Here is a 118006-nt window from a genome sequence, read left to right as displayed (position 1 = left end):
GCAGATGGTAGAAGTGCAAAGCCTGCAGTTTGAAGATTTGAAAGAAAAAAGAAGAAAGAAGAAAGAAAAAAAATAAAAGAAGAAGACAGAAGACAAAACTGCTCCCAGGTCCATCCCTCTGGTAGAGTAGGGGGTTGGTGACCCTGATTTGCCTCAACCCAGAAATTGTAGGGAGACTGAAAGCCAGTGGTACAGCTCCCATTCCATATCTCTGACTGCAGCCAGGAGGAAATGAACTCAGGAAAGTTGTTTTCCCCCTTTTTTTTCCCCTCCTTTCTGATTTTTCTCGGGGCTGTCTTTAAAAAGAAAAAAAAACTCGCATGGAAAGGACAGGCCTGTTAGGCTCGAGAGGATCATCAGGGAGAAAAGGGAATGAGTAGCTATTGAAGCGGGTGAGGCCGGGGATCAGCTGAATTCACTGTGGGGCTGTTGATACGTGCAGAGGTGAGTCCCGACCCCATTTGAGAGCGCATGCAATTTGCTTCAGTATTGGCAGCCTACACGGCACACAAAAACATTACCAAGCTTGTGAGGGCAAACAATTGTGATTGGGCATGTCGGGCCTCTGCAGCTGTGTGTACGCCGTGCAGATCCCTGACATGTCCTTCTGCGCTCATCAACCCGGAGCTGCCTTCACCGCCATAGTGAAGGCAGTTCCAGGTCAGTCCACGTGGCTCCAGAGGGCAGGAGGACAACTCGATCAGCAGAAACAGGCAGGACTGCTCCTTCCAGCAGCAGGGAACGGCAGCCATCTTGGTCTCTGTTCCCATAGTGCAGGAGAGATTGGGGACGGGAGGTGGGTTCTCCCCTCCATTATCTTCTGTTATGCTGGACCGCAGGAGTGCTCAGGAGGAATCGGAAGAGGCTGAGGAGTCCTCAGAGAGTGATTATGATGCTGCAGAGGCTTTTTCATCAGAATTTGTCTTCTTAATGCACAAAGAATTCCTGGCAAAGAAAGGTGCATCAAAGAAGCATTCCCACTTGCAGAGCCGCCCGTCACACAGCAGGTCCAGGAAAGTTGCCCCCCAGGGAGGGCTCTAAGGGCCCACTGTGCACTCCTGCATGGAAGCAGGCACACCAGACCAGAGGGCTCTGAAGATGAGGGAGAGCCCTCAGAGGAGCCTCCAGGGGACAATGCTAAGTGCACTGATCTTCTGGGTCCAGGGGAAGTTCTTGTGATGGAAGCTTTGCACCCAGAGAGCTCAGGCTCTTCCAGAAGGAGACACTGTTTCCCTGATTCTCCAAGTTTTGAAAGAGATGGGAATTAAGGAGCTGCAGGAAGAATCTGATCATGGAGGGGTAGACCCTGTTATGGAAAGACTTAGAGGTCTAACAAAGGCCTTTTCTGTCCATCGGACTGAGAAGAAACTGGTTGTCAGGGAATGAGATACTTCTTTTTTTATCCACTCCAAAAAATTTTTGTGAACAATACTGAACAGAAAACGCTTGTGACATCCAATATTTACATAATAGGTCACATTTTTCAATTAAACATATAAATCTCATGCCCCAGAGTCCAACCCCCACTTTCCCATCAGGAAGAATGCATCAGAATACAGACCAAAAATAAAGATAAGTAAGTAGAAAAGAAAAAGAAAAGTGTCCCAAATACTCCACGACAGCTAGTAATATTTATTTATTTATTTAGAAACTTTTATATACCGGTATTAGTGGGGACATCATACCGGTTTACAATTGAACAAGGAAGGCTTGAAATTACATATTAACAGGGAGAGTGAACTGGGAGGGGGATAACAAGGCGCAGAGTGGAAAGATAGAGTAACGTAACATTAACAAGCATCAATTAACAGTATAGCTAGTTCCTTAATGTAAGGAAAATGTGGTCACCAGGGGTGGTGCAGGGATCGGGTAGGAGGGAATCTATTCAGGATAGGCCTTTTTGAATAGTAGAATTTTCAGTTTCTTTTTAAATTTGAATAAACATGGTTCGAGGCGCAAGTGTACAGGGAGGGAGTTGCAGAGAGCGGGGCCTGCTATGGAGACAGCACGCTCGCGAGTGGAGGCGAGGCGGGCTGTTTTTAGAGAGGGAACATGTAAAATTCCCGTGTTGGTGGATCTGGTGGGGCGGGTGGACTGCGGGGTATTGAAGGGGATGTCGGGCCAATTGGAGTTGTGAGCGTGGATGGATTTGTGTATAATTGTCAGGGTTTTGTAATGAATAGCATTTGTAGGGGTTTTATTGTGGAAAACGGTAGCCCTAGGAGGAGTGTGTCATCTGAAATGCACAAGTCATGAATTGCTCCCGTACAAATCTCATGGAAAAAATAACCAAAGTCATGAGAGGACCCTTCCCATCCATAATCTCACGTGAAAATCAACCCCCAGCTTGTTGCTTCTCCCACCATTTTTCGTGAAGTGCCCAAGTTAAATTTGGGAGAGTACCATAACATATGGCCGAAATGTTTTCTAATCGATAAAACCTGTGGAGTCTGAGAAGGACTGCCTTCATAGTAGGAGCTTCCTCACATTGCCACTTTGCTGCTTTCTCACATCTTGTTGCAATAAATAATGGCTGACAAAACTTCAGAAGTGAGCCGCAATTCCCAAACCTGGGGATGTTCAGCAACACAAATTTAGGGTGAAAAACATCTTCTACTCCTACCATAGTTGAGGCCCACATAGCCATCTGTTTCCATACATCTCAGATCACCCCACAAGACCAGCATACATGGAAAAAGGATCCCAGCTCTCCACAATCCCTCCAACACTTATCTACCGTAGAAAACATGGTATGCAGTCTCTCAGGTGTTAAGTACCATCTCAATAAAATCTTATAGCTATTTTCCAGTAGTATAGATTAAATAGAACATTTACTTGTATGAAGAAAAGCTAAATCCCTCTCCAGTTCACCCATAGCTTCTCCCAAGCCTCTGTCCCAAGCATGGATATGCTTGGAAGGTTCCCCAAGCAACAATTTATATAATTTTGAAGTAACTCCTTTCATCGTATCAGCCTTATCACAGTAAATTTCCAATAAAGTTTTACAACTAGCTATCAAATCTTGTAGTGGATATAAAGTGCTTCATCTGGGCCACCAGGCCATATTTTATTTTTTTATTTTATTTTTTTATTTCTAATTTTTTATATAAGACATTCTTGTATAATATACAAATCATACCGGTTCACATTAAAACAGAAGATGCAGGAAAAAAAGTTACCTTTGTCAAATACATTTAACATTAATAACAATGAAAATTGTTAACAAGGGATAACAGCTATGAAAAAAGAGAAAGGTAAACAAAAGTGGAAGAAAGATAGAAGTTAAAAAGAAAAAAAACGAGAAAAGGTAGCACCAAGGGTTGCACGAAGGGGTGCACGAAGGGGAGTGCGCGACGCCAGGTGGAATGGCTCGACGCTCGGCTGGATAACATCACATTTATTTAAAGGCTTTTATATGCCGATGTTGGGAACATCTCATCGGTTCACAGTGAACACAAAATGCAGCTATGGATACCCATAATATTTGGGGCCATTCTTATCTTTGTGTAAAACGGTTGCAGAAACAAAGCAATTAAAGGGAAAGAGGACATCCCTTGTCCTGTCTGCTGTGGATGAATTGGGTATTTGTTTGGTTATACCTTATTTATATGTATTATGTCTCTCTTCTTTGGTTGCAAACTTTTCTTTTGTCCATAACGTCAACCCTTTTGCTCATAACCAATGGTTTAATTAGTTTGTTTATAACATTTGGTGGCATTTGTACTTTACAATTTTGACGTGCTTTTTACATTATTTAAACTTCATCCTGGAAGTTCCGCTTTGATGTGCCATTCAAGCTTAGTGTGAAACTGGTCTTCTCCAGGTGAGTGCTATATGTTTTCATACTGTGCAGGTTTTGTTTTTGATGCTTGTGGTCCACTATATTTTAGAAATACTTGTTCATTTCTTTATAAATCTAGTTCAAGTTCCCTCCTGACACAGTCATTCGAAGCATGGTTCCATGTCGAGGGACCAGGTAAGATGGATTATAATTGTACTGCTTAAACTGCTACTCATGACCATTAAACCATGTGAAGATTTAAAAAAATATCCTTGTGGACTGGAATTATTTTGACCATCCTCCATGTTTTATTTGGATTTTCTGCCTTTGATTTGGTCTCTCACCATTTTGATTTGCTCCTTTTGGACCAACCATATAATGTCTGCAATTTTACGAATTTTGTCAGTAGCCATTCTGTTGGGGATGAAGTCTACCTGATATGGGTGCACAAGTAAGAGAATAACACTATTCAGTCTCTCAGCCAATATTCTTGCCATTATTTTTAAATCTAATTAATAAGAGAAATGGGTCTGTACGATCCACATAACGTCAGTTCACGACCAGGATTAGCTATAACAGTGATACCAGCTAGGTTGGAACCTACTGAAAATGACTCCCCATCCCTTATTCGATTAAACATTGCTGCCAAAGGAGCAGCCAGTATGTGGGAGAAATGTTTATAATAGCATCTGGTAAATCCATCTAGACCTGGAGATTTACCCACTTTCAATAATTTAATAACCTGGAGAATCTCAACAGTACTGATAGCACCATCCAGGTTCTTCTGTTGGTCACCTGTGAGGGCTGGCAGCGATACCAGTTCAAGATAGGCATCAATAGCCTCCTCAGAGATTTTAGCATCTTTACTGTATAGCTGAGCATGACATTGAGAAAAATAGAATCTGATGTCAGATGAAGTAGTAACCAAGCTATCATCCAATGTTTTGATTTTAGCAATGAGGTTTTGAGTAACAATGGACTTCAGTCAATAAGCAAGATATCTGCCCACCTTATTTCTCCCTTCAAAAACAGCTTGCTTGTTTATGGCTAAATGATGAGCAATGGTCTCAGAGTCCAGTAAACTAAATTAATCTCTAGCCAAGTTTAATCGTTTAAATACCTTTGGGGATAATGTACGTTGGTGGGACAAAGCTAAATCTATAATTCTATCTAAAAAACCCTTCCTAATTTTCTATTTTTCTTTCTTTTTGTAGGTAGCGTGGGATATCATTAGCCCCCGTATTACAGCTTTAGAACAGTCCCAGACCATCACAGGAGACATATTTCCTTGATTATTTATCTGAAAATGTTTCTGTAATCGGTCCGCTACGCTGTTACAAAAATTGTCATTCCCCAACAAACTATCATTCAATTGCCAGTATCTTTATCCTACGTCACAATTAAGAAATTGTAGATCCAACCAAACAGGTGCATGATGTGACCATGTATATTGCCAATCCCTACTCCCACTGTAGTTTCAGCCATGGCAGTCCTAGAACCACATGATGTATAGCCTTGTCCAAAATCAGAAAGGAAACGGTCTCTGTATGCAGAGATCCGGTGCAAAGTCGAATGGGGGTTGTGGAGAAGGCAACTTCGCCTGGTTATGGTTTGCCATGAATAGAGGAGAGTAATAATGGCGTCGACATACGGATGGTGGGAATCTGAAGGTGTTCCTCCTGCACTCCGAAGATTCCTGGGTTTTACTAACTACTACAGGTTGTTCATCAACCACTATTCGACACTCAACGCTCTACTCACAGCTATGACACGAAAGGGAGCCAATCCATCCCACTGGTCACTCGAAGCCGTGTCCACCTTCTGGGAGCTTGAGAAGGCATTCTTACAAGAGCCATGATTGCGCCATCCTGATCCCCGACAACATTTTTTTGACTGGGTAATCAAGGAATTGGATCAAGGAAGAGCACTCGATGTCATCTACTTGGACTTCAGCAAAGCTTTTGATACGGTTCCGCACAGGAGACTGGTGAATAAAATAAGAAACTTAGGAGTGAGTGCCAAGGTGGTGGCCTGGATTGCAAACTGGTTGACGGACAGAAGACAATGTGTGATGGTAAATGGAACTTACTCTGAAGAGAGATCGGTGTTGAGCGGAGTGCCACAAGGGTCGGTGTTAAGGAAACTTGAAGAGTGGTCAAAGATATGGCAGCTGAGGTTCAATGCCAAGAAGTGCAGTCATGCATATGGGGTGTGGAAATCCGGAAGAACTGTATTCGATGGGGGGAGAAGGGCTGATGTGCACGGGGCAGGAGAGAGACCTTGGGGTGATAGTGTCTAATGATCTGAAGTTGGCAAAACAATGTGACAAGGCGATAGCTAAAGCCAGAAGAATGCTGGGCTGCATAGAGAGAGGAATAGTGAGTAAGAAAAGGGAAGTGATTATTCCCTTGTACAGGTCCTTGGTGAGGCCTCACCTGGAGTACTGTGTTCAGTTCTGGAGACCATATCTCCGAAGGGACAGAGACAGGATGGAGGCGGTTCAGAGAAGGGCGACCAAAAAGGTGGAGGGTCTTCATCAAATGACTTAAGAGGAGAGATTGAAGAATCTAAATATGTACACCCTGGAGGAAAGGAGGAGTAGGGGTGATATGATACAGACTTTCAGATACTTGAAAGGTTTTAATGATCCAAAGTCAATGACAAACCTTTTCCATTGCAAAAAAATCAGCAGAACCAGGGGTCATGATTTAAAACTCCAGGGAGGAAGACTCAGAACCAATGTCAGGAAGTATTTCTTCATGGAGAGGGTCGTGGATACCTGGAACACCCTTCTGGAGGAAGTGGTGAAGACCAAAACTGTGAAGGATTTCAAAGGGGTGTGGGATAAATACTGTGGATCCATAAAGTCTAGAGGATGTGAATGAAGAGAAGAGGCATGGGGATGGCTTGCGGGAATGATGGCTACTACCTGGAGATGAATATCCTTATTCAATAATACGACTCCAACATTGCTCTATGCTTCAACGGCAAGAGGAAATGTGGAAAAAAGGATTTGCATCCACATAAAAGCAGGGGAGTAGCTTGCTTGTTATGGCGGTTACTACCCCAAACCAAAAATACCTGATACTTCACTTTCAATGCAAATCCAGCATAACTCTCTGCTTAAACGGCAGGGGAGGAAGTTTGACATTTCACTCATATCCAGCATAGCTCTCTGCTTCAATGGCAGGGGAGGAAGTTTGACACTTCACACATATCCTGCATAGATCTCTGCTTCAACGGCAGGGGAGGAAATTTTGACACTTCACGCATATCCAGCATTGCCCTCTGCTTCAACGGCAGGGGAGCAAGTCTGATATTTCACTTTCAATGCTAAGCCAGCATAACCCTCTGCTTCAATGGCAGGGGAGCAAGACTGATACTTCACTTTCAATGCATAGCCAGCATGGTTCTCTGCTTCAACAGCAAGGGGAATGAAGAAGGGCGGATCTATATTCAGGCAACAATCAACAAGGACTGAATTATATAGTCTGAATAAACAGATACACATGGGTGTGGCTGCTTATTGAGGTGGTTAATACCCCTAACTAATTAAGCTATTTCACTTAGATGCAGTTCCAACACTGTTCTCTACATTAATGGCAGGGGTAGAAGGGAAATAGAATTTAAAAAAAGGTTACTAAGAGCCACGAGAAACAGATAAGTATGTGAGAAAAAAAAAAAGTGCGAAAGCTTGCTGGGCAGACTGGATTGGCCGTTTGGTCTTCTTCTGCCGTCATTTTTATGTTTCTATGTTTCTATAACCTTTCATCATCGAAGTAGACGCTTCAGATGTCGGGGTTGGTGCAGTCCTTAGCCAGCATTCTAATAACCACACCTTGCACCCGTGCTCATTCTTCTCCCGACGCCTCTCTCTGGCTGAGCGTAATTATGGAATTGGGGACAAGGAATTGCTGGTGATTAAACTGGCCTTTGAAGAATGGCGTCCCTGGCTCGAGGGAGCACAACACCAAATAATAGTATATACTTACCACAAGAATCTTGAGTACCTACACTATACCATGCTCAACGCCTTAACCACAGGCAGGCCCGCTGGTCTCTTTTTTTTTTACTCGGTTCAATTTCCAGCTAATAAGAACGTCTGAGCCGATGCCCTCTCTCGGTCGTTCACCATTGACGATGTTCCAGATGTCCCTCGGCACACATTGATCTGACTAAAGTACTCTTCTCCGCCACACTCACAGTGCCATCTGGGAAGACGATGGTTCCCTGACCTTTCCGAAGGAAGATCCTCCGCTGGGCACATGATTTGCTACTCACTGGACATCCCAGATAAGCTAGAACTCTCTCTTCACTCCAGAGGTTCTATTGGACATCCCAGACAAGCTAGAACTCTCTCTATACTCCAGAGGTTCTATTGGTGGCCAACTATGAAGGAGGACGCTTAAGCATATGTAGAATCATGTCTCACCTGTGCTCATCAAAAGCCTCCTGCAGGCTGCCCTTGGGGTCTCCTACAACCTCTTCCTGCACCTAGTGAGCCGTGGACACACATATCCACAGATTTCATTGTGGATCTACCTCTTTCCAGTGGCAATAACACCATTTGGGTTACCGTGGACCGATTTTAGAAGATGGCCCTCTTCGTGGCATTACCTGGTCTTCTTTCAGCCCCGGAACTAGCTAAACTATTCATTCGTCACATCTTCTGCCTTCATGGATTCCTGAGACACATACTCTCGGATCAGGGTGTTCAATTCATGGCCAAGTTTTGGAGATCATTTGTAAAATGACATTGCCCTGGACCTCACATCGGCCTATCACCCACAGGCCAACGGACAGACAGAAAGGACAAAGCGTACCCTGAAGTAGTTTTTTCGGGCGTACGTGAACTCTCAGCAGAATGACTGGTTTATTGCTGTGGGCCGAGTTCGCCCTGAACTCTCATCAGTCTGCATCTACTGGGTCATCCCCCTTCCAAATAGTGTACGGACGTCAGCCTCTGCCTCCTCTTCCAATACCTCTGTCTGTAACTTCTCCAGCAGCACAAACCTCGGCACAAGAACTACACCAACTCTGGGAGCACACCAAACAACTTCTGCAACAAGCTGCCCTGAAATCAAAGAAGTTCTTTGATGCCCATCATCGGGCAGCTCCTCAGTTGAACCCCAGAGACAAGATGTGGCTCAGCACCCACTTTATTCGCTTAAAGCTGCCTTCAGCCCGCTTCGCTCCCAGATATATTGAGCTTTTTCCCATATTCCACCGGCTGGGCCCGGTCACTTACAGCCTTCGTCTACCGACTTTGCTCAAAATTCATAATGCCTTCCACATCTCACTATTAAAATTGCTCATCCTATCTGAGTTTTCCAAGAAACCTCCTGAACCCCAACCTCTCGCTTCAGAAGAAGATATAACGTATCAGGATGAGGACATCTTGGACATAAGGAAACGCAGGAAGCGTTGGGAATATCTGATCTCGTGGGAAGGATTTGGCCCTGAAGAGAACAGCTGGGAGCCTGTAGTCAACATTCTTGACAAGGAACTGATCAAACAGTTCCATATTTCTCATCTGAGAAAGCCAAAACCCCCAGGGAGAGGCCTTAAGAAGGGGGGGTACTGTTACGCCCGTCGGTCGCAAATGACTGCAATCACTCTTGCTCACCTCTTTCTGTACTGCCTCAATTCCATGGGGAAGACAGGCGGCCTCCGCCAGCTATCAAGGGACTGCCTACCGCTCTCAGGTCTCCCTGGGTGGCATGGATGTCGGACCACCATGTTGCCATTGGGATCCCGTAGGCGTGCGCGCACATGGGCTAGTCTTAAACACGTCATGGCGGGAACCTCGGGGGCGTCCCCTCAGGATTACATCATTCCTCCTAGACATTTAAGCCGGCTGGCCCTGGCTACCGACAACTTGGCAACGAGATCCCTAATTGTTGAATCCACCTCGCTCACAGAGGACCCTTCGTTCCAGCTCCTACTGCCTTAACATGAGACGCCCCGGGTACCCGCTCCTCGTCTCTGGCTATCCGCTACTCAGAGGGCCTGACGCTCTGGACTTTTGCCTACCCCGTTCCCCGGGGTTTCCTGGAACCATCTCGACTCTCTCCGCAAGTACCCACTCTGCAGATCACTTCCTACTCTACTGGGGTACCAGTGAACCTGACTTCAGTGCTAGGAAAAATAGTGGAAACAATTCTAAAGATCAAAATCGTAGAGCATATAGAAAGTCATGGTTTAATGGAACACAGTTAACATGGATGGAAGTCTTGCCTAACAAATCTGCTTCATTTTTTTGAAGGGGTTAATAAACATGTGGATAAAGGTGAACCAGTAGATGTAGTGTATTTGGATTTTCAGAAGGCATTGTCCCTCAGGAGAGGCTTCTAAGAAAATTAAAAAGTCATGGGATAGGAGGCGATGTCCTTTTGTGGATTACAAACTGGTTAAAAGACAGGAAACAGAGAGTAGGATTAAATGGTTGTTGCGTCCGTCGGTCGCAGACTGCTGCGACCTCTCTGCCTCACCTCTCCTTTGCCTGTCTCTGCCTTCATAGGGAAGTTGGTTGCCTCCAGTGCTGAGTGCCGAGACCCACAGCGTCTCCAGCACAGCATGGGCGTCCCCGTCCTCCATGCTTCTTCCTGTGGCCTCCCTAGGTGTGCGCTCGCATGTCACCTTCGCTTATCAACACGTCATGGCGGGAACCTCGGCAGCGTCCCCACCACATGACGTCAATACCTCCGGGTATTTAAGCCTCCACTCCGCTTCCATTCAAATGAGTTAGCAAGGATTTCACTTTGCTTCTTTGCCTGTTTGGATTGCTCTCTACCCTCTGGGATACCTCGCTCCTGTAAGAAGCTTTGGGCACCCACTCTTCGGGGGCTCTCGCTTCATCTACCCTTTGGGGCACCACTCTTTAACTTAGACAACCGCTCCTCAGGTGTCTATCTTCTCTCTCAACAGGATTCCTCATCACTACCAGGGACTCGCTCCTCGAGGGCCTTGCCAGCTCAGACTGTCCTGCACCATGGACCTAGAGTCCCTTCCTCCATCCTGCTACCAAGGAAGACCTCTGTACTACTTTCTCTGTAAGTACCTCTACGCTCCAGTTTTCCACTATCACCCTGCATGTTCGGCTTATCCCGCTCAGCGGAACACTACCAACCTAGCTACATCAGGGTGAGATCTTCTACATCTGAGACTGTCTGAGTGTATTGGATATCGCAGGACTGCAGTGCTGCATTATTCCTAAGCAAGTACCATCTACCTGCAGCAGTATAATAAAGGCTTTTCCACCTTCAGTGTCTGCTTTCTGAGTCTAGCCTATCGCTGTGGTTCCCCATGGGGCCCCTCCCCATGGGAGGAGTCATCACCACTCCGACCAGGAGTCCACATTATGCCACAAACACAACAATGGTCAATTTTCTCAGTAGAAAAGGGTAAACAGTTGAGTGCCTCAGGGATCTGTACTTGGACCAGTGCTTTTCAATATATTTATAAATGATCTGGAAAGGAATACGACGAGTGAGGTTATCAAATTTGCGGTTGATACAAAATTATTCAGAGTAATTAAATCACAAGCAGACTGTGATACATTACAGGAGGACCTTGTGAGACTGGAATATTGGGCATCCAAATGGCAGATGAAATTTAATGGGGACAAGTGCAAGGTACTGCATATAGGGAAAAATAATCTTTGCTGTAGTTACACAATGTTAGGTTCCATATTAGGAGCTACCACCCAGGAAAAAGATCTAGGCATCATAATGGATAATACTTTAAAATCGTCAGCTCAATGTGCTGCAGCAGTCAAAAAAGCAAATAGAATGTTAGGAATTATTAGGAAGGGAATGGTTAATAAAACGGAAAATGTCATAATGCCTCTGTATTGCTCCATGATGAGACCGCACCTTGAATACTGTGTACAATTCTGGTCGTCGCATCTCAAAAAAGATATAGTTGCAATGGAGAAAGTAAAGAGAAGGGCAACCAAAATAATAAAGGGAATGGAACAGCTCCCCTATGAGGAAAGGCTGAAGAAGTTGGGGCTATTCAGCTTGGAGAAGAGACGGCTGAGGGGGGATATGATAGAGGTCTTTAAGATCATGATAGGTCTGAATTAGTAGATGTGAATTGGTTATTTACACTTTCAGATAATAGAAGGTCCATGGTGCATTCCATGAATACTGTGTACAATTCTGGTAGCCGCATCTCAAAAAAGATATAATTGCGATGGAGAAGGTACAGAGAAGAGCCACCAAAATGATAAGGGGAATGGACCAGCTCCCCCTATGAGGAAAGACTAAAGAGGTTAGGACTTTTCAGCTTGGAGAAGAGACGACTGAGGGAGGATATGATAGAGATGTTTAAAATCATGAGAGGTCTAGAATGGGTAGATGTGAATCAGTTATTTACTCTTTCAGATAATAGAAAGACTAGGGGGCACTCCATGAAGTTAGCATGGGGCACATTTAAAACTAATCGGAGAAAGTTCTTTTTTACTCAACGCACAATTAAACTCTGGAATTTGTTACCAGGGGATGTGGTCAGTGCAGTTAGTATAGCTGTGTTTAAGAAAGGATTGGATAAGTTCTTGGAGGAGAAGTCCATTACCTGCTATTAAGTTCACTTAGAGAATAGCCACTGCCATTAGCAATGGTTACATGGAATAGACTTAGTTTTTGGGTACTTGCCAGGTTCTTATGACCTGGATTGGCCACTGTTGGAAACAGGATGCTGGGCTTGATGGACCCTTGGTCTGACCCAGTATGGCATTTTCTTATGTTCTTATGATGTGTTTAGTGCAGTTAGTGTAGCTTGGTTCAAAAAAGGTTTGGTTAAGTTGTTGCAGGAGAAGTCCATTAACTGCTATTAATCAAGTGTACTTAGCTAATAGGCACTGCTATTAATTGCATCAGTAGCATGGGATCTTCTTGGTGTTTGGGTACTTGCCAGGTTCTTGTGACCTGGTTTGGCCTCTGTTGGAAACAGGATGCTGGGCTTGATGGACCCTTGGTCTGACCCAGCATGGCAATTTCTTATGTTCTTATGTACCCTGCTCCATGGACCATTAACACCTCTATGGAGAACCTCTTCGCTGTACCCCGCTACCATCTCTACTGAGGACCCTCTCTACGGAGGACCTCATCAGTGTACCCCGCCCCGTGGGCCACTACCATCTCTACTGAGGGCCCTCTTCGGTGTTCCCTGCTCCGCGGACCATTATCATCTCTACCGAGGACCTCATCAGTGTACCCCGCCCCATGGGCCACTACATCTCTACTGAGGACCCTCTTCGGTGTACTCCGCTCTGCGGACCTCTACCATTTCTACTGAAGACATCACCGGCGTACTCCGCGCTGCGGGCCATTACCAACTATCCTGAGGTATCCTCCCTGTGTATCCCCCAGTCCAGAGACCCCATGTCCTTCCTGGGTCTGTGCAACTTTACTCTTGCACCCCCCTCTACCTCTTTAATAAAGACTCTAGACTTTCACTGTGTCTGACGTCAGCTGAAACCTCACCTCCCGATGGTGAGCCTCACAGGGCTGCTCCCTGTGGGCGGTATCGTCTCTCACCTCGGCCCAGAACCCACACACTCACTAATCCTAACTTGTTACACCTGTCCATTCTACATTGCACAGTTGTGAGGTGGAATTATTTATGTAAATCCTCCCATAGGTGAGGATTTACATTGCTAACAGTTTGTTGCGGAAGAATAAAACACACTAAACTCAATACATAAGATTTTGATATTTTATTTGTTGCTCTGATGATGTTTAGAAGTTGTAAAGTCTGATGAATGCAGCTCTAGAGCATGTGTCAAAGGATGAGACAGAGAGATGGCATGGATACCCTGCCATGGCTGGAGAATAGCAAGTAGAATTCGATATTCTGTCCACATATCCCGGCGTGCTGAGCTCCTGCTTCCATTATTCGTAACGGTGGAAAGTGCAGACTGGGAGCAAATCTACAGAGACAGAGAGAGAAAAAAAGGAGAGAGATGCAAAATCAGATTTTGCAGCCTGTGTCAAATGGCTGTTCCTTTACTTACTCCCCGGCACTAGCAAAAACTACAGTCCTGAAAAACAGAGATGCTAGTAGTTACTTCATTCTCAGGAAATGCAGTAAAGAATGGTGTTGGAGCTCCCAGATACTCAGTTCCCCAGCAGCAGTGAGTTTAGTGAATGCGGTGTGAATTCTGACTGTGCTGAAGTTCAGAGCTCTACCAGTCCCAGCCACTCCCAGCAGGAAGCAGGATATTGAATGGTGTGATTGATAACTATAGGGGAGCTTTCAGCTCTTCAGTACATGCTTCTCTGGGCAGGAATCCCTAAGGGGAATAGTTCAGAATACTGATTGTAGGGTTAGTCACAATTACTATAATTTTTACAGGAAAACTGTGGATATTTTTGCACTTTTTTCTTTTATAAGATGAACTCTCTTCACACCTCTAATTATTGCTTGCTCTCCAGATTCAATGTAGGTTCTGGCACTGTCTTGCTAATTCTCGTTACTACATATCATAGTAGGGTCTAACAGGAAAGGCAACAATGAGACAAATATTCATAAGGGCATATGAAGTGCCATGCTGGGTCAGACCAAGGTCCATCGAGCCCAGCACTCTGTCTCTGACAGTGGCCAGTCTGGGTCACAAGTACCTAACAAATCCCCAATAGTTGATCTATTTATTTCTTGTATCTCACTCCCAGGGATAAGTGCTGGCTTTCCCAAGTGTACCTGGCTAATAACTGGTTATGGATTTTTTTTCCTTCAGGAACTTGTCCAATCCTCTTTTGAACCCCCACTAGGTTGGTTGCCTTGACCACATCCTCTGGCAACAGATTCCATAGCTTGATTGGGGGCTGAGTGAAAAAATACTACCTAGGATTTGTTTTAAATCTTCCTGTTGCTAGTTTCATGGGGTGTCCCTTAGTCTTAGTGTTTGAAATAGTAAATAACCATTCCCTAGTGACCTGTTCCACTCCACTCATGGTTTTATAAATTTCAATCATATCCCCTTTTAGTCATCTCTTTTCTGAGCTAAAGAGCTCTAATCTATTTAGTCTTGCTCCCTAAGGGAGTTTTTCCATCCCCTTTATGATTTTTGTAGCTCTTCTCTGTACCTTTTCTATGTCTGCTATGTCTTTTTGGAGATGGGGACAACCAGAACGGCACACATTCTAGGTGTGCTCACACCATGGATCTATATAAAGACATTATGATATTCTCAGTTTTATTTTCTGTTCTTTGCCAAATAATTCCAGAATCCAGCATGGGAGCCCTACTTATGTCAGAATAATTTGAAATGTTGGTAATAGCAATTTCTCTGGCTCAGATGCAGAAATAGGTTTACATAGAAAATGTAATGGTGTATTAGAACTCTGTCGCAGACCAGCCTGGTGACTCAATGGAAGTGCTATACATTTCCAAGGGAGGACCTGGGGTTTGAGTCCTGGGCCAGACTTCTGCTCCTTGGGGTCCCTTGCGCATCACAACATCTAGGAGGAAGGAAGACCCAACCTTCAGTCAATGGCAACAGTTTTGAGCCTGACTCAAGCTCCACGTGCTGTGGTCTGTGCCCCCCTGGCTGAGAATTGTTACTGCAATGACTGAGCTAATAGAAACTAGAAAGGATCTAAAACAGGGGGGAAAACACTGGCGAGATACTCCCTTGCAGTTCACATGAATCTAGTTATGTTTGTAAAAGAGTTTCAGATGATCTCAAGCTTGCTGGGTCTGGTTGATACATATTGATTATGAAGTCACAAATTGCACTGCATGTTGCATAAACCAATCAAATCCTGTTTCTTCAGGCCGATATAGAACGGAGTGCTCGTCCGAGAGCACTGTTTAGACCCCGTTTGGCTGCGCATTTATGATGCGCTGTTATTACCCCTTATACTATAAGGGGTAATAACAGCGCATCATATGAGCCTATTAATTAGTCACCCTAAATACAGAAAATAAAATGTGTGGCCAAGCCGCACATTTTACTCTCAGAAATTAACGCCTGCCCAAGGCAGGCGTTAATTTCAGATGGCAATGGGCAAGTGTACAGAAAAGCAGAAAAAACCCTCCGACTTAATATCATTGCGATATTAAGTCTGAGGCCCCCAAAATTAAAAAAAGCAAAAATTAAAAAAAAAATCTGCCAGCGGACTGCGGGTTGGTAAACGGATGCTCAATTTTGCTGGCGTCCGTTTTCCAAACCCATGGCTTTCAGTGGGTTTGACAACAGACGCCGGTAAAGTTAAGCTTCTGTTGTCAGACCCGCTGATAGCCGCCGTTTCCGCTAATAAGGAGGCGCTAGGGATGCGCTAGTGTCCCTAGTGCCTCCTTATTAGCGCCGGCACTAATTTAAATATTGTATCGCGTGCCCAGAAGAGGTGCCTGGGTGTGTGTCGGGAGAGTGGGCGCTCACCTCGGAGCACCGGCTCTCCCGCTGTTTTTTGTTTTTTTTAATCGACCTGCTTGAGAGGTAACTTGAAATAGGCTCAGGGGAGTTGTAGGAGACTTGCTTAAAAAATGAAAAACCCAATGATTTGTTCTAATGTGAGTATTGCAGTTTTTTGACTATGCAGTTCACAGTATCATTGCTTTCTTTTCATGGTGGTATAAGGTGAGCCTCTGTATGCTGAGGGCATAATTTTCAAACAGTCTGTATAAGAGATCGGCAAAAACATGCGTAATTTGCAACCATTTTCAAAGCAGACTGATGGGCACAAGTTCGCTTAGAAAATGATCCCACCAAACCTGCTCACACGGACTAATCCTGCTAAAACATCCACCAAAGTTTCCATGCATAAGTCCAAACCGCTGCTCATTTTTGCCCCCAGGAATGTTTCTGCTCAGTGTAGGTAAATGTAAGCACAGATGTGACATATATGCACAAGTTTACTCCCAGGGGCGGTAACTTTCAAACCCATGCATGGGCATCCATGTGTGTGCGGTTCCAGGCACATGCATATGGACCCGCCGATTTTATAACATGCATGCGTGGACACCCGCATGATACAAAATCCGCCACCCACACGCGTAAGTGGGGGGAATTTAGTAGGTGTGCGCGGTGACGGACTGGGCCTTTTCCCCGGTTCCCTCTTGAGCGCACTGGGAGGGAACTTCCTAAACCCCCTACCTAACCTGCCTCCCTTTTCCCCTACTAACCCCAACCCCTAAAACCCCGCTAGCTACCCTACTTTTTTTTGTTTTTCTACTTACCTGCGCTCCGGAGCAGCAGCATCTTGCGCGGGCCGGTCAGCTCCCGGCGGGACGGTGCCTAATGGCGCTGTCCTGGCCTGTCCAAGCCCCGCCCAGACCCTGCCTCTGGCCCGCCCCTTTTTGACAAACCCTTTCTTCAGTGCATACTGGCAGGTACACGCGTGGCTGCGGGCGTTTTAAAATCCCCGTGGCAGCGCGGGCGTGCGTCCCATCCACGCGCATATCTGCCCGTTTTGGCGGGCACCAGTTTTAAAAAATTTGGTCTATATTGGGTGGGCAATTTGTAAAAGACCAGTTCTGTGCATAAAACACAGTTTAACTATACAAGTTTCTTTGAAAATTAAACCTCCTTATGTATCTGGTTTCCGGTGGATGTTTTCTATTTATTCATTACCTGGGCTTCGGGGTAGGGTTGCCTGTTGGCTCCAGATTTCCAGGACAGGTTGATCTGGTCCTGGTTTTATCCTATTGCACACAGGGACTTGTAGTTTTGGTTTTCAGAATGTATAGGTAAATCACAACTTCAGGTTCAGGATTGGATTCCATATATCCTGGGGCTTACCTGAGGTTTTTGAGCACTTTGCCATTCCAGAAACTGAATCATAGTAGCTTTGTCCAATGAAGGTTTTCATGGGAGTTCCTTTAGGGATCTCAATCAGGCACTGGGTGGAGTCCTTGAATAAAAGATCTTTGGAAGGAGAAGAACTGTACATTGCAAACAAATCCTTTTGAAATCCATCCCGTCCATACAGCTCCTGGAAGAGAGCAGAAGACAGCTAAGTATGGCGCTTTGAGACCATGGTTTTAAAAAGTTTGGCTCAGAGATGGCAAACTCCAGACCTTGAGGACAACAAACCAGGCCTGTTTTTCAGGATGTTCACAATGAAGGCTCATTTAAATATATTTGCATGTAGTGAGTATAATATAAATTCAATATAGTTCCGGTTGATTAGTAACTGCAGCTCCATTATAGGCTGAAATCTTTTACACACTGAGGAAGAATATGAGCCAGGAAGAGAAAACCAGTGCTACTAATGCTATGCTTTTAACTGGATTATGCTCCCATCCACCCCCATGGAGCCAGCAGTCAATCCTCAGCAACCAAAAATACCTGCACTCTGGTGTGGGGAATCTATGTTTGGATCAGGCCTGAGCATCCATCCTTCATACCCCAGGTTTGGGGTATGGATGCCAGCACTGGGGCAGCCCCTGACAGCCCACATGCTCTGCTAATGGTATGCCTTGGAGGATGTGGGTCAGCAAGGGATGCTCCAAATACTCGAGAATGCCATCTCGGAAACAGGTTTGGAGAGTGAAAAAAGGGCAAACATCAATTGAGTCATTTTAAGCTAGCAGGCTCTTTAAAAATGCAAGGTTTTTATAGCATGATCTCTAACGCAAAAATACAGTCCTGTTTGAAATCTAATAATGAATCTGTGTTCTTATAAAAATAATGGTAGCTTTCACTGTGGCAGGAGTACTCAGCTTTGTTTTGCAATTTTCTCACCCTTAAAATATCCTTAAAACAGACTGTTTACCACTATTCTAACTAGAAGTGTACTCACCAGGGATCTATTAATATACAGTATATTGTAATTAATGTGCCTGGATGCTGATAAGCAAAACCTGCAGTGTGATTAGCTGAAGAGACTACTTTAATGGATGCCACACCCATGCTGTACTGGCCTAATAAAAGCATGTGTGCGTGACAACCAAAAAATACAGTTAATACATTTGTAAAGCCTGATCTCTATCATAACCCCATTAGACAATTCAGGAATGTGTTACTGAACTTTACAACCTTTGTAAAGCCTTGTGTCAACTCACTTACAGCCCGATACTGTAAAACCGCGGGAGAGCGGACGAACGCCCGCTCTCCCGGCGCACGCACCGGCCCTTCGCCGGTGCGAGCTATCCAGTATGCTCCATTATGCAAATTAGGCGACGCGGTGCAAACGAGGGAAAGGAGGCGCTAGGGACACTAGCGCGTCCCTAGCGCCTCCTTTTGGCCTGGAGCGGCGGCTGTCAGCGGGTTTGACAGCCGACGCTCAATTTTGCCGGCGTAGGTTCTCGAGCCCGCTGACAGCCACGGGCTCAGAAACCGGACGCCGGCAAAATTGAGCGTCCGGTTTTCGGCCCGACAGCCGCGGGCTGAATTCAAATTTTTATTTTTATTTTTTTTACTTTTTTTTACTTTTGGGGACCTCCGACTTAATATCGCTATGATATTAAGTCGGAGGGTGCACAGAAAAGCAGTTTTTACTGCTTCTCTGTGCACTTTCCTGGCGCCGGAAGAAATTAGCGCCGACTTTTGGGTCGGCGCTAATTTCTGAAAGTAAAATGTGCGGCTTGGCTGCACATTTTACTTACTGGATCGCTCGGGCATACCTAATAGGGCCATCAACATGCATTTGCATGTTGAGGGCGCTATTAGGTGCCGCGGGTGGGCCGCGTGTTTTCCTCCCCTTACTGAATAAGGGGTAAGGGAAAACACGCGTCCAGAGCAGGCTGACAGTGCGCTCCGACGGAGCACACTGTACTGTATCGACCTGTTAATCTTGGGCCTCACTGTGGATCGGAGACATATTCTAGTAACTATGCAAAGCACCCCTGGACAATCCTATGTTTTAGTACATTAGAAATCAAAACATTTTGGGCCTGATTTTAAAAACCATTTTACACGCTTAAAATTGCATTTACAGGTGTAAATGCACATTACTTGAGTAAGTGGGCTTTTGAAAATTGCTACAATATATGCCATTGAATTGTCCATAGGATTTGCTAGATAATATGTTACATTTATGCACCCAACTCCTTTGAAAGTTACCGCCATTATTTGCTAAGATAACTATTTTCAAGCGTGTCAGGTACTCAAGATTTTGGAGAAAAAAAAATGGGTGGTTTGATAATGTAAAAAACACTCTATGGAAGCAATACTGGATACTAATGCATAAAATATGATCCTTGCACCTGGATGAAAATGCCACTGGAAAGTTCGCAGAGGGCTTCTGCCCATATTTTCTGAACTTCCTTTGTGGCTGTTTTGTGGTTTATCCTGGTTGTCTCAGACTGGACTCACTCATTTTAAAGGAAAATGAGAAGTCAACAGCACAGGAAGCTGAAATGATGTAGGAAAAAAGATGACCACCTTATTGGAATAGTTGTGGTGGTGCCAAGGACCATGCCCTCCAAGAACTGTGGGTAATTACTGGATTATTTTTTTTTAATGTTGGAGACAATGTGGAGATTGTGCTGGACACTCAAGTAGGTTAGGTGGACTACTTGTTACAGATGTTAATTTACAAGTTGATGCCATCTTGTGGCTGATTGTTATATTTCACTGATTTCTACTTCTGGTCTCTGATATTATTACTTCTACCTTTTGTGTTGCTTGCTCATCAATACAATACAAGATAGCACCCGTTCACTAGCAGCTTTGAGTTGTCTTTATTTCTACATATGAAATATGGTGTCAGAAGTCTGTGAACCTGTAGTGTTTATCTACATCTGAAGTAGACAGTTTCCAGAGTGTGGTGGACTCTGGCAGAAGGCAAGGCTTGCAGTAATATTGCATGGCTTAGGGTTGCATTTGCCCTCCTGTAGACACTGCAACACAAGAATGTTTTCTGTGTCATGGCAGCTGCTAACAGCATTCAGTCCCCGAAGGCATGAAAGTTAGTGGTGACTTAAGTAGCAACTGAGAAAATTTCAGGGTACAATTTGAAGACTACAAGTTAAATGAAAAGTCAGTCAAAGTGCATGCAGGTAGTTACATTGAGAAGCATAATGGGTACTGAATGCTAGTATGTTGATAAGCATCGTAGAGAATAGAGAAAGATGTAAAAGCCATTCTTGATACATTGGAAGCTTATTTCAGGCCTGCAAAAATTGTAATACATGAAAGATACATATTTGGCTGCTGCAAATAATAGGAGGGTAAATCCATTGACAACTTTATCACATGTTTGAGAGAGAAAGCAGAGACATGCGAATGTCTCACTGAATGACGAACTAATTCAGGATAAATTAGTCTTTGGCTTAGCCAATTAGGTGCATGTTACCATTTTCTGAGAGAATGAGACTTAAATTTGAATACAGCTATTGACATATATCACATTGTGTAGCTTGTTGACTTGCAAATGAGAACTATATGGAACAGGACTGGCAGGCTGACAGCATTTAATGCAACAGATAAGCAACAGTGAAGCATACCGCAATAAGAGACAGGAAGATAACCCACCTAAAACCAAATCTACAGCATCTAGGTATTATGGCAATATACATAAGTGAGATCGAGAACAATATTCAGCATATAGAAAAACACGTAGATCATCCAGTAGCCTGAATTATTTTGTGAAACACAGTGAGTAAGCTGCATACGCTGGAGAAGATATCAACTGATGTGATCTTCTCAAAGGAATGCTCAGGTACTATGCGAACAATAGGACACAAATGTATTGTGAATCTCAGATTAAATAATATACTAAAATCCAGTCATCTTGACTCTGGGTGTCTTATAATGTCATGCATCTGAAAGACAACATGAAGTTGGCACAGAAGTCTACAACTACAACTGAGTGGCATCAAGTTGAAGCTATATTCAGGACAGCTCATGATGTATACTTAGGACTTTTTAAAACATAGTGCAACATACATTGGCATCCTCATGAGCCTGAGTCTGAGAAGTGAAAGCTAATCAGAAACCACTGCTGTCTGGTTTGACATGTGAGCACCTTGGGTTGATCCAGAACATTATTCCGGCTGAACTCCATAGAACATTAGAGCTCTAGACCATTGTCGAGACAACAGCTGATTAATGTACATGACAATATGTTTTATGGAAGAGAATATTCTGTTCCAAGAAAGTTCATTTTGAGCTCAACAGCAGTATTTCAAAGTGCTCCATACAATGCACCATTAGCCATAAAGCCAGAGGTAAAAGCACAGCTGAACAGACATGAAGCAGATGGCTGTTTCACACTGGTGACCAAACATACTGACTGAATAAGCAACATGGTTGTGATAAGAAAGTTGGAGAAGCTGAAAATTTGTATTGATGCAAAGCTTCTAAACCTAGCACTGAGGAGATCTCATTATATCATGCCAGTGCTTGAAGATGTCTTATACGAGCTGCCTAAGGCTCAAGTGCTTATTAGGGTTGTGAATCGTTTTTTGACGATTTAAAATATCGTCCGATATATTTTAAATCATCAAAAATCGTTAGAGGCGATATATATAGGAATTCCCCCGATTTATCGTCAAAAATCGTAAATCGGGGGAAGGGGGAGGGCGGGAAAACCGGCACACTAAAACAACCCTAAAACCCACCCCGACCCTTTAAAATAAATCCCCCACCCTCCCGAACCCCCCCAAAATGTCTTAAATTACCTGGGGTCCAGTGGCGGGGTCCCGGTGTGATCTTCCACTCTCGGGCCACGGGTGCGTTGATAGAAATGGCGCCGGCGCTACCTTTGCCCTGTCATATGACAGGGCAAAGGTAGCGCCGGTGCCATTTTGGTTCCTGTCCCCCGATGTCATGAGCGTAGGAGATCGCTCCCGGACCCCCAGGGACTTTTGGCCAGCTTGGGGGGGCCTCCTGACCCCCACAAGAGTTGCCAAAAGTCCAGCGGGGGTCCGGGAACGACCTCCTGCACTCGAATCGTGTTGCCGTAATGCAAGATGGCGCCGGCCATATGGCCGGCGCCATCTTGCATTACGGCAACACGATTCGAGTGCAGGAGGTCGTTCCCGGGTTGTTTTAGTGTGCCCAAGAGTGGAAGATTACACCGGGACCCCCCCACTGGACCCCAGGTAATTTAAGACATTTTGGGGGGGTTCGGGAGGGTGGGGGATTTATTTTAAAGGGTCGGGTGGGTTTTAGGGTTGTTTTAGTGTGCCGGTTTTCCCGCCCTCCCCCGAAGTTGGCTGTAGAGGCAAAAACTCACAGTAAAAACTTTTTTAAATATATCCGAAGCAGAAAGCCTGTGAGGGAGTCAGTTGGACCGTTAGATGATCGAGGGGTTAAAGGGGCACTTAGAGAAGATAAGGCCATCGCGGAAAGATTAAATGATTTCTTTGCTTCGGTGTTTACTGAAGAGGATGTTGGGGAGGTACCCGTAATGGAGAAGGTTTTCATGGGTAATGATTCAGATGGACTGAATCAAATCACGGTGAACCTAGAAGATGTGGTAGGCCTGATTGACAAACTGAAGAGTAGTAAATCACCTGGACCGGATGGTATACACCCCAGAGTTCTGAAGGAACTAAAAAATGAAATTTCAGACCTATTAGTAAAAATTTGTAACTTATCATTAAAATCATCCATTGTACTTGAAGACTGGAGGATAGCAAATGTAACCCCAATATTTAAAAAGGGCTCCAGGGGCAATCCGGGAAACTACAGACCGGTTAGCCTGACCTCAGTGCCAGGAAAAATAGTGGAAAGTGTTCTAAACATCAAAATCACAGAACATATAGAAAGACATGGTTTAATGGAACAAAGTCAGCATGGCTTTACCCAGGGTAAGTCTTGCCTCACAAATCTGCTTCTTTTTTGAAGGAGTTAATAAATATGTGGATAAAGGTGAACCGGTAGATATAGTATACTTGGATTTTCAGAAGGCGTTTGACAAAGTTCCTCATGAGAGGCTTCTAGGAAAAGTAAAAAGTCATGGGATAGGTGGCGATGTCCTTTCATGGATTGCAAACTGGCTAAAAGACAGGAAACAGAGAGTAGGATTAAATGGGCAATTTTCTCAGTGGAAGGGAGTGGACAGTGGAGTGCCTCAGGGATCTGTATTGGGACCCTTACTGTTCAATATATTTATAAATGATCTGGAAAGAAATACGACGAGTGAGATAATCAAATCTGCAGATGACACAAAATTGTGCAAAGTAGTTAAATCACAAGCAGATTGTGATAAATTGCAGGAAGACCTTGTGAGACTGGAAAATTGGGCATCCAAATGGCAGATGAAATTTAATGTGGATAAGTGCAAGGTGATGCATATAGGGAAAAATAACCCATGCTATAATTACACGATGTTGGGTTCCATATTAGGTGCTACAACCCAAGAAAGAGATCTAGGTGTCATAGTGGATAACACATTGAAATCGTCGGTGCAGTGTGCTGCGGCAGTCAAAAAAGCAAACAGAATGTTGGGAATTATTAGAAAGGGAATGATGAATAAAACGGAAAATGTCATAATGCCTCTGTATCGCTCCATGGTGAGACTGCACCTTGAATACTGTGTACAATTCTGGTCGCCGCATCTCAAAAAAGATATAATTGCGATGGAGAAGGTACAGAGAAGGGCTACCAAAATGATAAGGGGAATGGAACAACTCCCCTATGAGGAAAGACTAAAGAGGTTAGGACTTTTCAGCTTGGAGAAGAGACGACTGAGGGGGGATATGATAGAGGTCTTTAAAATCATGAGAGGTCTAGAACGGGTAGATGTGAATCGGTTATTTACTCTTTCGGATAGTAGAAGGACTAGGGGACACTCCATGAAGTTAGCATGGGGCACATTTAAAACTAATCGGAGAAAGTTCTTTTTTACTCAACGCACAATTAAACTCTGAAATTTGTTGCCAGAGAATGTGGTTCATGCAGTTAGTATAGCTGTGTTTAAAAAAGGATTGGATAAGTTCTTGGAGGAGAAGTCCATTACCTGCTATTAAGTTCACTTAGAGAATAGCCACTGCCATTAGCAATGGTTACATGGAATAGACTTAGTTTTTGGGTACTTGCCAGGTTCTTATGGCCTGGATTGGCCACTGTTGGAAACAGGATGCTGGGCTTGATGGACCCTTGGTCTGACCCAGTATGGCATTTTCTTATGTTCTTATGTTCTTATATTTAAAAAAACAAAACTGCGATGATCCGATTCCCTCCCCCCCAGCCGAAATCGATCGTTAAGACGATCGATCACACGATTCACATCTCTAGTGCTTATGCGTATTGTGCATGATGCATTCCTGCAATGTAAATTAGATGAGAAAAGCAGTTTCATGATAATGTTCTGGATTCCACCCCCCAGAGATGTTTCAGAAGAGGCAGCATGAACAGTTAGCAGGGCTCAGAGATAGTTAATATTTGTTTGATTTATTTGCTTTATATTCCACCTTTCAACCACTTCAAAGCGGATGACATCCTCATGGGCTGCGGTGATTGAGGAAGCAGAGAGCATGATCATGATAAGTTCTTGGCCCTAAAAGATTGATGCTGGCACGTGAAGCTAAGGCTTAGTATGAAGAAATTGCCATTCAAGGTGAAGCAATTCTACTTCCTTATGCATATCCTGTCCTCATAGGGACAGAAAGCAGACCCAGATATGCAGGATATGTCAGAGTATGGATGCAAAATGTATGCTATTGCCCTCAAGGGTATGCAAGCCCTTGAAAAGGCTTTTGGATAAGGATGCCATGTGGCACTGGCTTTCAAGGTATTACCAGGTAGCATAGGATATAAAGCACTTGGTTGTAGATGAACCAGTGTTGAAGTGTTACAACGTCACCATGCCTATTGTGATGGTTGATGCAAAAGGGTCAGCCAGTGGCATTTGCTTCTAGGGCGCTTACCCCAGCTGAGCAGAATTATGCACAAATCAAAAAGGAATGTTTCAGCATTGTGTTTGCCTGCCAACGTTTTCATCATCATCATCTCTACGGCTGTGATATAATTACAACAGAAACTGACCATAAGCTGCTGATTGCAATCTTTAGAGCATGCTGCTTACATTGCAACTTCAATATTGTTTATAAGCTAGGTGCTGACATATTTCAGCGATATACTCAGAGCTATTGCAAAACAGGATCAGCACTAACACTAAACTTTCAAAAGGGAAATTTTGATAAAATGAGGGAAATAACTAGAAAAAAAAACCTGAAAGGTGCAGCTGCTAAGGTTAAAAGAGTAAAACAAGTGTGGACATTGTTTAAAAATGTCATCTTAGAAGCACAGGCCAAATGTATTCCATGCATTAAAGGTGAAAGGAAGGCCAAACGATTACGACCATGGTTAAAAGGTGAGGTGAAAGAGGCATTTTTAGCCAAAATAAAGTCCATCAAAAATTGGATTGTTTCTTCCTAATAATACTTCTGTTAATCCTAATATTACCACTCATGATTTAACTAATTTCTTGGAAAATTCTGATGTTGAAATCATTGAACATAGAACATTTACTTTCTTTTGATTCTTCTCAAGATTTAAGTAAGGTAATGCAGAGGTACTTTAGGAATATAAATTCCCTATTTTATGGTCAGTCGATCAGAATTTTCCCAGACTGAGCCTGGGTAATCCAAGCCCATCAGCCAATTTCTTGTTCTATGCCAAGAAGCTATAGCGATTGGTTGTTCCTTTAAATTGTAAATGTGCTATTAACTTTAAAAATGAGTGTTTCATATTCTTTTTGCCTGAACAAGTTAAAGAGTTCTTGGAATCTAGGAAATCCTTGACATCTTCTCCAGTATCTATTCTATAGCATATAATTAGCTATTGAAAATTATGTTATGCTTCTTTACTTTATTATATTGAATGTCCTAAAATTACTCCCTGTATTTTCTGTCTCCTTATGCTAGAAATTTGAATAGGGAGATTGCATTAGTTTTTTTATTGCTTTTCATATATATTCTTATTATTTCTATTTTCATGTTTGTAATTATCCCTTTGTTACCAGCAGCAGAGTGTTTATGCTTTGTTATATTTTGAAAAATTATAAATAAATAATTTAAAAAAAATTGGAAGGATCTATTTGCAGAAAACAGGAAAAACAGGCATTTCCTGACTAGCAAACCCCCCTGCTATAACCATCAATCCTCTTCTTCTACCATTGTACACTGTGATCTTTATGTTCTATTATTTATTTATTTTTATTTATTTATTAACTTTTATTTACCGACATTCGTGAAACACATCTGTATATAATGTATATAATAACTAGCATTCATGATATTATCCAACATGATATGTTCCAATAGTTACCTATGTTAAGAACTCTACACCACTTGTACTATTTTTCTTTCCTGCTTTCCCGCGTTTCTCTTCGCCCACCTGTTTTATTCCCTTGATTATTGTATTTTCTATTCATTTTGTTGTATTGTAAACCGATGTGATGTTCACACTAACACCGGTATAAAAAAGGTTTTAAATAACTACAAATAAATAAATAAATAACATAAAATGAATAAGCACTGACAACGTGGCTATTCAAGCAAGCCTATTACTAAAACTTAGCAGTAAAATCTCCACCTCCGCCCCTTAAGCGCCCCATTTCCTCCTCTCAACTTCCCTCCCTTCTCGCCCGCCACCTCCCTGCCCCCCCACACTCCATCCCAAGTAGCTTTTCAAATACTCTGTTCCCCATTAAACTAATGCTTAACCCTCTCTTACTTAATTCTGCTATTACACTACTATATACAGAAATTTACATTGTTATCTTCCCCTCTTAACCCTAAATCTAAATGCTCTTAATCAATTTTTCATAGTAAACTCAAACGTCCTTTCCCTAGCCTTCTCTTTTCCAAAGATGACTCTTCAAGTTTTGTTCCAATCACCTCATTTTGTAATTTATGCTCCAAATAGCGTACGTGTTAGTCTATGTACCTTGTTCAGCTAATCATTAACATTATATTCTAGCCCGCTGGTTCCAAACAATGTGGGGCAGATTTTCAAAGGGTTATGTGCGTAAGATACGCGCGTAGCCCCCGAAAAGCTGCCCCTTCCACCCCCTGCGCACGTCGAGCCTATCTTGCATAGGCTGGGCGGTGCACGCAAGTGCTGGGATGCGCATAATTCCCGGGGCTTTCCTGGGGGGGGCATGTCGGGGGCTTGTCGTGGCCGGCGCGTCATCGGGGGGGCATTCTGGGGGCGGGGCCGCGGCCTCCGGACCAGCCCCCGAGCCGGAACATGGTGTGTTGGCAGCTGGCCGGCAGGCGTAACTTGTAAAATAAAGGTAGAGGGGAATTAGTTAGGGCTGGGGGGGTGGGTTAGATAGGGGAAGGGAGGGGGAAGTGGGGGGGCCGGAAGGAAAGTTCCCTCCGAGGCCACTCCGATTTTGGAATGGCCTTGGAGGGAACAGAGGATGGCTGCGCGCCGACCCTGTATTTTATAACATGCGCGCGGCAGCGCGCGCATGTTATAAAATCGGGAGTAGATTTCTTCACGCCGGGTTGCGAGAACAAATCTACTCCTGCGCGCACCTTTTAAAATCTACCCCTATATGCCCTAATCCTCATTACAATTACCATATATTTTAATCCAAGTAACAAATATTATATGAACTAAAGCAAATTCCCTGTAAAGTAATGTTAATTCTAATCGATGTTCCAATGTTAATCCAATCTTAATTAGAACAAAATTACAATGTTAATCTTTCCTGATAATTCCAATGTTATTTTTAATCAATGTTTCAAATACCACATGTACTTACATGTTCCCTGTAAAGCAATGTTATGCTGCATTATTGTTATATGTAAACCGGTATGATGTTCCCAACGAATATCGGTCTATAAAAATGCTAAATATATTAAATAAATAAAGTTAAGTGTAAAATACTGATAAGACAGGCTAAGAGAGAATTTAAATGAAGTTGGCCATACAGACAAAAATTCATAATAAAATCTTTTAAAAATATATCTGAAGCAGGAAACCTGCAAGAGAGTCAGTAGGTCCATTAGATGATCGAGGAGTTAAAGGGGCTCTTAGGGAAGATAAGGCCATCATGGAAAGACTAAATGAATTCTTTACTTCTGTGTTTACTAATGAGGATGTTGGGGAGATACTGGTTCTAAAGATGGTTTTCAAAGGTGATGATTCAGATGAACTGAAGCAAATCATGGTGAAGCTGGAAGATGTAGCAAGCCAGATTGATAAACTAAAGAGTAGCAAATCACCTGGATCAGATGGTATGTACCTCAGCATTCTGAAAGAACTAAAAAAATGAAATTTCAGATCTATTAATAAAAATGTATAACCTATCATTAAAATCAAACATTGTACCTGAACACTGGAGGGTAGCCAACGTAACCCCAATATTTAAAAAGGGCTCCAGGGATGATCCAGGAAACTATAGACGAGTGAGTCTAATTTCAGTGCCAGGAAAAATAGTGAAAAGTATTATAAAGAAAAAATCACAGAACATATAGAAAGACATGGTTTAATGGAACACAACCAGCATGTATTTACCTAAGGGAAGTCTTGCCTCATAAATCTGCTTCATTTTTTTGAAGGGGTTAATAGACATGTGAATAAAGGTGAACCAATAGATGTTGTGTATTTGAATTTTCAAAAGGCGTTTGAAAAGTCCCTCATGAGACACTTCTAAGAAAACTAAAAAGTCATGGGATAGAAGATAATGTCCTTTCATGGACTGCAAACTGGTTAAAAGACAGGAAACAGAGTAGGATTAAATATGGTCAATTTTCTCAATGGAAAAGGGTAAACAGTGGAGTGCCTCAGGAATCTGTACTTGGACCAGTGCTTTCAATATATTTAAAATGATCTGGAAAGGGATACGACAAGTGAGGTGATCAAATTTGCAGATGACAATTATTCAGTAGTTAAATCAAATACGGATTCTGATAAATTGCAGGAGGAGCTTGCAAGAGTGGAAGATTGGGCATCAAAATGAAAGATGAAGTTTAATGTAGACATGTGCAAGGTGACGCTTACAGGGAAAAATAGCCCATGCTGTAGTTACACAATGTTAGGTTTCATATTAGAAGTTACCACCCAGGTAAAAGATCTAGGTGTCTTCGTGGATAATACATTGAAATTTTCAACTCAGTGTGCTGCAGCGGTCAAGAAAGCAAACAATGTTAGGAATTATCAGGAAGGGAATGATGAATAAAACAGAGAATGTCATAATGACTCTGTATCGCTCCATGGTGAGACCACACCTTAAGTACTGTGTGCAATTCTGGTCACTGCATCTCAAAAAAGATAATTACACTAGAGAAGGTACAGAGAAGGGAGACCAAAATGATAAAGGGGATGAAACAGCTCCCCTATGAGGAAAGTCTGAACCGGTTAGGGCTGTTCAGCTTTGAGAAGAGACGGCTGAGGGGGGATATGATAGAGGTCTATAAAATCATGAGGACTAGAATGGGTAAATGTGAATCAGTTATTTACTCTTTCAGATAATAGAAGGACTAGGGACACTCCATGAAGTTAGCAAGTAGCACATGTAAAACAAATTGGAGAAAATTCTCTCTCACTCAATGTACAATTAAGCTCTGGAATTCATTGCCAAAGGATTTGGTAAGGGAAGTTAGTGTAGCAGGTTTTAAAAAGGTTTGGGTAAGTTCCTGGAGGAGAAGTCCATAAAATACTATTAATCAAGTTGACTTAGGGAATTGCCACTGCTATTACTGGCATTAGTAGCATGGATTCTAGGTAATGTCTGGGTACTTGCCAGATCATTATAACCTGGATTGTCCACTGTTGGAAACAGGATGCTGGGCAAGATGGACCTTCGGTTTGACCCAATATGGCAACTTCTTATATTCTTAGCAGTTCAGTGCAGGGTCTGAACATTTCAGGATTTTCTGGGTACAACAGAAACAAATGGACATTGCACCAGCCTTGGGTGTGTCCCTTGACTGCAAGCTGAACACCCTTGCTTTTGAAGCCTTGCCTGTGGAAATACTGTCCAGACTTCTGATCCATGCCTAGGTCCAGAGCCTTGACCTGCCTACGCCCTCATGTATTCCGCAAACTATCAAGTCTCAGCTGTGGTCTGTACCATGTGGGGAATGTCCCTGGCGTTAGGTGAAGTCATGCCTGGGCTTTGTGTGGTGGGATTACTTTGAGCCACTGCTTACCAAGACTCCTTGACCTCCTTTTGGCGGGAAGCCCCACATCACCTGACACTGCAGTCTTGAATAGTTGGCCAGAAAAGGAGAAAGTACTAGTTATCATAAGGGACTACTGATTATTCAGGGATTAAATCAGCATACAAAACGGCATTCTGTACAACTGACAAAGGGTTATTATGCCCAAACCACTGTGATTAGAGATTCTAACATGTATATATCCCAGCCACATTGGTCAGGAAGCATGTTACAGATAGGCATGTGATATCCTATACTGACCTAATATGCATTGCAAGGTGAGATCAAAGACTTTGTCAGTGATTGTTCTACCTGCAACGAATATGCACACAAGCTGAAGGAAACCATGATATTGCATGACATACCAATGCAGACTTGGCAGATTGTCAGCATGGAAGAATTCAGCTATACTAGGAAAGAACTCTGGTTGATAGTTAATCACTATTCAGACTTCTGAGAAATTGAATTGCTTCAAGACATGTCTGCAGAGGCCATGATCAAGTGTTGTAAGATACAATTTGCATGTTATGGTCGATCAGATTGAGTGATTTGGATAATGGGCTTCAATTTGCATGCATGCCTTTTAAAACGGTTTGCTACTGTTTGGGAGTTTGAGCATGTTACTGTATCACTACAGCACCCACAAGCTAATGGCAAAACTGAATCAGCTGTAATGATAGTGAAAAACGTGTGCAAGAAGGCAAATGAGATTAGCAAAGACCTGCGGAAAAGTGTACTCTGTTGGAGAAACACCAACAGTCTAACACAGCCTGATGTTAAAGAGACTGAAGACATTGCAAGTAGCCATTAAATTACTTCAGCCCTGTGATACAAGATGTATCAGAAAGTCTGTGACACAAAAGGAAAGTCTAAGTCAAGCTATAACATATCTGCTAGGGATTTGCCCAAATTGAATATTGGTGAGCCAATCTGCATAAAACCATTACTGGGAGATCATACGAGCCCATTGGAGACCGGGTACCTGTACCTGTATGCAAATTGTTGCACTCTGCTCATATCTGGTAGACATTGATGGATCTCTCTTCTGCCATAATATGGATCTGTGAGTTGCTGAACAGTCAGCTTCACAAGGCTGCTGTGGACAGCACACACATGGCTCAACTGAAGGGACAAGCAATCCCTCCTGTGCAAGCACATGCCCAAGCACGAAGACGACAGGATCCGTGGGAAGCAGCACTGATAAGAACCCAGAGCAAGCAGACACATTTGTTAGAAATTTGGTGCAAGCGTGACAGCCAAAAGAGATGACAGCTCATTGATGCCAGAGATCAGCAGCTATAGACACAATAAAGTCCCATCTACACTCAGTGGTAGACCTCAGAGGCATAATCTGTAGAACATTCTACAATATAAAGTTGTGCAAATACTTAACAACTGTAACATCTCCCTTCGTTTTGTTAACAAAGAGGGAGATTTATTTATTTAGTCATTTTATATACCATCATTCCAAAAGAAGATCATAACGGTTTACAAACTCAGCATTCATATTCTTGGTCAACATTCACGTACCATGTCAACATTCATATTCTAGGTCAACCCAGCATCTCAACATTCAAGAAAAGACTCAAGACGTGGCTGTTCACGCAGGCCTTTGCTAACTCCAACATTACTTAACTCCCTTCAATCAACATACTTCGCTAGTAATAGCATTAATAGCCACCCCTTATAATGTTATTATATATATTTATAATTATCTGATCTTCATTTTCCTTCTTACTCCAAGTTATTGATTCCCTGTTACATGTAACTGCTTTTCTGCACTATTGTTCAAATTGTAAAGTTTATTTTAATTGCACCCCTGTTTCTTGTGAACCAGCATGATGGGACTATCGTCTTGAATGTTGGTATATAAAAAAACTTAAATAAATAAATAAATAAATAAATAATAACATCATAGTATATACATATTCTGATTCATATTTTAGGTCAACACAACAGCTTATAATCTAGTTCATTTTCACAAATTTTCTAGGAAGTTCATGGTCATGTTGATACATTTCCTAGGTCAACACACCTTCAAATATATCTACTAACAATACGCTTTACATCATTGTATATAACTCGCTCCACTAACATTATTTCTGGTACTGACATTGAAGTTATCAGCATATTGGTATTTTATGTTGTCATATGCATTTCTAAAGAGTTCATGCTTGAAACTCTTTTTTTCTGTTATCTGACGTAATGACTCTGGAAGAGAGTTTCACAACTTGGGGCTCACCCAAGAGAACATTCGGTCTCTTTTTTGCATTAGGTGTGTGTTCTGAGTATAAGTCGCCATTAGAAGTCCTTTGTTTTGTGATCTTAGGGCTCTCTGTGGTGTGTAATGTTGAAGTGTCACTCCTAATAAGCATGGATTAATATTATTAATGATACTGAAAATTAGAGTTAATACTTTATAGTGAATTCTGGATTGTACAGGAAGCCAGTGCAGTGATATCAGCGAAGGGGAGATGTGGTCAAATTTCCTTGTCCCTAGTAAGAGTCTAGCAGAGGCGTTTTGAAGTAACTGTAGTGGTTTTAGTAGGCCTGAGGCGGGGTAGGCCTAGTAATAGGGAGTCGCAGTAAAATAAATTTGAAAATATCAGTGTTTGTAATACAGTGCGGAAATCCTATATTGTTAGTAAAGATTTCAGCCTATGTAATATTCTCAGCTTGGAGTATCCTGTTTTGATTAATTTGCTTAATGTTACAGATGTTAACAAAAAGAAGGGAGATGTTAGATGATTGATGCTACCTTGTGGCTAATTGCTATATTTCATTGGTTTTTACTTCTTGTCTGTTACTCTAACACTCTGCGTTGCTTATCCAGTAGTGAATGGCACCCATTCACTAACAGCTTTCTGTTGTCTTTATTTCTACATATGTAACAATGCATGTGACAAAAAGTGCTGGAAACTCCAGTGTGTGTAGGTAGGGTTAAACATACAGGGGACAATGTTCAAAGAGTTAAGGCTCCTAAATTAGCCCTTTTGAAAATGTACTAGGGCTGAATACCTAAAAAGTGGGCGGCTACAAGATCAGAGTTAAGGCAGGGAAACAAAGTTAGGAGCTTAGCACCAATTTTCAGAACTAGGCACCTAATTTAGAAGCCTAAATCTAGGCAAATAAATATCAGGCCTGAATTTAGAAGCCTAACTTTTAGGATCCTAAATTTATGTCAATTTTCAGCTGAAAACTTAGGGACCTAATTTAGAGGCCTAAATTTAGGTGCTCAGGTTTTTTTTGGGTTTTTTTTTTTTAATATCTGCTCCAAAATGATTGCACAAGCAGATAAGTAAATCAGCAGCTATTCTGTGCTCTGATTCCACAGAAGTAATAGAGAACTGGATTGGCTTCTTTGCCTCTTACAAACCTGCTGATTCTTCACAATCCGAGCAACGAGGTCTCTCTTCTCAGGAGGGCAGATCACAATGTGAGAGGGGACCTGAGCCAGGTGGCAATGTGCATACTCAGTGGCAGCAGCACGACTCCCATCACGGCACAGCAACATAAAGTCAGTGGATTTCAGACCTTGAGCCCAGGAGGCAGGATTGTTTCCTGGAAAGACAGTTCTAGGCCTTACATAATCATCAGAAATATTCATTTCATTTGCTTTCCAAAGTATTTAAGCCATGGTGCCCAGCGACTTTAATAAGAGTTTAACCCACATCTACATTCAGTACTCTACAGTCTACACTATGGTAGAGTATTAAAGCAGAAAGCATACAAAAACTATTTGTATTCACTTGCACTTTTAAATTTTACTAAAACAAGACAGTTGCTCCTGTCACGGTGACAGGGACACTTACTGTTCTCTGGCCGTGTTTAGGCTTTGAGGTTTGTGAATCTGCCCTTTAAGTGCCAGTTTGCTAATGAAACAACATTAACGAGCATCCCTAAAGAGCAAGTGTGGGGTGGCTGCATGGTAAATAACGAGGTAGGCTGTTGAAAAGGACGCCCAAGTAATCATTTAAAGCAGATTTTAGGAAACTTATTATATGGCAACGGTTTGCCTAATTCTGAAAATGAAGACCACCCCATTAATACCCTAATCTAGGTGCTCCTGCAAGGAGACTAGGCCTTTGGCTTCCCATCCATCCCCTCCCGACATGCATTTTGGCGCTGGTAGTGCTGTTTTCAAATAGAAGCAGAACTACAAATCTCACAGTACACTGGGATGCAAATTAAAAAAAAGCCAGAACAGTCATTCGTCTCCCTCCAGAAACTAGGAACGGTTTTTTTGTGCCTGAAGTCCCTGCTTGGGGCTATTGTTCTGCTTGCAGAGAAGGAAGAGCATCATCACATACCGTCTGTGTTTTCGAAGATGGTAGTATGCTTTGCAAAGGCTACGTCCGCCTTCTCATTCAAACACCTGGGGAGGGGGCATCAAAGAAATGAGGTGAGCAGCCAGGAGTGTTCGCATAGGAATCCCCAGCCAAATAATTCACAGGGTTAATTTTTCTCAAGGGCCTGCAGCATTCGAGAAAATGGAAGCAGTGTGCGGACAGAGGATGAAAGCAGAAGGGGAGGACCCTGCTAGTCAGCCATAAACGCATTCAGTTACAAGAAAAATCAAACAGAGCCGATGGATAGGGATTATCCCTTTAAGGCTAAAAGATATGGATTTAATGCAGACTTTTGGAACTGCTTACACAGTATATGATGGCTAAAGAGCTCTAGACAGGTGCTGGAAAGGGGGTGGCACCCGGGACGAGGCCGATTCTCTTTCAAGGTGACAGGCAGAGAGATACACAAGGCAAGGCTTTCGTTTGTGCTTGAGAAGCCACAGGTTTGCAAACCAAGAAATGTGGGCTGGGACAAAAAACCAAAAACAACACCTCCCAGATTGATGCAAAACTTCTTTAGTGCAGTGAACCTCATTTGCAAATAGGGATTGCCAGGCTATGAGCCAAAGACAGCCGTCCTTATAGACCATGGCCAAAAGGGATAGAAGTGCCGGGTCTATTTTAGTCTTTGCACTGTAGGGGCAATACCTTCAGGTCCACGGCATAACATCAAATATGAATTTTACCATGAATAAAAATCAAGTACAGACGCATGGTACAAAAGTTTAAGTGAAAAGCCACTTTAGTTTTGGAGTTAAATGTATATTTTCTTCAGAAAGCCCTTGTCATCTGACTGAGCAGCACCTGGATTCGGCCTCGGCAGAGTTTGTTACACTGTTGATTGAAATGTAATGCCATTTCACAATTGTGCACATGCTTGCTTTTATTTAGTTAAGAGCAGTAACATTTTGGGCCTTATTCAATAAAGATTTTTTTTTTTCCACAACCACAGAATGGGAAAAGTCCTTTACTCAATAAGGCTCTTTGTACATAACAGAGCAGAATGCTACAAGTGGAAAATATTATGGGACCTGAAAGTGTGCTCCTGATAGAGATGTGTCCATGCATCCAAGTTACCTGAGGGTCCCCGAATATCCAAAATATGGTTCATTAGTGTTAGCCTGACAATCTGCTTGCTGCATCTTGTTCCCAATACAGAGTGCACAAAGGGACGAATTACGTTCAGCTCCAGGAGCACAGCTTTCACTGAAGAACTCTCCTGTTAGGAAGATGCAAAGGCAGAGAAGTATCAGGAAGGAGGATCTATCCAAATTCAGGAAAATCAACCACAGTTAATTTTGCTCACCTGTAAAATCTGGATAATACTTTAAAGGGCCTAGTTGAGTATGAGGGCTCTGGTGTCTGAATGTAGAGTGTGGTGAGGGGGTGGGAAGAAAAAGGTTTAGAGTTTGGGGAGGAACCATAAGATTTGATTTATTACTCAGCCATGGTAGATACTTATTGCTAGCATGGGGGTGACTGCATTACGGACTCTATGCTGGAGTTAAAATGCAATATAACGCTGTCTGTGTATTTACCAAGCTGTGGCTTATTATTTGAAAAAGAAAAGAAGACTCATGCTGTCACGTGGGATCTTCCAGGCTGAGACACAGAAGCACCAACCTGATTACTAGAGACAGGTAAAATGTTGCCTCTTCATTTTGTAAATATTCCCCAAAAATTTGCATTAGGATTGTTAACTGCCCCGTTTTGGACCGGACTGCAAGGTTTTCAGACAATACTGTGCCATGTCCAGTTAGAAGTACTGATCAGGCGCTGAAAGTCCAGTTTTTGCATGTGGCTCCTCCTCTCTCCTATAGCTTCCTAGTTACAGGGGGAGAGAAACACAGGGCCGGCGCCTCTCAGCAGAGAGCTGTACTGTGTCACTGCCCCCTGCCTCCTTTCCCCAGTTGTGACTGGACAGCATGGGGGCGAGGAGGCAGGGTGCGGCGTGGCCTTCAGTTTCCAGTGGCTCCACAGATCTTTGCAGCAACAGCCATCTTGGCCTCACGGCCACCCCCTCCTTCACTGCATGCCGGGTTCAAGATTCGAGAGGGGCTGCAGTGAGACAGCCAAGAGATCTAGGCTCAGAGGAGAGGAAGGGGGAGAAACAGAGGTACACGGGGTGAGAAGGGGAGAGACAAGAGAGGGGAGAAAGAGAAGGGCATAGAGAGGGAGGGTGTTAGAGATAGGAGGGCAGCATAAGAGAGGAGGACACAGGAGAGAGAGAGAGAGGTCACATTGAGAGACAGGAGGCACAAGAGACGGAGATGAAGGACTGGGAAGGGTGGAGGAATAGGGAAAGATGGCTGGTTGAGAGGGACTAGAGAAGGAGAGCTGGGATGAGGAGACGGAAGGAAGAACAAGATAGGAAATACAGGGGGGTGAAAGGTTAAAAAAATAGATGAGATACAATAGAGTGAGAAGAGTGAAGCAATGGATGGAAGAGAAGAGAGATGGGAGGAGGTGAAATTGAGGGAATACAATGTTGGCTGTAGGGAGGAGAGCAAGAGAAAAGAGGAAAGTCATAGAAGGGACTAGTAAAATCAGGAAAGAAAATCAGGGAAAGAAGTCAAGATACGCCAGAAGATAAAAACAGAGGAGAATGAACAGTCTGATATGAATTAAAAAGGTAAAGGTGATAGGGATGGGTCTCCCTGGATGGAGAATAGGTGCGCGTGTAGGCAGCCGCTCACATACGCGCCTGCTATCAGTTCTGCAAGAGACGCGCGCATCGCCGAAGTGAAGGAAACAAAATTGACCAACGAATGCAAATCGCTCAAAAGTGACTTGTTTTCAAATGATCTGATTACAAGAGTGGAAAGTTTAGAATGATTTAATATGTTTGGTTTTTTTTTTTAATTCAAGCTTTAATGTCCATCTCCTGACATTGGCAGTGCTTATTCTTTTTAGCTTTATGTCCTGTTTTTTGGGAGAGGAGCACTGCACACATTCGTTTTTGCTTCTTCTCCCCCCCTTATCCCTCAACCCTGTCTTCCCAGAAAGCTATAATCTAACCTTGGGCTGCCCATGGAGGGGAGATTTGGAAGGGAGAGGGAGAGGAAGCTGTGCATTTGGGTGTGTGCGTGTGTCTGTGTGAGAGAGGAGGTGGCCATGTGTCTGGATTAGGAGGCTTTAGTTGTGGTAGAAAGCAAAACTGTGCGTGAGAGAGGCCTTGATTCATGTTTATGAGGATGGATGAAATATTTTATAAAACAAAAGTATATGGAAGGGGTGCTTGAAAGCCAAGAGATGAGATGAGATCAACAACTGACAGGAGTCTGCGCCTGCCCCCGTCCTAAAGCCTCAAATTTACTGGCGTGTCCGGTTAGGGTCACCCTAATTGGCATAGGCACAAAAGGAGAAAGTGGAAAATCACAGACTCTGCCAGTTCTGCTGATTTTCATTGTTTAAAGTTTAACAAAAGGAAAAAGGGGTTTACAAAAGTAGCAAGAAAGGCAAATGTAAGTTTTTTTTTCACCTGTCAGCAAAACAGTCCCATTACATTGTTCCTATCTAAAGCACATGGGGAGAGACTTACAGATCTGACCATGACCCCCCTAGTGGAAAGGCAAGTCAGGGGAGATATGACAGAGACATTTAAATGCCTGAAAGGTCTCCATGCACAGGAGGCGAGCCTCTTTCAGCTCTAGAACAAGGGGTCATGGGATGAGGGTGGAAGGGGCTAAACGCAGGAGTAATCTTAGGAAATATTTCTTTTACAGAGAGAGTAGTGAATGAATGGAGCAGCCTCCCAGTGGAGGGGGTAGAAAGAAAGACAGCACCTGAATTCAAGAGAGCATGGGATAAAGACAGGAGATCTCTGAGGGAGTGATGGGAATTAACACAGTAATGAGGACAGAAAAGGACCAGACGATCCATCCTGTCTGCCCAGCAAGCTTCCTAGGGTAGTATCTGCCGCTCCATGCAGTTACCCCCAAGCCTTATGATACAATCAAAAGCAAACAACTGTGAAACCCATAAATTACTGCTAGCAACGAATTGTAAATTGAAATTAATTGGGTGGCTGGGCAGATTAGAGAGGCCATGCGCTCTTTTTCTGCCATCATGTTTCTATATTCTTTCACAAATTTTTTCCAGAAAGACACAAAGCCAAGTGATGATTTTCACTGTTGCGGTCCTGGCCGCGAGCACCGCGGCCAGGCCCTTACCTCCTTGTTCCTGGACCTGCTCCCGCCTCCGGAGCCCTGGCTTGCGGCCTGTTTGGCGGCGTCCTCGCTGGGGCTGCGCCGCCGGGAAGGTGCCTGTGGATGCCCTGCTCCTAAGCGTGCGCGCACCACTTGGGCGCCTTTCTAGCTCGTTTCCCGCCAGGGGTGACTCCGCCCAGTTCCTAACGTCAGACGCCGCGGCCTTGATAAGCCGGCCGTGGCCATCCAGTCTTCGCCTTGCAATGGGTTAGCCTCCCGGTTTCCTGTTGCACTGTGCCCCGGAGTGACTTGCTCGGCTTTGTCGCTCCGTTCCTGCTACAGTACCTGCTTGGTTCCTGCCTGCCTGCCACAGTTCCTGCCTGGTTCCAGTACCCGAGTCCTGCCACAGTTCCTGCCTGGTTCCAGTACCCGAGTCCTGCCACAGTTCCTGCCTGGTTCCAGTACCCGAGTCCTGCCACAGTTCCTGCCTGGTTCCAGTACCCGAGTCCTGCCACAGTTCCTGCCTGGTTCCAGTACCCGAGTCCTGCTACAGTTCCTGCCTGGTTCCAGTACCCGAGTCCTGCTACAGTTCCTGCCTGGTTCCAGTACCCGAGTCCTGCCACAGTTCCTGCCTGGTTCCAGTACCCGAGTCCTGCTACAGTTCCTGCCTGGTTCCAGTACCCGAGTCCTGCTACAGTTCCTGCCTGGTTCCAGTACCCGAGTCCTGCCACAGTTCCTGCCTGGTTCCAGTACCCGAGTCCTGCCACAGTTCCTGCCTGGTTCCAGTACCCGAGTCCTGCCACAGTTCCTGCCTGGTTCCAGAACCTGAACCCAGTTACAGTATTGCTACTGTCCTAGTCTGGTCCCAGTTTCCTGTCCTGATCCACAACCTGGGGAACAAAATCCCAGATCTGCAGGCCCTAATGATGGAGAGGGACTTGGATATTGTTGCCATTAGGAAGACATGGTCTCATGACTGGGATATGGCCATTGCAGGTTATAACTTGTTAAGGAAGGACAGAGAGGACAGAAAAGGGGCAGGAGCAGTACTTTGTCAAAATCAATATCATTGCAGCTGAAATGCAAGGGATGTGGGGTAAGGAGGAAGCATTAAGAGCTATCCTAAAACAAGACCATGGTTCTTCCATTTACAATGGCATGGTCTACAGGCCTCTAACCCAAACTGAAGGCTTGGATTGAGATCTGGTAAAAGACATCCAAAAGGTGGGAAAGAAGGGAGACATGTTGATCGCTGGAGATTTTAATCTGCTGGATGTGGATTGGAGTATCCCTTCTGCAAAATCTGCAAGAAATAGAGAGATCATGGATGCCTTTCAAGGGGCTCTGCTCAAACAAATGGTAATGGAACCCATGAGGGAGGGTGTGACACTCGACCTGGTGCTCACTAATGGGGATAATGTCTCTAATGTCTGGACAGGGGCCCACCTGAGCACCAGTGATTATCATAAGGTATGGTTTGATATTGCAAACAACATACAGAGAAGTCACACGATGACCCAAGTTTTGAATTTCAAAAATATGGACTTTGACAAAATGGGGGATGTACCTGGAGGAAGAACTAGAAGACTGGGAGAAGATGGGCAAGGTGAAACAGTGGGCCAAATTAAAAGGAGTTATTATAAAGGCAACAAATCTGTTATAAAAGTAAACACAATGTACAAAGAAAAAGAAACCAATTTGGTTCTCAAAGGAGGTGGCTGAAAAAATAAAGGCAAAAAGAACAGCATTTAGGAAGTATAAAGGGATTCCAAAAAGAGGAACACAGGGAAGAATACCTGGTGAAACTGAGGGAGATGAAAAAAGAAATCAGAAAAGTAAAAGGTCAAGTGGAAGAAAGGATTGCCAAAAAGAGGTAAAGAGAAGTGACAAAACATTTTAAAGATATATCAGAGAAAGAAGGAAGGCCCAAAGTGGTATAGTGAAATTGAAAGGTGACAAGGATCAAGGTATAGAGACAGACGAAGAAATGGCAGAAATATTAAATACTTCAGTTCTGTGTTCACTAAAGAAGATCCTGGAGAAAGACTATTGCTGGTTGACAAGACCATAGTTGGAAATGGGGTAGACAACTCATTTTACATTATCTGTACTAACTGAACAGCAATGTTACAGTCTAGAAATGGAGATCTCAGCTGGAAGGTATGCAAGCTATCAAAAACCTTAAGCCTGGCAAATCACCTGGTTTGGATGGATATTCAGCATGTTTTTATCTCACATTTGCTGAGCAGGTTGTGCCTCCATTGACTATGATGTTTAATAGTTTAAGAGAAGATTGGGTTCTCTCCCCCAATTCTAATGTTTCTGGTATTACGATCTTAGTCAAGCCAGGCAGAGACCCGACTTTATGTGGGTCTTATCGCCCAATATCGCTATTAAATTTAGATCTAAAACTTTTTCCTAAGGTTCTGGTGAATAGACTTAATGCTATTATACCCACCATTATTCATCCTGATCAATCTGGTTTTGTTCAGGGCCATATGGCTTCTGACAATGTACGAAAGATAATGGACATAATTTGGTGGGAATGTAAACAGCAGGATCCATTTTTATTGCTTGCCATAGATGCTGAAAAAGCTTTTGATTTGGTTCACTGGCTATTCCTGTTTAAAACTTTAGAAAAAAAGTGGTTTGTCTCTTTTTTCATTAAGTGGCTATATAAGTTATATGATCACCCTAGAGCATGCAACAAAGTCAATGGGGGTTATTCAGAAATGTTTACAGTGGGGTGAGGAACGAGGCAGAGTTGCCCCTTACCTTTCTTGCTTTTCGCTATATTTCTAAAGCCTTTTACGATAAGTGTTCAAGCAAACCCTAACATTCATGGAGTCACTGTCGGGGATTTTTTATCCAAAATTTCTCTATTTGTGGATGATGACCTGTTTATGTTATCCAAGCCAGTGGAGTCAGTTAGAGCTACTGTAGAGGAAATGGCTATTTTTAGCGGTGTGTCAGGGTTCACTATTAACTGGGAGAAATCTGAAATTTTAAATTTGACAGCATCAGCATCCCAGGTAAAATGACTAAAATCACAATTTTCTTTTAAATAAAATACCTGGGTGTATATATTGGACAAACGCAGGATCATTTTCAGCTAAACTACCCACCATTGTTGGCTCATATCTATAAAAACCTAGAGGAGAGGAATAGATACCGTATTTCCTGGTTAGGCAGAATAGCGGTTATTAAGATGGATAAACTATCTGTTTCATACGCTCCTGGTTGTAGTTCCTATTTCTTTCTTAAAATGCTGGCAGAGGCAAATTTTAAAATGTATATGGCAGGGGAGATCCCTAGGGTTGCCAGGTGTTATCTATTTCTAGCAAAGGGCTTGGGAGTACCTAATCTAGTTTGGTACCACGTGGCATCTCACCTTATGGTTATGGTAGACGAGCATAACAATCAGTTTCCTAAGCTTATTGGTGGATGCCTTTATAGGCGATGATTTGGCAACCTACAAAACCTGGAGACTTTTGCACTTGGTTTTTCCATCTGTGCCTCAGACTTTGAAGATCTGACATACTTGGAAAGTTCCCTTGACAGGACACGAGGATTATTATTTCAGTGCATTTTTATTTCACAATGTTGGTTTTCCTCTGGGTCTTGCCACACAGTCCTTTAGTTTATGGAAACAGAAGGGGATATATCGTGTTGAGCATATTTGGGAGACTCGTGGTCTTTTGAACTTTCTTGAAATGCAAGTGACCTTTGATCTCTCTGCAGCATATTTACAGATTAGACATTTTTTGACAAGCTCAAACATTAGGGCACATATGACTCAGGGAGTCTCCATGTTCGAAACATTTTGCAGGAATGCAGATAGATAAAGTTGAGAAAGTGTTATCCAAATGTTGTATTCTTTTAAATAAAGACCTCCCATCTAATTCGGGGTAGGTTAGGGCATGGGAACATGATTTGGGGACAACAATGTTGGAAGAGGAATGGAAAACTATCTTTCTGAATATTGGCAAGGGTTTTATTTCTGCTAATTTAACAGAAAATGGGTATAAGCTGCTTCTAAGATAATATTCTACGCCTGTCAAGCTGCATCGTTTGTCTTTACAAGACTCTGGTTCCTTTTTCCACTTATGGTGGGATTGTCCTTTCATCCAAAATTATTGGCAGGAGGTCTCTGATTGGCTACAGGATCTTATGAATATTGAATTGCATTTCCTTCCCGTTAATACCTTATTGAATGTCCTGATATTGGCTGGGGATTCTTGTCAATCTGGTGCAACATATTGTGATGGGGGCATAAAACGCTATTGCCCTCTTGAGCCTTCGCTTCAGGATTTACTTTCTCAAGTGAACTTCTTGTATCGTATGCACAGGATTACTGCTCATCAGCAACATACCCTAGCCAAATTTAACAAAATTTGGTCTCCGTATGTTAGATGGCTTTAACCTACTTCTCAGTGTAATGATGGGGACCATGTCATGATACGTTCTTGTTACGATGCGTTTTTATAGCACCTGCAGGTTCTTTGCTGATGTCCCTTAATATTGATAGTATGGCATCTGAATGGAATAATTTAATTTCATATGATCTTATTTGTTTTACTTTAATCTCGTTTGTTCTGCTTTACTACTCTCTAACAGTTTTAGGGATATACTGATGGAGCACTTTGGCCTAGACCTGGTGACATATTGCATTTTATTTGCCAGTAGGTGGCTGGGGGAATATATAAGAGGGGAAGGAGGGAAATGTACTAAAGGCGATGCTAGATTCTTTTGATTAGTTATATCATTATTACATTATTTTGTGGCTTTGTATATAATTACAAATGTAACATGTATTTGATTGTATTGGTCTTTAATAAAACATGTTATTTCAAATGGATGCATGTGTGTATGTGTATGAAAGCCTGCCTGGGATGGGTGTGTGTAGGTGTGTGTGTGTGTATGCATGCATATGTATGCATGCCTTCCTGGGATGGGCGGGGTATGTGTGAGAATGGGAGACTGCCCGAGATGGGTGAGTGTGTGTGACTGGTATCCTGCCTAGAATTTGAATGGGTGAGGATGTGTGAATAGGAGCCTGCTTGGGGTTGTGTGTGTGAATGGCTGCTTGCCTGGGATGTGTATGTGTTTGTGTGTGCATGCGTATGTGTGACAGAGAGAGAATGGGGATGCAAGTGGATCCCAACCTGCCAGCCAATGAAATGAAGAGGAGGGCCCCGGGCTGCAGGCAGATCCCAATCAAGGAAGAGCTGGAGACACCTGGGTGTGTGTGAGAGAAAGAAACGTGTGTGAGCTTGTGTGTGTATATACTGTATTTAAGAAAGAGGAGAAAGTTTGGGCACCCCTCTCCCACTAACCCACGACAATCTCACGATGATTAGGAATCAAAAGTTCTGCGGTATAGAGAGCGTGAATTTTAAAAATCCTTTTTAGTTTTATTTTTCGAGTGTTTGATGTGTCTGCTGTTTTGAAATATTTTATTGGTGTTTGAGACATTACAAAAATTGTATATGAGTTTTTAACTGATCTTTTGTCATCTGTTTTTGAAATATTATTAGTAGTAGTTTTTACTATTATGATTATGTATTTATTATATTTCTTGATTTTGTTTGATGTTTGAGGAATGGTGATGGTTCTGGGTTTTAATTGTTGCACTTCATAGAGCGTTTGGCTTCTTATGGTTTCCAGTTCAGTTTTTGTCTGCACGTTTGTATTTCTGCTTTATGGTTGCTCTATTCTGTATTTGATGAGGGTCTAGTCATGTTCAGCATGTGTGATTGAAGTGAGGCATTCTCCCAATAGGAAGTGTATTAGTGTTTTAGGGCTTTTGGAGAGTCAAGCCCACACACAATACAGAACAGGCCTCATACCATATGGGTTCCAAGAGGTTTTTTTGCAGGGATTTCTGGTTGGCATCACAGCAGTGAATGTAAATATAATGTAAGTGATATTTTTTTATCTTAAAATATTATATTTTGAGATTTTGCATGTAAACTGTTAGAAATGCATAACTCTTAACTGTGTGTGTGGAGTTGGCCAGGGGTGGTTGGGGGAAAGGGATGCGTTATGCAAGGCTATATAGTTTGCCTAGGGCATCTAATGCCCTTGCACCGGCCACGTCTATTCCTCAAACCAATCTTACAACCCTTAGGGTAAGCTTGTGAAATAGAAGTTGCTTGAGAGTTATTTATCCAGGTTTCTGTAATAAATAGATCCATCTTCTTGAATCAAATAAAAATACAACCAATATTTTTGTAACGAGCATGTATTAACTAATAATACAAATCCCCATATTCTTTATTACCCAAGTGCCCCTCAAACCCTCCTTACTCTCTTAGGGAGAAGTAGACATCTCACCTCTCTCTTTTCCAACCTATTTAACCTTCCCTTGTAACTACTGGAGTACTTCCCTTTTCTCACACTTGATAAAATTAACAGGCTTGATAAATCCCAATTATCTGGGACCATTGTTAACCTCTGAAATCACCATGAGATCTCCCTAAGAAGTTATCCTCTTTGACAAGCTGCTAGCAGCAGTTCATTCAGATAATTATCTAGCCCCAGGGGATTGACATCTCAAGGTAGGTGGGCTCCCAGGTCTCAGTGTCCGTTCAGACGGGCGGGATTACCAAGTATATAATGGCAGTGCTGGGTGTACTATAACACAACAGTATTGAAAACTAGTGCAGGGATGGGAGTGTAATGTTTACTTACCAAAGTTGCAGCTCTGGATTCGTTTTTCATCATTCAACTGGCCAAAGGGTATAATCCAGCCAGCTTGTCTGTTGATGGCGGTGTGGCAGGATTTTTTCTTCTCCAGATTGGTCCAGGTAATATCTTTGTTTTCACTCTTCACGATGGCCACAGCAAAGTATGTGGTAGTAGTGTCTGTCAAAAGCAGAGTGTGTTTTTAATCACTTACTTGTAAGAGGGGATCTGAAAATTAAGGCTGGGTTCATTTGCAACAACCAGCTTGATGGCTTGTACCAGCATGCTTTGCACTAAGTTTTTCATAGCTAAATCTCAGGGCACAGACCCAATTCATTCAAGAATCATTTCTCCAATCTGCACTTATTAAAAAAAATAAACTTTTGTAACTTAGGCTCATGATATCTTCACTAAATAAAGCATTGTGTTCTGCTTTATACTCTACTGTAAATATAAGCCTTCCTGTCAATTTATATCCCTAATGTCATTAATACTGCACTTAAGTAATGTTTTTGTTCACTGTACACCGACGTGATATCCTCGATGAAAAACTGTTAAATAAATAAATAAATAAATGAAATTTCCAATAAGATAAACTTGCATAATTTTTATTGTCCATAAAAAAAATAAAACATTGATTAGTACATAGTTTGTGAGGCTCATGAACTTTGGGACTGCTGAATAAAATCCAGAACGTATACTAATGTTAAAGTGAGATTCATTTTTATAATGGTCCTTTCAATACTATATTTTATTTAAACTTCTTTCCACCATTCTAAAAGGATTACAATAAAACAATCATAAAATCAACAACAAAACAAACAAATATCATGATATTATAACAGTGTTGCTTATGTCAAATCTGTGGATCAATGTCTGATCTCATAAAGTGACCATCTGAAAGTCAAGGCTCAATTCTAGCTGGAGGTCAGCTGGTTTGGAATAAACAGCTGCATAAACAGACTTTAACGGTTTTCTAAACTTAATAAATGATGTCTCAAATCTGAGATCATCCAGCAGAAAATTCTACAAACTTGGGCCAACTAAACAAAATAAACAATCTCAAGACTTGGCAAATTTAACTTGTCTTACTGATGGAACATCTAACAAATTTCTAGAAAAGGGTTATATAATTTTAATGCAGCATTACAACATCTAGAGGCAGATATTCAGCGCCACTTAACTAGGTAGGTTCCAACTTATCCAGCTAAGTGGCATGTTTTTAAATATTTGGCCGCATTCTGCAGCAACCACTTATACATCAAGTTAGCTGAATAACTTATTCATAAGAACATTAATTGCCATACTGGGTAGACTGAAGGTCCATCAAGCCCAGCATCCTGTTTTCAACAGTGGCCAATCCAGGTTACAAGTACCTGGCAAGTACCCAAAAACTAAGCAGATTTCATGCTACTTATGCCAGTAATAGCAATGGCTATTCTCTGTCAACTTGATTAATAGCAGTTTATGGTCTTCTCTTCCAGGAACTTATCCAAACCTTTTTTAAACCCAGCTACAATAACTGCCCTAACCATATCCTCTGACAATGAAATCCAGAGTTAATTGTGTGTTGAGTGAAAAAATTTTCTCTGATTTGTTTTAAATGTGCTACTTGCTAACTTCATGGCATGCCCCCTAGTCCTATTATCTGAAAGAGTAAAAAACAGATTCACATTTACCCAATCTAGTCCTCTTATGATTTTATAGACCTTTATTATATCTCTCCTCAGCTGTCTCTTCTCAAAGATGTACAATCCTAATCTCTTTAGCCTTTTCTCATAGGGGATCCTTTATCATTTTGGTTACCCTTTTCTGTACCTTCTCCAGTGCAACTATATCTTTTTTGAGATTGCTTGCTTTTTTGACCACTGCAGTACACTGAAACAATTTATTTATTTAACGAGTTTTATGGACCATCATTCGGAATCGTCAAAATAACGCCATCATAACGGTTTACAAAATACAAGATTACAGGGATAAGGCAGGTTAAACAGGGTTTCCAAAGGTACAAACTGTTATTAAGCATAGGGGGTATCATATGCAAGGTTACTGTTCAGTTTTATGTTTCACTTCTTATTTATAAAACACAGTTGTGATGAATTTCATTTATTCTTAAGGATGGATTGGAGGGCAATGATGTTGTTGTGTTGTTCATTGGGTGAGTTGGTATGCTTTGTTGAAAAACCACGTTTTTAACTCCTTTTTGAAGGTTTTTAGGTTTTCTTGAGTTCTGAGCTCAGTTGGGAGGGAGTTCCAGAGTTTTGGGCTACCAAGGGAGATTGCTCTTTTTTGAGTTGAGGTGAGTTGATTTGAGTGCATTGGTGGTGTTTTTAGGAGCCCCTTATTTGCTGATCTAAGGTTTCTGCTTGGGGTATGCAGTTGTATAGAGGGGCTTAGCCAATTTTCTTGTTTTTCATATATAATTTTATGTAGGATGGATAGGACTTTGTATTAGGGATGTGAATCGTTTTTTGACGATTTAAAATATCGTCCGATATATATTTTAAATCGTCAAAAATCGTTAGGGCCACGATACAATAACAATTCCCCCGATTTATCGTTAAAAAATCGTAAATCGGGGGAAGGGGGAGGGCAGAAAAACCGGCACTCTAAAACACCCTAAAACCCACCCCGACCCTTTAAATTAAATCCCCCACCCTCCCGAACCCCCCCAAAATGCCTTAAATTACCTGGGGGTCCAGCGGGGGTCCGGAACGGCCTCCTGAAATCGAATCGTGTTGTCTTCAGCCGGCGCCATTTTGCGCCACCATTTTGCAAAATGGCGGCGCAAAATGGCGCCGGCCATAGACCAACACGATTCGATTTCAGGAGGCCGTTCCGGACCCCCGCTGGACCCCCAGGTAATTTAAGGCATTTTGGGGGGGTTCGGGAGGGTGGGGGATTTAATTTAAAGGGTCGGGGTGGGTTTTAGGGTGTTTTAGTGTGCCGGCTCACGATTTTAACGATTTTCACGATAGTTTAAACACCCAAACGGCAACGATACGATTCCCTCCCCCTTCCAGCCGAAATCGATCGTTAAGACGATCGAGGACACGATTCACATCTCTACTTTGTATTCAATCCTGTATCTTATTGGTTGCCAATGAAGTGAAATAAGTGTTGGAATGATGTGATCGTGCTTTTTCGATCCGGTGAGGATTCTTGCAGCTGCGTTCTACAGGATCTGGAGTGGGCGAATGTTGTTTAGAGGTAAGTTGAAAAGAAGAGAGTTGCAGTAATCTATGTTGGAGAAAATTAATAATTGAAGGACTGATCTGAAGTCATTGTTGGAAAGAAAAGATTTTAGATGAAGGAGTGTAAGTAGCTTATGATATCCGATTTGATTTTTGTTGAGATATGGTTTTTGAAAGAAAGTTCTGTCAATTATTACTCCGAGGTTGCGGGCATGGTTGATTGGAGATATGATGGTATTTTGGTTCATGAGATTGAGTGGTGGTATTTGAGGAGAGTTGTTCTTTCTGTCTAATAATATTAATTCTGTCTTGTCGAAGTTGAGGATGAGTTTTAGGTTGGCTAGTATTTCCTTTATACAATGATTTCAATGCATTATCCACCATGATGCCTAGATCTTTTTCCTGGGTGGTAGCTCCTAATATGGAACCTAACATCGTGTAACTACTGCATGGGTTATTTTTCCCTATATGCATCATCTTGTACTTATCCACTTGTCTTCCCGCAATTTATCACAATCCACTTGTGATTTAACTATGCTGAATAATTTTGTGTCATGTGCAAATTTGATCACCTCACTCATTGTATCCCTTTCCAGATCATTTGTAAATATACTGAAAAGTGTTACGATTCTGCTTTCTCTGGGCAGTATCTCACCTTTTTTCTCCTCTCTCTCTTCTTCTTCCGCAGCTGGAGGGCCGCCAACGCCTTCTCTTTGTGGCTGGAGCCGCTGCCTGTCCATCATGCAGCCTGGATCTGCCGCCTTCACTGCTGCTACCCGTGGCATGGAGCCGCCGCCGTTTCCTCTTCACTGTGGTTTGGGACCGCAGACGCCATCTCCATGAGGCTGTCCTGGGGTGTCCCTCTTTGCAGCAGGAACCGCTGCTGTCCTCTTCATCTCTGTGGCTCGGAGGCTGCAGACGGTCTTTCCTGGTGGCTGGAGATGCCTTTGGTTCATCTTCTGTGGCAGGGAGCCACCTCCAACATCAGGGCCTGGTTTGTGGCCCAGCTCCTGCTTCTGCTCCTTCTTCAGCGGCAGGGACGCCACTCTCCAAGGTCCTGCCCACTCTTGCTTTCTTTGGGGGGGCCACGCTTCTCTTCACTATTTAAAGGGCCAGTGAAGGCATGGTCCACCTCTGATGTCATCAAGGGAGTCTCTCTTCTGCCCTATAAAAAAAGCCTGGTTTCACTTCTTCCTTGCCTTCGCAAGGAGCCAGTCCTCCTTTGGACTTCTCTTCAATACAGCTTCTCATTGGCACTCTGTTCCATTTTCTTTGTTGGAATTCCATGTCTACGTCTTCATCTCGTCAGTTCCAGTTGTCCTGATGTCTTCATTCTTCCCAGATCTGCTGATGTTTCGTTCTTCGGATGTTCTTCGTCTTGGCAGCACAATACTCCAGATGATCCCAACTTTTATCTTCCCAGCATCAGCATTCATACTCCGAGTTTGCTCAAGCTCCGCACCGAGTCCTACTCTGAGCCCCTGGATCCTGAGGGCGTCCTTTGCTGGAACCCCGGTTTTAACCTTTTCTTCCTGTATCCTGTCCGGATCTTCGGAGCTTCTTGCACCTTTCTCCGCTGGATATGAACTCTGCTTATCCTGTCCGTCCTAGCGTGTCCGCACCTTGCCTTAATTGGCCGGGAGGGAGCGTCTCGAGTCAGGCCTCGCTGGAGTCTTCATCCTGGATCTTCAACCTGGCTTGGGAGACCTCAAAGCATGGTCCACGACCTGCCTTGCTTGGTAGTGTAGGGCGTGTGAGAATGTGGTCCGCGACCTGCTTTGCTTGGTAGTGTAGGGTGCGTGATGTGGTAGTACCACTTCAGAATTCCATCAGATAACTTCAAACCTTGTGACTCCGTCTGAGTCCTCTGTATACCAATGCTCATTTTAGCCTACAAGACTTCGTACCTTCATTGGATACCCTGAGTCTCATCTCAGCCCTTCAAGTTTTGTCTTCGTTTCGACTCTTCATGTAACTAAGTCTCCGTGAAGTCTTCATGTATCCTGAATCTTTGTCTTCATTTGATATCTTCATCTGATTTCTTCGCCCTTCAACCACTGTCTGTCCTGTCGCATTTGCTGCTCCCGTGCAGCAGGTCCAAAAGGGCTATTGAGTGGTCGGAAGACTACTTCAGAGACCAACATTACTTGTTGGGTCTCTCTCTATGCGATCAGGTTTGGTAGTGGCCAGGGTTCAGCGTTCCTGAATCTTCAGCCCGTGCTTGACACTCCTTGTCTGCCACGGCATTTGCCGGAGCTCCTCTGCGATGGTGTCGTGGCCCAATGGTACAAGGAAATCCCAGAGATGGGACTGCCTCCAGCGTCCCCACAACGAAAAGCATCGGTGCAAGAGCAGATCTCCGAGGCACTCTATCGTTTACCTTTTTCCACTATGAAAACAGACCATTTAATTGTATTCTCTGTTCCTGTCTTTTAACTCTGGTCAGCCTGTAGATCTGTCCTAAAGTTAGCCAGATAAACTTATCCAGTTAACTTAAGATAGCTGTGCCGCTGAATACATAAACTTAAGTTAGCAGGATAAGTGGCTGAATATGGACCTTCTAGGGGCCAGATTGTATATGGTCTTATATAACAGAGTACTAATTCTAAACTTTTCTCACCAGATTACTGGAAACAAATGCAATTTCAAAAGCATAGATATAATTCAATACAAGTTTCTCATGCATGCCTAATATCTCTCATGAACGAGCCGCCACAATGAAAATTTCCAACACAGGACAATGTCTTAAGTGCAAAGCTCCTAATGGTACCTTGGGACATTTATTCTGGACATTTCCCTCTATTCAAAAGTTATGGGGCCAGGTCCATCAATTGATTCAGAATGTCACTGAAGTTCAGATCCCTTTTGTGGTACAGCACATGCTCTCTGAGGATTTGAGAAGTATCCAGTTTCCCCAATACTCACCTCTGGCTATGGGTCCGCAAAACTTTGCTCTCAAACAAATAATCCTCTGAATGAGAAACTTGATTTACATTCAAGGAGTGGTATTGGCATGGCAATTTGTACATGTGCTGCCAAAGTACTGAATAAAAGTGATAAAAAGGAAAGAAATTCACCTCTAAGCCTTCACAGCTTTACCTACCTGAAGATGACCAGACTTTGTTGCATGGGCTTATATCCTCTGTAAGAAGGAAGTAAAGGGGGGGAATTAGATAGGCTCTACATTTACTTGCTTAAACTGATGCATTTCAAGACAATCTTTTTCTACTAGTCGATCCACTCAGCTACAGATGTACATTGTAGCCGAGCATGGTACTGCATTATTAACCCTTTTTTGCTTGTGAAAAACAAATCAGAAAGCAATCTGCTCAATAAGGGGACACTTTTTATATTAAACATAGGCCTGAAAGCCGATTTTCATAGGGGACCTCTTTGTGGAGTTTCCCTTTGAAAATTTGGACAGTGAGCAACAAGTCTATTTAGCCTGTACACTAATTGATACCAAATGTACATGCATTTAAGTACATGTGGGAATTCTGACCTGCAATCCCTGCATGTGTTTTGCCTCCGTTCCTTCTTTGCAAAGGCTAAAAATACCCATGGTATGAACGGTGTGCGCATGGGTACTTTGACCTGCATTGAGAAGGGGCAGGTTTCAGCAGCCCTTTTTTTACATTAGGTAAACAACTGTTTATCCATGGAAAAAGGTTCTGAAGATTTCCCTCTAAAGTAGTACAGTTTCTCCTATGTACTTTAACCCTCTGATACCTATAGTGAGTTTTTTAGATTTAGAAAATGCATTAGACCTTACCATTCAAATTTGGAACTCATGGATTCCAAAGAGCTAATGAGAAAATCACAGTGATGTGACGAGGCATTGATCTTTCATTAAACTTTTACTAAGAGCAACATGGAGATGCACGTGACCTTTACTCACCTTTCTTGTAGTATTCTGCCAAAACTGGCACCAAGCCACACTCTCCTGCGGTATATAGGAAGCCCCCATCTACGGTCATTGCATCTGCTTCCCCTTTCTGCAATAACAAACGTTACTTGTGAAGGACAGTGCTATTGGCTATGCTCACATCTCAGTCTGCTCACCCATGTACCACCTCATCCCCAGGATAATATCCAGCCTTCCAGTGTAACCCCGACTTAAGGGACAAATGGTCACATGATTGGGTGATGTTTTCCAATGGCGCCGTCAAGCACTGCTCTCTCCTAGCTCAGGATTACTAGAATTTTCCTGAGTGTGCACAACTGCCTTTGTGCCAACTCCACTGCATAAGCCACCTCAGTCTAATACTAGGCTTAACTCAACTTTCCGGGGAGGGATGGGGTTCGTGTGCCTGTTTGTCCTGTTGGTCTTGGGAAACACCTGTTACAGGTAAGCAACTTTGCTTTTTCCCCATGGACAAGCCAGACAATAGAACCACACAACTGGGACTCTTTAGTTAAGGCTGTAGATTAACTATTTAAAAAACAGTTTTCGTACTATAACATATCCTCTCTTTTCTTTCTTTGCAGAAAGTTGTTTAGTAATGTTTACATTCTATTTTTTGATTCTTTATTTACTTTGAAATATTCTCTAACACTGAATGACCGAAATTAAAACCTGAGCTGGTTTCCTTATTGAAGGGAAAGTGTTCACTAAAAGTATATTAGGAAGACCACATTGCTGCTTTGCAGATGTCCATTATAGATGCAGCGTTAATAAATTCTGCTGATGTTGCTACTGATTTAATCTGATGGGCTGTGATATGCAAAGTTTGAGCTTGAGTAATGAGTCTGTAACAATATGGTATATATTGAGGTAGCCATCTTGACAGCGTTTTCACGGGTTTTTTTTTTTAATTTTAAACTACCCTTCTCTTCCTTTAAACCTAGTGGAAATGAATTTCATTTTGCTGGAATTGCTGTTGCAAATAAGCGATTTTGCAATCGCTTCCTATGAAAAGCTTTAATTCAAGAGAATAGCCTTTTTTTAAATCAGAAATTCCTGTTAGCCTCATACCATTTTAATTTCCCTTTCAGATGTGGAGCACAAGGGCCATTCAAAGCTTTAAAGGCAAGCAATAGAAATTTAAATTGTACTGGATAGGAAAGACTCCAATGAGAGATCACTATTGATAATTATGTTGTATGGATAAAAGAAGAAACTCAAATCTTGGGAGTGATTAATTGGGATGTACTGGGGAAAATAATTGTTTTATAATTTTATTATTGGGGTGTGCTTTTTTCACAAATTGTTTTGTTTAGTGTTTATTTTTTTTAAGTTTACAAAAATAAAACAAACAAAAAAAAAAAGATTTAAAATAAGAATTGGGGCCACCCAAGGCCTGCCTACCCACCCATCCCTCCCACCTGGAAAAATGCTAGGGCCAGGATTTTCCCCGGCTCCCACTTACCCAGTCTGGAGGGATCCGAAGGCCTAGGCCTAGGCTGTGGGAGGTCACTGTGACCTCTGCCTAGGTCCCACACAAAGGCCTGGCTTGAAGGACTGGCCCCGTTGCTGGGGCTTAGACTGGACGACTGACCTAGGGCCTGGGCTGATTTCTTTTTTTTTAAATTCAGCTGCATAATTTTATTTGCATAGGATTAGGCATGCATGAGCTGCTTTGCATGGATTTTCAAAATTCATGTATGCAAATGCCATGCAAAGCAGTTCATTGTTATAGGGGCGGGTTTCAAGCCCAAACATCGCCCATTAAACACTGCTTTACAGGTGTTTTAGCAATATGGCAGCTTAGTAAATCTAGTCCTAAATTTGGCCATCCATAAAATGGGCAGCCCCAGAGGCTTCCTGGGGGTGAACTCTTGACTTAACTTAAGGCTCGTTTTCAGCACCAACAGGCTAGGTTTGACTCGTTAATTCACGCTATACAAATTGCAAGCCTGTATTTAACTGGCCAGATTTTGGCTGCTTAAGTTGGGCACGTGGGTACTCTTGAAAAGTGAACTCTGTTTCTATGTTTCTCAGCTTTCTAGGATAGATTCAGGACTACAGTCGAATGAAAAACAGAGAAGCCAAGTTGAAAGCGCAGTATAATTAATCCATCTGCAAACAGGATTTGACACCTAAACAGAACTCTTACCAAGATTTTGGCCATGCCCTCCTCAGAGTAGTCAGCAGTGATGCAGTCAATGACTCCTCCACTCAATGCACTCCAGGTGTCACATTTCTGCCTTTCCTCTCTCCCAATAGCGCACCAGCGCACTTTGTCTGTAGGAGGAGGGGTTTCCTCTGGGAAATGAAGAAAATTGGAGTTGTTCTGAAACTCGACTGAACTGAGTGATCCCTGTAGTGGGGCTGTGTGCACATTCAGCCTGTGTCACCGTAAGATACTTTGCTTATGGTCTACCTTACCTGGTCTCATTCATTTCAATGCTGGGACCAGTTGGGTAGCTCAGTGGTAACAATGCACACACAGAGTTGTGAGCCCTGTCCTACTTTCTGGTCTAAATAGGCTGAGAGGGCTGTTATTTCGTTACTGCACTACACCCTTCTCCAGCTCAAGGCAGCCCCCTGATTGGAAGTCACTCTGCTGTTGTAGAACTGGGCTCCACATCTGACTAATCTGCAATCCCCTGGAAACAAAATTTGTGGGACCTCAAACAGCATCACGATCACAGGCTAATATACAGGCTACTCATTGTGGCTCTGTATCTGGAAGAATGGCTCTAGAAATCACTAAATTAATTTCAGTTAACTTTATGCTTTTATTGAATCTTGAGACAAGAAGCGATATCAGAGCTAGGAAAGGTAATGCAAAAAAACATAATAGTATCCCTCCATGACGGCACTGCTTGCCACAATTTTAGCAATAGCCACTGCCTCAAAATAGGCTCACAAATGGAGCTCTCAAGAATTTTGCTACTGCCCATCATTATTTTAAGAAGGGCTCTTCACTGGTTTACTGACTCAGAGGGCCAAACTTGAGCAAAGTTTTTTTTCAATGATAAAAGAAGCAAGAGTACAGAATGCACAAGGTAGGGAGTGAATAGTATAGCACTGGCACAAAACTTCCTTAGGATCTGAGAACAAATGTCACCAGAAAGCCTGCTTGGTCATCTTCCTTCTGCTGTCTTCCGCAGAAATGCCAGCTTGTTTTCGAAGCCCACACCCAATGCAGCACACGTGCCAGCCACCCCTGTGGGCAACTTTCATAATGCCTGCATAACTGCCAAGTCCACAGGAACCTTTTAGCCATGGACTTTGCATTCAATTTCAAATTCATAGCATGTACATACCTTCACTTTAAAAACCGCTTACAAATAAAGCACCTGCACACACTTGCAGTTCTTTTTTTGCGGATACATTTTTTGCCTAGCATACCACATACGTTCCACACGTTTTTCAATTCCTTGATTGTGGGTGAAAGTACATGTGTAGTGGAATTCTGAGCCTACTTTTACTCGCACACAGGGAGGGCAATGTCCAAAACCCCAATATCTGCAAGTAAAGCATGATTTTACCTGCAAAAATGGCTCTCTCTGTGAGCATATGTGTGTGTAGCATGTGGACCAATTGTATCTGCGCGGCACCCACGCAAGTTATGTAGGAGATTCCCACATTTCATGTTCATAGTTAGTCTGTGGATAGCATTAAAAGCAATTTTTCCATTTCTTCCTGCTACACTAGTCCAGCTGTGCCTCCAGCTGCTGATAGGAGGACATAAGCCACAAGACGAATAGGCTATGTCCCCCTACCAGCAGATGGAGGCAGAGCCCACAGCTTTCTTTTGTGACATCATCTTCACTACTCAGAAGTGGCGCATCACAGAGAAACGCCAGTGTCAGATGCTGCAGCAGGAGGACTCTCTGGGCCTGCCCCCTTTCTGGGTTTTGCACTAGTTTGTAGAGATGTGAATCGTGTGATCGATCGTCTTAACGATTGATTTCGGCTGGGGGGGGGAGGGAATCGGATCGTCGCGGTTTTGTTTTTGTAAATATCGTGTAAATCGGGGGAGGGCGGGAAAACTGGCACACTAAAACATCCCTAAAACCCACCCCGACCCTGTAAAATAAATCCCCCACCCTCCCGAACCCCCCCAAAATGCCTTAAATTACCAGGGGTCCAGAGCGGGGGTCCCGGTGTGATCTTTTACTCTCGGACCTCCGTGCGTTGTAGAAATGGCGCCGGCGCTACCTTTGCCCTGTCACATGACAGGGCAAAGGTAGCGCCGGCGCCATTTTGTTTTTTGTCCCCCGACGTCAGGAGCGTAGGAGATCGCTCCAGGACCCCCGCTGGACCCCCAGGGACTTTTGGTCAGCTTGGGGGGGGGCCTCCTGACCCCCACAAGACTTGCCAAAAGTCCAGCGGGGGTCCGGAAGCGACTTCCTGCACTCGAATCGTGTTGCCGTACGGCCGGCGCCAGGTTACCAGTCCCAGAAGTGATTTGGTAGAACTTGGGGGTCCTTTGCATGGCAGGGTCTAAAAAAGCTGAAATGAGAGAGAGGAAGGGTTCTGCGAGGAGACAATCTTCAGAATCTCTGCTGAACACCTCCCGTCCCCTCACTGCTTACCTCGATGAGTCTGTTCCAAGGCAACAAAAAGTAAGGAGGAACAGAAGTAACCAAGCTAGCAGAAGCAGTTTCTCTCTCACAAGGCTTGTGTGGCGCTATATGGATAGCTAGTTTTTGGGGTATGTTTTTTTTCTTCGGGGGGAGATAGTGTTTCAGTCAACACCAGTCTCTCTCTCTCTCCATCGTTTGAGTTCTGCCGGCTGAGAGGAGCCATTGCTGTGGGGCCTGCAGCTCCAGGTACTTCACAGGCGTACCAGCTTTAATTTGTGTGACCTGTATTAAGATGATATGGTCCCTGGGGAGGCTTCACAAGCCTCAGATCTGTGTAGCTGGGTTCAAAAAAGGTTTGGATAAGTTCTTGGAGGAGAAGTCCATTAATGGCTATTAATCAAGTTTACTTAGGGAATAGCCTCTGCTATTAATTGCATCAGTAGCATGGGATCTTCTTGGTGTTTGGGTAATTGCCAGGTTCTTGTGACCTGGTTTGGCCTCTGTTCGAAACAGGATGCTGGGCTTGATGGACCCTTGGTCTGACCCAGTATGGCAACTTCTTATGTTCTTATATTCTTATGCTTTACCCTCTACGGCTTCAGGGATGGAGTCAGCGACAGCCACGAGGATGCCTCTGAGACCGTGGTTTCGGCAGGGACAACTACCACTTTTCTTTTAAATCAGGTTCTCTTATTCACCGGCAGCTCGAACTGAGATCCCTCAGTTTTTATCCCCTGGCGAAAAGGTGTGTGAGGACTGGCCGAGAAAAATCCTCTAGGCTGGAGCAGTTAGAACACTGACACTGGCCTTTTCTTATACAATTTCTTTCTATTAAATCAAAACAGCAACAAAATGACTGCCTATCTTTTTACATACTTCTCAGAGCGGTTCAATGGCTCTTACTCCTGCAGGGACAGGGCCTCTTTATCCTAAAGGGGCTTCCACTCTATTCCCCTCTCTGAGCTCCTCCTACCCTGCAGGGTCCCACCCATACAGCATTCTCCCTTTAGGGGATTTAAGGTAGAGCAGGTATCTAGCCTGGTCCTGCACAGATTTAGAGGGGAAAAACTAGTGCACTCTCTCACATACCCCTCTCCTCAGCTTGGATCCATCAGGCCAAGAGTCTTCACTCCCCCTGGATTTTAACCAGTGAAGTGTTTCACATTGCCACTCCCTCTCATCTGGCCTCCTGTCCACTAGGCTTGGGCCCAGGGTTCTAGGGTCATGCTCAACCCCTCCCTACTAGGGATACCCTAGACAACATTACCATCACCACCCAATGTGCCGTTTGTGCAGTGTGCACCCCCAGTCTTTTTACTGAGTTCTTTGCTGGCTCCGGGTTCAAATTCCATGACTGAGCTTCTTGGACTAGCTGGAGGACATCAAGTCCTTGTTCCTCTGTTACCAGCTGTGAGTGCTTCCTAGCCTCTGGTGTCTCCTTTGTAGAGCCACTCTTTGCCTTCACTGTACCCAGAGTTGCTGGGGTCTCCACAGCGCCATCCTCTGGGCTCTCCATGGTCTCTTCCTCCGGTTCTCCACAGTGCCTTCCACTGGGCTCTCTGTGGTTTTCTCCTCAGATCTCCACTGCACCTCTCACTGGAGTCTTCACTGCACCTGCCTTTGGGGTCCCTGTAGCATCTTCTGCTGGGGTCTTCGCCACACTTTCCTCTCGGGTCACAGCAGTACTTCCCTTAGGGTCTTTGGCAGCAGTGGATCCATCTGGCTTCCCTGCCGTGTCTGCTCTAGGCCAATCAGCGCTGCACCCCACAAGCTACTCTTTGCCGCCCCCTTCTGGGCACTCTGTGTTGTCGCTTCCTGGTACAGCTACTAAGCTCCACCATGAGCTCTGTTTCTACTAACATAGTTCTTGCAGAGTTTAGCCCTTGGCACTTCTCCTGCTCAGTTTCCTTCTTCCTTGTGGGCTCATGCCCCTCAGGGTCTGCTTTGGCATGAGCCAAGTTGTTGCTTCCCAGGCTCCTTGACAGACTCCCACTGCCAGCTTGAGCTGTAGACAGGTTCGCCCCTAGGATGCTGGACTCCCACAGAGTCCACTGCAGTGGCGCTCTCAGCTCCCAGGCCACAAAAGTTCCACTTTGTAAGGGTGGCAAGAAGAGCATTGTTTGTGTCCAGGATCTTTAAGCTTATCCCAGGACAGCTGGCTCTGTCTGAAGATCTCCTGCTATTTCCTTACTCCCTCCTGCAGCTGTTTCTGCCCTTCTTGGAGGATCTGCCTCAATGCTTGCAGACTCCCTCCAGTCGCGCTTCTGCATTCTGGTGCTGCTCTCACTTTTCTTCCTCTCTCTTCAGAGCCTGAGCTTATTAGGGTCAGGCCCTGTGCACACAGTGATCCCTTTAGTCTGTAGAGGGACCACACCCTGTTTCAGCCCCGTTCATGACTGTGAGCTTTTTTTCCCCCTTTTCTTCTACACTTTTTTTTTCCAAAAAGGAAAAATAAAAAAAAAGTAAAAATAAACCCCAAAACAAAAACAAACAACCCCAAACAAACCAAGCCTCACCAGCTCCACAAAAAACCTAAACCTGCTTCTTTTCAGGCCCCACCACTGCTGTCTTCTTTCTCTGTGCTCTGTAGTCCTAGCAGTGCTAATTGGCTTCACTGTGCTCTGCAAGCCAAACGCTTTTGCCTTCAGCTGCTTCTGGTAGGCACTACACAGCAAGCAAACTTTTCTCTTCTCTGTCTCTGGTGCACAATACAGCAGTGCTTGCCTACAAACTTCTTGCAGGCTATGCACACACAAACTTTTACCTTCCTTCTGGAAGCTTTAGGCTTTTCTCTGTACCGGGTTAAGAGGAAAAAAAAATCCCATGCTGATATCATGTGTGAGGACTGGCCGAGCAAAATATGCTGGAAAAGTTAGTATGCAGAATCCAGCCTTTTCTTATATAATTTCTCTTTATTAAATCAAAACAACAAACTCAACTTCACAATTACTGCCTGCCTTTGCAGTGTTCTTTACACACAACTTCTCAGAGCAGTTCAGGAGCTCCTACTCCAGGAGGGACCAGGGGCCTCGCTATCCCAGCTGGGCTTCCACTCTTATTTCCTGCTAGCTGGTCACACCGTCTGAGCTCCTCCTACCTTGCAGGGTCCCATCCATGAAGCATTCTCCCTTTCGGGGATTTAAGGTGGACCAGGCATCTAGCCTGGGTCCTGCATAGGTTTACAGGGGAAAAATAGGTGGCTAAGAGTGCCCTTCCAAGCTCAGGGCTTTCATTCCAGAAAAGAAAAAAAGAACTACTAAAATAACCCTGATAACTAACTTTGTATCACTGTGTGATAGAACACACTGTCGCTATAAAGTCAAAACTGAAATTAGTTTATATTTATCTCTACAAGATTGGAAAAAAACACAGCACCTCTGTTTTGCTTCTGTTATATTACATATTGCATGGGACAAGGTTTCATGCATAATCCTACAGGCCAACGATGAGACTTAAGAACATAAGAAAATGCCATACTGGGTCAGACCAAGGGTCCATCAAGCCCAGCATCCTGTTTCCAACAGTGGCCAATCCAGGCCATAAGAACCTGGCAAGTACCCAAACACTAAGTCTATTCCATGTAACCATTGCTAATGGCAGTGGCTATTCTCTAAGTGAACTTAATAGCAGGTAATGGACTTCTCCTCCAAGAACTTATCCAATCCTTTTTTAAACACAGCTTCACTAACTGCACTAACCACATCCTCTGGCAACAAATTCCAGAGTTTAAAAAAGAACTTTTTCCGATTAGTTTTAAATGTGCCCCATGCTAACTTCATGGAGTGCCCCCTAGTCTTTCTACTATCCGAAAGAGTAAATAACCGATTCACATCTACCCGTTCTAGACCTCTCATGATTTTAAACAAGTTGGAAGACTACAAAATGCTGTTGCCAGTGAAGAAGCCAAGATCAACATGTATTTGCTGAGACTACTGAGAACTGTCTGCAAGGCCCCTTTCCTGTTTTACCAAAACAATTGCAGACATATTTATTTGCAAAGTTACAATTACTTCTAAGTGAAAAGTTAAAGTTACTCTATCCTGAGTGTATACACTGTGACCCATGAGTGATAGGCACATGCTGACAAAAAGGTGCATGGAACCAGACGAGAGAGTTATCATCATCACTATCATTATGAAACAAATTTTAGGCATAAAATTATCTGACCTCCCTACCCATCTGATCCACAAGAAGCAGTTTTAGCCTAGCTCATATCAAATACCATTGTATCACTCTGAGAAGGTGTATATAGGCTAGAACCCCAGAAAACCTTAAATGACCCAGAGTGGGAAATCTAGGCCACAGGGCATTTCCCAGGGGTGAGGAATAAAAGCCCAGGCTCCATGAACTATGCCAGAACCCTGTATGTCTGAATGCTTGACTTTTGATGTAGCACTGCTGAGGTAAGCAGGCTTTTTGCTGTCCCTCTGTTTACTTAAATAATAGAATTGCCTTTCTATTGAAAAGTGGAGTCCAGATGGTTTTTCTGTTCTCCAGCATGCCTCCCTGAAGCCAAGGACCACTCCACGTTATCACATACTCTTGCAAAGATAATCTGTTTACAAACTCTCTCTTTGAAATCTCAAGTATATGCAAATATCTAACATTCGGTATACATACATGCTGTCATAGGATTGGTTTTATATTTGTAGAAATGTATAACATATTTATTTGGGTGACTTTCTGGTCTCCAAGAATTATTTGGTTTCATTTGTATGTCTTATAGTTTATTTTGTCATTGTTACCACTGTTATGACTAATTCCTCCCCACATAATACCTCATCCCCAGGGACTTTGTGAATTTTGGATATTATAGTGAGGTCTGACTACATATAATGAAAAATATTCATGATGACTTTCTAAATAATGGGATGGAGTTTCAAGGATTTGGTGCATACTAGTGATTCCCAAACTAGTTCTGGAAGCCCGTCCAGCCAATCTCCTTTTCAGGGCACCCACAGTGAATATGTATAAGATATTAGCAGGCACAAGTATCTCATGCATAGTGGATATCCTGAGATTCAGACTGACTGGATCAGTTTGGAAATTACTGGTGTATATCCTATGGATTGATATCTACAGCAGCTTCATAAACAGAAGAGGTTCATAATTAGTGCCCCTAGCTTCCTGCAATTGTACGGCTGTGGGAGAAACTGCATAGCTTATACCTGTATAATTTATAATTTACCACAGAATCAATATTCCTGAAAGCTTTCACACCTCTTAATTCAGTCTTTTGAAGCTGCAGAGTGCCTATCTGCCTTCAGTCTCATTTTCCTCTCTGCTTCTTCTCCAGCCACTTCCTTGAAAACATCCTGCAGGGAACCCTCTCCTTCTGTTGTATCCCACCCCTTCCTTTGTCCTGAACAGGAGGGAGTGGGTGAATTTAGAAAGATGATAAGGACTTCTTTTCATATTTTCTTGAGGGTTGCATTTTCAATTCAAAAGTGCAGTAATATTTCACAGTAAAATGTTTGTAATACGTCAACTTGATAAATTATTGATTTTTGCACTTATTACAAATAAAAAATGTATTTTCTATAAATATTTATTAAAAATGTATGGTTTTCAATAAAAAAATGAAATTTTTGCAGTCAGAATCATCATGCAAAATTAGGCAAATTTGCCACATAATTCCCACATAATTTAGAAGAATCATGACATACTTGTCGTAGGAAACTGTGTGTGTGGGGGGGGGGGGGGGAGTTTTCTGAGGTTCCATTGTGCATACAGTTTTAATATCTGTGGTCTTTCACATTTAATTAGCAGAAGATAAGCTGAGTCTTCTATATTGGCCGCCCCTCGGAGGAAGTGGCATTGTACCATCCTCAAGCTTGGTCTCTACCTACCTTCTCTGAGAGCCCGGACTGCAGAAATGTATTTGGAGCCCAGGTAGAGAGCGGCATCCATCTTGTTGGGAATAATTTCCAGCCTTCCGGTGGAATCTTTAAAAAGCAGGTCTTTTCCAAAACTTGAGCGGAAGAGGCAGAACTCCTCTGGGTCAGATTTTTCATTCCCAAACTGCTCCTGTGAGTAGGAAAGACATTGGTGAAAGGAAATTGTAATTGTAATTAAAAAAAAACAAAAAACAAAAGCAATCTAGGATGGCTAAATGTTGGAAAACAAGTGAAAAACTAAGGAGAGACCTAATTGCCAATTACACTTTCCATGTCTCCAACTCTCAGGAGGAGTCTCCAGGATATTCAGCACTGGAGAGATCAGAAGCAGCTCTCCTGCAAAGCACTTGGAAATCTAAAAGCACCTGCGACATTTTCTTTTTACAAAAGTTAATAGGGAAAGATAATTTTCAAAGGCCTTTCTATGGGTAAAATTGTGCTTTACCGGCAGAAAAGGCTGCCTATGAAACTGCCCATGTGAAATGCAGGTAAACATAGCCATGTACCTCCTGTATGCATATCAAGTTTAAGCAGACTGAGAGGAAGCATTCCCCGGTGTGCAGCTGGGAGAGCATGCACTTACATGCACATTGTTGTATCTTAAAAATATACACATCAAATTTCCTGCTAACTGTCAGGCCTATACGGTAAAGTGCGGCCGCGGTTACCCTGCTTCTAACCCGCTTTCTACTCACAATTTGGCTGCGTTAGTCCAACCTGCGATTCACTATCCCTTTTAACCCATCCTTACCACTTCTTTAAATCAACCGGTAACCCTTTCCGCCCGCGGCATGTATATGAGATGTAAAGATCGGATTAGCTATTCCCTCCCATACAGTAACGAGCGCCCCGATTATCGCCTTTTTAACCTCCTTTAGAGTAGCCAGGATCGGGCAAACTTTCCCCCAGCCCCCACTCACCTGCCCTGGTCGTGTCCATGGTGCCGATCTCCCGTGCGGGCGCGCTGACAGCTCCGGAGCAGGAAGGAAGGAAGGACCTGTTGTTTCCAAGCATAACCTCTAAACCTCCATAACTAAACTCTTGCCTGCCCAAACTAAAATACAACGCACCGGGAAAGCCACGCTTCAGATCGCGACTAATCCCATCCCCCAGCCCCCGCTCACCTGCCCTGGCCGCGTCCATGGATGCCGGTCTCCGGGGCAGCCCCAGTCCTCTCTCCCCTCCTCCCGGGGGCAGCCGGCGGCGAGAGCGAGAGCGGCTTCAGCAGCCCGGGGCGGATCGGGCGCTCCCCATGCGAGGCGCGGCTTCCAGCAGCCCTCGCCGGCGATGGTGAATGAGCGCACGCCGTGACCTGAGCACCCGGCTGGACGTCCGAGGTCATGGTGTGCGCTCATTCACCATCGCCGGCGAGGGCTGCTGAAGCCGCTCTCGCCGCCGGCTGCCCCCGGGAGGAGGGGGAGAGAGGACTGGGGCTGCTCCGGAGACCAGAACCCATGGACGCGGCCAGGGCAGGTGAGCAGGGGCTGGGGAAAGTTTGCCCGATCCTGAAGCGTGGCTTTCCCGGTGCGTTGGATTTTAGGTTGGGCAGGCAAGAGTTTAGGCCGGCTGATACTTCTCTGATCCTTTTCTTTTGCTTTAAGTTGGGATCCACTTCCTGGTACCTGTCATTTCAAATGTCATTTGAAATGACAGGTACCAGCGCACCCAGGATACTGTATAGGCGCTGTATAGCGCTCTATACACTAAAATGGATTGCCCTTCATGGATGCTTCTTGGACGCGGTATGTGATCCGAACTGTGCACGCGGCAAACGAGCGGGCGCCCGGCACTGCCGCACTTTTTCTAACGCGCCCTTACTGTATCGGCCTGTGTGTGGGAGCAAGTTTGGCGAGATCATTTTCAAAGTAGATAAATTTGCTTTGAAAATTGGCAAAAACTTGCGTGTATTTGATGTAAAATGTATAAAGGCTCTTACAAGATTACCCCTTCAATTAGCAATTAAAGGAAACAAAGACCCTTTTTTCATTCTGCTTTATAAGTTGTTCCTGAGTAGATATTAATATTGAGAGTGTTTGAAGGATCCTTCTGCTCAGCCATTCCATTCATTGTGAATGAAATCAAGATATTACTGTGCTGATCCTCATCAGAATCGTATGCTGACATCACAGATGTAAAATAAGAATATAACACAAACAGCCGAAAAGAGGATCCAGGAAATTCCAGTTCCAGAAATCATGTATGGTCATAATAAAAAAAGGTATAAATAGAAAAATATGAGGATAAAACAAAAATGAGAACTAGAAAAAAAATCCTATATAAAAGAAACAATAATGCCAAAGATCTGGCAAGTTGATATCTTCAAATGTCTGGATTGTCTCGCTGCAAAAACCAGTCTCCCAGCAGATCCCCTCTTTTTTTTTTACACAGACTCAGAGGAGAAGGGGAGGACTATGTAGAGGCTGAGGAAGAAAAAGTGGAACTGCTTAACACATTTTTCTGTTTGGCGTTCACAGAGGAATGGCCAGGGGTAGGTCCGCAGACAATGAACACAAATATGATTGGAAGTCAGGTAAACCTCAAACAATTTTCACAAAAGTGTGTTCATGGGGAACTGACTAAGCTTTAAGTAAATAAAGCGATGAAGCTGAATGGGATATATCTCAGGGTTAGTGTGAGGAGACGGAGTATAGTGGTAAATGGAGCTCAGTACACGGGGCATTACTAGTGGTGTGCCATAGAAATTAGGCCTTGGACTGCTTCTGTACAACATTTTCGGAAGTGATATTGCAGAAGGACTATTAGGAAAGGTTTATCTTGCTGCAGACTATATCTGACTGGGTAGATAGCCAGGAAGGTGTGGAAAACATAAGTAGGAATCTAGCAAAGCATTGAAGAATTGTCTAGAGCTGGCATCTAAGATTTAATGCTAAGAAATGCAGTCATGATTTGGGCTGCAAAATCGCAAGGGTGCAGTACAGTACAGAGGATGAAATTCTTCCATGCATGAAATGAGTGTGATCTGGGGGTGATCATATCTGATATCAAGGCAGCCAAACAGGTGGACAAGAGGATGGCAAAGGCCAGAAAGATGCTTGGATGGATAAGAAGAGGAATGGGCAGCAGAAAAAAGGAAGTGATATTGCTCCTGTAAAATCCCTGGTGAGACCTCGTTTGAAATATTGTGACAAGTTCCGGAAATCGCAACTTCAAAAGGATATAAATATGATGAAGTTGGTCCAGAGGGTGGCTACTGAAATGGTCAGTGGTCTTTTTTGTAAAGCATATGGGTGACAGACTTAAAGATCTAAACATGTACACCCTAGAGGAAAGGCAAGATAGGGGAAATATAATATAGACATTTAAATACCTCCAGTATGAATGCACAGGAGGTAGGCCTCTTTCAACATGAGGGATGAGGGAGAAAGGAGATAGACTGAGGAGTAATCGAAGGAAGTATTTCTTTACAGAAAGGGTACGGATACATGGAAGAGCTCCCAGTGGAAGTGGTGGAGGTAAGGACAGTATCTGAACGCAAGAAAGCATGGGACAAGAACAGCGTGTCTCTGAGGGAGTGGAAGGGATTGTAAAGCTGAGCAAATGTGTGGACGGGCAGACTAGATGAGCCATATGGTCTCTTTCTGCTGTCAAGGTTCTATGTGCATCCAGCAAAGAGTAAAGCTTGATACAACATCAGAAAGGGATGTGCATTCACTGTAATCCCCATCATAGTAGTCAGGGCATTCATCTTTCTGATGTTCTGAAAAAGCATCAGTGACCAATCCTCACCCGTCCATTTTATTGACATGCAAGAAGCCAATAATATGGACACTGGAAAGGCAGCCGTAAAAAGGAGTTAGCAGGATCTGTGACATGGCCATAACAGTGCAGCAGGTTGTTCATGCTGAAGTCTCGTATCCAGCAGGGCCAGTGCAGTGCAGAGAGCACCATGGAAGGGGCGCGCTTTGACCCTGCTCCTGAGATGCCTCGCCTGGCACTCAAGCATCGCTGAGGCATTCTGCTCGGAGGCGGCCCTTCTGGTCCTCAGTCAATAAGATAAATACTCAACCAATAATTGTCTTGAGGGGGTTAAGCATAAGGGAAGAACCTCGGGAAATCTATCATTTTTAAATGTCTTAGGGAGGGTGTGTTTCAAACAGCCTGATTAGCAGTAAAGTCCATGCAGACTTTACCAAGGATTTTCAAAGTGAACTTATGCACATAAGTTTGCTTTGAAAATCCTTGGGTAATTGGCCAAGAATGTACACACGTTATCCTGCGTAAAGTTACAGCTGCTCTTTGGGGGGGCATAGGTCGCATGGCATAACCTACATACCAAGCACCAGCTCTGCTCCCCAGAATGCCTCTCCTTGCTGCACGGAAAGGCACAGAATATGCAAAACTCGGTTTATGCGCACCGACCCCAGCTCGATTTTAGAACGGTCCTTTATGTGCATAAAATGGGGGGGGGCGGTTTGTAAAGGGCTTTAAAAATGACTCCCAGAAAGGATACGTGATAAATGTTTACAACAAGGTAAGTAAATGTAATAGTTTTTGCAAGGCTATAAAAATAAACCCAGGTCATACCAGAGCAGAATCCTGGCTGGGGAAACAAAGCCCGGTCCCGCTGCATGGCAGCACAGCCAGCTGGTCCGAGAGCTTCCATTCTAAACCAGGGCTGGCCAACTCCGGCCCTTCAAGAGCCACAAGCAGGCCAGGTTTTCAGGATATGCACAATGAATATGCATGAGATAGATTTGCAGGCACTGCCTCCATTGTACGCAAACCTATCGCATGCATATTCATTGTGCATATCCTGGATCTGTTTGTGGCTCTCAAGGACCAAAGTTGGCCACCCCGGTTCTAAAGAAAGGGCCGTAGTGATAGATCGGTCATTGAGCCAGGGGCACAGCTGCAGGAGCAGTGCAGCGATGTGAGGCAGGAGAGACTGGGCAGGAAGACTCCATTGAGATCTTATCTGAGCTCATCTTTATAAAAGTATAAATCGCTTTATGTTTGAGATTATCACTTAGATTTATCCTCTGTTTTGGTAAACGACTTGCATATGAGATAATATTGTTATTCGAGTACCTACAAAAGGTGATTCTACGTATTTACTACCTATACTTGTGATTTCATAATATTATATATGACACGATCTGTTATTTCCTGTAATGCATATTGAAAATTCATAAATAAAAAATTAAACAAAAAAACCCCAGGCATGGTGAGAGAGTAAAATAAAAAGAAATACCTGAGCCTCCATCAAGAAGGACACAATTTCTTCAGTTTTATCGTTCTTGCCCTTGCTTCTTGCCATGACAGCATGTGCAGAGATTCTGCCTAGGTTACAGTCTTTGTACTCAGACAGTGGCTTTCGGGTGTCGTCGGGACACAGCAGCATATACTTTTCAGCATCTTCAGGTAAAGACAAAGAAGGAAACCCAAGGATATAAAGCTGGCTTGGTTCTGCACGGGCTGGGGCTCTCAGGGGGTGGGGCCAATGGCACAAATCAAAAGAACAGCACCGCAAAATACTACTCACCTTTCGCCGTTGTGTGCTTTACAAAGGCTACTACTCCAGCATCTTCTTCAAGACATCTGGGAAGAAAAATGTTACACGGTCTGGGATTGGTTGATATGTACACGCGTCTCCTCTGGGATTGGGTTGGGGGAACACCTTTCCCTGGTACTACCACTCGGTATTAGGGGCGGAGGTATTCTGATTTGCTTGAAGAGAAATTTGCGAGGAACATGTATAGAAACATAGAAACATAGAAACATAGAAATGACGGCAGAAGAAGACCAAATGGCCCATCTAGTCTGCCCAGCAAGCTTCACACATATTTTCTCTCATACTTATCTGTTTCTCTTAGCTCTTGGTTCTATTTCCCTTCCACCCCCACCTTTAATGTAGAGAGCAGTGATGGAGCTGCATCCAAGTGAAATATCTAGCTTGATTCGTTAGGGGTAGTAGCCGCCGCAATAAGCAAGCTGCACCCATGCTTATTTGTTTTACCCAGACTATGTTATTAGCCCTTATTGGTTGTTTTTCTTCTCCCCTGCCGTTGAAGCAGGGAGCTATGCTGGATATGTGTGATGTATAAGTCTTCTCCCATGCCGTTGAAGCAGAGAGCCATGCTGAATGTGCATCGAAAGTGAAGTATCAGGCACATTTGGTTTGGGGTAGTAACCGCCATAACAAGCCAGCTACTCCCCGCTTTGTGAGTGCGAACCCTCTTTTCTTCTCCCCTGCCGTTGAAGCAGAGAGCTCTGCTGGATGTGTGAAGTATCAGTTTTTCTTCTCCCCTGCCGTTGAAGCAGGGAGCTATGCTGGATGTGTGTGATGTATAAGTCTTCTCCCATGCCGTTGAAGCAGAGAGCCATGCTGGATGTGCATCGAAAGTGAAGTATCAGGCACATTTGGTTTGGGGTAGTAACCGCCGTAACAAGCCAGCTACTCCCCTCTTTGTGAGTGTGAATCCTTTTTTCCACATTTCCTCTTGCTGTTGAAGCTTAGAGCGATGTTGGAGTCACCGTAAGCCTGTGTATGTTTATTTAATAAGGGTATTGACTCCAGGCAGTAGCCATCATTCTGGCGAGTCACCCACTCTTCATTGGCAGCCTCTTGACTTTATGGATCCACAGTGTTTATCCCACGCCCCTTTGAAGTCCTTCACAGTTCTGGTCTTCACCACATCCTCCGGAAGGGCATTCCAGGCATCCACCACCCTCTCCGTGAAGAAATACTTCCTGACATTGGTTCTGAATCTTCCTCCCTGAAGCTTCAAATCGTGACCCCTGGTTCTGCTGATTTTTTTCCTTCGGAAAAGGTTTGTCGTTGTCTTTTGATCATTAACACCTTTCAAGTATCTGAAAGTCTGTATCATATCACCTCTGCTCCTCCTTTCCTCCAGGGTGTACATATTTAGATTCTTCAATCTCTCCTCGTACGTCATCCGATGAAGATCCTCCACCTTCCTGGTCGCCCTTCTCTGTACCGCCTCCATCTTGTCTTTGTCTTTTTGAAGGTATGGTCTCCAGAATTGAACACAGTACTCCAGGTGAGGCCTCACCAAGGACCTGTACAAGGGAATAATCACTTCCCTTTTCTTACTCGATATTCCTCTCTCTATGCAGCCCAGCATTCTTCTGGCTTTAGCTATCGCCTTGTCGCATTGTTTCGCCAACTTCAGATCATTAGACACCATCACCCCAAGGTCCCTCTCCTGCTCCGTGCACATCAGCCTTTCCCCCCCCCCATCGAATACAGTTCATTCGGATTTCCACTCCCCATATGCATGACTTTGCACTTCTTGGCATTGAATCTCAGCTGCCATATCTTCGACCACTCTTCCAGTTTCCTTAGATCCCGTCTCATTCTCTCCACTCCTTCCGGCGTGTCCACTCTGTTGCAGATCTTAGTGTCATCCGCAAAAAGACAAACCTTACCTTCTATCCCGTCCGCAATGTCGCTCACAAAGATATTGAACAGGACCGGTCCCAACACCGATCCTTGCGGTACACCACTTAAAACCGCTCTCTCTTCAGAGAAGGTTCCATTTACCATCACACGTTGTCTTCTGTCCGTCAACCAATTTGCAATCCAGGTCACCACCTCGGCACTCACTCCCAAGCTTCTCGTTTTATTCACCAGTCTCCTGTGCGGAACCGTATCAAAAGCTTTGCTGAAATCCAAGTATATGATATCGAGTGCTCTTCCTCTATCCAATTCCTTGGTTACCCAGTCAAAAAAGTCAATCAGATTTGTCTGACAGGATCTTCCTCTGGTGAATCCATGCTGCCTCTGGTCCATCAATTCTCCGGACTGTAGATAGTTCACTATTCTCTCTTTCAACAGTGACTCCATTACTTTTCCCACCACTGAAGTGAGGCTAACTGGTCTGTAGTTACCAGCCTCCTCTCTGTTCCCACTCTTGTGAAGAGGGACCACCACCGCTCTTCTCCAATCACTCGGCACCACTCCCGTTTCTAGGGATCTATTGAACAGGTCACACAGCGGTCCCGCCAGCACATCTCTGAGCTCCCTCAGTATCCTTGGATGAATCCCATCAGGCCCCATGGCTTTGTCCACTTTCAGATTCTTTAGCTCTTCCCATACATTATCTACTGTAAATGGATTTTCCTCTGTTCCGCTTCCCTCCAGTTTCTTGTTGTGTAGAGATGGTCCTTCTCCAGGGTCTTCTTTAGTGAACACAGAGCTGAAGTATTCGTTTAATATTTCTGCCATTTCTTCGTCTCCCTCCACACATTGATCATTTCCACCTTTCAATTTCACTATACCACTTTGGACTTTTCTCTTTTCGCTGATGTATCTGAAAAATGTTTTGTCACCATATTTTATCTCCTTGGCAATCCTCTCTTCTGCTTGACTTTTTGCCAACTTGATTAATTTCTTAGTCTCCCTCAGTTGAATCAGATATTCTTCTTTGTGCTCCTCCCTTTGGGATCTTTTGTATTTCTTGTATGCAGTTCTTTTAGCTTTAATTTTGTCAGCCACCTCCTTTGTAGAAGCAGAACTGATCAGATCTTAACTTAGGCCAAGCATAAGAACATAAGAACATAAGAAAATGCCATACTGGGTCAGACCAAGGGTCCATCAAGCCCAGCATCCTGTTTCCAACAGTGGCCAATCCAGGTCATAAGAACCTGGCAAGTACCCAAAAACTAAGTCTATTCCATGTAACCATTGCTAATGGCAGTGGCTATTCTCTAAGTGAACTTAATAGCAGGTAATGGACTTCTCCTCCAAGAACTTATCCAATCCTTTTTTAAACACAGCTATACTAACTGCACGAACCACATTGTCTGGCAACAAATTCCAGAGTTTAATTGTGCGTTGAGTAAAAAAGAACTTTCTCCGATTAGTTTTAAATGTGCCCCATGCTAACTTCATGGAGTGCCCCCTAGTCTTTCTACTATCCGAAAGAGTAAATAACCGATTCACATCTAACCGTTCTACACCTCTCATGATTTTAAACACCTCTATCATATCCCCCCTCAGTCGTCTCTTCTCCAAGCTGAAAAGTCCTAACCTCTTTAGTCTTTCCTCATAGGGGAGTTGTTCCATTCCCCTTATCATTTTGGTAGCCCTTCTCTGTACCTTCTCCATCGCAATTATATCTTTTTTGAGTTGCGGCGACCAGAATTGTACACAGTATTCAAGGTGCGGTCTCACCATGGAGCGATACAGAGGCATTATGACATTTTCCGTTTTATTCATCATTCCTTTTCTAATAATTCCCAACATTCTGTTTGCTTTTTTGACTGCCGCAGCACACTGCACCGACGATTTCAATGTGTTATCCACTAAGACACCTAGATCTCTTTCTTGGGTTGTAGCACCTAATGTGGAACCCAACATTGTGTAATTATAGCATGGGTTATTTTTCCCTATATGCATCACCTTGCACTTATCCACATTAAATTTCATCTGCCATTTGGATGCCCAATTTTCCAGTCTCACAAGGTCTTCCTGCAATTTATCACAATCTGCTTGTGATTTAACTACTCTGAACAATTTTGTGTCATCTGCAAATTTGATTATTTCACTCGTCGTATTTCTTTTCAGATCATTTATAAATATATTGAACAGTAAGGGTCCCAATACAGATCCCTGAGGCACTCCACTGTCCACTCCCTTCCATTGAGAAAATTGCCCATTCAATCCTACCCTCTGTTTCCTGTCTTTTAGCCAGTTTGTAATCCACGAAAGGACATCGCCACCTATCCCATGTCTTTTTACTTTTCCTAGAAGCCTCTCATGAGGAACTTTGTCAAACGCCTTCTGAAAATCCAAGTATACTACATCTACCGGTTCACCTTTATTTACATGATTATTAATCCCTTCAAAATAGTGAAGCAGATTTGTGAGGCAAGACTTGTCCTGGGTAAAGCCATGCTGACTTTGTTCCATTAAACCATGTCTTTCTATATGTTCTGTGATTTTGATATTTAGAACACTTTCCACTATTTTTCCTGGCACTGAAGTCAGGCTAACCGGTCTGTAGTTTCCCGGATCACCCCTGGAGCCTGCAAGTACGTGACAGGCTAAGAAAGAAAATCGTTTAACAACGTAAAGGAAAAATTAAGGTCAACGTCTGTTTCCTGCCTCGCAGGTGTTAAAGTAGATGTAGCTAGAGCTATGACAAGATTTCTCTATCCCCTGAAGAGTGCACAGGGTTTCCTACGCAATTTTCCCCAAAGACACAGAACGGGAGAAAAGTCTTAGCAAATCAGGCCCCTAAATTCGTACCTGGGGCAAATGGGGAGTGAAGTGACTTGCCCAAGCTCACAAGAAAGGACAGCAGGATTTGAAACCTGGCTTTCCTGGTTTGCAACCCTCCTGCTGCTCTAACCCCTCCTGCATAGTTTGGAAATATCATGAAGAGTAGCAAAAAGGTCATGAAAAGCGCCTATGAGCTGATCCTTCCTTTGTTTCTGGCATCCGGGCGACTTGATCAGTATGAGCCCTCCACCAGTGATCGCTGTGGGTTTTATCTCCTTATTAAAGGTGTCTCTGACAGATTTGATTCAAAACCCCATGCAAGGACTCGTTTCTTCCACCAAGGTGAATTCCTAATTTCCATCTCCCAGCAGCTCCCTTCAGAAGACAAACTCCTCTGAAACAATTATGGCAAGCTCAGCACTGCAGCCTCTCTACAAGCCTGAGATTGAGAAAGATGTCGTACTTTGCTATGAAATTCCAAGACAGCTTCCCTGATTCCTTCGCCCAGTCCCTGCTGCTCTGTCTTGTTTATGGACTGTGGAGAAAACAAGAACTTAAATCCACCTTGTTGCACTTCTAAACTTCTCTTACTGGCTAGCAAGTGCTCGTGAAAAAGTGAACATTTTGAGGACAATTTGCCTAGGTAAACTCGCTTTTTTGAAAATTGTCCTCATCTGCCCAGATAAAAGTACATGCGGACTTCCACAGCACATTTCTAGGGTGGGGGGAGGCGAGATAGGGAAACGTGCATGGATTTGAATTTCAAATTTGCATGCTCTGTTCTGCAGCAAATAGGAATAAATATATGTGAGCACTTTTGGTTCATGTACACTGTAAACAAAATTCCTTAAATAATTGCCCATAATGTCCGGGGGGCTAGAAGTGCCCTTGTACATTTCCAGCACTGCTAGTTATTCAAAACTGTCCCTTTTAAGTTCAACTTTTTAACCTTCTTCTGCCATGTTCCTAAAGTAGAATTAAACCTGTCAGCAACATGCTGGTAGCACTGCCTATAATATGTTTGGGGTTGGGTTTTTTTTTTCCTACAGCAAGATGAAAAATGAAATATTTTTTTTTGTAAACTGTAGAACTAAGGCTTACAATTAGGAATATTTTTATTTAAGCTTCTACAACTCATATTTCTGTTTCTATATTTCATATATTATTAGTTATTCATGAAACAGGTCAACAAGGATTGCTACATGAAGAATACACACACACAGGCCAATCCAACCCGCGGTTGGATGCATGTTATGGACGCGCGTCCATAACCCCTTATGCAATAAGGGGATCAGCTCGTCCAAAACACGTCCAAACCAGGGCGTAGCTAATAGCACCCATCACGCGTAAATTCCATGTAGGTGAGGTTATTAGCTTTAATCCCTATGTAAAAAATAAATGTGCACCCAATGGACATTTTAACCCTCAAAAATTAACGTGAGCCCCAGAGCTGGTATTAAGTCTTGGAGTCCCAAAAGTTTAACGGAAAAGATTTCTCCGTCTTAATATTGTGGCAATATTAAGTTGGAGGAACCACAGAAAGCAACAAAGTGAAAAAAAAAAAAAGGTCTTGTAGGCTGTCAGGTTAGGAAAATGGAGACTCAATTTATGAGCCTCCATTTTTCTAACCTGTGGCTGTGTACGGGTGAGGAAAATGGAGGCTTGTAAAATTGAGCGTTCGTTTTCCTAACCTGTGGACAGCCACTTCTCCTGGGTGCCCGCTGCCGAGGAGGCACTAAGGACGCACACTTTCCCCTAGCGCCTCCTTTTTACTGCAGCAGCTCGTTTGCCTACTGCATCGTTCGCCCATGAGAGATGGATGGGCGCCCGTTTTTTCCAGCGCGGATATTGCATTGGCCCGACAGTGGTGAAATTTTAGTGAATATTAGGATGATTCTCTAGAGGGGTCTTTCTCTGTTTTATTTTATATTTGCCTTTGATGAGTTTTATCAAGTATTTTTCATTTTGTGTCATGTATCTCTATAGCAGATATATAAAAGGATTGTCAGACACATTGTTGTAGATGTACTTTTCCAAGTCACATCAGTTCTTTAGAAAGTTCTAACATCTGTCTAACTCTTTCCCTTTTTTTTCCTTATTTGATACACAATTATCTGCCCTCAAAGAACCACCTTAGCAGCATTCCAGTACAAAATGGGTCTGATCTCAGATGAACTGAGCTTTCTGTATTACTTCTATTGTGACCTCAAAGAGCTGACAAAGTCCTTGTCGTAATACAATAGTACGGAAATTTTCCACTGAGGAACCCTACCCCCTCTTTCTGAAAAAAAGAATTTGTATGTGACTATTGAATGATCAGAAAATGGGACTTCAACCATATCACAGGAATGGAGCTTGTCAAACCCTGACTCAGCAAGCAGCAAATAATCTATTCTAGAATAAACATTGTGGACATGGAGTAATATAAAAATTCTATTTCTTCCAGATGTAACATACGCCAGGTGTCCACTAATCTTAATTTCTGATTCTTCTTGGGGACTTTTACAAGGGATTATTGACATTATTAAAATCATCCCCCATTAGGATCAAGTATCCCTAAAAAGAGAGCAAAGCGGTGACAATTGAGGTAACAATCTTATATTTTTTCGGTGCATATACATTGACTAACAATATTTTAGTCCCATACAAGATTCCCGCAATTATAATTAAATACCCTTCAGGATCCTTAATCTGACTTTCTAGCATAAATGGAACATTTTTATGAATTAGAATAGCCACCACCTTTGCTTAGCAGAAAATAAGAAGTAACACTGAGCCACTCATTCCCTTTGAAGCTTAGCATGTTCACTATCCACTAAATGTGTTTCTTGCAGAAATGCAATATTGAGTTTACATTTTTTAAATTCCCTAAGAATTTTCTTCCTTTTAACACTAGCCATTACATATCAAATAGCATAAATCTTTAAGCAGGAAAATCTCCTTGTCCGGAAGGATTCTCCAGGCTAAGCCTTCCCCAGTGGTGCACACAAATAAAGCTAGTAGGCTCATATCCTGCCAATTTTAATTGAGAGATTCCCAAAATCGATCAGAGCAACAGACATCCCGTCATAACACACTGAGGTATCCATCCAAACACTTCCCACTCCACACCCACAGTTATACATAATCACACACATATTCATCAGCAATACCCAACAACCTATGCTGACACTCCCCTCCCCCCACCACCCAGATCTCCCCCATATCAATACAGCAATCAGTTCCTTATTGCAGGAATAAACGGGTGACCATCTTCTCAAACGCTAAGATGTACTCTTTCCTCCACGCCAGATACTGCCACACGTTCAGCTCCCAGAATCCCCCGGGGTCAGTGGCAGAATTTAATCTTACTATAACTTCCAAATTCAAACCCAACTAAGCAGTGACGACTTTCACTCCAACATGGATAGTAAATACGCGGAGTACAACACACCCTTTTCAGCCCCACAAAGACCATCGATGGCCCGTTGCTTTTCCCAATAGTCTCTATCAGCTCTAGGCTTCTTTGGCATCACCATCATTAAAAATAAGCGATCGCTTATTTCACGTGATACCCTGTTATAGAGTCCATCAAGCTAGGATAAGAGAACATAGTAGAAATGGCATCTTTGTGAGACTTCTCACTTCAAATGACATCAAATCTTCACCAAGGTGTACTGTGCTGTTCGTATGTCTCATTCTACACGAGAAACTGGCCCCTAAACCCTAAACCACCACCAACACCTCACCTGGACCTATTAGATGGCCCTCCTATAGAGATATAAATACTTCACTACTATGAGGGCCTTGTAGATAGTCTCTCTCTCACACTCTCTCTCTCTCTCTCACATGGGAGTTATGATAGGGTGTCATAAGTTTACCACAATACTACCAATGCAAAGTAGTAGGTTATTGCATGGTGCAGTAATTCTAAAACACATTCCATTTTCTTATCGCAGGCATTATCAATGCTTTACTAATGCATTTTGATGAATCTAGGGGTTAGCTGGATAGATAGTGATATTCAGCCTTATTCATTTAATTGGAGAAGTTAGGGGTGACCCATAGCAGATCTAAAGTTAGCTGAGCAGGCTTATCCGGCTAATCTTAATTCTTATCCAGATTTATTCAGTGGCATTGCTGTGCCCCTGAATATTCCATTTAAGTTAGCCAGATAAGTTCTTATTCGGCTAACTTACATAACTGACTAGATCTAAATATCTACCCCTATATCTGCAACAGAAAATTGCTGGTGGCATGAGCATTTGTGTGTCCCTGTTTTGGATGCCATAACTTCAGAGATAGACAGACAATTCTCAAAAGAATCAATGAAGATTTCTGTGACTCTGTGTGACAAAAATGGCATCCATCTGCTCTTGCAGACATATGCAGATCCACTCAAAAGAAATCCTCATCTTCTGGCTGCAGAAACTGAGAATTGTTAAATATCTATCTCAGTCACATTTGAAAGACTTCAAGAAGTGTCTCTGATGTACCCAAACTATAGCAAACGCAGGGCCTCATGTACTAAACATTTTTCCCCATTTATACAGAATGGGAGAAAAGCCATAGTAAATCGGATCCTCAGTTAGCTCTAACATTCCCAGTTTTGATAGCCATGTCAGAACGAAGCTTTTCGGCAATGAGGCAGTAAGAAACTGATTGCATTCAACCATAGGAGAAAACAGATTTTCAGCCTTGGCTCTTCTGCACATAGAAGTAAATTTAATAGCAAAGCTAATTCCAGAGAACACTGTGAATGTTTATGCCAACAGGAAGGAAAGACTACATTTACATCGAGGAAAATGCAGCATTTCTATATCTAAAGCAGGGGTGAGCAAACGTGAGCCATGGCCCTCCTTCCATTCATACAATTGGTTGGGGTCCTCCCAAGATAGGTCATTGTGTATATATATATATATATATATATATATATATATATATAAAACTAGGGAATAAAACCCTCTCTCTAATCTACTACAATATTAACCTTTATTAAATCATCTGCTATTTCACAAAGCTTCAAATATTTTACCTCCTAAAATCTCTGAATGCAACAAATACACTGCAAACACTTGCATTCAAACCATTATTCACACACAGTATAAAAACAATTCATATGTATTAACTCAGGACATTCTCCAATCAAAATAAACTCTTTACACTGTGGCACAACTATTGCAATGGATCTCTATCTAAACAGTCTGTTCACAGTAAGTTACTACTTTATCTGAGAACTCCAATATATATGGACAGTAAATTCACAGTAAATCCGTAGTTTCTAGGAAAACTCCAATAAGGCTGAACCACAATTTCCTAAACTGTAAATAATCCACAATCAGCAGACTGTGGTTACATATAATTATTTACAGTTTAGGGCTGAGAACCAGGGAAACCACTTGTCCAAGTGACATGCCTAGTAACCTTGAGCAAGTTGCTTTATCTACTATTGCTTCAGTTACCCACTTAAAAGGTTATTTACTAAAGATTTTCTCCCATTTTGTGTCTATCAGAAAGAAACTTAGTAAATAGGGCTCTTAGATTGTAAACTGTTCAGGGCATGGATTTATTGTACCTAAATTCTAAAAATTCTGTAAATTACCTTGAGCATTATTTGGAAAGGTAGGTTAAAAATCAAAATTTATTATTAACTATAAATCTCCTGTAGGAAAATAGAACAAGCTGGAGAACACAGAAACTACACATTAGCAGAGTACCTCATGTTGGTCACAAACAGAACACATAATACTCCCTCACCAAATACAAAGTAAAGGATCACAATGTATAAATAGAAAACTGATCTCTTGATCACGCCAACCTCACTCCCCTCCAGTTCTCTGCAAGAGGATTAGGGAGCAGAGAGACGCTTGGTTTTGCTCCGCATCCTTCCCTCCTATTTACAGAACAAAACGTAGGAGGGAAACAGGAGAGTAGGGGGCTGGATTAGGGTGTGATCGGTTTGCTCCATGCTCTCCCCCTTCCCTCCTGTCCCTCCATCCGCCTCTCTGCCGGCTGAGATTTGGGCACTAACCTTGGAGAGCCAGAGAAGCCCCAGACGCTGCCTTCCCAATTGCTGTCCTCTAAGTGATCACCTGCTGTACCTGCTCTGATTTTATTAGTTAAAAACTTATGACAGAGGGTACTTACCTCAGGGCCCCTTCATAGTTGTAGTAGGGTTCATTTTCAGAGCGGGCACAGAAATATTGATCTTTCCCTTTGCACAGGCTGCAGAGATTTGGCTGAGCTTTGGCATTGGCACCTGGGATGCAAGAGGCAGAGAAGAACTGGGCCAAGGCTATAACAGGAAACAAACAACATGTCATTATAGAAGCAAAGCAATGTAAAAGTTGCTGCTACCTATTAGACAGAATTTCAAAATTTCACTTGCCAGTGAATAATAAGAGCACAAATCACTAAAACAGGCTATTTTTGGAAGGCCACCCCAGTAATCTTCAAACATTGCGCTTATGTTAAAATCAGGCTTTGGCACCCCAGCATTAAGCTAAGTATCTGTGGCATACAACAGTGCTCCAAGGGTCACAGCTGTACTCTACATACAGGATTGAGGTGCTCTGGATAGCAGGCGTAATGTATGCAGATACTTTCAGTGGGGTCATTTTCAAAGCATGCATTCCTCTTGAAAACTGGCGTAACTCATTCACTTATTTGCTGCATAAGTTACTTATGATGTCACAAAATGACCCTACTTAAGTTCAATAAAAATTATAAAAATACATTAAAAACAAAAAGAATCTTTAAATAAGCCAGCTCTGGTTTGATTATAGAAGGCAAGAAAACATAGGGGTGGGGGTGGGGAGAATATGTAACCAAACAATTTCTTGTTTGCTGAAAGTCCTGCATGCAAAAATGTTTCTGCCTTTTACAAGGGGGAAGGCAATTGGAAAAGCCATTTATCTTTTCAAATGAGAGGAAGAATGAATGTGCCAAAAAGTCTCAGAGTTACTTATATGAGGCATGGGAGTGTCTGTGGAGAGCTGGCATTCTGCAGGAATAAGAGCACTACAGCAGAATTAGCTTTCCAGCAGTGAACCCTCCCACTTGTGGAGCTGCATGGAGGTGACTGATGCAGAGAGAGCAGCCTCTTCGTGTGGACTGAGTGCAGTGCTGACGTTCCTGACTGCACCCTTTCCAGACGACATTAAGCCCTCTTCTCAACAACAGGTTTCAATTCAGACTTGCATCTGGGAGCTACAGTGACAACCAAACAGAAAGCAGCAGGTAAATTCTGATTGGTGGACCCAAGCTGAACCTGCTTGCTGATTGGCTGGCTTGTAGGATACTTCTACCTTTGGATGAAAAGAGGGGAAGGCTTCCATGGTTACTTATTTATGCCATGACTCGGCTACTGGAAGAGTTTACTTTGATTGTCAGCCCTTACGTTCTTTATCATTCTCTTTGTCTTCATCTTACTGCCTGTCTCTATAGACTGCTTCCACCCATCTCTCTGGCTACCATTTTGGTCCTTTTCTCCACTGGCCCATCTGTCTTTCTAATCCTGTTTGCTTTCTCTCATCCCATTCTTCATTCCTTCTCTTCCCCTTTTATTTGCCTTCTCGCCCTCTGTCAGTTTCCATGTCTTTTCTTTCATTTCCCATTCTTCCCTTCTCTTTCACATGCTGGATGTGATATTTACCTTGCACAATGGGAAATTGTCTGGGAAGGAGTCCCATTTCCAGGAGTGTCCCAACGGGCATGATATAACCTGCCGACTTGTCCAGGCCGGTATGACACGTCCTCTTTCCCTTCAGTTCACTGAATTTGAAAGAGCTTTCTTTCTTTACCACAGCCACAGCAAAGTAGCTGGTAGAACAATCTGGTAAGGGAAAAACAGGCTAAAGGAATGAAATCGCTTGATCCTGAGGACTTTGTTAAGACTCTTATTAGCAGCAAATATTCAAAGGGATTTCCCCACACACACATTCTGAGGCTGATATTTGCTGCCATTCGTCCGCCTAAGTTTGGTCTTGAAAATCCCTGCTGACTGACCATCTGAGTTAACTGGCTAAAACGTGGCTGGATAACTTGGATGCGTTCTGGGGGTAATTCGGGGCGGAGTTATGTTACCCGGATAACTCTGGTTGCGCTGCAGAGCAGTCCTAAAGTCAGCCAGATAAAGTTATCAGGCTCTCTTTAAGAAGGTCGGGTTTAATCAGTGGTGCTGCCTTTTTTCCTTTTTATACATTTTTTTTTTAATAAATACAAAATTTGTACAATCACTAGAAATGCATACTTTCCAAGCCACACCCCTGAATATCATTACAAAGTCAGCCAGATAAGTGATTCCAGTTAACTCTGCTGGCCAGAAAGTGACTGAAAATGGATCCCTTTGTGCTTGTGGAAACCTTTTTTTTTTTTTTTCTAAAATGGAAGTGATCCAAAGAGTCCTCCATCCATAAAATAACTTTGGGCAAATGCTGACCTTCAAATGAAATTGAAGGTCAGTTTACATGAAAAGAAAGCTTGCATGGAAACATACTTCAAAAGTCATTAACTACACTTAGAACCGAAGGGCTTTGCGAGTCCCTTGTACTATCTCCAGGAAGGAAGGGAAAGAAGGCCCTATGCACAATCCCCAAGGAGGGAAGAGACTTATTGATTTTACTGGAAACTGATACATTTCATCAAGCTCTAAAAATGTGAAAATTCTTAAAAAAAAGCAAACAGTACAGAAATGATGAAATCTTGAAAGATGTGACAGGTTTTGATCAGTTTAAGCAGGGCATACTAAACAGCGCTCATCAATTGGTCATAAGAGAACCTAGAAGAATAATGTGCGGGTTATAACACTCACCAAATTATATTTTTTATGAAACTATGTTACAGTAAATTAAGGCACCTGTTTAAGAGTTTAGAATTCCAGATACTGCATTTTACACATAGTTTTTGTGCCCTATTGTGATGGCACCCGCTTAACGACGGTATAGAAAAGACTTTAAATAAATAAATTAAATAAATTAAATAAGTAAACTCACTTTCCTTCTTGCCATAGCACTCAGCAATGATGGGATTTAGGCCATAGGGCTGGAGGCTTGATTTGAGAACATCACCACCATCCATGCTCATGAAATCTGCTTCTCCATTCTAGAAACAGTAAATTTTCAAAGGATCAATATTACTGCACATCATCTTTTTCTCAGCAAGCAAGACTACCAAGGGAGAAAAGCAGCAATGTGGGGTCCAAGCATCTGAGTTTCCATTTCAAGGAATGGCCCTCATTCCCCACATCATTTTCCTTATTTGTGCTTCTGTATTACTTTTATGTGGGGCACTGTGTTATAGAGATAGATGCGTTCGTTAGTCACTGGGGACAGAGTATTTTCTGAGCCCAGTTAAGGGCATTAACTGCTAGACATTTTCCCAGGGAGAAAATCTTTAGCACAGAGGCCCCTAAATTCTTGTTCAGGGTGAATGTTAAATAAGCCATGTTGTACAAGTATTCAGATTTTAGACAGGATACTGGGATTAACATTTCCTTGAGTTATGGGACCTTCCATATTCACACAATAGGGAAGACCTTAGTTTAAAAGTCTCATCTGAAACATGGCACCCATAGGTCAGAGAAAAAAAAATGCTTTCTAACTTAAAAGTGGGGGCGCCAGATCAGGAGAACTGTGTCCTTTAACATCATATGCAGCACTGAATCAGTGTTGCCTCAATGGGAAGTAAACCCCTTACTGGAACAATGCTGGCTTAATGGGGAGAGTGCTCCCCATCCTACAAGCATGCTGGGGCAGTGGGTCAGACCTGGCTCAGAGGAAAATTGTCTCCCAGCACTTTGCAGGTACTCGGGCTCAGTGCAGGCTAAGAAGGGAGAGTGCTTCGTAGCACTGCTTGAGCACTAGGCTTGTGTTGACTCAAGAAGAAATATTGCCTCTTAACATCCTGCTAGGACATTGGGTCAGTACTGGGTCAGTGTGTGTCTGTGTGTGGGGGGGGGGAGAGGGTAGTGCCTTCTGATATCGTGCTCGGGCATTGGGTCAGTACTGGGTCAGTGTGTGTCTGTGTGTGGGGGGAGAGGGTAGTGCCTTCTGATATCGTGCTCGAGCATTGGGTCAGTACTGGGTCAGTGTGTGTCTGTGTGTGGGGGGGAGAGGGTAGTGCCTTCTGATATCATGCTCGAGCATTGGGTCAGTACTGGGTCAGTGTGTGTCTGTGTGTGGGGGGAGAGGGTAGTGCCTTCTGATATCGTGCTCGAGCATTGGGTCAGTACTGGGTCAGTGTGTGTCTGTGTGTGGGGGGGGAGAGGGTAGTGCCTTCTGATATCGTGCTCGGGCATTGGGTCAGTACTGGGTCAGTGTGTGTCTGTGTGTGGGGGGGGGGAGAGGGTAGTGCCTTCTGATATCGTGCTCGGGCATTGGGTCAGTACTGGGTCAGTGTGTGTCTGTGTGTGTGGGGGGAGAGGGTAGTGCCTTCTGATATCGTGCTCGGGCATTGGGTCAGTACTGGGTCAGTGTGTGTCTGTGTGTGGGGGGGGAGAGGGTAGTGCCTTCTGATATCGTGCTCGAGCATTGGGTCAGTACTGGGTCAGTGTGTGTCTGTGTGGCGGGGGAGAGGGTAGTGCCTTCTGATATCGTGCTCGAGCATTGGGTCAGTACTGGGTCAGTGTGTGTCTGTGTGTGGGGGGGGAGAGGGTAGTGCCTTCTGATATCGTGCTCGGGCATTGGGTCAGTACTGGGTCAGTGTGTGTCTGTGTGGGGGGGGAGAGGGTAGTGCCTTCTGATATCGTGCTCGAGCATTGGGTCAGTGTGTGTCTGTGTGGGGGGGAGAGGGTAGTGCCTTCTGATATCGTGCTCGAGCATTGGGTCAGTACTGGGTCAGTGTGTGTCTGTGTGGGGGGGAGAGGGTAGTGCCTTCTGATATCGTGCTCGGGCATTGGGTCAGTACTGGGTCAGTGTGTGTCTGTGTGTGTGGGGGGAGAGGGTAGTGCCTTCTGATATTGTGCTCGAGCATTGGGTCAGTACTGGGTCATTAAGTCGTACCCTCTATCACTAGTGTCCACTTACTGAAATGGCAGTAGAGCACTCGTCAGTGTTTGTTTTCTGCAGACAGAGGAGGGATGTCTGGAAGGTTTTGGTGGCATCCATGAACTTTCCACATTTTTGATATTCTGCTTTGGATTTCACACATGCTATTATGTTAGACCGGCTTGACTGAGGGTCTGCGAGAGACAATGCTGCAAAGAAACGGAAAAGAATGATAGTGAAAGGCAATAGGTTAGCTCAAGAAAGCTCTGGCAATAAATTGCACTGTGAGACGGGGGTTTGGGAGATTGAGGTGATCTGCCGTGTGGCAAACTCTTTTCAAAACATTGCTTTTTGTGTGTGTGTGTGTGTGTGTGTGCTGGAAAGATCATGGTACATGATCAATGCAATGGGAAACATCAGAAGTAACCAGATGATGCCGTGCCCTTTTCAATCCTGAATCCTGGGACCCCAAATTAGCAACTCTTTGCTAATAGTGCAGCATTACTGCTCAGTCTGAAAAGTTATTTCCCCCTGGAGAATGTGCGCTTCATCTTCTCTCTTAGATGCTCCCTTGTTCTGCTTCTCTCCTGGTCCTGGTTGTTGAGTTAAAGTTCCAGTTACTGCAGAGGGGAACTAGCTGAGGAGGTTTAACCCTATCTGCTGGGAACTAGGTTGAAGGCAGCAGTTCATTTCTTTTCAGCTCCCAGATAGTAGATCGGTGAGACACTTGCTGTCAAAACTTCCCTGGGACAAACTTCAGGATAGCAAGCTAATATAAAGCTAATATAAAGAGCCCTGTGCAAGTCTGAAGAGTCAAAATGTATTCTTATTTTGAAGTATGATTGGGGGGGGGGAGGGTTAATGTGTGATGTACTGACTTCTGACTCTGTCAAGATCTTGCATGTCATTGAAACCAATCAAATAGGGGGGGTTAGACATTTGATAAGAGAGAAAAAAGTTTTTTTTAAGGTTTTGGGGTCTCTTTAAATAGCTGCCTGCACATCTGATGGTTTTGAAAGGTTTTAAGGAGTAAGATGGTATTTTGTTTAGGGAACCTTTATGCACTTTAAATTCATAAATGGTCGTGATTACCTATCTAGTAAGGGACAGAATGAGATTCTGTCCAGCATACACAGCCTCCCTCCTCCTCCCAGTTGAAGAATCCATCTCATGAAAGAAGACCATAGGCGTTGCTATGAAAAAAAAATGGCTTGCCACTCCAATTTTATACATGGACATGGATAAACCAAATCCCTGCCTGATCTAATGCTCAGATGCAACACTTTCCCCCCTCCCCCGCCAGCAGCAAGCGTTGCATTTAAGCCTACATTATCACCTACTGCTGCAGAGCCAGTCTTTCAGCTCTTACTACGAGACCAGCCCCCACGGCAGCAGGAGATGACATTCCTCAAATGAGACTCCTGCTGCCAACCATGCCATGAAGCAGTAGCCACCAGCAGTCCCTATCTCGCTGAAGATGGAGAGAAGCCTGGCAGGCTACTCAACATAGTGGCTGCCAGCAGACACAATGCTGGTGGCTGAAGATGGGAGAGAGGCCCAGGAGGCTGCATTGAATCCTATCCCATGGCAGCTGAAGAGAGAAGGAGGGGACATGACCTGGCAACCACCAGTGGACTCCCATTTCACTGGTGGCTGAAGAGAGGGAAAGAGACCCGGCTAGCTCCCATCAGACCCTATTACTGGCAGCTGAAAAAGAGCCCAGAAAAGAAGGGAAGTCAATGAAAGTATATGAGTGAGCCTGTGTGTTTGTGCATGTGTGTGTGTGTGTGTGTGTGTGTGTGAGAGAGAGAGATAGAGGCTAGCTATATGTGTGTGCATGTGATAGAGAGAGAGAAGGGTATATGTGAGAGGGAGAGGATGTGTGTGAGAGAGATGCTGTGTGTATATTAGTGAGAGATAAAGGCTGTGTGTGTGAGAGAGAGTCATGCTGTGTGTATGTGTGTGTGAGAGAGATAGAGATGCTGTGTGTATGCGAGAAAGAAAGGCTGTGTGAGTGAGAGAGACTATGTGTGTGAAAGAGAGAGAGTCAGGCTGTATGTGTGTGTGTGTGAGAGAGAGAGAGAGAGATAGAGTCGAGGCTTGGGTGTGTGCATATATTTGTGTATGCAGGAGATAAGGGCAAGCTATGTGTATATGTGGCAGTGAGTGTATGTGAAAGAAGCTGTGTTTGTGTGTGTAAGAGAGAGGATGGGGAGTGTGTGCCTTCCCTTCCTCTCCCTCTAATCCACAACAATCCTGAATCCTGCTGGGTCAGACCAAGGGTCCATCAAGCCCAGCATCCTGTTTCCAACAGAGGCCAAAACCAGGCCACAAGAACCTGGCAATTACCCAAAACACTAAGAAGATTCCATGCTACTGATGCAATAATAGCAGTGTCTATTCCCTAAGTAAACTTGATTAATAGCCATTAATGGACTTCTCCTCCAAGAACTTATCCAAACCTTTTTTGAACCCAGCTACACTAACTGCACTAACCACATCCTCTGGCAACAAATTCCAGAGCTTTATTGTGCGTTGAGTGAAAAAGAATTTTCTCCGATTAGTCTTAAATGTGCTACTTGCTAACTTCATTCGAAAGTGAAAATAACCGAGTCACATCTACTCATTCAAGACCTCTCATGATCTTAAAGACCTCTATCATATCCCCCCTCAGCCGTCTCTTCTCCAAGCTGAACAGCCCTAATCTCTTTTACCCATACGGATGAGCCTTGGACTCACATCGCCATGGACTTCATGGTGGACATACCCCTCTTCAGGGGCAACAACACTATCTGGGTAACGGTGGATAGATTCTCAAAAATGGCTCACTTTGTGGTGCTTCCTGGCTTAACATCTGCCAGCGAACTTGCAAAGCTCTTCATCAGCCACATATTCTGTCTGCACGGAATCCCCAGCACATAGTCAAAGACAGAGGCGTACCATTCACAGCCTCATTCTGGAAGGCTCTTTGCAAGAAGTTTGATATCACTCTCAACTTCACTTCATCTTACCATCCACAATCCAACGGCCAAACCAAGAGGATGAACCATACCCTCAAACAATTCTTCAGAGCCTATGTCTCTTCAAGCCAGAATGATTGGGCTGAACTTCTACCGTGGGCCAAGTTTTCCATCAACTCTCATCCAGCAACATCTACTGGATCAACACCATTCGAAGTGGTATATAGACGACTAACTTCACCACCTTTGCCACTTCCGCTTTCAGTGTCGTCCCCAGCAGCACAAGCTACTGCCGATGAAATTCAACATCTTTGGAAGAAAACAAAGGAGATGCTCATCAAAGCTGGAATTCGAGCAAAACGAGACTATGACATGCATCACGGCAAGGCTCCTGAACTTAAGCCTGGTGATAAGGTCTGGTTGTCTATGAAGCACCTTAGATTGAAGTTGCCATCTGCTCGCTTCACTCCACGCTATGTCAGACCATTCTCTATCCTCCTACGTCTGGGCAATCTCTCCTACAGTCTCAAACTTCCTCCAGCAATGAAGATCCATAACGCGTTTCACATCTCATTACTGAAACTGCTCATACTCAACAAATTCAGCACCAAGACACTAGATCCCCCTCCTGTTGACACAGAAGAGGACCTCGAGTATAAAGTAGACGCTATACTTGATGTATGGAAGAGAGGCAGAGCATGGGAATACTTCCTGTCATGGGAGGGCTTTGAACCATAAATAACTCATGGGAACCAATGTCTAACATTTTGGACAAAGACATGCTGACCCAGTATCATCGTGCACATCCTCGGAAACCTAGACCAGGTAGGGGGTCTGGAGGAGGCCCTTTGAAGGGGGGTACTGTTGCGTCTGTGTCTCAGACGGCTTCGCCCGACATGCCTCACCTCTATTTCAGCCTTCTCCACCAGCCTCGGGAGAATGGCGTCCGTAGCGTCTCCTTGCCACACCCTCCAGCTTCCCCGGAGCGGCTCTGGCGCGGTGTCCGCCATGTTGACCTGAGGCCTCCTAGGGTGCACGTGCGCATGCCTCACGTCTTGTAGCAGTGTTGGCGTGAACCTCGGTGGTGTCCTCCTCGAGTGACGTCACTGCCTCCATATTCAAAAGGTTGCCCATTTGCTGACTCTCGCCGAGTTAGCAACAGATTGGATTCGCTCTGGTCTGAAGCTGCTCTGCCCCTTCTACTCTTCTTGAAGCCACCTTCACCCTCCGGGGTTCTACTAACCTGGGTACCCGTTCCTCGGGGGCCCTCTGCTTATTTCCAGGTGCCTATCCTATATACAGGTACTCGCTCCTCGAGGGCCTATGTGTCTATTCCGGTGCCTGCTACCAGTTCTTCAACCTGCTGGAACACTACCTATCAGCTACAGAGAGTGAGTACTACTTCTCCCAGTCTGTCCATCTACAGCTCCTCGCTGCTCATCTACATCGGGCCCTACACCACCATTGTGGAACGGGTCTCCTCTGCCGAGGATTACAGACTGATAATACCTATCCTCTCTCTACTGCTCATTGGGAACTCTATCTACTCAGCTACCAGAGAATGTGTTATAACATCTGCCAGTCTGTCTCTCCTACAGTGCCTTACTGGACATCTGCATCGGGGCCTTACACCGCCATTGTGGGACGGGTCTCCTACGCCAAGGATCACAGACTGTTGCTATCTAATCTACTCTCTACTGCCACCTCTGGTGGACCACACTAGCTGTATAATAAAAGATACATTCTCTGTGTTTGTGCATCTGAGTCTAGCCCGGTGCTTCAGTTCCCTACGGGGCTCCTCCCGGTAGGAGATACCATCACTGTTGCCCCTGAGAATCCACCAAACACCTCGATATCATAGCATCTGTATTCTTTATGTATGACCAAAGTGAGGGATTCTGCTAATGTATAGCTTTAGTAAGAATCTTTTGCAGTACAGCCTATTGTGTTTCTACATAAGAGATGTATTGTTGGTATAATATTGCAGGTCTGTCTTTTCCTAGTTAAGGTTGTTCCTGTTTTAATTCTGGGAGATAGTGTTATAATAGTATGGTAGGGTTGCTGCACAAGTTCTAAGTGTCTTTTTTGCAAGTTCTGAGTTACCTCACCAAGTATTATGCAGCGGAAGGTGTTTGTGTTACTGTTACAGAGGTGACACCAGAATTTGAAATTTTTATTTTGTATGGTGAGTTGCAAGGAGAAGCATCCAAAGTCTGTTTTGGAGAAATTTCTATGGATGCAAAGTGTGTTACAGAACTGAAAATACAGTGTTCTATATTAAGTTTCTGTCCCTTCATGCATAGAATCCATACTTCATTAAACTATCTTTATTGAAGAACTGGTTAATTGAGATATCAAATAATTTTAATCTTATTTTTACTGGGAAGATGAAACTGGCTGGGTTTTTTAAATTGCACAAAGGACCTTGGAGCTTTTTTTTTTATTATTGTATTTTATAGTTTAAAGGTAGGGGACCATGCTGAGGGGATGGTTATGATATGTGGAAATGTCACTTCAGCTTGCCCCTCTCCATACCTAGCCTGTCCCCCCACTGCCACCCCTTCTCCCCCAAATAAAGCTCTTTAGAGATGCCACTGAAGAAGTTACATATCTTCCAGGGATACCATCATATGCAAAGGAAGAAGAGAGCTCTGGGTATATTTCCTCTTTATACCCTGTGCACAGTGTCAAAGTAATGTTTCCTGTCAGTTGTCTGCACAGCACCTTATAATATATAGGAAATGGTTGTAAAGTTCCAGACTCATCGGATCTTGCAGATTTCAACATAGAAGAATAAAACAATATCACGGACTAGATTACATTCTCTGACATATTCACTTTTCTGTTTTCTTAGGTCTGTTTCCTCTCTATTGTTAGGTTATTTTCTATTTTGCTAGAAAATGTTTTATTTAATATATTCTTTTTTGCACTTTTGTAATACCCCCTCCTGTCTTTGGACTTCTTTTTATTACAATTTTCGGCATGACATAACAGGCAGAGCATACAGAACCAGCAGGTAACATTTATGTGTTTGAGAGGAGATGTTAAAGGGATAAGGAAATGTGTTCAGGCTTTGCTCTTCCAGGAGGCGTTTGGATAATGGCTGTGCTAGGTTTATTTTGATTTTAGGTCTGTTTTGTTATAATTGTTTACTATGAGATTTTTGTATTTTAGTTGAATTATGTGCTAGGTTTTAACAATTTTATCTATGTTTTCGTGTAAACCACACTGAATACAAACCAGTATTGAAGTCTGTGGTATGCACCATTTTTAAATAAAAAAATAAATAAAATGTTTAGCCAGAAGTGATTTTTTTTCCCTCCACTTATTGCAAGCTGCGGAGCTTCCATTTTTGGTTCTATGTACCTGTCAGTACCAAGTAAATTACCCAGAACTACACAAGAAATGTGCTAGATTGGCACATGCTGCAGTTAGATTCAGCATACATGGTTACAACATTTCTTAGTTCGGTGCTTTTCTTTTCTCAATGGGGCATGTGTTCCTGATGTCTTTTGGCCAGTCAGTGCATGTTGGTGGTCATGTCTCCTTACATCTCTTGTTTATATATAAATCCTATATATGGAAAGTTAGATGCCTGAATTGGGCACTATGTGTGTCACGCTAAAACAATCATATATGCCATCACTTTTTGGGACATGTGGTGACTGATCGCCATTTCCTTCTGCTTTCCTCTCAGTACCCTCACCCTAAATTGTCCCTTGGGAATTTTAATTGAGGAAGAAATCCAATGAAAATGATTTGCATAGTTTACATGTTTCCCATGGGTCCAATCGTGTGTACCTGTGTTAAATGTGCTTTGCTACACTGTGCAGCTTCTCTGCAGGTAAAGGTACCTGTGTTTACTTGCCCCCACTGCGTCGTGTGTGTATTCTGTGTCCAGAAGACAATCAGGGGTCAAAGTGCTGCAATGTGTGACTACGGTTGCTAACTGGCTCCAGATTTTCAGGACAGACAGATCCAGACCTAGTTTTACCGCCTGGCATGCAGGGACTTGTAGTCTTGCTTTTCTAAGGGACTTGGAAACCAGAGCAACAAGTCCCAGCATGCAACAGGATAAATCTAGGAGTGGATCAACCTGCCCTAATAATTCTGGAGCCAGTTGGCAACCCTGTGTGACAGGTGCATGTAGCCTGGGTCTTTGGGAAAAATGGCTAAAAAGTACATGCACTGTCTGTGTCTGCTGTTAGAGAAGCAACGCTACAGCCGTGGAAGCTGCTTTCTCCCTGAATAAAATAAAATAAAATTTACAGGCACGTCCACTAGTAGTTTAATGCTGATTCTTCCATTGTTCTTATTACATTCAGACTTCCCACGGGTCCGTGCGATACCTGCATGGGGCTCTGATGACGATTATCATATTAGCTCCACGTTTTTTTTAGATTTGTAATAGTGGGAGACACTTTAACAACTTGTATGCATTAATCTTTCTGCAGAATGGAAATAAGAATGGGAAATAATGTTTAACTGCCAACTAAATTATGGGGGAAAAACTCCTTGCTGGTGCTGCCACTTCTTGTACCTCACCAAGGTCACACAATGACTGGAAAATGGAAAAAATAGAAAGAGAGTGCGCGTGCGCACGCGCGCACACACACACACACACACACACACACACACACATCTCTTTCAGAAATACATGTGAACACATTCTTTCTATTCAGTCCAAAATGCCAGAGATAAAAGTGTGGTCATCTTACAGCCAGCAATACTTGGCAAGTACACTCTAGAAAAGGCTGTTCTCCTTGGAGAAATTATCTGTTTTCACTCATTACTAGTGCAGTGAAAATGCACCACATTAAACAATTAAAGGTGGTCTTAAAGTAGAGCTGAGACTGAGCAGTAGAAATGAATTTCTCACTTCATAAATGTATCCTTGATGCAGGATAAATATTTCATGGGGTTTTTTGTTTTCAAACTAACTAAAAGTATACATCAGGCATTTTTGCTGTAGGATCTAAGTAAAACATGCATCCATAGATTGAGACGTTATGTCCCATGAGATCCAAACCATTTCCTGGCCGATGGCTTATTAGTCACAGGCATGAGTACTGCCGAGTTAACCTTGGTGAGGATTATTACCAAGCTGTCTGACCTCCCTCATACATCATTTTTTAAAAACAGGCTTCTTTTTGTGCCCTGTTTACTGCTGGTGATTTTTAGCATTAACCTCCCTGAGCTGACTGGAAGCTGCAGAACCTGAGATCAGAATTACTACATTTCAGCCAGGGGTAACAACCTGTGACCCTACATACCTGTTTTGTTTCTCATCTTGTTGCACAGCACTGAATAATCACTGGCAAACAAACTGTGCAAACAATATATTGAAAGTTCAGAAGTTAAATAAGCAAAAAAAAAAACAAAACAGCGATATTCAAAAGGATGCTCTTGTGTTCTCCAAATATCTGATGTTCTGAGCTGGAGTCTGAAGTCACCTCCCCATTTATGCAGATTCACTCACCCAGCAGTGCAAAGGACAACGCGGTGTAGAGAATGAGCCTCATCCTTCCCTCTCCCTGGGAGCTGGTGTTAAGGACACAGAAGAGATCTGCTCACAAACCTGCCCCTCTGAGTTTGTGATGGCGTTTGGGCAGCTCTCCTGCCTTTTATAGGGGCACAAGACTAGCTGAGTGAGCAGAAACATTCACATACAGGTGTTTGTTCTTTCTGGTTTCCCAATAGCTGCTCTGCCCAGCCCCCTCCCTTCTCTCCTCCCTTAGATAAGATCATTTGACAGAATGCAATATTTTAAGCTCTGGCATAACAGTGGTCATGTTATAAAGTGGAGGCAGGGGGGAGACTGAAGCTGAGATTGGGAAAATCCCAACTCTCATCAGAGGGAGGAGCTGTTTTCTCTCACAAACGTCTCCACCTAGCCTGGAAAGCTTTAGCTTCCGAGAGCTTTTTCTAATGGAGATTGAGCTGCTGTATTCTTCTAACTCATATGCCTTTTTCTGTTCAGTCCAACACAACCACACTGACAGCATAGCAATGACACGAAACCAAGCATTATTTGTAGCTGCAAACGGATGTTTCTTCAGTGATGACTATTGTTAACAAAGCCTTGATGACGAAGTAGTATAAAATTTTCAAATATTTCCAGGTGATCCACCTGCAGCACTGCAATATGGTACAAACAGTGAAATCAGGTCAAAAATCACTGCTAGCCTGTCAGATTGTTCCATTTTTTTCAAGTGTCAGATCCTCCTTTATTGGCTAAAATAATTTGTATTAGAGAGGGGTTAATCCAAATTTCGGGACCGGAGATTTGAGATTCAGGAACCTAGGGATTTGGAATTTGTTTGCATTTGTTCACTCTATCCACATGACTGTAGGGAAATACCAATTGAGTCCCTCATTAGTTTGCTGTCAGCTAATCTTGGCTAGGATCACAACGTTCGGGGGATCTCCTGGACTACAATAAACATGAATGGGTGAACCCAGAGACCCTTAGCCCTAGAGATGTGAATCGTGTGATCGATCGTCTTAACGATCGATTTCGGCTGTGGGGGGAGGGAATCTTATCGTCGCGGTTTTGTTATTTAAAATATTGTGTAAATCGTAAATCAGGGGAGGGCGGGAAAACCGGCACACTAAAACATCCCTAAAACCCACCCCGACCCTTTAAAATAAATCCCCCACCCTCCCGAACCCCCCCAAAATGCCTTAAATTACCTGGGGTCCAGAGGGAGGGTCCCGGTGTGATCTTTTACTCTCGGGCCTGTGGTGTGTTGTAGAAATGGCGCCGGCGCTACCTTTGCCCTGTCATACAGGGCAAAGGTAGCACCGGCGCCATTTTGTTTTTTGTCCCCCGACGTCAGGACCGTAGGAGATCGCTCCCGGACCCCCGCTGGACTTTTGGCAAGTCTTGTGGGGGTCAGGAGGCCCCCCCAAGCTGACCAAAAGTCCCTGGGGGTCCAGCGGGGGTCCGGGAGCGATCTCCTACGCTCCTGACGTCGGGGGACAAAAAACAAAATGGCGCCGGCGCTACCCTTGCCCTGTCATATGACAGGGCAAAGGTAGCGCCGGCGCCATTTCTACAACACACCGCAGGCCCGAGAGTAAAAGATCACACCGGGACCCCCGCTCTGGACCCCAGGTAATTTAAGGCATTTTGGGGGGGTTCGGGAGGGTGGGGGATTTATTTTAAAGGGTCGGGGTGGGTTTTAGGGTTGTTTTAGTGTGCTGGTTTTTCCGCCCTACCCCTTCCCCCGATTTACGATTTTTGACGATAAATCGGGGGAATTCCTATTGTATCGCGCTTCTAACGATTTTTGCCGATTTAAAATATATCGGACGATATTTTAAATCGTCAAAAAATGATTCACATCCCTCTCACAACCCGTCTCTACCACCTATGTTCATAGACAAAGATAACTAAATCAACCTTGTGGGACTTGAATGAATGAAAAAGCAAGGGAGCATCCACCATACAACAGGAAATAAACCCCAATTTCCCATCAAAATTCTGAATAAGGTAAGTACTGAGACACAATTTTCTATCTATTCATAAGTGTCCATCAGCCATCGCTTAACAAATCAGCCTACAGTCTTCATTTCAGGACTAACTCAGCAGTATTGGTTTGAGCACAAGAACAAGTTGATCATGAGCAATTACTGAGAGACAAAATTTATGTGTTAAAAAGAATTGGATCTGATTTGTTATGAGACACCACCCTCCATCCATCCCATTGGAGTGTGATCAGCAGTGCTAGCAACATCATCCATCTCGTCACTATCACCATACTTACCTCTGCTGGACATCACTGTGTTCAGGTCATCAATAAGTATAAGCTTATTGCTATTTAAATCCAAGTAATCTCTCCAAACGTCCCCAGAATATCAGGTGAAGATGGTGTTGTTGACTCTGATGCATACAAGCTTTTCTACAATTGGGGATGGGAGATGCCAATGACTGATACTGCCAAGTATTGCCAGCTACTAATTATTCTCTCAGAACAGGCACTGGTTGGTGTGAATGTTGCGCCCGTCGGTCGCAGACAGCTGCGACCTCTGTTGCTCACCCCTCTTTTCCCTGCACCAGCGATTCTCAAGGCCATGGCAGCCTCAGCCTGCAAACGCCGCCTTCCTCGGCATCCCCGGGATGGCGTGGGCGATCCTGTCTGCCATCTTGAATCAGGGATTAATTAGGGCACATGCGCGCGTCAGGCCCTCTCTTATTCACGTCATGGCGGGAACCTCGGGGGCGTCCCCTCCTCATATTTATTTATTTATTTATTTGAATTTCTTATATACCGGCATTCGCGATGGGAGTCGCATCATGCCGGTTTACAAATAACAGGGTATGATAAAAGGATAAATACTTTAAAAAACTTAGAACATTAACATGTGATAGAAGAATAAAGTAGCAGTTACAATAAAACAGGGATAAAATGTAAACTTGGAATGTAGAGAAGGCGAGAGAAAGATTAACAATGAGATAAAAGATAATAACCAAGGTAAATAAAAACCTGCCAATTTAAGTGATGGCATCACAGTAATACATAGAAACTTGGTTCCTTTTGAGTGGAATCCAGAAAAAAAGGGCCAATCTAAACTAAAATTCAACAGAAACTGGTGAACGTGCCTGTAACTAAAAAATGAAATACTGTATGCAGGGAAAAATCAAATGTTCAAGTGTAAAACATAATCCGGAGGGTCAGGGGGTGAGCAGAGCATACTATTCAGTGCCCACTGGCTGGTGAAGGTGTCCACTGAGCCAGTAGACACTGTGGCATAGTGTTGTGCTTGGATACAGGAGCGCACCAATGCCCAGAACATGATCTCACAGGCCATGGGTGCCTCCCCAACCAGTTGTTGCCAGCTCATCTTGTAGACGGACATTTTTGCAAGAGCCAAGAGAAGGTTGAGGAGGAGGTCCCTTTCTCATAAGCTGGGGTCCGGGACATGGTGTGCCCAACAATAAACATGGGGGTGAAAAATGGAGCCAAAACTGCAAGAACAGATTTCAAGTAAAATTAAAAAGGAAAAATACATGAAAAACAAACTCCATTATCCCACAGAATGGACAGGTGGTGAGGAGTATCTGAAACGGGCCAAAAACTCACCCATACTGCCAGCACCATGCAGAATTCTCCAGCTCAGGTCCCTGTTGGGCCTTGGGATATGCTGAAAATAGAAAGATGCCCACCAGGGGTTCTGCCCACAGATGTTGTAAGGGTTTCCTGCCAAATGGTATTTGGATGGGAGTTGAAGGTAAGGAAGTGCATAGTGAGTAGATCTTAATCTCGACAAGGTACAGAAACACATTGGAAAAAATTCTGATAACCTGGATGGGTTGTTAGGATGAGGAGACTGAGGGGATTCAAGGGCTACAGAGCTGATGAGCAGATCTGCACACGTGGGGCTTTGAGTTAGGTGGGAAAGTCCAGTCTGTATCACCTCTTCAAAGAAGAGCACTGGTTGGGTGTCCTGATCTCTTGGAGCAAATGACTGGCTACACTAGGGGTTGTGAGAAGCGATGGGCTAGCGTCTCTGGAGTCACCCACTCATTTATTCTAGTCCAGGAGATCCCCGAACTTTGTGATCCTGATCCAAGGTTAGTTGATGGTGAACAATGGGGGACTCAAGTATGCCCACCCCCAGGCAAGACTTGAAGAGTAGAGGGTCAAAGAGAAATGCTACTTTCACGGCTGCTGGGGCTTCTCTGGTCACAGAGATCATGTTCCGGGTTTTAATCAGATCCCGATAGAAGACTGGCAGAACATAAGAACATAAGATTTGCCATACTGGGTCAGACCAAGGGTCCATCAAGCCCAGCATCCTGTTTCCAACAGTGGCCAATCTAAGTCACAAGTACCCAAACATTAAATAAATCACAAGCTACTATTGCTTATTAATTACTGTAATAGCAGTTTATGGATTTTTCCTCTAGGAACTTATCCAAACCTTTTTTTAAACCCAGTTACAATCACATCCTCTGGCTACGAATTCCAGAGCTTAACTATGTGATGAGTGAAAAAGAATTTTCTTTGATTTGTTTTAAATGAGCTACTTGCTAACTTCATAGAATGCCCCTGGTTCATCTATTATCTGAGAGAGTAAAGAACCGATTTACATTAACTTGTTCAAGTCCTTTCATGATTTTGTAGACTTCTAGCATATCCCCCCTCAGTCGTCTCTTCTCCAAACTGAACAGCCCTATCTTCTATAGCCTTTTCTCATAGGGCAGCTGTTCCATGCCCCTTATCATTTTGGTTGCCCTTCTTTGCACTTTCTCAAGTGCAGCTATATTCTTTTTGAGATGTGGTGACCAGAATTACACACAGTATTCAAGATGCAGTCTCACCATGGAACGATACAGAGGCATTATGACAACCATTGTTTTATTTGCTATTCCTTTCCTAATAATTCTTAACATTCTGTTTGCTTTTTGATCGCCACAGCACACTGGGCTGATGATTTCAATGTATTATCCATTATGGCTCAGAACACCTGCAGAGACCCATGCTTCCCAGCCCAGAAGAAATCTAGTAACTTCCTCTGTGTTCTTCAGGTCAAGAACTCAGGCCAGTTAACTGATGCCAGAGTATGCTTGTCACTAGCTGGTTGATCACCAAGTTCCTTTCCCTGAGGGATAGCAACTTGACCAGACCAATACACGATCATTGGCATGCGCCCATTTTGTCTTCCAGTTCACACCAGTTGACAGGGGTCATAGCCTTCTTAGTTGACAGGTGGACTCCTAGGTACTGCAATATCTCCCCATTCCAAGCTAGATAATGGAAAGCATTAGGAAGCATGTCCACCTGTTGTCCTATTAAAAATCTGGAATATTTGTCCCAGTTGATCATTGCTAAGGATGCAACACTTGCCTAAATGCCAGAGGCGCGATCGGAGACCAATTGATCTTCAAGAGGCACTCTGCAGAGCTGTACAGGAGATGGAGAAGACCCACAAAGTATGAGCCTAAACCAAGTACCTGCAGGGTCTCCATGAGGTATCCATGATCCACCTTTCCTTCTTCCAGTCTAAAGCGAACTAGATGGATCAGATCCCAGATCAAAATGATGTTATTGAATATCAGGATCATATAGTACTGGTCGGGGTAAATCACATTGCTCAGCACAGACTTAAGCTGCAGTGAGATGTCTTTGGCTATGAGCTTATAGTCTGCTGAGCAGTGAGACTGGGCACCAGTTCTTCACATTACTCAGGTCCCCCTTCTTAGGTATTAGAGTACACACTGCGTGATGGCACAACAGCAGATCAGACAGGCTCTAGCTCACTCCATAAGTGGCACTAAAACTCCACAGTCAGCTTGTCAATACTTGGAGACTTATTGTAAGGCATCAAACCTAGGGCTTCAGAGATCTCTGCCAGACTGTGAGGTCTCTCTAACCACTCTCTGTCACCCTGACTGACTATGGGAATCCCCTCCCATAAAATCCTGTAGGCGTTCAGGTCAGTGGGATCCAGAGAGTAAAATTCTCTAGCTCTGGATCGTATACTCTCCAGGTTAGTGAGGAAAGACCCATCTGCAGACAGCAGGCATTCTATCTGCTTCTTGGTCCCTACTTCTCTTCTCCAACCTGTAGAAGATGTGTGAACCACTATCCATCTTCCGAAGGATTTGGATGTATGTCCTGATGTAAGCCCACTGGTTCTAACTCTCAATTAAGTCCCATAGGGTGCACTTCTTCTCAGTGTATAGGCTCTGCAGACTATGGTCCCCAAGCACAGGCAGGTACTTCTCAATATCAAGCACATTTCCCTCAAGGTGCTGAATCCCAGCATTGTGCCTCTGGCATACTCCTGACAGAAGATTCGGAGATGGTCTTTCCCCAGGTTCAACCACTGACTCATTGAAGAGAAGACCACCTCAGAGCTCTGCCAGTCATCACAAAATTCCTGAACAAATATCACTGTTATGTTTTGCATCTCGCAGGCAAGTCCTGCAGGCCATAGTACTCACTCCGGATGCCATACAGCACAAGCAGGCCACAGCTCAGACATTCCTTCTGACGCTGCTCCTCCTTGCCATGCTCCAGCCTGTTGTGTCTTAAAGGGCCAGAGGCAGGAAACTGGGCTTCAGCACCTGCTGATGACATCATCTTCTCTGGGAATAAAAGGCCACCATAGACTCCCAGCAGATGCCTCATCAACGAGTCAACTGCATCTTGTGTATAGTATGAGTTGCTGCTTCCTGACTCCTGTGTTCCTGATCCTCTACTTGCTTCATCTCTCCAACCCTTGACTAGCTGCCTGCTCTGCTGTATCAGTCCTTCTCCCTATCTCCTAAGTTTGCCCTCGGACTGACTTTGGATCTGACCCTAGCCCAAATTTTGACCATTCATGTTCGCTGCCTGCCTTTGCTTGGATACTGATCATTTTTGTTTGCTGCCTGCCACTGACCTCTGCCTGGACCTTGATCCTTCTAAATTAATGCCTACCTCTGACGCTAGTCTGGCTCTGGACCTGCGCTTATGCCACTTCCATAGAGGCTCTTGCCTAAAACCTGCTGAACTCTGGAACTCAAGGGTTCAACCCATGGGGAAACGGGTTGGTACAGGTGAAGCTCCTGTCCTGTCTCTTCCCTGAGGAACTCCATCAGCTATCAGTGAGGGCCTACAGGGCTCCCCTATATTCTGAGCCAACCTGCCTAAAGCAGCAATAGGTTACTCAGAGCTCTGCTGACTCTAGCCCTACTATCATGGTCACAGTGTTGTGATCCTTAAATGGCACCGGTCTAATGGCACTGGATCAGGCTCAAGACATTACGTGGCTAGATATATAGAGCTGCTGGTCAATTTGGGATTTGGATACCATACCCTCTCTCACCCTGACAAAGATGAAGGTGTCAAATGCCTTGGAATTGTGTTCTCGCTAGTTGTCAACCAGTGAAAAGTGGCAAACCATCTCCCTCAGGCCACCCGACTAGGTCTGGTGCATCTCTTGGTTGTTTCTGATTAAGGCCTGGAGGGTGCAGTTAAAATCACCCCAAGCACCATGTCAACCTCCAAGCTATCATGATAGGTTGACATCCAACTGAAGAACTGCTGCCTTCTGGGCCCTACACTCAGGGCGTACATATTAAGGAAATAAACAATTCCACACTCAAGCCAGACCTTGATGTGTAGCAATTTTACTGGCATGGTGGCCTTCACATAGAGCACCTCAGGTTGAAATGTCTTCACATACAGTATCACCACCCCACAAGATGTAGCAGTGAGGTGGTTGAAGATACTACCATGCCACTCCAATAGCCAGTTGACCTCATCTGCCATACTAGTGTGGGTCTCTTGGAGAAAGCTCACAGCTTACTTCTCCTCTCTCAGGAAGCTGAGTACCTGGAGCTTCCAGAGAGCTACCCTAGAGTTATTGACTTTGAATGACCCTATGCTAAAAGCCATAATCTGTCAATGTTCTTCTCAAGTCCTTACTTGAGGAGCTTGAGACTATTATAAAACTTATGGAGACGGACGTGTTTGGCCGTTCTGTATAGTTTGGCCCAATGGTTGGCTCAGAGAATGGCCCAGACCAATCACTGCAGCAGCTCTGCATCTGGCCGCCTCTCCAGTGCCAATCACTTCTTCCTTCATCTCCTGCTTCAAGATGACAGGAACTTCAGAGTCTTGAGGCTGCAATACCTACAGACTCATCATCTGACTGCTCACCATCCCTTGCCTTCCCACTGCTGAGGATTTCAAAGATCTCCCCCTGATCAGGGAGAGACTTCCCCCCTTTTGTCCCTCAATGCCCCTAGATGGTGTCTGTGATTGGCATAGCACCTCTCTCTGGAGCTGAGGAGAAGGCTTCCAGCAACATGACAGGAACCCTCTCCAGAAGCTCCTCCAGAGGGGTTATGATCACCGTTGTTGAGACCTCAGGAGGTTGGCTGGAGTGGGGAGAAGCAACCTCTAAACTTGCTGCAGGTGTTTCTTCTTCTCTCTCCAGCATCCTGGATATTTCCATAAAGTCAGTCTCCATGGCCAAATCAGGGGTCACTGAGAGTCTGGAAACCACTTCCTCCTCAATCATTTCCTCTGGCTCCACCTAAGGTCAAATCTTCCCTGCTGAATATCTCAACTCCAGTGTCTATGACCATGATCAGCCCTGGTTCCCCACCTTGGCCAGGTAGCAACCCGAGGGGTTCTCCCCTCCGCCTTAGTAGACCGAGACTCGGAGATCTGCAGGCCAGCTGGTGGTGGTTGGAGAGAGGGACAAGAAGTTTCCTGGGCAATTCCTCCAGGAAGAGAATTTTACAATCCCATGATCTATGATGATAGAGGGGGGATCTCTACAAATGAGATCTTCTCGGTGAATTGCTGTATCCATGAGAGGTGATTTGTCAGGAATCAGACCTCTGGCGAGGTATCTGCAAAAGGGTGTGATACTTTAGACCCCTGATCCGGGCCCTTGCTGGTAACTGGGCCCAGATCTTCAAGTCTGATCCCGAGTTCCCTGTCCTATAAGGGACCAGCATCCTTCTTCTGTTCTTGGGAGCAGGTTTTTCCTTTTCTGTAGGCTTGCCCCACACTTAATCCACCCCTGGCTCTGCTCTCTCCCTCTTTTCAGCCTTTATTTCTCCTTCTTCCCCAGAAGAGGTGTTATCAAAGGGAGAGGTGACATTGAAATGGGTTGGGAGGGTTGGATGTTCCTCCATGGGGTTGACTGAGTTGTGGGCATTGACAGGGAAAGCAGTTGTTCCACTTCTTTAACCTGCTCCCTTTCCTCCTCAGCAGCAGCCAAGTTTCCATAGGTCATCCCTGCCCCCATTGCTGAAATTAGAGTGATAGTTGATGCCTCTGCTAATGTTGGCAGCACTGGAATGGCTGCCACATTCTCATTGGAGGCAATCCCCAGCAAGGTGGTATTCACAGGTGTGTCTGCCAAGTTCTCATGAGTCCCCTTCAAGGTGGAATTTGCAGGGGTGGCTGCCACATTCTTGTCAGAGGTAGTCCCTTGCAAGATGGTATTTGTAGGGATAGATGTCTCAAGGGTGCTGGAGTGAGGAGCAATTCCTTTTGGTAGTTGCCAGGTTCTTAAGGCCTGGTTTGTCCTCTGTTGGAAACAGGATGCTGGCTGGGCTCGATGGACCCTTGGTCTGACCCAGCATGGCAATTTCTTATGTTCTTAAGTGGAGAATCTTCACCCTTACTATCATTCTGTTGTGCCCTTTTGATCTTTTTTGTGACTTTCTTTAAATGCTAGAGGAGGTTGCCATTTAAATGCCAGGTTTGACAGTAGATGTTTTAACATTGGTGCTCTTGGGGACATCTGAGATGATATTGGAAATTTCCCTTATTGAGGCCTGATCTTCCTCAGCACTGGCAGTTATGTCGGGGTGGTAGGTATCTGCAATTGTGATGTTGGAGAGGAAGTCCTTGTGGTGTCAACGAGGTGGGTCCTAGCAGCAGGGGTAGAGATGCTAGAACCTTGGCTCCCAGAGGTATTTATTTATTTTATTTATTTAAGGTTTCTTATATACCGAGGCACGTTTGAAAAACATCACCTCGGTTCACAATATAACATAACTTAGCAACCAGCTTTACAATATTAACATTAACAGGGAGAGGGTTAACAGGGGCAGGAGAAGGTACAGGTGGATTTTGGAATGGAGGACTTTATAGTTGATGAGGTGTTGGTAGAAACTGCAGAGAAGGAGACTGCAGAGAAGGGAGGATCAGGGGTGGCAAATTCATTGGTTTTCTTTGCCTTAGGGCATACCTTATGGGTATGCCCCACCTTCCAGCAAAGGAAGCACCTCACCTCCTCTGCGCTGTAACAAATGGTATGCAAGGGAAGATAAAAGAGCCCAGCACCTCCTCCCTTCCCTGAGGCTGCTTCATGGCCACCTGCAGTCTATAGGAGAGGACGTGCTGTATAGTCCTGTGCCTGCACCCCAGGGATATCACAGTCATGGGAGAGCAAGCCTCCCCCAGGGTGCATAGGTACCCTATTAATACTGCCTCAGGTCTATAGGGTGATACATTTGATAATACTACTCTGGTTCCGGGGATCTCCAAGGCTCACTCAGTACAAGGATCCCCTTCATGACTGTACCATTTACAATCGCCATGTGTGTGGCGACCAGCGTACGGAGGAAAAATACTATTTTTTCATACATCCTGCCAACCAGCACAATGGCTGCGGGACCCACCACATTAGCCAGTGCCATAATGTGGTCCTCAATGGTTGCCCCTCCCGCCGCTTATCTTTCTGACCGGTGACACAGCCACCTCCAAGGTGAAAGGAGGGGTTGTGCTGGCCACAGTGGCTGCCTCAGCGGTAGATGGAGCTGAGGCAGGAATAGTTGTTGCAGTGGCTGGTGATGTAATGTCAAAAAGAGGGGTCTCTGTCCCAACAGATGATTTTGTGTCCATCAGTAGTAGAGGTGTCCTTATTATAAGCTGCTGCGGGGGAACACACTGCAGTTTGATGGGGGTGCAGTGATAGGAGGTGCTGGGGAGGGGGGGGTGCAGTGATAGGAGGTGCTGGGGAGGGGGGGTGCAGTGATAGGAGGTGCTGGGGAGGGGGGGGGTGCAGTTGCATGTATATGAGATGTAAACGATCGGATTAGCTATTCCCTCCCATACAGTAATGTGCGCCCTGATTATCGCCTTTTTAACCTGCAATTTTGCTGCGTGTTTAACCTGCTAATTTACTGCCTACCCTTACCCCTGCGTTAGTGTGGAGCATCAGGTCAGAGAGACGAAATTTCACGGGCAAACGACCCCCTCACCCCCCAGGACAAGACCTTTAGAGGAGCCAGGATCGGGCAAACTTTCCCCCAGCCCCCGCTCACCTGCCCTGGTCGCGTCCATGGTGCCGATCTCCCAAGCAGGTGTGCTGACAGCTCCGGAGCAGGAAGGAAGGACCTGTTGTTTCCAAGCATAACCTCTAAACCTCCATAACTAAACTCTTGCCTGCCCAACCTAAAATCCAACGCACCGGGAAAGCCACGCTTCAGGATCGGGTAAACTTTCCCCCAGCCCCCGCTCACCTGCCCTGGCCGCGTCCATGGGTGCTGGTCTCCGGAGCAGCCCCAGTCCTCTCTCCCCTCCTCCCGGGGACAGCCGGCGGTGAGAGCGAGAGCGGCTTCAGCAACGCGGGGCGGATCGGGCGCTCCCCATGCGAGGCGCGGCTTCCAGCAGCCCTCGCCAGTGATGGTGAATGAGCGCACGCCGTGACCTGAGCGCCCGGCTGGACGTCCGAGGTCACGGCGTAAGCTCATGCGGTTTTGTGAATTAGTGATAAGATTTTATGCTGGGCCCTGTATTGACCGGCAGCCAGTGAAGTTCTTTTAATATTGGGGTGATATGTTCGGATCTTCTAGTACCTGTCAAGAGTCTAGCTGCAGAGTTCTTAACAATACATATTGTTAAGACGGTATAGAAATATTTTTAAATAAATAAATAAATAAATAAACATTATAGTACTTTGAGTCCCACAGGCTGTGGCCAATCCCGGATCGCCTTCAATTTATCCGGGTCCATGGAGAAACCCTATGGGGAAATTATGTAACCATGGAAGGAAGACTGGACTTCTCGAACAAACACTTGTCCAGCTTAGCAAACAGCTTGTTTTCACGAAGACTTTGCAATACCACACATACGTCAGCCCGGTGGGTATCAAGGTCCTTTGAGAAAATGAGGATATTGTCCAGGTAAACCATGTCCTTGGTGTATAGCAAATCTCTAAATATTTCATTCATCTATGCTGGAATACAGTAGGTGTGTTGGAAAGGCCAAAAGGCATCACTAAGTACTCATAGTGGCCATCTCTGGTATTGAAGGCGGTCTTCCAAATGTCATCTGGACGGATGCGCACCAGGTTATACACCCTGCGTAAATCCAGCTTAGTAAAAATGGTTGCACCTTGGAGACAATTAAAGAGTTCAGAGATCAGTGGTAAGGGATATTTATCCTTGCGGGTGATGGCGTTTAGACCGTGGTAATCAATGCACGGTCTGAGTGACCCATCTTTTTTGGTCACAAAAAAGAACCCCACTCTGGCGGGTGAAGTAGAAGGACAGATAAATCCTTTTTCCAGATTTTCTCGAATGTATTCAGTCATAGCCTTTGTCCCGGGTAGAGACAAAGGATAGGTGCGTCCTCGAGGGGGCGTGGTCCCAGGAATGAGATCAATAGGATAGTCAAACTGTTGAAGAGACGGAAGAAGGTCAGCCTTCTTTTTGGAAAATACGTCCTCATAGGCAGTGTATGGAGTCAGTATACTAGGAGAGGTGGTCACCAAGGGAATTGTTGTAGATGGGGCCACTTTCTGGAGGCAAGATTGGTGATAAGCTGGACCCCACTCTACCAGCTGTAGGGAAGACCAATCAAACTGAGGCTAGTGCTTTTGGAGCCAAGGAAGTCCGAACACTATGGGATGGATAGACTTATCCAATAATAAAAGTTCAAGTTCCTCAAGGTGTAAAGCCCCGGTGCATAACTGAACTGGTTCCGTGGTCAGGGAGATAAGGCCGGGGAGCGGCTCTCCGTATATCGAAGCAATGCACAGGGTAGGAACTAGCAAGCAGGTCTTAATACCCAAGAGTTGCACAAGGTCCTTGAGGATAAAATTTCCCCCTGCTCCGGAATCCACAAGAGCAAGGACTGGGAAAGACCGGGAGTCCCAAATTAAGGTAACTGGAACTGAGAGTTGAGGGGCCGGAGAAGTTGCACCCAAATTCAGGACCCCTACTGAACTTGAGCTCTGGAGTTTCCAGGACAGATGGGATAATTCTGTAGATGATGGCCTGGGGCCCCGCAATATAGACACAGGCTGGTTTGTCTTCGCCGGAGGCACTCTTCCGGTGTCAGTCGCCCTCTACCCAACTGCATGGGTTCCTCTGCCTTGACCACTCTAGTGTCACTGGATGTAAAGTTAGTGATGGGTGGCGAGCGGGAGCAGACCTGCAGGGGCCTTTTGGGCATCCGACTCTCCCAGTGACGCTCTTGAAGATGGTGATCAATTCGGCCCATCAAATCTATAAGGTCCTCCAAGGAGGAGAGGAGCTTCTGAACTGCCAACTCATTTTTCAGCCGAGGAGAGTCCATCAAGATAAATAGCTCGCAGGCAGTCCTCTTGCCCAGCAAGCTCAGTAGAAAAAGTCTGGAACTCTATGGTGTAATCAAAGAGATTTCGTTGTCCTTGACGAAGGTGAAGTAATTTCTTACTTGCCCAGGGTCGTCAAAAGTCCATTTGAAGACAGCCACAAATTGAACCAGCTCCCTCAACAGGGAGTCTGAGCGTTCCCACAGGGGAGAGGACCAGGCCAGGGCCTTCCCTTCAAGGCGAGACAGAATAAACCTGACTTTAGTTAAATCATCCTGGAAGATGGAGAGTTGCAGAGCGAATTGCATATAGCATTGGTTTACAAACCCTCTGCAGAGCTTAGAGTCACCCTTGAAAAATGGGGGTGCTAGAAGCACCAACATGGCCCATGGCAATGGTGGAGGTGGCTGTGGAGGAGACAGAACTGGGTCATTCAGGAAGGCATCGACCCAGGTATGAAGACAGTCCATGGATGAGGCCAGTGCCTCGAGGAACTGCTGCTGTTCCTGCACCTTGGAAGCCAGGCCTGGAATGGCCTGGAGGGTGCGCAGCTCCACCGAATCCATGGCCTTTGCAATCTGTTGCGCTGGAGCTGGATTCTTGGGCTGAGGTGGAGTTGACGCAACCCGTAGGCAAGGGCCTACAGGTCCCCACTGTCAGCAGATGGAGTGAGCTGAAGGTTGAGGCCACTGGAGCTTCACCTATACCAGCTCTTGTTCCCCTCGGGTTGAGGCTTTGGGTGCCGGGGCCAGCAGGACTTAGGTGGGCCTTGAGATAGAACAACACAGGATAACAGTTCAGCTCAAAGACAGCAAAGACAGAAGCAGGCAGGTGGTGTAAGTATATCCTAGGCTGGTTGCGGAACTGGAACCCAAGTACCAGGGAACTGGAAGCAACTGAGGGTGCTTGAGCAAACATAGGCCGAAGCCTAGTAAGTCCACATCCAGAGGATAGAGGCAGAGGCATCACTGTCAGGCTCGGATGAAGACAGGTGGTCAATGGAGACTGCGGCGAGTATCGTAGAACTCTTGACAAGTAAGAGTCTATAGCCAGGTCATTCGTAGCAATAGTCAGAACGCAGAGAAGGCAGGTGTGGTCAGACGTAGCAATGGTCAAGGCATGGAGAAGGCAGGCATGGTCAGGCAAAGCAGAGGTCAGGCATGGAGAAGGCAGCGTGGTCAAGCAATGCAGAGGTCAGGCATGGAGAAGGCAGCGTGGTCAGGCAAAGCAGAGGTCAGGCATGGAGAAGGCAACGTGGTCAGGCAAAGCAAAGGTCAGGCGTGGAGATGATCACAAGCCAGAGTCGGGCAAAGCAGAATCGAAATCCATGAAGTCAATCCAAGGCTAGGAACAGGGCAGGAATGAAGAGACAGGAACCAGGAACAACGAGGAATCAGGAACACAAAGCTGAGACGAATCTTTGAAGGAAATGAGCACTCGATCAACAGGGGACTGAGGAGACCCTGTTGCAAAGGCAACGCTTAGGAGCGCTGCCGGGGTTTAAATACTCTAAGAGTGATGACCTCAGCATCCGGGTCCGCGGCCAGGTTCCTGCTGCAGGCCCTTTAAAACATCAGAGTTGCACATGCGCCAAGGAGGGGGCGCAGCGCCGGCGGCCGCATCTCTCCGCGGAGCAAGCGGAGAGGAGGAATCCTGGCTGGAGGTTCCGGGTAGCACGGCAGGGCCAGGGACACTGGCGGAGGCCCGAGGTCGGAGCCGGTGGCCAACTGCCGCCAGCGACGGAGAACTGAGCGCTGAGGTCCATCTGGGGAGGTGAGAGGGCCATGCTGCGGGCCTCCCGCGGGCGGCAATCGCAACAGGAGGTTTTGGATCGGAGGTGAGGGATTACTACCAGATTACACTTCCATATTCCCACTGGGGGAGGGGTTTACTTGTGTTTTCTAGTTACAGGGCCAGAACACATTTTTTTCTTGGGGCCCATGTCCACCTGCTATCCCCCCATATGGCTCACAGCTTCTATATAGAGCTCTCCTCTAGCAGAAGACTGCAAAGGAGAACCCAGAGGGGGGATTGTGCTGAAAGAGACAAGTCCTGTGCCTAACCAAATCCACTGTCCCTGTTCACCCCTTCTTCCAGGAACAGGGTACCCAGATAAGAACATACAAGTAAGGCTTTTATGATCTACTGATATCGTTATGACTTTTAGAAAAAATTAACTGGGTAGAAACAATGATATTAAAGCAGTAAAGAAAAGGCAGAAGTATTAATAGGTAAACAATAACAAAAGACATTCAGTAATAGCAAAATTAAGGAACAGTCAGGCAGTGATTTCTCTGGAACTAAGAAGTGCAAAGTCAACAGTGAACACAAACAATTGATGATAATACAGACTGTCCAGAAGGGCCTGCTAAGAGAGAACCAAGACTTTATGGGTAACGTCCACCCCACTAGAAACCCCAAAATGAGCCTCCCTTTTTTCTCAATAATCTCCAGTCCAAAATGTGTGTACAGATACAGATACATAACTAATATATATATATATATATATATATATATATATATATATATATATATATACACACTGTAGCCTGACTGGAGGTGAGCAGATGATTGTAATAAACAAAGAAAATAGTTGCTGCTGTAAGTTGATTAATGCTGAACTCCCAGGGAAATTACACTTTCAGTTTCTCCTATTAATAAACTGTTGATGCACATGTAGCGTTGGGATCCAGTGTTGCAGTACAGCTGGCTAGTGTTATTAAAATCCCAGGGTTTTTCTAGTCAAGTTACTGTCTGTAAAGATGGGAATCAGGCTGCGATGCTGCTCTTGGCTGTAATACCAGCTAGATGTCTAGAAGGTTAACATGACGTTTAGATGGTTTTTTTTCCCCTGAGTTACATCAACAATCTATACTCTTTCACACTATTTCCTAAACATAGGATTTGGCTTATCTGATTTGTCTCTTCAGAGGTTTCCTCAGTGGTGCCTGACTGCAGTTTCCTAGACTGAACTCACAGCAGGGCAAGCTGGCTCTCCTCTCTGCTGCCTGATTCCTCCTCTGTTTATCCCACATCTAAGAACTTAAGATTTGCCACACTGGATCAGACAAATGTCCATGAAGCCCAGTATCATGTTTCCAACAATGGCCAATCCAGATCACAATTAGGATCCCAAAAGTTAGATAGTTTGCAATCTGCTTATCCCAAGGATAAGCAGTAGATTTCTGCAACTGTACCTTAATAATTGTTTATGGACTTTTCCTCCAGGATCTTGTTTAAACCTTTTTTTAAACACAGCTACATTAATAGCTTTTACCACATCCTCTGGCAATGAATTCTAGAGCTTAATTATGCATTCAGTAAAAAAATGTGTTCTCTTACTAGCTTTAAATATATCCCCTAATAACTTCATTGTGTGTCCCCTAGTCTTTGTACTTTTTGGAAGAGTAAATTGATTAATGTTTACTCATTCCACACCACTCATTATTTTATAGACCTCTATCATATCTCCCCTTAGCCATCTCTTCTCAAAGCTGAAGAGTCCTAATCTCTTTAGCTTTTCTACATAGGGGAATCATTCCATCATCTTTATCTGTACCTTTTTGAATTCTGCTAAATCTTTGTTTGAGATGTAGTGACTAGAACTGCACACAAAACTCAAGATAAGGTTGCACCATGGAGCAATAGAGGCATTTTGATATTTTTTGTTTTATTTTCCATTTCTTTCCTAATAATTCCTAGCATTCTATTGCTTTCTTGGCTGCTGCTGCACACTGAGCAGAAGATTTCAACATATCAAAGATGACACCTAGATCCTTTTTCTGAGTGGTGACTCCTAATGTGGAACCTTGTATTGTGTAGCTATAATTTGAGTTAGTCTTCCCTAAGTGCAGCACTTTGCATTTATCCATGTTAAATTTAATTTGCAATTTGCATGCGTAGTCATCCAGTTTTGCAAGTTCCTCTTGCAATTTCTCACAATCCTCTTGTGATTTAACAACTTTGAATAATTTTGTGTCATTGGAAAATGTGATCACCTCACTTGTTTCCATTTCCAGGTCATTTATAAATATATCAAAGAGCAGTTGTCCCAGAACAGATCCTTGGAGCACTCCACCATTCACCTTTGTCCATTGGGGAAAATGTAACATTTAGCACTACTCTGTTTTCTATCATTTAGTTGGCAATCCACAATAAAACACTGCCTCCTATCCCATGACATTTTAATTTCTTAAGAAGTCTCTCATGAGGAACTTTGTCAAATGCTTTCTGGAAATCCAGATATACTATATTAACTTGCTCACCTTTATCCACATGTTTATTTACGTCCTCAAAAAAATGTAGCTAATTGGTGAGGCAAGACTACCCTTAGCTAAATCCATGTTGGCTTTGTCCCTTTAAACTATGCCTGTCTATATGTTCAGTAATTTTGTTCTTTATGTTTTTCTACCATTTTGCCTGGCACAGACATCAGACTCTGATATATAGTTTCCTGGATCCTGTTTTGATCCCTTTTTAAAAATTGGTGTTACATTGGCAACCCTCCAGTCTTCAGGTACTATAGACAATGTTAATGATAGTTTGCAAATTTCCAATAGCAGGTATGCAATTTCATTTCTCAGTTCTTTCAGCACTCTGGGATGTATTCCATCTGGTCCAGGTGATTTGCTACTCTTTAGTTTGTCAGTTTGCCCTAGTACTTATTTAACTAGTTCACAACTCTGTATTTCTTGCCTTTCTCAGTTTGTTATATCCCCTCCCACTCCCTGTTATAATGTAGTTTCCTCGCTTTTGTTAATATGTAAACCGGCATGATGTGCCTATCTAATGCCGGTATATAAAAGTTATTAAATAAATAAATAAATAAATACATCTTCTGGGTTCACTGAGATTTGTTTCGGTTCTTCTGAATCTTCATCTTTGAATATCATTTCTGGCATGGGTATCTCTCTTACATCTTCCTCGGTGGATACCGAAGCAAAGAATTAATTCAGTCGCTCTGCTATGGCTTTGTCATCCCTTAGTGGCCCTTTTACCCTTGATCATCTAGTGGTCCAACTGCCTTCCTCACAGGCTTTTTACCTCAAATGTACCTGAAAAAGTTTTTATTATGAGTTTTTGCTTCTTTTTAAATTTTCTCTTTGCCTTCCTTATCAATGCTTTGCATCTAACTTGCCAGTGCATCAGCCCTTCTCTCTTTCATGAACCTGTCCACCACTGTTGGACAAAATGAACTTGCAAACAGTCACGCCATTCACAGGTAAAATCAAACTATTAACTATATTTTTGGTTCTTACTGCTAGCCACTGGGTATGTTTTAGCATAAGGCAAACATTTCCATACTAATTAATCAGAACTCATGGGATACACAGTCACAGTAAAACATCCAATATAACAAACTATCTGTTACCCAAGATTTAAAGTATCAGTCTCCCAGTCTTCACTTGAACAGAAATCAGATCTTTTTACACCTCTCTTATGATCCATTATGGAACAAAGTCTACATCCCCAATATCCCTCTGGTCACTCACACCTGACCGCCATGGGTTGCTCACAATCTTAAGTACCACTCTCTGTGTATCCTGGGCCACTCATTCAAGCCATGTGTAGGATTCCCCAGTCTCTGTACAGCTCTTATTGAATATTGTGTGCAGTTCTGGTCACCACATCTCAAAAAAGATATAGAAGAATTAGAAAAGGTAGAGAGAAGGGCAACCAAAATGATGAAGGGAATGGAAAAAATTCCCCTTTCGGGAAAGGTTAAAGAGGTTAGGACTCTTCAGCTTGGAGAAGAGATAGCTGAGGGAAGATATGATAGAGGTCTATAAAATAAGTGGAATGGGACACACAATGAAGTTACTAGGTAGTACATTTAAAACTAATAAAAGAAAATATTTTTTTACTCAACACATAATTAAACTCTGGAATTCATTGCCAGAGTATGTGATGAAATATATTAGAAAGGTTTGGACAAATTCCTGGAGGAAAATTCCACAAACAATTAAGGTGTGTGTTATGGTTATTGATGTTTGGGTGGATCCTTCAACACTGTGGCAGCTGACCATGCCCATGGGGGGCAGGCAGTCCTGTGAAGGACCACAGTGTCAGGCTAGACTCTGGACATACAAACACAGATTTGAATCTTTTATTAAACAGTTTTGGAAACCACCAGAGGTGGCAGTAGTGAGCAGTGGATGTTCAGCCCGGCTGGGCAGGTCTCCCACAGAACGCTGGAACAGGGAATCATCTGCTAGGTTGTGCTGTAGTGGAAAGAGACTGAGAGTTATGAGTAACAATAAGAAGCAGTCAGAGTCCCAGGTAGAATTAGGAGAAGCTCCGAGACAGGGAGAGCAGACCCTCGAGGAGCGAGTACCCGATCCCTTAGAGCAGGGAGACTCAGTTGTATTGTACTCACGTAGCAGTGACAGAGATTCCACTAGATGAGAGGTCTGGCACCGGAACAGGGGGCAGACCCTCGAGGAGCGAGTACCTGATCCCTTAGAGCAGAGAGACTCGGTGGTATTGTACTCACGTAGCAGTAACAGAGATTCCACTAGATGAGAGGTCTGGCACCGGAACAGGGGGCAGGCCCTCGAGGAGCGAGTACCTGATCCCTTAGAGCAGAGAGACTCAGTTGTATTGTACTCACGTAGCAGTAACAGAGATTCCACTAGACGAGAGGTCTGGCACCGGAACAGGGGGCAGACCCTCGAGGAGCGAGTACCTGATCCCTTAGAGCAGAGAGACTCGGTGGTATTGTACTCACATAGCGATGCCACTAGACGAGAGGTCTGGCACTGTAACAGAGGGCAGGCCCTCGAGGAGCGAGTACCTGATCCCTTGGAGCAGAGAGACTCAGTTGTATTGTACTCACGTAGCAGTGACAGAGATTCCACTAGACGAGAGGTCTGGCACCAGAACAGAGGGCAGGCCCTCGAGGAGCGAGTACCTGATCCCTTAGAACAGAGAGACTCAGTTGTATTGTACTCACGTAGCAGTGACAGAGATTCCACTAGACGAGAGGTCTGGCACCAGAACAGAGGGCAGGCCCTCGAGGAGCGAGTACCTGGTTCCAGGGAAGCAGTACTGTGGAATAGATGGTAGTTGTACTCACAGATGGAAACTGTTAGTGAAGTCTTCCAAATAGAAAGGTTTGAAGATGCAGACAGCGACTCAGGGAACATGGGCCCTCGAGGAGCAAGTACTGGTTTCCTGATAGCACCTGAAAGAAGCAGAAGAAGCCCCCGAGGAGCGGGTACCCCATTAGCAACCCCGAAGGGTGTAAGAGTTCCAGATAGCGCTGGAGTGGCAGAGCAGCTTCGGTACAGAGAGCGAATCCCATCCGTAGAGTTTCCTTGCTAACTCGATGACTAGCAAATACTGTAGGCTTAAATACCCGGGCAGTGTGATGTCATATCAGGGGGACGCCCCTGAGGTTCGCACCAACGTGGAAATAAAGAGGAGGGCGGCGCGTGCGCGCCCTAAGGTACCTTGGAGGAGCGTGGCGGGAGGCAGCACCAAAGCCGGTCCGGGGTCGACGGAGAGGACGGCAAACAGACGCCGCGGCAGCCAGTAGCCGCAAGTGGTGAGAGGTAGGCGGGGTGAAGCCGTCAAAGACCAACAGTCGCAACAGTGTACTTGATGAACTCCACTGCTTATCCCTGGGATCTATCACTTGGGATGCTGCCAGGTTCTTATGACCTGGATTGGCCACTGTTGGAAACAGGATGCTGGGCTTGATGGACCCTTGGTCTGATCCCAGTATGGCATGTTCTTATGTTATGTTCTCCTCAGGGCTCCCCTCATGTTAGGACTCCCTTTCATCTCCTCCTCCAAGCACTTTCTTCCCATGTTCTCTGTTAGGTGCTCTCTTTCTCAAGGGGGAGGAATCATTTTTCCTTACTCTGCTGTTCCAGGCAGTTCCTCAGAGAAAGGACTTGCCACACTTTTCCCCTTTCCATGAACCGTTCACTTTGCACAGAATGGGTCCCTGGGCCCCACTAGCCCATAGGCTGGCTACTCTAGGGCCACTACATCCTGGACGTCCTTCTCTTATAAACTCCAGCCTAGAAAAGTCAACTCCTGCCAAATTTACCCAGTATTTATATGTCCCCGGAACACCTCCCAATCAATCAAATCCTCTTTTAACTTAGAGACTCCATCGAACACACCAACATTCAGATACCTTTCCCTCTACAATGTACCAAACCCAGTAATCCAATATTACACCAAGTGCCATCCAGTGGTCACTCTGCAGAAATGCAACTTCAAAATTCCAAATATTTTCAAGCAATAAAACTCCTGGGTCTCCTCCAAGCAAAATATTTAGTACTACTAGAATTTGAAAGGATACAAATTTGGGAGTCTCCCCACATTACATTTTTTGCATTGACTTGACTGTTTCATTTTGCATGTTTTAATGTGCATTAATTTCACTATGCTAATAGCGATGAGCTGTTTAACATATTTTTGCATCTCATTACCTCATTAATAAAGATTTAAAGTGAACGCTAACGCAAGTTACTTTACATGTATTGACAGCACTGTTAACATATGTTAACTGCTTGCATTAGATAATGCAAACTTTTAATGTGCATTAATGCTTGGGTTAACATTAACATAGTTTACTATATTGACTCTAATCTGCTGTGTGGCAGCACTATGCTAGTAGTAAGTGGCAGCACATATCTATGCTTTCGCAAGCATTAGCTCTAGGAGATGAGAGCAGAATTCAAGCACCCAAAGTTTTTGTGGTTTTTTTGTCAGAACTCACACACTTGGAGCGTTCAAGGATTCCAAATTTGGAAAAATACATTTTTCATCTTTCTCAGTCTCAATTCCTAGCCACAGAATATGCAAAACAAGAAAGCTGGAGTTACATAATTCTTTCAAATTTACTGTTGGTGAGGTTTTGAGAGGAATCTTGTAATCTGCTGAACCTTATCTGCTCAGGTCAGTGGATGTAGCTTGGGAGCTGCTCTCTGCATCAATATTTGCTGGTAAACATTGCTCAATCTGTAAATGGTACACAGCAAACAAAGGAGTCCTTTGTCCTCTGCAATCAGCTTCCTCTGGTTCTCTGCTGTGAATATGCTGCATCTCCCCCACTCCCAAGCATTGCTTTACCTGATCCACGCACTGCATCACCACATTGCCAGTATTAATCTAATGCAAAAATGATTAAAAAATGACATTATACTCGAGATCTCTGGGACAGTTCGGGGCAGATTCAGTTCCGGGGTTAGAAAATTCTGGGCATATTTCTCTGTTTGCATATAGATTTGCATTAATGAGTTTGGAAAAAGTCATTGCTTTTATTGCCAATTTGTTAATTAAATGTTTTCATTTTAAAAATAAAAGTATTTTCTAAGCTTTGTATATGTCCGAATAATTTCCTATGTGATTCTTATTGTTTTCTTTTCTCCATGTTTAAGTTTATATTCCATTTTCTTTCTTTCCCTTTCTCTTCTGCCTTTTTTCCCAAATGTGCATCTTTTCTCTCCTTCCCTCCCTTCCCATCCAAGGCCAGGTGCAGCTGTCCTGGAAGTCAGCCCAAGAAGGCGTCATCAACAGCTATTTTTTACCTATGGGCACAGCACACTGGGCTCTGCCATGGGTCTGAATACAAAAGGAACACAGCTCATTGGCCATGCTGTTAACTGAGCTTTAATGAAAAAAACATAAGGTGTATCCCCTGCCTTACAACTGCAGGAGAGGCAATCTGTATTAATCGAGTTGTGATTCCCCTTACCGGGTGGTTACCAAGGGAAGAGATGCCACGCGTGTAAGAAAGGTCCGGCGCAGCCCTGTACAGACCCCCAGCTTCACACTTGAAAGAACTCCGTGCCAGTAAGAGAGTTCTTGCTGGCGAGCACTTAAGAACAACTGGGAAACCAGGATGGTTCTGTCCTTGACCAGTGAAAACCTGGCAGAGCAGGGCCCAGCCCCCATTCCAGGGAAAATAACAATATTAGTTGCTTTCCTCATTCTCCTCAGGCAAAGCTTCCATCTACCACTGCTATGGCCAGCAATGCAATTCCCTAGGCCACCTTAAACTGTACTGTCCAGTGCCCCTAATCTCAGGCAGCAGAAAACAGTCCTCTGCTTCCTTCTCTAGTGCTTTTCCTGCCAGGCAGCATGTATTCTTCTCTGCTTTGCATTTCCTATGTGTTGGGAAACCCGGCCGCGGACAGCCGCGACCGGGTCCCCCCTCTCTTACCCGCGGACGCGGAGCCTCCCTGCCGGCTCCTCTACACCGGCCCATCTCGCGGCAAGGCCTTCCTGTGGCGCTCTCTCCACGAGGGAGATGCCGCCTGCCGAGCTCTGCTAGGGACCCTGCCCCTTAGGCACGCGCACACACAGAAACCTGGCATTTAAAGGGGCGGCAGCAGGAAACCCCCAGCCTGACGTCATCTACAGGGGCCTATAAATAGGCCACTTCAGACCTCCTTGCTTTGCCTTGGCAACAGGTCATACTCTCTGAGTAGCTAGTTTCTGTCCCTGCGAGCTTCAGCTTCTGTGTTCCTGTCTCCATGATCCAGTTCCTGCTCTGCTCCTGCTTCCGTGTTCCAGTTCCTGTTCCGCTCCTGCTCCCATGTTTCAGTTCCAGCTCCTGCTTCTGCTTGATTCTCTGGTTTTTGACTTTGGCTTGGTTTCTGGTATTCTCTGTCTGCTGCCCGTCCTGCTGCCTGCCACGACTTCTGGATCGTCTCCGTCTACCCAGCAATTCTGTCTGCCTCGACTTGGACTGTTCACCGGATTCCTCCACCAGGAGACCTCCGTCTAAGTCCTGCCAGCCCCGGTACCCAAGGTCTCAACCTGCGGGGAATGAGGGTTGGTATAGGTGAAGGTCCTGTCAGGTTTCCTGGCCTGTTCCACCTCCCGGCTATGAGTCCCGCTGTAAGCCTTCCTTCAGCGGATCCTCCAAGCACTCCAGCCGGCTCAAGGGTCCACGTTCTCAGCAGTTTGCCAAGGCCATGGACCTGGCGGACCATTCTGGCCTCCAGGCTATCCCAGGCATGGCACAACGTCTGCAGCAGCAGCAGCAGCAGAAGCATTGTCTGGATCTCTTAGCAGCTACCGTTGAAAGGTTAGCTACCCTCCTGGATGTAACATCTCCAGCAGCAGCTCCGCCTCCGGCTCCCATTCCAGCTCCAGGACCTGCCGCATCTCTACAATTGCCTGCGCCTCCATGTTACGCAGGGGATCCCAAACAGTGCCATGGTTTCCTTAACCACTGATTTATGCGGTTCGCCCTGCAGCCTGCACAGTTCCCGTCGGACCAGATTAAGACAACCTACATATTGACTTTGTTGGACAGT

At 44.1% G+C, this 118006-nt stretch overlaps 1 protein-coding gene across 1 annotated transcript; it reads right to left on the bottom strand.

Moving 5' to 3' along the window:
• Positions 1–13487: 13487 nt before the first annotated feature.
• TF (transferrin) lies at positions 13488–93319 on the bottom strand. Its single transcript, XM_029615185.1, has 17 exons — positions 93163–93319; positions 84763–84932; positions 82732–82840; positions 81393–81572; positions 79886–80033; positions 69056–69111; positions 68765–68928; positions 63505–63682; positions 55234–55382; positions 53076–53172; positions 52281–52319; positions 45990–46163; positions 36226–36367; positions 35110–35174; positions 34176–34360; positions 17529–17721; positions 13488–13715 (listed from the first exon to the last, which is right to left on the bottom strand). The coding sequence occupies exons 1-17, from the start codon at positions 93203–93205 to the stop codon at positions 13678–13680; spliced, it is 2130 nt and encodes a 709-aa protein (XP_029471045.1). The 5' UTR covers positions 93206–93319; the 3' UTR covers positions 13488–13677.
• Between the last annotated feature and the right edge of the window lie 24687 nt (positions 93320–118006).

This window comes from Rhinatrema bivittatum, chromosome 9 (genome assembly GCF_901001135.1).
Source record: "Rhinatrema bivittatum chromosome 9, aRhiBiv1.1, whole genome shotgun sequence".
Classification (NCBI taxonomy): domain Eukaryota; kingdom Metazoa; phylum Chordata; class Amphibia; order Gymnophiona; family Rhinatrematidae; genus Rhinatrema; species Rhinatrema bivittatum.
Note: the sequence above shows the minus strand (reverse complement) of the source record. Positions and strands in the feature narration are given on the sequence as shown.

What these genes read in the sequence shown, in the direction of transcription:
- TF (XM_029615185.1), bottom strand. Translation starts at nt 93,205, where the DNA reads ATGAGGCTCATTCTCTACACCGCGTTGTCCTTTGCACTGCTGG. An exon ending in CCTTCTTGATGGAGGCTCAG is followed by an intron (nt 63,683 to 68,764) that starts GTATTTCTTTTT and finishes TCCTACTCACAG; the next exon opens with GAGCAGTTTGGGAATGAAAA. An exon ending in CATCTTCGAAAACACAGACG is followed by an intron (nt 34,361 to 35,109) that starts GTATGTGATGAT and finishes CTGTCTTTCCAG; the next exon opens with GAAACAATCCTGCCTCCTGG.